Below are 133,614 nucleotides of genomic sequence, written 5' to 3' on the forward strand. Positions count from 1 at the left end.
TGTAACAGAATTACGTAATTTAATTACAAAATAAATGTAATCTGTTGATTAAGAAAAATGTGTAATTAAACTACAGTTACATATGAAAATGTTAATGATTACAAAAGGGGTTACATCTAAATATTTTCACACACATACAGATTTGATTGATTCTTTTCCAAATTGCATTGACTGCTCTAAAATATAAAACCAGTATTCAGTTTAGTACACAGAACAGGACACGCTTATTTGATAACTGTTTTATTTCCTATTTGGATTTATGTACATGCTTTTTTTTAAGATTAACTTTTCCCCCCCCAAAGCATTCTTAGATGCCAGTGTTTCCTGTCATAGCTATAAAAAGATTTGATTTCAAAAAAGCATCATAGCTATTAAAATATTTGTATGATTATATGATAAAATATGATTAACAGTTGAAAACATTTGTTAGAAATTTAGAAAACTTATCAAAAAGTATAAGTTACATTACTTTACTTAGTAACTGAAATAGTTACACTATTTAATACATTTTAAATAGGGTAACTTGTAATCTGTAACCTATTACATTTCCAAAGTAATTGATTTTGATTCTGAATTATAATAATTCTCAATAAACAAAGTTGAAATAGGGTGAGTATCCAGGTCCCAAATAATGCTAAATAAAAGGGAAGCCTTTTTGAACATTTCTGACACGGATGGGAGGTTACCAAATACAAAGACAAAAAAAAGGTTGGAAACACTGTTATAAGGAATGGGAGGTATACTATGGAGCTGATGTGTTCTCTCAGACTCTATAAGCCATTTGCCAAATGCATCGCTGTAGTCCCGGAGATTAAATCAAGCTGTGCTTCAACATCTATTTCCATTCAGCAATGTCCCCTTCTTTATTAATCATTATTGCCACTCTGAATCTAAAGCTGTGTTTTTGAAAAAGTTGGCCGAAATGCTGCCCTCAGCATGTGCTCCAAAATTCCCCTTAATGGCTTCTCCTTTGCTTTAGGTTACAGGCTCATTTCATCCTTGAAGAACATGTGGTTGGCTTTTTTTTTTTTTTTTTGGCAGACCCCTCATCCCTCTCCCTTCTTTCTCTCTGTATTTCTGGAGTATCTAAGTGTCATAATCATAGAGGCCATGCTGTGTGTGCTATTCTGTGGGACACTGAGAATCTCTAATCCCTCAATACCTATCCAATAAAGGTACCCCATACCGAAGCTTCTCATGGCATTCTGTGTGTGTGCTTGAGAGAGACAAATACACAGAAAGACAGAAAAAGAGAGAGGGGTTCATTTTTGATTCCGCGGCAACCCCCTCGCAGTCTTGGATCCCGTAAAATGAAAAGGAAAGCCGTGATGTTAACTGGGCCTCCTCTATTCTTCACTGACGGCACACTAGACTGCCATTCCAGCCTCACTAAAGTCTTGTGAGAATTTGATCCCGGGAAACACAGCATGATAGATGAAGAGCATTTCTTTGGCAGATTTTCACGAGTGAATAATTGTAAGCAAAACCCCTTTGAGTTAAATAGGTTTGGATTTTCCAATAGCCAGCCTCTTTCATTATAACTTCATTATGGATTCAATGTCACATGTTGGCCTAGAGTAGGCTGCTATTGCAGGAACATGTATGATCCATAACAAAAGATAAAAACCCACATGCTTAAATTCAGCTTATTTAGCTCTCACAGTAAGTTAATAAGCGTCAAGTGTTATAACCTTCACAGATGCAGGAATTATGTATGGGTATAAAAATAGACTGTTTGGTTTTGGCCTTTTACAATGTTTGTTTTTTGTTTTGTTCTGTTCTGTTCTGTTCTGTTCTGTTTTGTTTTGTTTTGTTTTGTTTTGTTCTGTTTTGTGTTTTGTTTTGTTTTGTTTTGTTTTTTGTTCTGTTCTGTTCTGTTTTGTTTTGTTGTTTTTTTTGTTTTGTTTTGTTGTTTTTTTTGTTTTTGTTTTTTTTGTTTATTGATGGAATATAGTAATTTTATATTTTATGTGTGATTATTTCATGTGATTATTTTGTGTATTTTATGTGATTATTTTAGGTTTTTGTTATGTGGTTTTGTACTAATAATATGTAAATACAAATGTGTTATATATGAGATAAGGATTAATTAAATAAAATTTCACAATATAATTATTAAAACATTTCATACACACACACACATACTGTGGTTTAATGTGCATAATTAATAATTCATATTCCAATGAAAGTGTAGATAGTTTAGAGATATAATGTTGTTTTATTATGTAGAACTTCTAGTCTTTCTATGTAGAACTGCTACTGACATTTTTTTGGTTTCTTTATTTAGATCTCAAAATTTACTCTTTATGTTTATGTATTTAATTCAATAAATATGCAATAGTGTTATGTGAAATTCACACAGAATTCAAGAGATTTCATGATTTAAGTTTGAAGGCACTTTCCAGGATGCATTTTTTTTCTTTTTTTTTTTTCTTTTTTTTTTATCAGAAGATTAGTCAAAGCAAGAAAAAGAGCTCAGTACTAATCATGAGAGAGATCAGCGTGAGAGAGACCAACAAAGAGGAGAACCTCTTTTCTGAAGATTCCACTCAACTATGGAGAACGGTGCTGAGAAGGCCCAACACAGTCATCCTTCCCCTTCACGTTCCTCCTCCCCAACCGCACCTGGTTCTGAGCCTGCCAACTCCATGCACCCTATGGGCCCCCTGTCCCAAATAATGCAGAAGAGTTTCACAGGAAAAGACAGTGTGAATCAATCAGAGATAGCCTCCATCTCCATTAGAATTCCAAAGACAGAATTCATCTAGATCTCTTGCATAAAGCCTCAGATGCCAGATAGACCAGATGTGGAGACAGGCAAAACAGAGGATGCAGGAGAAAAAGGAGAAGAGAAGGGAGGGCTGCCCTAAGTTCTTTCTTTCCCTGCACCACTTCCTTTGAGAGGGTTTTCCGAGAGCTGTCTCATGGCAACCTCTGAGGTGGCCCGGCAGACTTTTTTTCAGTCTTACGTAAAACCCCCCTCATAGCTCAACCTCCCTGCTCTGGCTGGCTAAAGTTTCTGCTCCAGTGGCCTTGGACAAGGCTACCATTAACTGCGGCCCTGTGTGGAGAGCACGTGGGACAAAAGGCCCAACACGGTGTCCCAGCCCTCAGACAAGGCTGGAAACAAATGTTACAGGGCCGGCGCAGAATAGAATCATCCGGCCGATGTCACTGAATACATTTACCTACCTCAGAGCGCTTTCAGCTGCCTGCTTTTGTTTTATGCGGGGAAGAAGGGAAAGCATGAATGGTGGGCGGGAGGGGGCGGGGAGAGAGGCATGTGATGAGAAATAGCAGGGATCTCCACAGTGACCATCCAAGACACGTTAGACAGACACACAAAAAAACAACTTAAAGTTTCGCTCCGGGGACGTTAGAAGGAGTGTTCTTCACAAAAGCCTTTTTTCCTGTTGTTTTAAAAATTGTTTGGTCTCTAGTATCCTGTGCTTAAAACTAATTGAATGTTTGGACAAACAGCTTAGAAATGATCAGCCGATGTTTGTCAGCCACAGTCGTCACATAAAAAGCTGGAAATGCTAAAACTTGTTTTGTTTACCCACAGATCTTCAAATGTGTGATGACCCACTGTAAACAACACATATAACTTGTATAACCGTCATTATATTAAACTTTTCATTAAGTTCATTTTTAATAAACATTAAATTTGACTAGATGTGAGCCCATGAATGTGAATGGTGAGGTATGCAAAAATGATAAAAACAAAAAAACATATTTCCCACTGGGAAAGCCTCAAATTAGAGTTGTATAGATTAAAGTCCACTCTCAGGCTCTTCGAATCACCACATGGTTTCCGTTTTGATCTCCTTTGCCTTGATAATCTCCACAATTCACTGGGTTTGATTCAGTCATCTTTTTAATGGTATTCTAATCCATTTGCTCTTTGAGTTTTTGTAGAAGTCATGGTTCGTGGTTGCTAACACAATAGAAATCCGCCAGTGTATGACATTAAAGGTTTTGTGAACTTCTCCATACTTGAATGCACCCTTACATGGTGCTTATGCTCTGGGAAGTGCATGTTTTCTTTGTTGTCATGGTGATCCTGATTCCTGCTTTTGCTTTCTTTCCAACACATTTTAGATGACATAAATTCATTCTTCTGGCCTTTGTATCGGACATGACTGAATATCTACTAAAGTTGCTTCTTTCACCACCTGCGCTTTGAAATATGAACTTGGAACAGTATGTTTCTTTAATGGGGAGAGGTTGGACTGGGGTGAAATGCTTTATGTTTCATGACCTGAAGAGGGGAAGGTCTAAAGTATAACTCAGTAGTCACAACATAAAGCATAAGAATTGTTCATCAAGTGTCTCCGTAGGAGTTACACAGGCACAGATGGGGAATGGGACATGATGCCATTGTATATGATATAATATAAAAGCTTTCTCTGAAACAAGGTTAGATGTACAGTTAAACAGAATGGAGGGACTCCTCAAAAGCAATAACAATGTCAAATAATACTATACTATAATATGCGCTTGCAGTCACATGATACAGATTTGTCACAGTGCTTTTGATCATTAATAATGATGCTGTCACATAATATCGTTAGATTTTTTTTAATCCTCTTTACTCCATTCGTCCAATCGTTAAACTACGCAATTGCAATGCCATGGACATGGGTTTTATTTCTCAGGGAATGCATGAACTGAAATATAATATTCAAAGCCTTCAAAATCCATATAATAGCTTTGTGGGAGAAACAAACTGGCATTTCTTTATTTACTGCTTTTTGCTGCAGTTCTAGAGCACCTCAAATCAAATATTGCCTCTGTGTTATTTTATAAGGATGTCGTTAATATCTGATTTGGTTCTTGTGTGTCTCATGATCAACACTTAAAGCGTCATTGAAGCATAGGTACCATATTTGATTTGATTTGATTTGATTTGATTTTGTGTCCTGGTGTGCTAAAGAGACAAATATCAATAAAAAATGAGTTATTACAGTTTGTTTATCAGACAAAGGTACCACATTTTTTTTTCTTTTATTTTATTTTATTTTATTTGGACAGAAAAAAAAAAGCAAACATGTTTAGATAATGATTTGCTCTCATTGCTCTTGTTTTAATTTTTTGATATTTACTTTAACTATTTATAAAATAAAATAAAATAAAAATCATTTCCTGGACTTCAACTGATTTGTTAAGCCTGAGAAAGCAAGCTTGGTATGACATGTGACAAACTGAAGACAGGATATGTCTAGATGTCTAGATTAAGGAATTAATCAGGGGTAATTTACATGTTAAAATAGACGCCTTTTGTTCCCATTGGCATGTGCTTTATTGCTGGATGCTCGCTAACTAGATTTGGTTGTAAATGTTTTCTGGCTTTCCTGGACACACATAAAATTGCTTTCGACATATCTAAAGCTCCCCCTCCTATAACCATCACTGTGTCAACAAAAGGCAGACGGGACCTCGTCTCTGGTGACAGCAGAGACAGAAAGGGACGGAGCCTCCAGCAGACAACATCCTGTCTTTACTCAATGAGTCTGTGTCATTTATAACAAATTGAGCCCTTTAGTCGGGCTACCTGCGTGGGCTCTGAATGCAGTCCCTGACTGACTTCGCCATCTTGCCCGCTGCTGCTTCCCCCCTGTCCCTTTTTGTTCCCTTTTTGGGCAAATTCTCTCCTCTCACTCTCTCTCTCCATCTCAAGTGGGCTGGAAGTATCCTGGGAACCTAGCTAACAGTGCAGCCGAGCTCTTAGGACAGCTTGTGAATTAGCCCTTATTAGTCTCCCCCTGACATCATGACCAGCAGCGACTTGTCAGAGGAGCTATGGCTAACAATGGCAGCACTTTTAACAAGTAAAGGAAAAAGGGCTGTCAGACAGGGGAAGGCAGCAATTTGCTCAAGTAAGAAGAGTTAAATGACCCCCTCACATACATATGCTCTCTCTTTGTCTCTCTCTCTTGCTCGATCTGTGTTATCCTCTAGATGCGCTAGCATAAAATTGTTGTTTTTTTTATGAGGCGCATGTGATTACAATACAAAATTGATATTTTATCTTTGAATGGTGTGTCTACAGTCATAACCAGGTGTGTGACATGCTAAGGTAAATCATTTTTCTGTCCGCATTGAATGTGAAAATGCTCTACAACATGACACAATCAAAGCCTGTTAGAAAATATTTGATGGTTATATAGTTATGAGGAGGAGATGGACCAATAAAGTGAGCGATGTCTTGACAACCCTGCTTGTCATTGTCATGTATAGTTTAAAAGAAGAGGAAGACATTTCATAATGTTGTATCTGGTTAGAACATGGTGCTAATGGGGTTCAGCCAAAAATGAAAATCATTTACTCACCCTCATGTTGTTCCAAACTTTTTTTTATTTCTGTATATTTTATTTTCTGAATATTTTGGAAAATGCATTAATTTTTTTCACACAAAAATGAAAATTCTGTCATTAATTACTCACCCTCAAGATCTTCGTTCACCTTTGGAACACAAATTAAGATATATTTGATGAAACAGTGGAACTGTTGTGAACGCACGTTGAAGATTGACACAGAAGCAATTTTCATATAAAGTTATTTTTGTTTTCCTTGCGCACAAAAAGTATTCTTGTAGCTTCATAAAGCTAAGGTTGAACATGGATGTCACATGGACTATTTTAATGTCTTTACTACCTTTCTGGACCTTGAACGTGCCAGTTCCGTTGCTGTCTATAAAGGGTCAGAAAGATCTCGGATTTCATGAAAAATAACTTAATTTGTGTTCCGAAGACGAACGAAGGTCTTACGGGTTTGGATCTACATGAGGTTGAGTAATTAGAATTTTCATTTTTGGGCGAACTATCCCTTTAATTATATTATATTGATTTCAGTATCACAGACATACTATTATAGTTTTAGTAGTATTTAGTATATTTAGTAGTCGTATAAAATCTAAAATGTTCAATTTTGGAAGAACTATTTCTTTCTAACCTTTAATATATGCACAATGTTGGAATCTCAGCAGCATTTCACTCTTTGAGTTCATGTTCCAATGGGTCAGTAGCCCAGCAGTATACTTGACTGTACAGCTGCTGCAAATTATAATGGAGGAGTATGCTGGACACAACCATGCATAATTTCTCTCTTACACACACTACTTTCCCATACATCACAGTTCCACGCTCCTACAATTTCTCGAGGTGCCCGACGCACGGCATGCTGAGTTTTGGCCGCCTGCTACAATCCCACATCTTGTCTGCAGGAGCCAGGGGCCGGAGCCAGGCATGCAGGCAGCTTGTTTGCCTCACTTTCATTCCTCCTCCCAACCATTCATTAAATGTGGGGCTCCAGAAGCAGCAGCCAGGCTGCACCCAGCATCCACCCTCACTCCCATGACACACTGCTATAAAGCAAAGTTTATTCTAATATGAGTCACTATCTAATAAAGCACACTGCCAGCCTCTTTCAGGGAACAGATGATGTCATGTCATATTACAAAAGACCTGTCTATAGTCATTCTGTCAATGCACACAATTGATTGGCTAAGATAAGTTAGAAGTTGGAGCAAAACACATATATTGTGCTATAGTGCAAAAATTACTTAAAAATGAAGTGTGTCATTTCTGCATTGTCTACTATGGAAGCCTGTTTCTGCCTAATAAGTAAATGAATGAATCAATCAATGAAATTGTTACTTTATTTCTCATAATTGCAAACTATGGAAGCCTGTTTCTGCCTAATGAATGAATGAATGATACTGAATAAATAATTGCAAACTATGGAAGCATGTTTCTCCTTAATAAATAAACAAATGAAAGAATGAATGAATATAATTGTGACTTTATTTCTCATAATGGCAAACTATAGAAGCCTGTTTCCACCCAACGAATGAATGAATGAATGAATGATATAGAATAAATCATTGCAAACTGTGAAAGCATGTTTTTGCCTAATAAATAAACAAACAAACTAATGAATGAATGAATGGATGAATGAATTAATTAATCTGTGACTTTATTTCTCATAATCACCAAGTTTTGAAGCCTGTTTCTGCCTAATAAATGAATGATTTAAAAAAAAAAAACTAATTGTGGCTTTATATCTCACAACTGTGTCTTTATTTAGAATAAATGCAACTTTATAACTTATCTCACAATAGTGAATTTATATGAACCAATGTTGGTGTGTTGGGCTGCTTGGGATGCTCAAAAAAACATCACAAAGCCATTTTTTTTTCAACTTATGAATACTGTGCCTTTTGCCCAAATATAAAAAAAATGTAAAATAAAAATTGTTTTAAGACTGAAAAAAAATACAACTTTAAACTCCAGTAAAGATATCTATTGATCAGATCAGACGATAATACAACTGTGCTTTCATTATAAGCCCACTTTTGAAGGGCAGAGAAACGTCATTATATTATAAATGTGCTGTCCTGGATGAAAGGCCTGTGCATGTGGGGAGCTTATAAGACAGCATGGCTCTATGAACATGAATGACGGCGTGGAATCTCAGATTTTCCCAGTTGTCTCAGCAGGGCCAACAGGTTGTACCGATCACACTCAGCGGTGAGATCCCTCACAGCCCTGGCTCTCCTTCTTCTCCATCTGTATCATGTTAGGGGATTCTTGTCTTTACTCTCTCGCTCTTGCCCTCTGGACACAGGCCTGGGGTAAATCTGAAAGCCTGCACATTGCTCATCTCTATTGTCCTCTTTTCAGTTCAGACAGACATGTCTGAATTTCAGGAGTTTAAAAATCATATAATTTCTGTCTCACAAAGAGAGTAGCACTGCGTAACTCTTAGTATAACTTAAACAGTAGCATATAGTGCTAACAGCACCTATGTCACGGGTTTAATTCTCAGAGAACACATGATGTTGTATACTATAGATGCATAATTTCAATCCAACATTAGTTGCTTTGGATAAAAGTGTCTTCCAAATTTGCATTTATATAAATATAGAGATCCAAATACATCTACATGTAACTAAACTACATCTAAATCATATTGCCACAAGGCTAGAGTGTTGAAAGCAGCTGGTAACATATTCTGAATTGTTGTTTGTACATTGCTATTGTGTTACTGGACCAAGTGGTTATTTATTGACCAATAAGTCCCTCAAGTTTCTATGCATTTCTGGACCCTAGAAATGGCTTAAGTTCTTGGTGCAAGTTTATGTTATTTTTTTTATTTATTTTTTTTTGCCATTTTATCATAAGCAAGTTAAAAAACACACTTCTGATTTGAGATATCCTGTCTACATTTTATGTTAAATGCCAAAGTTATTAATTATGTATTTACTTGAAAGAAACTAATACTTCTATTCAGCAAGGATGCATTAAAATGATCAAAAGGGACAGTGAAGACATTTATAACAAAAGTTTTGTAATAAATGGTGTTCTTTTGAACTTTCTGTTAATCAAAGAATTCGTGGCAAGAAAAAAAAATGTTAAGCAGGCGCAGCACAAGTGCTTAAGATAATAACTAATAACTAATAATAAGAAATGTTTATTGAAAACCAAATTAGCATATTAGAATGATTTCTGAAGGATCATGTAACAATGAAGACTGAAGTTATCAGGAATAAACTGTGTTTTAAAACATATTAAAATAGATACTTTTTTTTATGTATTTTTGATCAGGTAAATGCAGCCATGGTGAGCATAGTTGACTTCTTTCATAAACATAAAAAACCTTACTAACTCCAAATTCTGAACAGTAGTATATTATACATGATACAGAGAGAGGATATATATGTGTATTCACAACGTATTGTTCAGATACACAGATAGTAGGACCAAAGAGTGTTTTGATAAGCATTGAAGGAAAATGTCTCTAGAATGTAAGTGCTTATCTTGGGCAGATGGTGGTTGGAGAGACTTGAATTGACTGTAGAAAAGCTTTACACAAACAGCATTGTGCAGAGTTGCTTTTCCATGCCCGCACTTGCTCTAGAGGGCAGTCGGTCAGCATCCTGCCAAATTAGACCAGAACAGCAGGGAGTACGTTCTCTCTCCTTTCACCTCACCAGCTTCTCATCTTGGCCACTAGCCTCCAAAGAACTTTTTGTCAGTGGTCAACAACGTGCACAATACCCACCTGGGGACCAAGATCCCCCATCCCACAGGGGGCAAATCCTAGCAATGGACCCATGGACTGAAAGCTCTCAGTAGGTTGTTGACACCGGGTCAACCCTGGCCTGGAGCTCAGTGGGTCAGCACTGGTCTGGCCAGAGAAGACAGAAAGGAGAGATCAACACACAGACGTCTGAGCTCTGACCACCCAAGGAAGCACAGGTCATCTGGTGCAGAGACCTGTGCAATTCCTGCTCCTTTCAATGAGAATTCATTCAGGATGTGAGCGTTGACATAAGTTGTGAGAAAAAGACATTTGCAGTCATATAGACTAGACTGGGCCTTTCACACCTGAAATTGTTAACTCAAGGTAACTGTAATCTGTACTGTCAAACTGTTTCTTACACACCTATGATTTCAGTAAGTTTTTTTCTTTTTTATAAGAAATAATGTTTTTAATTTAGCATTAAACATCAAAGCTCAAAACTTTTCATTGTTTCAAACAAAATCTGTTAAAAAAAATGTTATTCTCTGGAACTTTCTAAAGACACTGAATAAAAATCATCTGTTTTTTTTTTTTTTAAATTGATAGTAATACATAATGTTTTGACACCAAATCAGCATTTAAGAATGATTTCTGAAGCATTGTGTGACACTGAAGACTGAAGTAATGGCTGCTAAAAAATTAAATACATTTAGAAGTGTATGCCAAAATGCAAACACTGTCATCTGTTGTCCCTCATATGGTGGGGAAAAAACATATATGAATGAACATCTAGTGTTCAGAGCAGTTATGACCCACTATCAAAAATACAAAAGTGAAATATTGCTTAACCCTGGTTCAAAACTCAGGGTTCAAATAGACATTAACCCAAAGTAAAGTGTAAATAAAAAGTGTAGCATGCTTTAAAGAGGAGCTTTCGTTCTTATCTGGGATTTGCCCCTAAAAAGTCTCTAGAATCAGTCCACTCAGCAACTATCTTGGTTGCACACGTGAGCAGCTATTTCCAGTCACTAAAGTACAGCTATAAGCCCAAAATTTCTCAAAATCCTTATCAATATTATAAGTAAATTTGCATAATACAAATCTGCAATTAAATCTGTTAGAAATTGTTCTTCTGTAGCTGAAATTATGCAAAACTACTGTATTTTTTGTCTGGCTAATGTGCATGCAAAAAAGCAATGACTCAAATGTGAAAAGCATTAAAAATGAAATCATCTATTTTACTGTGGCCTTCATATTGAGAGCTATTATTTCCCATTTATTTTCATACAAGGCGACTAATTTCCCTGGTGTAATGCCATGAAAAAAAAGGATTCTATTAGCTACCTCCATTAGCACCATCAGTCAGACACGTGTCTTTCCGAAATGTGTGACATCCTTCCTGTTTATCTAAGCTGGCTTTTTTCATCTCCTTTGCACAGGGCTGATAAGTTGAGTGACATGAGAAAACTGTTCCTCTCCACAGCATGGACTGCTACTCCAGCCAAAAAGGCCACATGATAAGAGTGAGGAAAGCGGCTGATTGCCTGTAGCCCCTCATCAATCCAGTCCCAATCCTTCTGGCCTGACATTGTTTGACTGTTTCCAAACGTTTGAGGAAGCCCTGCTGGAGATAGGCCTTATCAGGACCAAGCCAAACTGCCATTCTGCATCCATCCATCTATCAGCTGCTCGGCAGCCTGGAATCACACCTCACCGCTCACTGATCTGACATACTTGTGCGACTACAAAGAACGGTAAGATGACACAGAGATTGAACACAAATAAAATGCAAAAGTTATTTAGTGAAAGAAATAATGCTATTAAAGAAGCTACATTAAATTTTATCTTTGGCTCTATATTTTATGGATTTATGTAAAGATGTTTCCTAAGAAGCATTCCTAAGAGCTACAAAAACACTTTATCTCTTGAGGGTCAGTGGCTTTTTACTTACTGTGAGACTCATAGATCTATGTGACTTCCACTAGCTAGTTCGCTCCCATCCTCGCAACTTGCAATAAAACAACTGGCCAATTAACACCAAATAGAGACATACTTGGATCCTGATCTGTTCCAGATTAATGACTGGCCACTGGTTTCACTCCCAGTGGCCATTCATCAGGCTGCACAAATAGGTCACTTCAGCATCAAGCATTTGGTCAAGTCCACAGGGGCCCAGCACTCACCAAAGACTCCAATTTGATTTAATTGCTCGTTTTGGTTTGTGACCTGAAAAGGCCCTATTGGCAAGATTTCACAGTAATTCTATTCACAACTTTTACTAAAGACCAGAGTTATGAATGGTTTCAGGATGCTTTTATGTACAGTTACAGCATTTATTGTTATGCTCAGCTTTGGGGAAGTTACTTACTAAAAGACATTTTTCAGCAGTGTGGCAGCTGCACAGGAGTTTTTAATACAATTTGTGACCCTGTCTGTGAATTCCAGGCTAAAGTCACAAAGTCTAATTATAAGATAACAAGCATCAGAGTTTGATTTCATCCATTAATTTCACTATGATTTCAATGTTTGACATGGCCTTACTCAGTCAATATTAAATATATAAAGGTTATATTTTCACAGAATGTTCGACATCTTTATGAAGGATGATTTTATGTAGAAAACAGTAAATCACAAAAAAAAATGGCTTTAGGCTTTCACAGGCAGGGTCACATTTAGCTTTTTACAGAAGGAGCAAGCAAACTTGAAGTGGTGTAGTATGACAAAACAATTTTTTTCTGTTGCACTTTATTGCGTACAGAGCTTTACGCAGAGCAATATGAAGAAATTATCAAACACACTTACCTAAACTGTCCTCTCTCAAGTTGTAAGTTGGGGAGCCCATTTTATTTTAATGATTCAATTTGTTCCGACAGTCCACTCAAAAAAAAATGTCATCAGTCATTCACCCTTATGTTGTACCAAACCCACAAAACTTTTGTTCACATTTAAACATCCCTTTCCTTTTTTCCCCCTAATAAAATTGTTTCATCATAAAATGAGGCTGTTGCTCTTCAGGAAACTTTGATTAAAGCTCTTGATCCATATGGGTCTTTTATGATTGATTGATAAACTTTTTGCATCAAAGTTGTGGTGTAATGAACTTTCAAAGAAGGGACATTATCCCTAAATAACTTACTAAGCTACTTTCTTTAAAGGTATGCTTAACTGTATTTCAAATAATTCATAATTTTGAACTTGGCAAACTACTGTTTCATTCTGTAGCATTATTTATTATGTAGCAACTGACAAGGGCTGCCTGAATTTGAAGAACTATCCTTATGTATATTAGTATACACTATTACACAAGTAAAAAAAATAATAATAATAACCAACAGTATATCCGTAGATTATTCTCTACCCTCTTGAATAGCATATAGCTTTCCCAAAATATGATTATCGTGTTTAAGTTTAACACACTGAACACTTGATGAAATTACAAATGGTACAAAGCAGACAGCTCAAATAGATTTAGCGGTTTGCGCTTCCTATGAGGGACTAACAGCATTAGCAGCACTGGTTAACACACTCGACCCAGACATTTATTGGCCTTAATTGAGCGCTGTGTCAACAGCTAAAGTCCCAATGGATATGGCTCTCCTTCACCTGACCGGCATGCCAGCCAACTGAATGCTTCCCCTTAACACATGAACATAGTATTATGCATACACAACAAGAACTTTAATATTAAAACTTGAAATAATATTAGAAAGAGTTGAAATAAGAAAAGTATTATTTAAAGTCGACACATACTTAATCCTGTGTTGCTGGATTAAACTAGCAAAAGAAAACAGAGAACAGTCCCTATCAGGATCTAATCTGCACATCTGTGTATAAACAAAGTAAAGCTATACAGTTAACACAGACTGCCTTTTTTACATCTCTGTGAAAAGAAAGCAGAGGATGAAGGCTGGAAGCGCATTGTGGATTGCATTTCAAAGCTGACATCCTCTGCGACCAGTCTGACCTTTGAGTCTTGGTTCATTCAGCTAGCGGCTTTTGTCGGACCACTGGACAAAGCGCAGGAGGTCTCAGTCTAGCTGTTGAGCTGATTAGAGGAGTGGATGCTGCAACGCTCTGCTCCAGTGCCCTCTCGGGACCCTCCACTGGCCAGCGAGGCTTCTGGGGCCAAGGTCAGCGTCCACTGTGACCCTTTCGGACCCCTGTCATGTTTGGACACATGCGAGTACAATGCTGCACAGGGCCTAATCCAGCAGATTAGCATACGGGGGGGATAAAAGAGGGCGTAAGGCTATGGACCTGTGCACCCACCACAGTGAATGCAGGGTCAGCAAAGAGAGTGTTGGCATGGAGATGGACAAATTGTAAGACGATAAACACAGTCTCAACTTCTGCTCTTTTTAAAGATGGATTTGTAGGGATGTATTATATAAGGAATCATCCCGAGTCTGTATTCAGCGTGATCTTTCAAATGTGTCCCAGGTTTAAGATGAATTCAGTGATTGTGCATAGTCATGCTGTGGCTTGAGCAGTTTGTTCTCTATAAAATGTGAGATTAGGTAAAGATCACAGTGAAATATTGCAATGACTGCAGAACATGTTCATTTGCACCGTTTATGTGTGTGCATATTTAATTGATAATCTTTACTGCCAAAGACTGGTATTAAATTAAATTAAATTAAATGGTACAAACTTTTCTTTTTGAAGGTAATTTGATATAAATATGACACATGATGTGACAGTGATATTGCACTAATATTTAATCTTAATGAAAAACAATCCTGCAGTATTGAGAATGGACAAAATGCACAAGATCTTTGCTTTGCACCATCCTTAATGGATCCCCTCCACCCACAGACAGAAGCTGACTAAGTTTGCCTAGTTTTATTTTAAAATCTTAAATAAAAATTATAATATATATATATGTGTGTGTGTGTGTGTGTGTGTGTGTGTGTGTGTGTGTGTGTGTGTGTGTGTGTGTGTGTGTGTGTGTGTGTGTGTGTGTGTAATGTAATAAAGACTAAAAGAGTTATAGGGAGCTTAGTGCTTAGTGCAGCTGTGTAGTTCTGCAAATTCATAAAAGTTGCATTCATCTGTGAGGGTTATCATAATGAACAAAGTGTTCATAAACTGAATCATAGACCTTTGTTGGTTGCAGAGAGTTTATTTATTTATTTTTTTTTTAAATCCCATTGGGTTTCTTGCAAGGGAAATATGATGCTAATTTTGGGTTGTGCTTTAAAAATACGTCTTCACTGCAGCGCTCTATATAGGACCAAACTAGTTTGGGACTGAATGTTGGTTTATAGCTACTGACACAACAAATATCAATATAACAAAATATAATATTAACATGATAAAATCAATGTTGTAGAAATTGTCTAAATTATGTAATATAATATAAATTAATATAAATTAACCGGACACTGAGTGTACCAGAATTGTGCAAAGTACCAATACTGACCTGGTGCCGGCGTCCAGTCTCTTAAGCTGGTGGTCTGCTTGGGCATTTCCTGTCAGAAATGCTAAGCCAGGGGCTGTGGAGTGGGGAGGGGGTCTCGCTCTGATGCTCCTGTGTGCTCTCATTCAGCACAGGGGTCGTGTGTCAGGGGTGAAAGGTCAGGTCTGGAGGTGTGGAGGGAGTGCTGAGGCCTCAGGCAGGTATGGTCTTAATTGGTCCTTGGGGAGAAGAGAAGATTTTCTGTGCCTGTCGTGAAGTCAGTCTGTGATGAACATGGAGCATTTATGATAATGACTGGAGGAAAGAGAACTGTCATGGGGTGAAGATTTCAGGGGAAATGCCTGTGTGAGTATCTATATACTGCCCGTGGAACGATACAGCCAGATGAATCCTTCAGGAAATGAATTGGAATTTTGGAATTTTTATAAAGCATTCTCAAAGTAAGAACCATGGTATCATTACCTCTCCATTGCCGGTGACCTCTTCCGGTCTTTAGCCAAACTAAACATAATTACACTTAACATCAATAAGATACTCTATTCTCCATAACCTCTGACCCTCTCTTCAAAGTTCACTCCGGCATCCCCGTGCAAAGTTTTCGCATTTGTCCACGCCAATTTGTTGACATAACTGTGCCATTACCTCAACTTAGAAGCATCACGGAGTGCTGGGTAATTTCATTAACAAGAGAGGGCCTGCAGCTGCAAAAGGATACGGAGAGATGTAGTGAGTGTGAGGAAGAGGTGGGGGTCACATCTCTTGTTTGTCTCTCTCTAAATGACAGGAATGTGTCCAGCTGAAGAGAAAGAGTGCAGACGCAGCTGTGTAGAGGCAACGATATGAGAGGGCAATAAATACTGTCATATAGCTGTGCTTTTCTATAATGTGCTGAGTGCAAAATAAGAGCAGGCCTTTCTCAGCTCGTTAACCATCATGCCCCAGGGCTTTGGAAGCAGTGCACGAGGGCTGGTCACTATGAATTTATATTTTTAGGCAAAGGAGTGTGTGCATGTGTCAGCTTGACTTGTGACAAAGGAAACCTTGCTCTCGTCTTCCTGAAAGGTCTTTACAGCACTGAATGGTATTTACAACATTGTTAAAAATGCAGAAGTATGGTCATATGACCTCAAGAATAGCTTGACTCTTGTCTAAGATATTCTCTATAGATAGACAGAGAGATATATACAGTGTGTATATATAGGATATAAAGTGTCCATATGCTATATGCTTTTGACAGACAGAAAGACAGACAGACAGGCAGGCAGGCAGGCAGGCAGTCTGCCTGACTGTTAAAGATAACCAGGATTTGCTCTTACAGGTTGCAGATGGCATGTCCTGGTAGTGTCTATAAAAGCGTGTGATGTACTGGGACGTGCTTTGCAAGAGAGCCGATAGATCGCCCTGTTTACTCATGGTGAGTCCCTGCACCCTAGGAGCACATTATCCACCTATTAAAGCCTTGTAACTATTTACCTTCCCCATCCTAAAGAAGGGCAACGTCTCTCAGATAAAGAAAAGCCTCTTGCTTTGCAAGTGCTGTTTGAGTTGAGGCTGGAGAGGGCTTGGACTAGACAGACTACAGTTGCTGTCTATTGTCAGAGCAAACATTCCTGAGCACAGGATCACAGCGATGGGTACACAAACTCGCAATCGCCACCCCCCGTACACACACAAACCAACAGTCTTGGCACACACCCAGCCACACACATATTTACACACAGGCATTCTTGTCCCCTGGCTGCAAAGGGCAGGTCCTGGTCTGGTGAGGGGCACAGCAGTCAGCCTGGACAATGAACACAATGGCCATTAGGCAGCAACTGTCAAAGGCTGTAGGGTGTGTATCAACCATCCTCAAGGTCCTAACCCAATATTTGAGCAGGCCTGTGGGCGTGTTGACCACAGAACGAGCATCCTCATGCTTGGAGATGTATACTTTCAGATCAGACTGGGAGATGTCCCTCCCTAACAAGCAGGTGAATAAACATGGTGTCTACAGTATCCATGGTAACACCAGTGATGTTTATCAGCTGCATACTCTGGGGACTCTAGGGCTTGTACCTGGTACTAGGCTCCATGCCTGTGTGCACAAGACATTTTGTGTGTCTCGCAAGGACAAACGAGTAATCTTGTGTAGGCTCACCTGACACATACATCCTGGACTAAGAATCTGTGTCATGTGACACTTCATTTGTAATTTCCTAATTACAGTATGTGTATACACATCTCTAAAAATAAATAAATAAATAAATAAAAATTGGTTTAGTCTGGGGTAAGTTTTTTTTTTTTTTACATTATTTAAATTCATACTTTTATCCAGCAAGGCCACATAAAATTGATCAAAATTGTCAGTAAATTAATAATATTAATAATAATATTGTAAAAGATTTTAATTTTTAATAAATGCTGTTTATTAGAATTTTCTCTTTATTGAAGAATCATGAAAAAAAAATGCATCACTGTTTTCAGAAAGGGAGATGGGGGGCAGCAATACAGTATTGGTGTTTTTATTTTTGTTCAAATAAATACAGGCTTGGTTAACATAAAATACTTATATAATAGTTAATATAGGAGTTGCTATATATGGGTTAATATTACAGTTTATTTGAAGTGTATTAATTAAACTGTATGTAACATGGTCATGTTACATATAACCATGTAATGGTGGATAAATGAACATTTGGTTACACTTTATATTATGGTGTCCTTGTTACAGTGTAATTATACATTTAACTACGGAGTAATGTACTTACTATGTGGTTAGGGTTAAGATGGGGGTTTGATTTAGAGTTAGTTGCATGTAATTATGTATAATTTATTGTTACATTGGTACTTTAGTACATGTAACCTGTAACAAAGACCAAATTGTGCTACCAAAATTTTAACTAGATCCAATTTGGTCTTATCTAGTGCTGCTAAGCTACAGAGGAAATGCAACCAGCATTCGATCTTGTAAAGAATCTCTGCTTCAATGCAAAGGCTCTACACTTGTTTGCCAAAGGCTTTAGCATCTGCTAAGATACCATTCTTGCCAATGAAGTAATGTCACCAGACTCCGTTTGGTGCAGACACACTATACCACTTACACAGTGAATGCAGCCCTTAGAGTACCCTACGCTGTAGTGGCAAGCCCCTACAAGAGCCACTCCGCTAGGAGGGATCAGCCAGCCTGTGGATACACTTTCATCCTGGCAACAGATCCCCTCTTCGTCCCTTCTCCGTACCAAACAGCAGTGTTTACCTAAAGGATGAAGGAGCTGAGCAAGGACCTCACCTGCTGGCCCCGAGGTTGCCATGAATACCCCAATAATCCCTCTAAGTCCATGCAAATTCACCCAGACTGAGTCGCTCGGCCCAGCAGAGGCATCGCTCGATTGTTGATCAGTTTGCCATGGCAGCAGCCCTTATCTCCACATGAAAGTGGGAGCCTGTCATGATGCGGACCTCGTTCGCTGCCTTCGCTGCCCTCCCGCCGTCACAGAGCCTTTCATGGGATGCGGCATGTTTACTCCCAGCTCTCGGCGTGTTAAATTAAACCTCTAACAGTAAGCATTCGTGTCCCTTTATGAGCAAGAGAAAGAGCCTGGCTTGTTTTGTCTTGTGAGTGTAAAAGAGCCACCGAGGGATTAGGGAGCCGAAATATAGATTTGCCATCGGGAATCCATTAAATGGCCTCGTTCGCCCAACAAAGGAGCTAATTCATTTATGACATTCCAGACCATGAGACAGTGAGGTCATCTTATTGATTTTTCCCACTTTTACTATTCAGATGAATAGTGAAGGAAAGAAAGAAAAAAGAAAAAGACACATCCAACGCTTGAGAATCTGAATTGAGGATCTATTCAACTTCTCCCATAAGCATTAGGGATATGTGCGTCACAACCAGTGGCTAATATCTATGCTAAATAGTTATAGTAATTTATGGCATGTCCTAAGTCGTAGGCCAGGGGGATGGGGTAGAAAGTAAGTGACCTTTGTGCCTTGGTCAAAATCCCCATGGGCCTAATTCAGCTGGGGGAATGGACCCCACAGCAGCAATGGGAAGATGCCTCAAACATAATGCACACAATAGACAATTGTGCAGTGGCTTCTCTCCTCAACATAAAGCGAACAGCCCAGGGGACAGTAAAGGGTGAATGAAGCCTGTTGCTTTTCTCAGGCATGATGACACTCTGTGATGAAGGGGTGTCGACTCAGCAATCAAGAGGGGCAATAGGATCTCATTGTGAGATATACAAATGCCGTGAATTTAAGATACACGCTAAAGCTGTTTAGCACGTTTACAGTAATAAAAGTAGTGTTCTAAAAAGGTTGAGAAGGCAATAATCATTATTTTTCTCTTTGGAAGGGACAGAAAGAATCCATTTGCAGTGCATCAGACTCAAAAATAAAAATACTAATTTGCAGCATTAATTAAAATCAGTCTGTGTCCATGTGAGTACATACTTCTTACTTCAGTATTGTTTAAAAACATATATTTGTAAAACGCTATACTGTATATTATATCAATTTAAATTGGAAGCGCTATATAAAACAATTGCTAAACAATAACCAATAATATTTTTTACCATTAGTGTACCATTAATAATCAATTAAAATAACAAAACTATCAATTAAAAAACAACTGTTGTGACTATTATTGTTTAATTACACATTTTCACATGAACCTGGAGTCAGTAAACAGACTGATGAAGTCTCACAAACCTAAAACATACATCACAGTTCAAATAAATGACTTGTGAATCAGTGAGAGAATCCTTTTTGATTCATTTAGAATAAATTCAGCGGCTGTAAGTCTGATTCAAATCGCTAATGCCTTGTTCACACTATTACTTGAGCATTTAAAATTTCTATGGAAAACACTACAACATTAGTAATAGGAATGTCACATACTGCGGCATCGTTTTGAAAAACATAATGTAACATAATACATCCAAAATGTAAAGTTTACTGCAACACTGCAATCCTGCAGATTAGTGTTCAATTCAGCTGAGAGGTCACGCCGTGATGTATCGATATTTTATCATAACTTTGCAGGGCAGAGTTCATCAAACTAAAACTTTGGAAGGCAGTGAAATTTGCATGAGCTAAATTGTTTTGACTGAGTTTTAAAAACAACCAGTGCAAAAGAGCAATTTGTTTGAAAATCAAATACTTGGACTGTATTCATTGTTGCTGTAAAAGCATGCACTAGCGCTCCTGAACAACCATCTTTATGAAGCAATTCTGTTATTTGTCAACTAAAAAAAAGACTCAGAAAAGGCTGAGTACTGCTTAGCTGCTTTATTCTACAGAACAGATAATACAGTAAAGTAGTTACAACCAACACAAGAAAAACAATAAAGTTTGTTTAAAATGTGTATTTTTAGACAAAATAGTAAAAATCTTGTAAAAAAAATAAATAAAATTAAAATAAAAAATAAAATCACAACCAAATAATTAAAAGTCAAAGAACTCAAAGTATCAAGAGTACAACTATACACATAACAAATGGCTTCACTGCAATTGTCATTGGCTTTTGGCCATATTAGAGCAGTAAAAAATTAAAAACCCACCCTGTCTTACAGCCCTTTATCAACTGTGATCTGTATAGGCTTGGGGACAGCACAAATCCCAGAGGGGCTGGCCCGTCCCAAAAGACAAGCCTGTGAACAAATGGTTACATGGCCAAAACAGCCCAAGAGCTGAACTGCTGAATTTATTTCCTTTTCCCAAGCTTTATACACAAAGTGACTCTGCGTGGCCACCCTCCCCAAAATAGGCAGGCGGTGAGGTAGACTGGGGGCCGATGACAGAAGGGGCATAGACAGAACAAGTCAGTGTCTTTTGAGGGAAAAATAAAGCTTTGTGAGCAACGGCAGTGGTGGCACATTTGACAGGTCTTTACCAGTCTTCAGCTCCTTTGTGTCACTCACATAATGGAGAAAAACACAAACTGAGCCACTGTGGCGTTGTGGCCTGGGCTATTAGTCAACGTGACGGCCTTTGGAGATGCTAATGGCCATATAGTGTGTCCTCCCCCGTCTTCAGAAGCCAGTTATCTGATAGCACAAAGGCATTTCGCTGGAGGTTGACTTCTTCTTCGCCCCTATTGAAACGCTACAGAGTCATTAGGTTAAAGTCTTTCTCTTTTTTTCCCCCTCCAAACACTCCTTCTCAGACTATCCTTTTTAACAAACGGGGAATATAATCATTCTCTGAGACGTGAGAGAGGCTGGAGCATATGTATGCGTGTGGCCCCTCAGGTGCTGGAAAAGAAATAGAGCGCTCTCTAAAAAACAGACACCCCGCAATTCCCTCCGCACCCCTCCGGCGAGGTAACGATGCCAGTAACAATCAAGGCCTTGTGAAATGGGAGAGGATGCCCAGGAGTTAAAGACCTCTTACCCACTGTGTTATTCATCAGTGCGGGCTGGAGCTGAGAGCTCAAGGGCCCCACGCTTCCACACGTAGCCCAGAGGTCCGGTTCCACAACCCTGCACTGATGATGAGCACAGGCCATGGAGCATAGAGTCATACCTCAGAGCAAGGGCCACTCACACCTAACATACATCATTCCAGCTTCATTAGCTGCAGGAAATGCACATTGACGTGCATAGACTCGCATGCATACAGCATCTAGAAATCGCCTATTATACAGTTATTCAAAATAACAGTGTTACATGCAATTTCTTTCTTTCTTTCTTTCTTTTTGTAAACTGATCTAGAGCAGTGGTTCTCATTCTCATTCTGGATGTTAAGTGACAACAAACACACTAGCAAAATGTACTGTTCGAAGTTAAAAAATGCCTTTAAAGGAATAGTAAAAAAAAAATTAAAAAAAAAAAAAAAAATTGTGTAATTCCAAACCTGCACAATTTTAATTTTCTGTGGAATTTTTTTTTTTTTTTTTTTTTAATGAAATGTTGCTTTTTGGTTAGCAACATTATTCAAAATATGTTCTTTTGTATTACAAACAAAGAAGAAATTAACATAATTTTCCCTTTTAAGATCAAATTGCACAACAATTTGCACTATCGCTTCCACAAGTTTCTGTGGCCACCACAACTTCTGTCGCAGTTCAGTTATGGAAATTGTGAGAAAATTATACCTTGTGTTATGTATTGTTTTCTAAATGTTATATGTGCTATAGTAGTGTGTGTGCACATATATATATACATATATATATATATATATATATATATATATACATATATATATATATATATATATATATATATATATATATATATATATATATATATATATATATATATATATACATATATATATATATTATATATATACATATATATATATATATATATATATATATATACATATATATATATATATATATATATATATATATATATATATATATAAATATATAGTTTATTTGCAAAAAAGAGATAACTCACATTTTTAATTTTCAAAAATCATGTTTTTTATTATATTTGTTTTATTGTTAGTAAGTTTTACTTATTCAAAATAACCCACCTGCAGTTTCATTGAGAATAACTGGCATGCACAATGAAAAAACATGATTTTTTGAAAATTGTTGAAAAATGAGTTATCAGTTTGCATACATACATATATGTATATATATATATATATATATATATAATCTCTCAATTTGCTATGGGAGAATATCAGAGAATACCGGAATATATCGGAAGCTTGTGAACACTGAAATTTTAGCATTTTACATAGGCAGCTAGTGTGCATAGATCCCATTATTAAGACTATTAACATTATGTCATAGGTAGAATTGAATATTTTTTTTTTAAATACATTCAATATATACATTTGATAAGTTCATGCATTCCCTGGGAATCAAATTAACAACATTAGCATAACAAGCACCATACTTTTTGAACTATAGGAATGCTGAAATTCCTGGTTGGGCAACACACCTGTTGAGAACTAAGGTCTTTGGAGCTGGAGATTTTAATAGTCTTTTTTCTTAATAACAACATTGGGATGAGTGAGAAATGTGGTGTTTATTCTGGTTAGCCTGTGTATTCATGCATAAAAACGGCATATTGATGAGGCCAGGTTCAAACCGACTCTTTCAATACATGTTTTCCAATCATCAAGTGCAACAAATACTTTATAATTAAACCAGTGTAAAACCAACTAAAAAAACATCAACTGTACCTGTCAAAAAGTTTCACAGCAGTCATTAAATTAACAGCAAGCACAATTCTCAACATTAGAAATTCACACACATGTTGGATATTGTCCACACCCACCAACTCTGTTTAATATACATTTATAGTCACTTTTATTACTCCTTTTTTAACACCAATTTAATAAATAAACCACATCTGATGGGGTACAACATGCAAACATTACAATCTACAACAAAAAGGAGGAAACATTCCTAAAGCAACCGACAGATATTCTGTTACAAGCATCACACTCAGATATTTTCCCGTTGTGACAACACATCCATGATTTCAATTAACTTACTCTACAGATACTTTACAAGTACATGTATATTTACCCATTTACATTTATGAGCAACCAGGAACAAAAGTGTGATGTCCCTTACACTCAAAATTATCAGGACATTTATGTGGATTTTATATAAAACCCAGTGAGAACAAAAATTTTAGGGCACGAAATAGAACATGTGCAGGCAAAGAATTAAAAGTGCAATAAAGCTGAAGATGACTGATAAAAAATTATAACCATTTGAATCTCTCAAAGTAAACGGTCATAAAGTAAAGCAAAACAAAGTGAGAGGAAATGGATTGTAGGGCCAAAGGAAGAAACAGGATATGCCAATGCATTTTCATCCACCTGTGTGAGCAGATGGTGTGATCTGGTCTCCTTATAAAGAAATGTTCTGCATCTTCAGAACCAAGCCTCATAGCCATTTCTTGAATATATAAAACTGAGTTAAGGATGACTACAAGCAAATAAGGAGCAGATGAGATCTACTGTACAAACAACTGCATATATCGACAGCAGATTCTACAAAATAATTACGAAGGATTTATATGGTGGTCTACTGGTATAACTGTAACTGTGACTTCACTAACTGTGAATATGTCATAAGAGAGATGTTGTATAAATGTTGTGAAATCACAGCTCCAAAACATGAATGAAGGCGGCAATTCGTGATAAGACATTTTTGAATATTTTCTTGATGCATTCTACCATTTGGCTTCACCATAAACATTATCTTAACTAATCAAGAAAAAAAGGGGAAAGACAGAGCCAGACAAAGTATTTTATTGGGAAAGAGGGATTGGGAGAAGATGTACGTGCATGTCTGTCTGACTGGTTTTTCGTAGAACTTGTCTGGTGAACACATTGGTGGCTTTTAAGCACTGGAGGAAGAAAGAATATAGCATGGCACTGATATGTACCATTCTTTAACTGAGTAAGTGCTTGTTCTCCAACAGTGATTAAATATGCAGCAAACGTAAAGGGACTCCAGCTCACTTTGCTTACTTTCACTGTTTTTTAGGGGGATAGAGTGTGAGTGTGCATGTGTGTGAGAAGACTGAAAGCTAAAGCAGGATACATTAAAAACAGAGTAGACGAGAAGTTGGGAAGAAAGTTCATTTACAAAGGGCAAAGAGCAAAAATTTTGTATTTAATCAGTGCATTTTCTTCTGTAAGGACATGACTGTCCAGAAACAAGATGATCCTGAAAGAAGACAAAAGATTGAGAATTATGTCTCGAATCATTAAAACCATCAAAAAGCATGAGAGAGAGAGAGAGAGAGAGAGATATATATATATATATATATATATATATATATATATATATATATAAAATATGACAGAGAGAGAGAGAGACAGAGAGACAGAGAGACAGAGAGTCAAAACTAAATTTATTCAGACACCTTCAATATTTGTCACATTATCACTGTTTATTCACTATAGTTTAGAAAATGGTAATAAAATATGACAAGAACTCTGAGTATAAACTGCGTCAGAACAAATTCATCTTGATAATGTCATCCTTCTGTTAGACTGTCTCACAACTGAATTAGGTTGAACAGCTGTCAGCTATTAAATTTAAGTACACGATTAGATAATACCAATTAAAGTCAACCAATTACCAAGCAATGCTTAATTTTGTTCAGTCTGTGGTGTAAAAAGGTGGCATTAGCAATTAAAGAAAAAAACACTTAAGCAAAACATGGTCAGGTCAAAGTGTCTGATTAATTTTTGGTCCCAAATTGTTTATTAGTTTTACTGGTAGTCTACTATATGAATACTTTTTGGGTATAATATGTCACAGCTTACTTTATTTTGCCATCCTCACTTAAATAAATGAACAACAGTGTCCTGCATCCACTAGTTTAAAAAAAAAAAAAATTATATCTGGTGTCTGAATAATTTTTAGTTTGACTGTATATATAGGGCTGTCCATTGATTAATTTCTTTTTAGCATTTAATTTTTCTAGTTAATGTGTTACTTTGGCAGCCCTAATTTCATAATATTTTCAAATAGAGTTATAAAAAATGTAAAATTAAATATGAAAAATTACATATTTATATAAATTATTAAATAATATCATCAAGTAGTATTAATAATAATTATTTATATATTAATAATTAATGATACATTGAATCATTAACTACTATCAAAAAATTCTCTCTTTAATCATGCAGTAGAAATAAAAACCACCTACAGCTCTATTTCTCTTTGTGAAGAGCTTCAATGAAAGCTTCAAGTTTCTCCTGGATTTCACGAACTTTTTCTGTAAAGAGAAATGTAAATATGAGTAAATCATATACCAATAATGCTGCCATTTCAATGGCATAGAATTACCATTTCATCTCCCATGCATGGAACTTGACGGAATTCACTAGTCTTCTCAAGTTCAAGCTTCTCCTGGAAAACCCCTAACCTGGCCACATCATTGCAGAGACGCACTTTCAAGTGGACTCAAATGCATACAGATATTTCTAGGTTTTCCTGCAGATAAAGTATCAAGTCGTGTCAAGTGCCACTGTGGGTACATTCTCTGACACTCTAACAGCAGATGGTGGCCACTGACAGTTCAGCACTCAAAGGTGCATGCGGTTGAGGAGCAGATGATGAAGAGGTGGTGTTCTATTGCACCTCCTCACCTCCACATGCTACTTCAAAGCCTGTCCCCTTCAGGGAGTCATGGAGGAGGAGTGGGAATGGGTGACAACTTTTGTGAAAGACTGCGGCAAAGGTAATGAAAAGGTGTAAAATCTGAAATTCAGTTTTTATTCTCTATTTACAGTTTTTGTTCCTAAATGGGTGAATCCAACATTGAGGTCCAGGTTTATTATTCCAAAAGTGAACAAAAATGAATAAATCAATAAATAAATTATAATAATAATTTACTGGTTGTTTTGCCTTTTATTTTTATTCAAAATATTTTACAATTTTTAAATTAAAATATTCAATTAAATTAAAAAAAAATCCAAATTGGTCACTTGTGAGTTTCACTGACCAGTTGGCAGTAAGGCAGCTCAGTAGGTTTTGGAACAGAGCTATTATGTATGTTATGTACGCACGCAAGACCATTTGTGGCCTAATAGTGTGAGAACAAACAATCTAAAGTCTCATATGACAACAGTTTAACTGGGCCTTTCAAGTGGACACTGGGCTACAAGTTTGTGGCTGTAACTAAATACTGTCTTCTGAGGCCTCGTGCAGCCGTTTTAGGTGTATTTGTGGTGTGGGGATTCCCCATTCTCCTAAGAGGTGTAGGATGAAAGAAATAAGACAGGCTTTGTGGACATCTGACATCTGTAAGGTCTGAAATACAATACTATGACCCACACACAACCGCACACGTGCCCACACATACAAACTTTCACAAATATCCTGAAGCCTGGAAACATGACCCTTCAGCAACTTCTGCACACACACACACACACATTCACAATCTTGTGGCTTAGACTTTTATGACTATCTTTTTTTGTGCCTAGGGACATAAAGAGTAATGGTGAAGGTTAGTGAATATAACAGGCATTAGGTTTTGGAGAGGGCCTTATGACACGGCAGGTGTGGAGATGAAACTCAAGCCACCGATGGACTTTTTTGAAAAATGCAGGATAGCAGCAGGAAAAGATTCATAAGATTCATTCCATCTGAACAATTTGGGGATACTTGATCTTAGTTTATGTCACTGAATAACAGTGACGAATGCATTTATTAAATATTCACTGATATTTACCAATTAACTGATAAGTGATAACATGGTATGGCTGAATATAATATAATATTAATTAATTATTTAAATTTTATAAAGGAATTATAAATTATAGATCACTATTATTAACATTATAAATTATTATAAATAAAAATTATACATTTATATGTAATTCTTAAATATTTTATACTTAAAGAAAAAGTTAAATTATATCGGAATATCAGAACATAAATATCAAATATCTGCAAACAGCAATTAATTAATTATAAAAAATTATACATCACTATTATAAACATTATAAATTATATTATAAATAAAAAATTATACATTTATATGTAAAACTTAAATATTTTATACTTAAAGAAAAAGTTAAAATAAATAAATTATATCAGAATATCAGAACATAAATATCAAATATCTGCTAAAAGCAATTGATTAAAAAATAGGCCCCATATACAGCGGGTAAAATAAGTATTCAACTATTTTTCCCAGTAAATGTATTTCTAAAGGTGCTGTTGACATGAAATTTTCACCAAATGTCGGTAACAACCTGAAGATGACCAAGTAATCCATACATACAAAGAAAACAAAACAAATAAGTTCATAAATTAAGTTATGTGTAATAGAATGGAATGGCACAGGGAAGAAGTATTGAACTTTATGCTGGATGAAATTTATTTAATACTTAGTACAAAAGCCTTTTTTGGTAATGACAGCTTCAAGACGGCTCCTGTATGGAGAAACTAGTCGCATGCATTGCTCAGCTGTGATTTTGATCCCATTCTTCTACAGAGTCTTCAAATTTTGAAGGTTCTGTGGGCCTCTTCTATGAACTCTGATCTTTAGTTCTTATTTTCTCTTGGATTCAAGTCAGTTGATTGGCTTGGCCCTTCTAGCAGCTTTATATTCTTTTTCTGAAACCAACTGAGAGTTTTTTTGGCTGTGTTTGGGATCATTGTCTTGCTGAAATGTCCACCCGTTTCATCTTCATCATCCTGGTACTGTAGGTGTTGGGACTGAACCAGCTAATATTAATTCCCACTGACTTGGAGCAGGATTGCTTTCTAGTCACTGATAGATTTCAGCTGGTGTCTTGGCTTTCCATGCCTTTTTGCACCTCCCTTTCTTCATGTGTTCAATACTTATTCCCTGTGTCATTCCATTCTATTACACATAACTTAATTTCTTGTTTTATTTTCTTGTGCATCCCTAGTATTTATATACTGTTGGATATATTTTTGTTCATTTATTGATGAAATTTCAGGCTTGCTTTGTTTTGAAACCAGCATAGTAATGGTTGCACCATTTTTATTAATCAAAAGAGTACACAAATACTAGACATGGTATGAATGAAGGAGGACGTGATGGAAGCTTCTATGCTGCATGGGCCAACCACAAGTCCGTGAAAACATGTATGTTTACAGCCAATGAAGTTTTAAAGAAGAATGGACAGCTAAGGATGATGTGAATTTGTGTATATGGGCTTAAAGTGTGTGAAAAGTCTGTGAGAAACAGATATTTATTTCTGGTCGCCATCTGTTTGTTCCACATGGAGGAATGCAGAATGACGGCTAAAAAAAGGCCAAAACAAGACGGTCTTTTCAGCGCCTCGGAAATGTGACACAGGAGAGAGAACTGCTCCTTCCCCTGCTTCTGTGAGTCCGAGAACAGTGTCCAAACTCCATTTAGACCCCTGTTTACCTAAGAGATGAGCTTTTGGACACATCCATTCATAGGTCTTCTCTCTTTATCTGGTCATGAATATTCCCATAATCCTTTGGCCCCTGTCCCAGTAGTCTCCTTTTTTGGGAGGTGTGGGGTGGCTTTCTCTCTTTCAGGATTCCTCCTCAATCCCTTCTTTGAAAGGGGCTCTCGCCTGATCTCCACATGAAATGATATCTCTTTCACTCCCACTCTTGCGGGCCTCTAAGCCTCCTGGGCCGGAGCGGCAGAAGGCTGGAGAAAGCCCTTAATTGACCTGTAATTAGACTGTGCAACAGTGTGGCCATGGAGAACAGAAGGATGGGGAAAAAAGCGAGAGTCAGGGCACGGGATACCGCCAAAGAGATGGAGCTGCAAGGAGCTGAAGAGAAACTCAATCCCTTTTGATATAAATGGTGGCCTTCAGTATTTGCCATCAAGTAGCATGACCGTTAATAGGGAAAATAGTAAAGAAATTAAAATGTGGCAACAGCCTTTTCAGTAGCTCACGTTTCCCACCACACCTTCCCGGAAACAAGACGACTGAAGACATTCCACGGAAAAGCTTCACTTCAGGTGTGAACCTTGGTGATAAAGATTCTTAAGCAGCAAAAAGACCAAAAAAAAAAAAAAAAAAAAAACGTAGTTCAAAACAATTGATTTCTTTTGTGGAACACAAAAAGAAGATATTTTGAAAACATTTCAATTGTTTTTATTCATGTAGTGAAAGTCAATGGGGTCAAAGACAATTTTGGGGATGTAAAGGTGAGTAAACAATGACAAAAAATTCATTTATGGGTGAACTTTCCCATTAATGGAACTTCATGCATCTGAACATTCACACAGGAACACCTATCAGTGAAGGGGACAAAAGTGATGTATAACCCACGGAAAACAGTGTTTCCACAAATCAGCTCTCCAAGTCATCTCTAAAACATATGGCCACAAGGAGAAGAGGAACCACTGCCGGAGTTCTGGTGTGGAGAACCTCAGAGTTCAACGTAAGGGTAGCTTCCAGCTTACAACAGGCTTATTTGAGTGTGTGAAATCTTACACACAAGCAGTTAAAGATGAAGTGTGTCATTTTTCTGATGTTAAAACACTTACCCCATCACAGCCTAAAATCCAGCAATAACGAGTAAGCCACTAGATGGCTGACTTCTCAGAAATAACTTTCATTGGCATGACTGGCTGAAAATGACATTTTTGACGAACAAATGTCACATATATTCCTTTTATCCAAATATGACAAAGACTTTTTACTAGTGGTCGACCAATATATCACCAAGGCTGATATATCAGCCGATATTTGGCAATTTTCAAATATCAAGTTTTTCTGCTTGGCCGATGTGTTCGAGGCGGGACTTTTATTTTGACGGTGCTGAGAGCAGCAGCGCCTGAACGCACACAGCTCACATTCTCCCTCTTGTTCATCTTCATCGTTAAATGTTCTGTCTAATATGGATAGAAGTCTATCCAATAATCAGATAGAACTGTTAAACAAAGGAATTAAAATGTATACAAATAGTATTATAACAATTGCTTTAATATTACTAGTAATAGAAAGGCAAACATTATAATACTTTCTCGTTTGCCATCAGCATTAAGCAAATACGTATTTTTGTAATTTAAACAAATCTTTGAATGACTAATGAACATTTAATTTCATAAACCTTGCAAACTAAGTTTAATCCAGCTGTGAGATTTTGTGAAATGTGCATTTTTATCCGGCATGATCGGGTGTTCTCTGTGTGACGGTTGGTCCGTGTGAAATGAATGCTTTAAACTTTAAACTCGTAATTTCAAATTATGCTTAGCTTTATTCATCTGCCCATTGTCATATTCATGTCATTTTCTCTGTGTGCTGTGTGTGAAATGAGTGTTACCCTGGCTTTATTTGAAAAATATGATTCCCAATGCACAAAAACTTCCCAGAATACTGAGTGCCCTGTTGGTTAGTGTTTACTTCCTTTTTAATTATATTTATGTTAAATATTTATTTATTTGTGAAAAATACTTTGTCATCTAAAGTATATTTATTTTACACATTTATTTATTAATCCAGTGTCCAATGATTTCAAATGTCTTAAGTATAAAAAATAATAATAATAATTATATCGGCTTTACTGTATATCGGCTATCGGCCCCCCTGCCTTCCAAGATATCAGCATCGGCAGTCAAAAAACCAATATCGGTCGACCACTACTTTTTACCTTTAGATCCACTTATCTTAGACAACATACCATGATAGAGCTATGCTAATTGTCACAATTTGATAATGCAAACACAATGGAAAACATCACATTACGGATAGGGATGCATGATAAATTTGCAAAAAAATAAAAAATAAATTAATTAAAATGGATAAATTCAAAGGCTAGTCCATCCCAAAATGTGAATTCTGTCATTATTTACTCAACCTCATGTAATTCCAAACCTGTATGCAATTTTCTGCAGAACATCAGCAACCAAACGACACTGGATCCCTGCTGACTACCACTGAACAGGAAAAAAAAAAAACCCTGACACATTTCTCAAAATATCTTATTTTGTGTTACACATAAAAAATAAATAAATAAAATATGTATTTATTAGTTATTGGTCATAACATTAAAATAATTATCATCTGATTGCTAATGGTTATGGTTTCATGACGATTTTACAGATAATGAGCCACTACAGACTTTTGTAACATTCATCTCAACATACCCAGCAGTCAGAAGCTTTGAACAACATCTGATGGTGCAACTAATGGGAATTTTCTTTTCACTTTCCCCTTGGGCTGAGTAAGAGACTCCTCCTTATGAGGGCTGTGCAGACAGCATTGTGTCAACCCAGGTGTACGCTGAACTCCTCACCTCCCCTTCACAGCCTCCCTCCAGCCTGGCCTCCAATAAGCATTTAATTACAGGGCTTTGGCACAGGTAAGACAGGGGCAAGTCAAGACATGGAACAGCCTGAAAACAGTCAACCGGACAATAGACGGCCATCCCTCTATTAGCATTTGAGACCAAAAGTTACCCATGCTGAAAAAGAACGATCTCATAACTGCATGTCAGTCAGCATAAAGATCCAACTTTGACCCTGCACTCGAAATTGCAGGTGGCCGCAGTTGGACTCTATCCCATCTATAATTGGCAACACTTATGGTCATCTTAAAGTGATATTTCACCCCAAAAAATGAAAATTCTGTCATCATTTACTCACCCTCATGTTGTGAGTGCCAACCTTTCTTCCTAGTGTTGTTTGTCCTTGCAATGAAAGTCAATACATTTATATAACTTTCATTAGGACAAAAATAATCAAACTATCCTTCTAAACCTCATATTTTGTGTTCTAAAGAAGAAAGCAGTTACATTTTATTTTAAGGCATCCTTGTTACAGTGCAATTATACATTTAAGAACTGAGTAATATTATTTAACTACATGTAGTTACTATATGGTTAGGGTAAGGATTAGTGTTTGCATTAGGGTTACTTACATGTAATTATGCATAATTTATTGTTATTATAATAGTAAGTACATGCAACGTTTGACAAGGACACCTTAAAATAAAGTGTTAGCAAGAAAGCAAGTTATACAGGTTTAGAACTGCATTGAGGGTGATTAATTGACAAAATTTTCATTTTTTGGTTGAACTATCCCTTTAACCCCACTTGTATGGAACCTGATCAGTCTGAATATTACATTCTAACCGGCTAATGTGTGTGCAGAAATCCATTTGAGGCTTTTCATCAGATCCTGATTTAATTGATCATTAGGTGGGACAACATATTTACTGATAAATGTTGTGCACTTGTTAAGGGTTCAACTTTAGGTCTCTGGATTTAAGAGAGAAAATACTTTGTTGCCGCGGTTTACAGAATGCATTAAAGTCATGCCGGGACTGAAATTATAGCTTCAGTAAATCCCTTCTTTTAACTATGAATTGAACAAAGACATGATAAAGGAGCAGTACAATGTCACGCAGTGTCATCGCGACTGGGCCAGAAGGTGAAGCATTGCAACAAGTGTTCTATTTTTACTCAGTGAGGAAGGATGTATGGTTTTCCTATTACCTCATAAGAGACTATCTGACAGATAGATGTATGGTGCGGAGTGCGGAGGCTTTGAGAACAGCCTTGCAGGAGACCAAATGACAACGGGACTCGATCCTGCCAACCCCAGAGGCACTTTTTGTGACGGGACGAATGGTGAAATGGAAATGCAAGTTCTCTGGTTCATTTCCCACTCATTTGCCTTTCGCTTCCCCAGGTTTGAAGGCAGGGTAACGGTAAAAGGGAGAAGAGGGAATATACTTCCTTCACTGGGACGAAAAGTGTTGAGAGATTTATATGTGGGGAGCAGGACCTTTGAGAGCACTTGGATGGGGGGTGACGGGGATGCGTTGGTGGGAGTGGGCGGCCCATTATCAGCTTGCATGGGAAGACTGGGGCTACAAGCCAGTTTCGGGGGGTGAAAATGGGGCTCGCTCCAGCTGTTTTAGAGATGGGAGCAGTTTCCTTTTGGCCTGAAAGAAAGGCATAATCGTCTTTCTGTCACTGTAGGGGCAGGCCAAAAACATGCTTTTCACATCAGAGCGATGGGGTGCAGGGAATATGGTGGGAGCGTGTGAGAAAGAAGAGGCGAGGCTGAGAAAAGGAAAAACACAGAAGCTGGCTACAGATGAAAGGCAATTGCATATAGCTCTCTATAAATTGATGCATGACATCCTAAAGCGTGCCGTTTTTCTTGAATATAAGTTTATTGGTTCGGTTTTTGTATACGACTTTGCTGAACTGAACATTCATTTGCATAAATCAATAAAAATAAGTTTTCATGTCAGTACAGGGCTCAACAGTACGAATGACTCAATGGTTGCCAGCTGAAGGGATCACAACAAGTTTTCTTTATAGAGTTAAATTATAGCTGTATGACTTTGTACTGCTGTGAGTTAAGAATAATAAAGTTTATTTTAAAAAACGGGGTCAAAAAATATTAAGTAAAAATATCAGTAAATAAACAAATAATTACAGGTTAATCGGGACCAAACAATTGCCTATCTTCACATTCTTAACAGGATTATTGTTATTTAAACCTAAAACCAAAACCATAAAAAATTACTTGAAATAAAATAAACATCAACTAAAATAAAGTAAAATATAAAAACTGTAAACTAATTTCAACTAGTTACAGAAGCAGAATTATAATTTTTGCTTAGTTTTAAGTTGTAGTAAAATAACTAAAACTAAACAAACTAAAACCTAAACCTTTATAAAAAAAAAAAAAATTAAAACAAATAAAAAAACAAAAAAAAAAAAAAAAAAATAAAAAAAAAAATATAAAAATAGAAAATAGAAAAATAAAACCTAATTCAAAACCCAATGATAATAAAATAACACTTGTTCTTAACATATAGATGATTATTTCTATAGCTCTTTGATGAAACATTCTACAGTCCAGCTAGCTGTGCAACATCACGAGCTGGGCAACACTTACGGGATCAACAGTACATACCTGAGCTGCCATATGCACCATAACTTTCATACTCCAAGCTCTAGATAAACCTATAAAATGCCAAAACATACAGTCAAGGGAATGATTAGATAGAGGACAAAGCGAGCGAGAGAGAGAGACGCTGTAAGGAGGTGGTACACCAACTTCTGTGGTGACCTAACACCTCATGCAAACACAGTCAAACCCTGTGTATACAGAGCTCAGGGCAGCAACAGTACATCACTACGTGAGGAGGAAACGGAGGAGCGGTTTTCATTGAGTGCTAAAACTGGTTTCCACGTCATCCTTTCACAAGGGAGACAAAATGATGCAAAGGTGACGAGGGGGAGTGTGAGACTGAACATAAGAGCGCATCTTAAAGGGGTGGTTGACGGTTTTTTTTCTAGGCTTGATTGTGTTTATGGGGTGCAGTCTAACATTATTTTCCACATAATTTACCTTTATTCCACACCGCTCTGTCCCTACTCCTATAAACGCGCTGATCATTTCCTGTTTTTATGAAGCCCCTGCCTCAGAAATACGCGAGAATTCTAACTCTTGTCAAATTCATGGCCTAATGTATGCATAGGCCTGTCGTTGTTAGACCAATTTACAATCCACTGTCTCAGTTATTCCCAAACAAAACAAAAAACTGATTCCAAATATGAAAGCAAAAATAAATAAAAATCAAAATCAAAACAAAAACAAAGCAAAAAAAAAAAAAAAAAAAAAGAAAAAGTCACGGATTCCAAAAATGACAAATAAAATAATACAATAATACAAAAATCAAGTAATGGATTCCAAAAAAAAAAAAAAGGGAATAAAATAAATAGCTCACAAACTTTTCTAAAACTAAATTACTTCAACTGCACGTGCACATGCTGTAGACATGTACTGCTGCTGCAGGGATGCAAGTTTGAAGCCAGGCTATTTTTGCCCCGATTCCCCCTTCCTTCTCTCCACAATAATGTCCTATCACCCCATAAAAAGTTAGAGTACAGCTCAAAATGTGGAAAAACAACCCACATTTCGGTTGCCACGTCTCAAAGGCTAATTTTTGAGTGCTTGAGGGCCTTTAAAAAGCCCAAAAAAGAAGTACCTAAAAATAATTACACATCAATTTTCCAACATTAAAAAAATAAATAAATGAAATAGAAACCAAAAGCCAAGTCTATGACTGTCTTAAGCCCCTTTCACACTGCGATTCCGGAAAATACACGTGTAATGTGTCCCGCCAATTGTTCCCGGGTCGCAAGATTTTGCACTTTCACACTTTTTAAGTGATTACCCGGAATATGAGCGTGCGTTCACACACAACCCGTCAAGGTCCCGTAAAGACACGTGATATCAGGGTGTGACGTGTAATGCACGAGTCGAAAACGCTAGGCATGTTAACTTTCACTTAAGCTGGCGAACGATCTCCGCTTCAGCGCGGAAAGTGAGGAACTAACTGATCTCTGCTTCGTTACAGTTTGCACATATTTGTTTCGTCGCGAACGTAGATCTGCCTTCAAAACACGCTAAAAGAGTCGTGCAATAACGTGCGTCATCACTACGACATGGCATTAGTTCTGGCTTTTGTTCACACAGCGCTCGTTCCGGGACTAAACTCTGCAATGTTACTAGGTCCCCAACCCGGGATCAATCACAGAATCAATCCCGGGACGTGTTTGCGTTCACACAGAAGGCGACCGGGCAATGTTTCGACAATTTTTCGGGTCCAACACACACCACAAAATGCTCTATACAGATTGACAAGAGAGGGAGCCACATAAACTCTGAAGTGTTGTAATTGAATTGACTCTATTAGGTAAATCAAAGGTTCATAAAGCCGTCCTGACATACCTGCAGCTGCATATTAGCAATTTAGGCAGAGTTCCAGCTGAGGCACAGTGCCATACAGCTGCCCTGGCACAGCGTACACACACACGACACATCACCCACAGGCAGCAGCCACAGTAACAAGCCTGAATGCAGCCATCTTGCACATCTAATCCCACGCATTCCCCCTCTCTCTTTCTCTCACACACACACACGCACAATCCCCAAGTGTGAAACCAGAGCAGCTCACTGCCTGTCTGCCTGCAAGTAAGGGCAAATCGCTCTTAACACCAGACTTTGCCCCAAGGGGTAATTTTTTTTTCTCTTTGTTAAGGGAAGTGCCCCTGTTCCCCCCCTAGCTCCTCATCTTCAAACAGGCAGACAGGTGAGGCCAGGGTCAGTGGCTCAGCTCCCTGCACCTGTGGGAGTAACAGCCCCTCACGGCCTCGTGTGAGCCGGACTCAACCCCTGGCTCAGCCCCAGGTTCCATGAGCCCGTCAATACATCTCTTGCTTTATGAAGGGGGCTGTCAGTTTTTCCAATCCGAAAAAAAAAAAAAAAAAAAAAAGCAAACAGGGAGCGAGATGGGAAGCGTGTAACAACAGCTCATAGGTGATTTAAAGATCATGGAGCTTGAAATCCCCCTGTTCCTAACCCCTCCCGTCCGCTACTGGATTCTGGAATCTTTTCCTGTTGGGTCTTGTAAGGTGGGCGACATGGAATAGATATCCCTTCTAAAATCACCATCCAGTGGAATAAAACAAATCAAAAAGATCCAATTTTGTACACTCAGTACAGTTCAAGATTGGATCTACCAAAGCGTCATCAAAGTGAACTAAAGCACAACGCTCAGAGTGCTTCGTAAAGAGTAATGAGCTTCACTGATTTGTAAAAACCTCCAGAAACTCTCCAGAAGTCAGACGTCTGTGAGGCACTTGTCATAACTGCTGCTCAGAAAGTGATGGATGGAACTTTAGGAAGAGCCAACTGAGAAAGTATGCTAGGGTCATTAAAGCTCTGGAAATGTTAGATTTTTTTATATGACAATGTGATTTCTGGGAAGGTGAGAAATGAAAGCTTATGCTTATTTTAGGTTTTAGATCATCTAAAACAGGTTTCAAGTGATGCCATAAAAGAACCATTTTTTTGGGACTCCCAACGAACCTTTCAGTGAACAGTTCTTCGAAGAACCATTTTTAAGTGTGAAGAACATTCAAATAATTGAAATAGCCTTTTTCCACTATAAAGAACTTTATGAGTAATGGAAAAGTACCATAGAGGTTTAAGGTTCTTCATAGAAACATAGATGCCAGTAAAAAGAGAGTTTGAATCAGCTTGCAAGGTGATAACGGAAAAAAAAAAAACCTTTTAAGAGTAGCATGCTGGTGCTTGAAACCAGACCAGATTGAAAACCTCACTGTTTAAATGGTTTAAGAATTTAAGAGGTGAGCACGGTTGAAATAAGATCATTTGTTCTCTCCAAGAGGAAGCCGGGACAGTGCATCAAAGTACATCAAAAGCTCCAGGAACCCTGGCAATATGATGCCACCTCACGCAGGAAAGGCGGCAAGGCCAGACAGGCCCACAAATTCCTCCCTGCTATTTGAAAAGAAATACTCATGTTCTTTGCATATCCCTTCAGGATGTGGCAAAAACTGTGCCCCCTAAAAAGCTGGCAAAACCGTTGCACTTACAAAAACATCACCTCTAATACAACACCACACTGCATAAATTGTGTATACACACAGACAATGTAGTATGCTTACACTAAACACATTTGCAAATCTCTTGCCTGACAACTTCAATTATGCTTTTTATTTATCCCATGTCCACAAAAATTTACAGTATACGGTTTAAGAAAATGGAAAAACTATGTGAGACACTGCAAATGACCAAGTCATTATGACTCCTGTAACCTAATGGCAACTAGAAAAGCTAAAATAGCCAAATAGTCATTTTCTACTTCAAACTGAAAACAAAATGGACAACAATATGGTGAAAACAGCTGGGTCTGATATGGTTTAATTCATAAGAAAGTTTCTGCTTCAATTAAAAAAATTATGTACTGCAGTCAGAACTTTGCTTAATTCATTAACAAAATTCAATAAACTGTTAGGTCTGTCAAGGCCTGTCAATAAAATAAAACAATAAATCATGATTTATGTTTGTTAAATCCCTGTTAATGATGTCTTTCAAAAAAATATTGACTACTGAACAGTGATGCATGGTTTTTCCACTAATGCAAATAATGAAATATTAAGTGGCATTACATTTATTTTTATTTAATTTTTAACTTTAAAAATACTTTAAGTATTAATTTAACTTTTTTTTTCTTTTTAATCTCAAATTTTTTAAGGCGAAAAGTTTGGGAAATCTGTTAATGGCATTCATGCCATTTAACATTTCATTAATCTCAAAAGTGGTGACTTTGCAGGCCCTAATTGTTAGGTTAAAAAAAACGGCAATTGTTTTTCATATCTTGGCAACCATTATTAACAATCCAAGACCTGTCACTACAGCCCACTCCAACTCATAAAGACTGACTGCACCTTAATAGAGTGACCAGTGTGTTTTGTGCAGTGGCAACCGCTAGGGCACTGATGCATGCATGCATGCCCAGACTTGCTTTTATTAGCATTACAGCCACTTCTTGGGAGGTCATGCTTGTGTTTTCCCTAAGTGCTGGTTGTCCACCAGGCAACGTCATGCTTTACAGCACAGGAATCCACTCTAAGGGTTACCCAACGCCAAGCACCAGGCTTACAAAGTGGAGAGTCGGACATCTAAGACTAGTGGACATGCTCACGGGACCCAACATCCTGGTCTTTATACAGTATTCAGGCAGATACAAAAGCAGTCAAAACAGATGAAGCACTTCTTATTGGTTAAAACCTGGTCCAACTCAGTCCTAAAAGATTGTGTCCTTAAGACTTAAGACCTGTTCATACCAACCAAGAACTATAATTATAAAGATAACTAAAACAATAATTATATTAGCATCCACTCCAACGCATAATAATATTGTTTATTATAAGCACAAGCTACTGTTATGTGAATTCTGATTTGCTGTTAATGTATTTATCATTCATTAGCTTGATTACAACAATATCATTTCTCTGTGCCATGAACATTGTAGTGGTGTGGACTTTCCTATTCTCATAGCATTAGAATGATTATCAAAACTTTATAGTTAAAGTTTGTTACAGTCCTTGATGCGAACATGTCTTCAGTCATGCTTTTTCCAGTCCATTGCAAAAACACTTAAGCAAGTCAACCTGTTCAAAAGAGACAGTAAGCATTTAGAGAGGTCTCTTATATACGCAAAGAAATTCTTCTTGCAAAAGGCAGAGAGGCTTTTTATGACACAAGACACTGTGTAGGCAGACTTACTATTGTGTCTAAGCACACACTAACCTGGGCGGCAGTGCCATTACCTCACTCTCTGTTATCACAGTAATGACAGAACGTGTGTGCGAGTCGTGTGTCTGCACCAGATCAAGTCTGAGCATGTCAGTCGTGCCTCCACAAATTGCTGCTTTAATCAACAGAGTGTTTAACAGTAACCAGGGCTGAAGACATGACAGACAGCAGGCAGTGTGCAGCCAGGAGCTCTCTCACACTGTGAAGGCCAATTAAGGGTTCAAGCCTCAACAGAGGAAGGAACAGGAAAAAGAAAAAAAAAAAGAGGGAGTGCGAGAGTGAAGAGAGTGTGGAAAGCTCTCCGTATATTCAGAAGTATTATCAGTTAAATTGAATAAGAAGGTACAATGGAAAAATCACTGGAAGCAGTGGAATTCCGACCGCAGTCACCTGACACTTAAGTACAAATGGGTTAGCCCCTTTTAAAAAAAACTTTTAGAAAACAAATGTGAGGAAATGCTCAGAAAAAGCTGATTTGATTAACCATTCTCACTCAATGTAGGACAATAAAAAAATAACTTAAAAAAACAATTAATTTAATTGTTGCACTAAAAAATAATGAAAAATACACATCCAAAGTAAAAAACTAAATAAAAATCTTATATTATGTTTATAAAAATATTATATAATTTTATAAACATAACACAAAAAAAGGAAATGTAATGCTGGAGTGAAATCTGTTAATTGAATAAACTATCTATTGTAGATAACATGAAAGTACTCAAGTGCAAAACAACACTGCCCTCTGATGGTGGCCCTGTCGTGCTGCAGTTTCACAGGAAAAAGCATGAGGATGGACTTACTGAGGTCTTCTGCCAACTGAACCCTCCTGCCTGTGATCAGCTGGACTTTCTTCTCAGTATCCTCTCCAAAGTCCTCTAATACTTCTTTAACATTCTTCTCTAAGCGCCGCACTGTTTAAAAAAAAAAAAAAAAAAAAACACTCATACTTTTGTTGTTTGACCGTGGAACATAATGATACCAGTAGTCTCAGTCTCAATTTGTAATAACAGATTATTTAGTAAGTAACCAGAACTGAAGACTTGTTTGCAGGAAAGCTTGCTTGGTAATGAGAACCCACAGACATACCCTCTGTATTAGTGAGCTGTTGTCTAAGAGTATTGGCTGTGATGGCCAACATCCTCTGGATCCTCCAGAACAGAACCACATCATTGCACTCAAGCTGGAACACAGAGAAATAAGTCAAAACATTAGCTAAAAAGAACTTTTTAACACAAAATAAACAGCTATTACAGTCTTCAGTCAAAAGATTATATTATACAAAGAATGCAAATTACTTTTCTTTAGTTACGGAATGTTATGTTTTGGTTATGTTTATTATCTGGTTTGCCTTTATTAATAAATTCCCTGTTAATAAAGTATTTCAAATGGACACCAATGGCCATGGTCATTCCACAGCTGAGAATATTTAAATGTTACATAGCATTACATTTATTTTACTTATTAATTGTAGCTTTTTTTTTCTTTAAAATTCTAAATTGTACCTTTTTTTTATCTTCAAACAAAATAATATTTATATTATTTTTATTTATAATAATTTTTATAATAATATTTAAATAAATAAAATAAATACATGTATTACTATAAAGCATATAATTATTCCAGAAAGTGAAAACTTTGAAAGCTCCAATTATTATTTTTTAGTAAATTTGAATAAAAAGGCTTCTTCTTTACCTCAGAGTCTACAAAGTGCCTCTGGTAGTAGTAGAAACCTCGCCTGCAGAGGTTACAATGTAATAATGCTTTCTGCAGGAAATGACGTCGATAGAGTTGGTGCCAAGTGTCCTTGATCTGCGGAAAGATATCAGTTAAATTAGTGAAAAAAAAAACATTCAATCTGATGTACAGATAGTTATGTTAGATATTCTCTCCAGGTGTCTCACTTACCAGTATGGGGTCCACTTCCACTCCTCTGCCCTCCAGGTTTTTGCGCACTGTAGTGACCTCATCATTAGCCAGGTAGGCTGTGTGATCCTCATGCAGCTTCAACAGACGCTCCAGCTCGTTTTTGGTTTCATTACGGATATGCTAGAGATACGAAACACAATTATGTAGACTTTCTTATCACTAGCACCTGCATGTAGTAATACCACAGACTCTAGTAATACTAAAAATAAATAAAATTTATAGTGCTGTCTGTCCAACCTGCTCTGGTGTTCGATTTTTCCAGCTAAACCACCTCTGCTTCCAGTCTGGCCCCACCATATCTGCTATTACTGAGTCAGCTGCAACACAGGAAGATGAGTCACACACTCCATAGACTGACAGACAAGAAAGGGCTTTATGAGGGGTAGACATACTGTCTTTAAGGCGAGCCTGCAGTGTTTCCTCCATGAACTGAATAGCGGCATCCCACTGGGGCTTGTCTGTGATAGAACGATCCTCCAGAGCGTTGTGTTGAATCACTCTCTAAACCCCACATACATAAGTTACATTTACCAACAACACTGAAGAAACACCTGTGTCCCGCATTATTAAAATAATCTACATTTTCAGGTAATTCTGTATGTTATATTTACCAAGCTGTCCATGGCTCTTTCATTCCACTTGTGTCGTTTGACGCTTTCATCCTTGACAGCTTCCTTCAGCTTATCAAAGATGTCATCCTGGTCTTTCCCTTTGTATTCTGCCATAAAGCGGGCAAACTCCTCCTGCAAAGTTTCCCAAGCAACCTGAGTAGCAAAGAAAAGACGACAGATTTAAAAACTGGATGAGACAAATATTTTAGAAGATTTCGGTAACACTTTATTTTAAGGTGTCCTTGTTACACGTTACATGTACTTACTATTATAATAATTAATTATGCATGATTACATGCAAGTAACCCTAAGCCTATTTTTTTTATATAATATAATTAATATAATATAATTTTTTACCTGACGATTTGAGAAGTTTAACTACCAACTATGAGCACAAATAAAAAGCAGCGGTTCATCAGTGTTCATTACCTCCAGCGCTTTATGAGGAAGTTGTTTGTCAGTCCATTGCTTAAGTTTGATGTCTACAGTGGTGTTGAAAGTGCCCGAGTTCATGGTCTGAGCAGCAGGCAGGTAGATGTTCTCAATAACGTGTGTCGAGACCCTTTCCCAAAGCTTCTTCTGTAAGATGGACTCCCTAAAATGATATAAAATTATGTTTGTTAATTCTTAAATTGACCAAGCTGTTATTTAATGTAAGCCAAGTGCACAATAAACAATGTTAATTACATTGTTTTCAGTTCTTTCAACCATCAAATGAGAGAACACCAAAAATGTACTTCATAACTCTAAACAGTCGAGTGGAAAGTATAGGACTTGACATTAAGACAAAGATGAGAATATTCTGAGGGTTATGGTGAAGCTCATTTATCATAAAAGGAAACCATATTTCATAGCTTCCTGTTTGCTTTGTTCTAGTGTGGTACATCAATACACACACATCTCCAATACCACCAAACTAGCGCTGCCCAGAGAAGCCACCCTCCAGCTATTCATCATGCTATTGATTTGAGAGGCTGATGGAGCACACTGGGCCCCCTACAAACATCTGATCTATTTCATTTAGCTTGCTCCTCTGGGTTTTAGGTTCATAACTCCGGGTACAGCTTGCAGCTTTGCATTCTGAAGGTAGAGTCAGCCCTGAAGCCATGAGATGGAGATGTTGAGTTTAACATCCAAAAAACATTCAACATCCAGTTTACATATAGTCCACAAGACCAAAAAAAAAATAGCTGAGATTATTAAAATAACACATTTTATACTTCTACACATACTATAAACCTACACACAGGTTCTTAATACTGTGTGGCTACCTGGATGATCTGTGACTGTTTTTTTGTTTTGTGATGGTTGTTCATGAGTCCCTTGTTTGTTCTGAACAGTTAAACTGAGCACTGTTCTTCAGAAAAAACTTCCAGGTCCTGCAGATTCTTCAGGTTTCCAGCATCTTTTGCATATTTGAATCCTTTTCAGCAGTGACTGTATGATTTTGAGATCCATCTTTTTACACTGAGGACAACTGACGGACTCAAACGCAACTATAAAAAAGGTTTAAACATTCACTGATGCTCCAGAAGGAAACATGATGCATTAAGAGCCAGGGGGTGAAAACTTTAGGGTTTTTTTCATCTCCATGTGGTCCTGTTCGGTATTGCAACTTGACTTCTCTAAAATGTAAAAAAGCTCTTTGCTGTTGCACTGTACACATACTCAAAAATTCATATTTTTTTCTTTCATATGTGCTTATATGGGCTCCTTTGGTGTCCTTTTGGAGTTTCTAAGAGTCTTTTTTCGGAAAGACATCTAAATTTATCTTGAAAAAAAGCTTGCAGAAAATACAGATTTTTGAGAAACTTTAATCTTTTGGTTTACTTTGCTGGATATAGCAAATGATGACAAAATAAACATTTGAAACAAGATAAATGGTCTATGCTTAATTTCATGAAGTGTGCATTGGAAGTTGGAAGTACCATCTTCATGTTTTGTAAATTAGTATTCAATTATGAAGTAGGCAAAACAAAATTAGTACAAATTAAACCAAACAATATAAAAAATATGCACACAAAAATTAATTATATACAAAAAAAAATAAAAAAAACTCAAATAAATTGACAACCCAACAATTAATTTTGTCGTTAATGAAAAGAGAAGTGCTCACCAATGTTGTGGTGTAACTTGACTCAAGCTGATCACCTCATCCAATATCTCATTTTTGGCCTTCTCATACAGCTCGTTCTAGGAATGAGGAGCATGACATAGACAGTATTAAACATATAAAAAATGTAATAAGAACTTATACAGTAGATTAAAGTTTTTTTTAAGTAATAAATAACTAATATTATAAATAAATTATTAACTAATGTTTTTTTGATCATTTACCATACATAAATCAGAATACCAGAAGTCCTGGCCCCTCCAAGCCTTACAATGGGGGTAAGCTGGTGATTTTTGTCAACCGTTCAGAAGACGTGAAATAAAGCACACACATCCGTAATAAAAAAGTCCCTCACGTGGCTCTGTGGGGTGAATAAAGGCCTCCTGTAGCGAATCAGTGCGTGTTTGTACGAAAAATATCCATATTTCCAATGTAATAAACACTTTTTTCTCACTTCCGCTGACTGTGGTATGCGGGAGGCGTTCCAGCGGATGATGTAGGACGTCAGCGTTGCGTGGTTAGTGACAAACGTGGAGAGAGAACAAAGCAAAACGCTGGTTATGAATTAGAAGTACAAACCGAGGATTTGTAAAGAAAAATGTAGGAGGATTTAGATATAAGCCAAGAGGAGACTGGCTTTCCTGTGCTTAAGGAAACTTTGCTTCCTTTGCTCGTGTAAACAAACTCACTAAACTAGCATATCTCGGGCGCGCTCGACGCATATGTCCTACGTCATCTGCCAGAACGGCTTGCACATATGACAGTCAGTGAGAAGTGAGAAAAAGTGTTTATTACGTTTGAAATATGGATATTTATTTTACAAAAACGCATGTATTCACTACATAAGGCCTTTTTTCATCCCCCGGAGCCGTGTGAGGCACGTTTTATTACAGAAGCGAGCACTTTAATTTTTACGTCTTCTGGACTGTTAACAAAAAGCACCTGCTTACCCCCATTGTAAGGCTTGGAGGGGCCATACAATTTTTAGTATAACTCCAATTGGATATTGTCTGAAAGAAGAAAGTCATATACACCTAGGATGCCTCGAGAGTACATCACAGGCTAATTTTAATTTTTGGGTGAACTAACCCTTTAACAAGGAGTCCTAGATTTAAAGATCTAGAATAGTTTAATCAGGAGCCAGTTTTTACCCTGTCCAGCTCTCGTAAGCGAGGATAGTTGTTTTTCCACTCAGTCTCCAGGTTAAATCGGGATGCTGGTCAACAGGGAACATGAAGAAAAGTTCAATTTAGATTATTTTCATTAATATCCATAGCTTTTTTTAAGGAACATTTTAATCTGGACGGTTACAAAGGAACTAAGGATAGTCCACCCAAAAAATGAAAATTCTGTCACTTACTCACCCTCATGTCAAACCTGTATAGAAACAAAATATATTTTGGAATCCAAACAGTTTGGGTTCCCATTGACATCCATAGTATTTTCTGACCAAACAACAGAAATCAAAGGGAATGAAAACTCCTCTGTTACATTCTTCAAAAGATTTTCTGTTACACAGGATAAAGAAAGTCATACAATTTTGGATGGACTTGAGGGTGAGTAAATGATGACAGAATTTTAATTTTGGGTTGTACTATCCATTTAATATACTAATTTTACAAACAGCATAACTTAAATAAGGTCACAACTGTGATATTTCAATAAAAGTGTTACAAAATTCATTAAAAAAACTGCAGTAAGTAGGTCAGATGTAGTTTAAATGCAATCATTAGTAACTTGGGTATTAATCTCATACTTACATTTTTTTTTATAAATAAATAGATTTTCTATAAAACAATGTGCTATTAATATCTATAATACCACCTATAATAATAGTGAACTAAAACTTTTCAGTGACAGCATCCCTATTCCTCAGACACTTTCCATCTCCCTCTGTCTAATTCCCCATATAGGGACACCAGATAGACTGCGCTGTGGCCATGATCAATGCACCTGGAGCCAGACGTGCACTGTATCAGCAACCCCATGCTCCCCAGGGGCCCTGCGTCCCCAGCATACACACGGGCCGGGTGCCTCGCTCACACAATGGAGATGACGCTAATTGCTCTGGTTATCGGGCCGGCCCCAGTGCAGCCGTAGAGATCGATAGCCCACACAAAGGTTTGAGAAGCATCCCAGGTCAGGCAATAAATCTAGAGGCAGAGCGTTAGCAGGGGTGGCCTGTTAATTGGCAGCGTGGAGGTCTACAGCGTGCCCTGTGCAGAACGTCTGAGCTGAGGTGAGATGTGACGGGAATCAGCACGCACAGAACAGGGAAACGGCTCTGCTCAGGTGGGTTTCAGAGTTAAGTGGCTGTCGAGCTGCTGGTTTAGGTTCTATTAAAGTTTATTTACTATGTCTCCTGAGAGATGATGTGCACTCCGCTTCTCAGAATGCCCTTGAAAATCAGCATCTTATTAGGGGATAAAAATAGCAGTGATCAAGTTAAAGGGCTAAAAGCACAGTCCATGTGTCTTTTTTATTTTAGAGTTTTCAGATACAGTATGTTGTAATAGTTAGCAGTAGTTATCAACCTTTTTGACTCCAAGGCTTCTCATTGTCCACAACAACAATTAAAGGCCCCATGAATTTTTTTCCAGTTATTTGTGAATTACTGAATAAGGATGGACCCATTCACAGACTATAACAATGTACATTTATTAGCATCATAAATCCAGCAAAGTTTTTCACATTTTTATTGTTTAAAAATTTGATGTACATTTTATAACACTATACTTTGTATACATTTAGTCATGTAGCATACACTTTTATCAAAAGCAACTTACAAATGAGGACAATAGAAGCATGTAATTGTTACATTACCTTAGCAAATTTGACATATTTCTTTCTTCTGACCACCATAAATAATCTCTCAATATTTCCTCTTTTGGTAAGACACAGAAAAGCTATCTTAGATTTTTATTTTGCTTCTAGAGCAAAAAAATAAAATTAAATTTGTACAATACGTTTTGTGAGTTTTCTAGGGTCCCCCTATTGGGCCCTCGGTTCCTTAGTTGCGAACCACTGTCCTAAAGATTTGACATAAGGTGGATGGCAAATGTTTCTTGAAAACAAGAAAAACATACATTCAGTCTGTTATCAATATGGCTTTAGATTATTTTAGGGGAAGAAGAATTATGATGCTTTAAATCTATCTTTTTGCAGTTTTTTATTTTATTTTATTTACAATACCACTCATTTATTATTATTCTTTTATGGAAAAACATAGACTGGACATTCTGTTTCATTTTTTCTTTTGTGGTCCAAGGGGTGTGGGGTGTAAATAAATAAGGTTTGGATCAACAGGTGGGTGAGTAGACAGAATGTAAATTTTTTGAGTGAACGATCCCTCTTAGATTTGTTAGGTGGAGTCATCTTACCTTTGAAGGCATCTGCTTGTTGTTCTACTGACTCCCTGACCATCTTCCAGAAGCAGTCTGACACAGCAAGACTCAAGTTCTTTGTGGTCACCTGATGAGCTTTCAACATGCCATCCTAAGCAGGTTGGAAAAATATTTTTTGCTATCAAAATATGCAACAGATTATAGAACAGGTGAGTTAGAAATATGCATTTGACTCCTACCTCAGCAGTCTTGAGCTCTGAAAGAAGTCCTCCTCATAGTCCTTGATGGAGTCTATGCTTTCATTAGAACTGCCTACAAAAGAAACATGGGATTGAATTATTTCTAGTGCACCAAATTTCAAATGTAAATAGTTTCTAAAAAGATCTCATGCTTACCTTTGCCGGTTACTACAGCAAAGTAGCCCAAAGCCTTCATTGGGAATAACTTGCCTTCAACTATTTGCTGGATCTACAAATGGGGGAAAAAGTAATAATTTGAAGCAAACAATGAACTAAAAAATTCCATTGAATGTCATCATCTGTACATAACTGCAGTGTCAGACGACACAAAATGCCTCCCTCTAGTGGCTAAAACAGGAAGTAACACATTATCAAGAGTTTATGTGAAATATCTAAAGGTCTTACTCTGCTTGGACTAGCTAGGTTCTTTTCTGCCAGGTCAACCTTGGTAAGAACAAAGATGGTCCTTTTGCCCTGAGGGTCCATCTGACTGACCAGATCAGTGACTATACTACGTTCTGCATCTACTGAGCCATCTGAAAGAGAGAAACAAACCAAGAGTGAAATATTAACAGAGCTGGCTAAAGAAAATGCTAGTATTTTACGACAAATATTTTAATGGAAGAAAACTCACCCTGAATGCAGAGGATGATGGCATTTGGATTCTGCATGTAGGCTTTACTAATGCTAAAAATGGTTTCTTTTGTGTCAGCAGACATGCCGGTTGTCACAGTCTGTATACAAATGAAACAGTCAGTGACATCTAACATGTTCTGCATAGATGTATATGGTTATATCATGTGTAAAATTGTATGAAATGTGCACAAAACTTACACTGATGACACCCGGCAAGTCAACGAGCACCATTCTCTGAATTCCTGGACCCTTTACGCTTAAAGAGATGGTCTAACACAGAATAAAAACACATGAAGGATGAATATAAAAGTATTTGGGCAGATTCAAGTGTAAATGTTTTCACAAAAGCAGTGAAGGAAGAAGGGTCTCACCTCAGGACTGACTGTCTGACCTTCCTTCACACTCTTCCTCATCCTGAGTTCGATCTCGTGCCTCAATGCTGCAAGCTAGAAATAAAAAATAAAAAAACATATCATCTCAGTGACCTGACAGTCAAATATAGAGACTGACAAATTTGTACTACATAATTTGAGTTAACATCCCAAAGCGATTATTGGCCGATAGTGATCGGTAGTCGATCAATCCGAGCACCCCTAGTAAAAAAAACTTACATCCTCCTCTTTCCCAAGGTCAAACTCACGAGTGCTGTCTTTGAACATTGCTACATGGTGAGGGCCTTCACTCAATGTCACCTACAGGTAAACACATCACAATTATTATAATATTTACTGTATAATTATTGTTCATGTGTTGTCTAACTACTATCTGAGTGTGGTTTGTTTAATTCACCTTGACAGGAGATCTGGTCATCATTTCTCCAGAGCCTCTGGGGAAGATCCTAGCTTGAGCTATCATCTCCAACACACTGGTCTTTCCTGCACTCTGATCTCCAACTACCACCACCTAGTGAAGAGAAGACAGAAGCTGGTTATGTCTGAACCATTAAGAGGTGTTCCATATAACCACATAGCAAAGAAACCATTAGTTTCGTTTATTTAGTTTAGTTTATTTCAAAGATATGTATAATAAAATGCAAGAAAAAATATATTACAGTGAAGGAAGAGGCAAAAAACACATTGGCTTATTTAAAGTAAAATAACAGAAAAGGGAAAGAAAAAGAATACTGACTCTTGGTAGATGATCTTGAGTATTGTAGTTGGAATCATAATCTGAGAGAATGTCCAGGACCTCAGAGTACAGATCAATCAAAGATTTCTGCACAGGATCAAAAACAGGAGAAATAAATAAATGAAGCCCTGTGATCTGTTCTTTATGTACTGCAATGAAAAAGCCAACCATTCTTAAAAAAAAAGAAAAGGAAAGAAAAAAGTAGTTTATTGCATGTATCACTTATATGCATAATTGAAGAATGTTAAAATCTGACCTTGACTTTTCTCTGGTGAATACCCTTGTCATCTTTCTGCAACACCACTTTCTTCAGTTCCTTATTCTCCTTTTCCAGACGCTCCAGCAGCCGTTGGTACTTTAACTGCATAAGCGTGAGGGAAATAGAGGATAAAATGTATAAAAATCGATCGTGATGAAAAGGCTATAAGGTTTAGTACGAAAAAACCAAGGCTTAAAATCAGTGACACATTACTGTTAATACCTGTGTTCGAAGAAGTTCTTCCTGAAGCTGGTCAACTTTTTCTTTATCAGATGACTGAAAGCACAAGAAACAATGTAGCAGACTATGACCATGTTATTTCTTTTCAGGGCAGCTGATCTTCCTAATATCCCCCTGTAAGAGCCATTACACAAACAATCCACATCTCATGCAGTTCCAGCATGCATCCCAGCAGAGGAAAGGCAAGATAATGCAAAGAGAAGAAATTTCCCTTCCAGGTTTTTCAAACATTTAATTAATCATTTATTCTTCACACAATTCACCACACTTCAAAAAATGATTTGTAAAGGATGCTTCAAGAGCACTAAATCATTTCTTGGCCCACACCTGCAATGCAATTGTTGAGTACCAAATCACAGAAAAGCAGTGAATGATTTGAAGAGAGAAGGACACAAAGGAAAACATCAAACACACAAACACACATCTACATAAAAAGCAAGGGTGTGTGATTTGAAATGCTCTTTGTTTATTGCTAAATAAAATGTCTTTTGCCTGTGTGCAGAAGAATTAGTTCTGGTGTTAGGCAGGTTATTTTTGCTGGCTGACAGCTGGAGCAAAGTGCATAGCACTCCATGTTTCAGGACAGCACACCACTCCATGCAGTGAATATTAATATGTATACGTGGAACTGTGTAAATGAATGGGTTTGCGTGAGCGAGACAGAATGGATCGAGTTTGGGCTTAGCGCAAAAAATGATGAAATCATACAAGTTTCACTTATTCTGCTAGCAATAGGTGGATAGCAAAAATGTTTTTACTTTCACAATAATAAACGTTTAGAGCAGGGGTCTTTTGAAAGCTGCTTGAATAAAACGAAACATCTTACTGTATTGTTTAAACTGCTAATACATGGTTTCAAAGTCACTCAGAGTTTGATTGTTAAAAATTTAAAGAATTTAAAGTCTATGCTAGATACCATGAGGTTCAAAATCTGAGACCACCCTAAAAATCTGTGATTTGGTCATTATAAGTTATAGAAATTTGCAGAAATATAAACCAATAAATATTTCATACATAAAGATTTTGCAGTATTTCTAGGTCACCAATAAAATGAGCAAATTTATGATACTGATCATGCGAACCCATTTGTGTAAAAGATAATATTTACTTCCACTGTAGCTCACAAAATGCTCTTTGGAACATTAACAAATGAAGGACATTTTGCCACACTAAAGCCACATACACATTACAGCTAAAACCAGTTTTCAATTCTCCTTTTAGTGTATAATCCAATTTCGTACGCAAAAAATTCAGTAATTTACGGGAGCGACAACCACATTCCGCATCCGAAATGACTCCCGAAAACCAAAAACTAATTTTTAAACATTTCAGTGTGTACACAAACAAAACAAACAACTATTAATTAATTATTTAAACACGGATCAGAGTTGTATATCTTCTCTATGAACATGTCGTGCCAGAAATCACAAGATACACTTTGACTCATTAGCTAGAAAAAACAACAAATGAGAGTAAGCCCATAATAAACTCAAATCCAAATGTTTTATCTTGAAACAAGGCACATACCAAAATATAGGAACCTATACCTGCCTACTTAACTCCACCAACTACGTGGCCTGGGGAGGGGAGGTTTCCAAAGCACATCAGCTGTTCACTGGAGTGCCTCAGGGATCCATTCTTGGATCCCTCCTCTTCTCCATATACACTACATCACTGGGTCCCAAAAAACAGCCACATGGTTTCTCCTACCATTTCTATGCGGATGACACACAGCTCTATCTCTCATTTCAACCAGATGATCCAACTGTAGCTGCACAGATTTCAAACTGCCTGGCAGACATCTCGGCATGGATGAAAGAACATCACCTACAGCTAAACCTAACAAAGACTGAAATTCTTGTCTTCTCTGCCACTCCAACTCTACAGCATGATTTCACCATCCAGTTAGGTTTATCAACAATCACCCCATCAAGTTCAAGGAAATATTGGTGTAATCTTCGATTACCATCTGACATTCAAAGACCAGACTGCAAAAACTGCTCGATCTTGCATGTTTGCATTGCACAACATCAGAAAGATCAGATCCTTCCTAACGGAGCATGCTACGCAACTTCTTGTCCAGGCCCTTGTCATTTCTAGACTGGACAACTGCAAAGCCCTTCTTGCTGGACTTCCATCATGCACAATCAAACCTTTACAAATGATTCAGAATGGCTACCGGTTGCGGCTCGCATCAAGTTCAAGACATTGATGCTTGCATATAGAACAGCCAAAGGCTCAGAACCCTCCTACTTCCACTCCCTTTTGAGAATCTACATCCCCTCCAGAAGTCTGAGATCTATGAGTGAGCGACGCCTCATGGTACAATCACAGAGAGGCACAAAATCTGTTTCCAGAACATTTTCGCTCATCGTTCCTGGCTGGTTGAGTGAACTTCCCACCCCTATCCGGAATGCTGAATTCCTGACAATTTTCAAGTGACACCTGAAAACTCATCTCTTTCGTCACTATTTGACTTCATTTATATATTAAAAAAAACTTTGCTTTCTCTTTCCTTAATCTCTCCCTGTCTAGCTTGTACTACTCTGAACAATGCCTGAAACTTTTTATTGCAAGCACTTCCTGCTCTCAATTGACTCCCAAAGAATAATTTCTTACATAATACCTAAATCATAAGTCACCATTTACAAAATGATCACCCAAATTAATAAAAAAAATCAACTGGATCACTTTATGAGCAGAGCCCAAAACATCAAGTCCAAAGATGCCAAATAAGCTTCATTTTTTGTAAGTGTACATTGCAAATCTTAATGAGCGAGCTTTATGATGCAGTCTTTAATACATAAAACACGACGGCTCTGCCAACATTGGTTAAGTTAAAATAGGCAAACCAAACTTAATGAGTCTTTGGTCACTGTAATACTTTTGTTAAAAATACCAGACACCAAACGCCCAAGATGAAACTTATGTACGTGGTCTAAGTTGTCACAACAGAAAAAAAATCCATTAAAAAAACCTATTACAGGCTTTTCAGCAACATCTAAACAGTAAAATAATACTGAAATACCCTTGACCTGAGAAGAGTTGAATCTTTTTATAAAAATCTACCTATTACAAAAGTATGATATAGTAATTTTAGTTTGGATGACAGAATTCAAAGTTATTCTAATTAAAGGCAGTTTTTATTTATATGTTCAGAGAGAAAAACAGCATTTGTGATGATTTCCCCCCATCCTGCCACAGTATCCCCGATCAAATGAAAAAAATGTCTCAGACTTTGGACCCCAAGCTATGGGATGGAATAAGATCACAGTGAAATGTGGAAAAATCATGTAGCCATGTAGATGCTCAGATCAAATTAATATACAAGTGCAGATTAAGCTCTTGCTTAGGATATGATCATTCCGAAAGGCCACTACATTGGAGCTGCAAATTACAAATATCTTGGATGGGTGGAGCTACTTATCTGGTTTGTAACTAGAGTATATTAAGTCTGTATTTCTGTCACATCAGTCATTAATACCTCCACCATTCATATTTTTTATATTCATCTAATAAAATGTATGCGTGTCATAAATTCAATATTTGCTTTGAAAGGCATAAAACAGCTACAAAAGAATGGTGTGGAGCTGTCAAAGACTGGCATGAGTACCACAGCATCAGAGGGGTGGTGGGGGAGTGGACCTTCACCTTGCGTTTGGACTGTGAGGGGCTGGGGTTCGGGGCCGGGCTGGGACTGGGGTCACGCGGCGGAGGGGGAGCATTATTGGCTGCCGCCCGCCGCATCTCCTCCTCATGCTGCTGGATCTGCTGTTGAATGAGAATGAGCTCGCTGAGCAGCCCCTGCTGAGGGACGGCACAGTGACAGAGACGGGCAGTCAATAAACCTGCTTACCAACTAATAGGAGGATATGGCAGAGCTTTTGGGAAATGGTTTGCCTCACTTTAATATACTGCTCTTGGTAATACAGTAGTTTTGAATCTAACTCAGTTATGATGAACCTAAAATCTTGAAGAGCGTAAGAGACAACCATAAGGGCCTCTAAGCAAAAGGCAGGGGAAAGATTTAAACTATGAAGATCACAGGGAATTAAAAAATATATTTATTCACACTAATAATGTTGAATCACATTCAAGACCTACACTTACAGTCAGTATTGTCAAGCTGCTATAACTGCTGTAATGGCAACCCTAATAGTTTTTAACAGATGAACTAAGATCACATAAAACTACTACTATAAATGAAAGCAGGCATTTGAGGTACAATAAGTGATTTAGTTGCAGAGCAGTGCAAAGCCTGAAGCTGGAGAGAGCAAATATTACTAGACATATCTTTCAAAAACATGCTGCTTCCATACATTGGAATTAATTTGATTTCATAATTTTGTCTGACGTTATATACACAAATAAGTATTTTATGCTTTAAGCTTCATTTATTTGATTAAAATATTGTACAACTATTATTACTAGGGAAGTAACTGTATTATCAATATTGTATCTTGATATCGTGGTCACATGACGATATGAAACGATAGGTCTTCCAGGCAAAATGTGTAGTTTTTAAAATATATTTAAACTTCTTATTCTAACATAAAAGTTCTTTAAAGTTGTGTTTTGGGCAATTATGCTTTGGAACAGTATCTGTCAAACGGAATAAAACCGAAAGCACAATATGGCTTATTACCTTCATCAAAACTGTTTTCCCTGCGTGTTTTAAAGCAAAGCGCGCACTTCGTTCAGACAATCAGGGAATGCAGTGAACTCTTTTTTTGTGGGGTTCCCAAATTACCATTTTAGGGGCTAAATATCACGTTTTGGGGTCGCTTAAACCTGCTGACATGAAAAACAACCCGCAGCAACAGTGTTAAAGCAGCCCAATTCCGTGGGAAAACCATGGACTTGGCAACACTGCTCCACTGTCATTTCCATCAAAATAAAAGCTTTTATTTTGAATTGCTGACAGCTAGCAGTTTAAATGGGTAACATTACTGCAGTGCAAATTCAAAATATCTCTTTCGAGTGTAGAAATTAGGAAAGAAGTATTGTAATTTCCCTACTGTAGTGTACAGCAAAAATATTATACCTATGAAATATTCATTTTCATTTATTTTACAGTGCAACTGTTTTACAATTTATGGCTAATACTGTCATAGAAATAATAATATAAAATAATAATAATAATAATAATAATAATTTAGACTGAGACAGTATATCACAACTAAAAATATGGTTGAGTCACCTTTAAAGTTCAGGTACAAGTCAGTTCACTGACTTTTTTCTTAGTCAAGTTATCTTAGTTAAGAACATGGTTTGGAGCTCCTTACTTTTGAACTCTCAAAGTGCATTAGATTTATTTAGAACAGTATTTATTTGAAATATAAGTCTTTTGTAACATTATAAACATCATTACTGTCATGCACAGGTATAATCGATTTAATGCATCCTTGCTGAACAGAAGTTTAAATATGCTAATAAAACATGCTAATATGAAAAACTTAAACTAGTGCTACTCTAAACTGAAGTGTTTAGTTTCACTGCAGACAATAAAGGATTTATGAGTGAATAAACAGAAAATGAGAAAAAGAAAAAAACTGACATTAAACATTAAAAAAATCAAGGAGTGAATTGCAATAATGATCATGATGGACAAACACATAGCTGAAAAAGACAGAAATGAATCTACTGCAACAAGAGTTTCAATGCAGCTGCAGGACAAAATATGTGAACCTACTGCTGGGATACATCTCTAATAGTCTTGATGCTCATCTGTCATTGATTCATCATGTAAATGGAGAAAAAGAGACATCTGCCCTTAAGTGTACACTGAGAGAGACATTTCTTTCAAAGAATGCAAATATATCCAAAAGAGGTAAATTATCAAGAGCAACATGCAGAGTACAGCACTGCTCACAAATAATAATAAAAAAGGCACAGGTGCACTATATGGACAAAATTTTCTGTTCCAGTATGACAGTACACATATTTTTTGGCCAAGCGTATTTTCATTTGTTATGGTGGGGGACAGCTTAATAAAAAGCAGCTTCACTTCAGCATTAGCCAGTTGCAACAAGCTACTAAAACCATGTCCATATTTAGCAGGACTACAAAAGTGCACGATAGCCACTGACCAAAGGTGTCTGTCTTTTGCAGTACATTTTCAAAACAAATGCACAGCAGCGGTTAGCAACTTAGTTAATGCTGAAAAAAGCCCAAGCAACACAGCTAAGCAGAAAAATGCAGGTAAAGAAACTTAAGCTGCCTTAATTATTATAATGACTGGAAATACAAAAGAATCAAAAGGATCATCATATATCATGGGCAAGCTTAAGCATTCAGAAAACAGAGTCATTTACCTTCTTAAACTGTTTATCACTGCTGTCAGACATGGCTGCAGATGTTGGTGGGATATCTGTTGCTCTCAGGGTTGATTCGCCTGTGGTTTCTAGGAGGGGGGGTGATTGAAACACACATTTAGCATTTATTGTGTGAAACACACATTTTACATTACCTTTAGAAAAAAGAGCTGCGTGTCAAGTGACAAACAAAATTAGCATGCAAAAGCATATTATTAGCTTGCATTTTAAAGTAATTACATTATGTCACCATATCCCAAAGAGACTCAAAGGTTTGAAAAGTAAATAGTTTGTAAATAATATAGGCACACTTTTAGAAGACCATATAATAGAACGTAACATCATAGTTTTGTAGTGTGGTGATGAGAAAATATATGTAATCTGCTGTAGAAAACATGGACATTATATAAAATGCAGGCCTAAACAATCACTCCTTGTCTAAGATGCTAAGAAGAAAATCATATTAGATATTCAGTAAATGTACTTTTCAAAACTCTTGAGCTGTATGAATTTCAAACATATAGGATAAATTAGTCATGACGATGGAAAGAGAGAAAGAGACAAACACAGGGAATGGCCCACAAAATCTTAAGAGAAGAGAAGGTGAAGTCAAGGGACCAAGTGGCAAGACAATTCAAATCAGAGTAATCACACATTTACAGATGCTGTTAGTGTCTGGAACTGCATCTGTAACTGACCCATGTTAACCTTTTAATCTTGGCTAAATTATAATAAGTCAAACTAATTAGCACTTGAGTCTTTGTAATCTAAATACAGTTTTTGTAGTCTAAACTAAATATACACTAGCATTAAAAAGTTTGTGGTCAGTAAGATTTTTTTTTTTTTTAATGCATTTAATTAACAAAGATGTATTAAATTGATCATCAGTGACAGTACTGCACATTTACATTGTTACAAAAAAAGTATCATAGTTTCCACAAAAATATTAAGCAGCACAATCGTTTTCAATTGTGATAAGAAATGTTTCTTGGGCACCAAATTAGCATATCATAATGACTTATGAAAGATCACATGACAAGGAAAACTTACTGACCCCAAACTTTTGAAAGCTAATGAAAACAGCACTGTAAAGCTATGTTTTCAAATTGAGTTTCTATGATAAAGTAGCAGCTGACTAAATAACATTATTATGATATTTTAGAGATTATTTCCTTTGATAAGGGGTTTTGCTGGTCCATCCTTAGAGGGGCACACCCCATCAACTTAAATCCATTTTACGTCAGTGCAGCAGCGCAGGAGGAATCGAGGCACGCCAAGTGAGGCGTTTACACACCTAATAACAGACGCAGACCAGAAGCTCCATTGACTTCACTACCCAAACCTGTGAAGAACGTGAAGGGGGGGAGAGGAGGAGGGAGGAACAAGAGGAACAAATGAAATGGAAATAAAATAAAGACTGTAGACTGTAGTGTGAAGAGCTCATTCCATTGCACACTGGATTGGGTTTCTAACAGGAGAGCACTGTCAGCACTGTATACTGAAAAATATGTTAATGCAAACAAATAACTCTGCCTGATGTTAACAATCTTAAATAAGATTATAATGAGGAAGATGCTGATTATGCATATATGAAAGTGATTATAAGCAGTGCACAGATGTTTTAAAGCAGAATGTACAGAATATTCTAATTCATTCAGTTGATAGAAATCACAAGACCCCAAGGTTAGATTTAGTGCCTTTCAGCTTTAGAAATATTAACATTCACACACACATTAACATAAACTGACATTTACGAAAAATAACATTGCAGTGCATTTAGTTTTTTTTGTTTTTGGAACTCAAAATAGACAATACACATCAAATGAAGAAGAAAAACAGACACACATTCACTTTAAACGTAATAAAGAGGGAGTTTGGTTATATGGCCCAATTTTCTTTTTTTTTTTTTTTTTTAAATATTGAAAAATGTACACAACCATTCAAAAGTTTAAGGTCAGTACAAAATGTTCATGTTTTTGAAAGAACTCCCTTACCGTGCGTTCACATTGCCGCTGTCGAGAGCATCAAAGTGGCCGGAAGTCAATGTGAGCCGGGGTCGAGAAGTGGTGAGAAGCGGCACGGCGCGATTTGGACATTGAGAGCATCGAGGAGAGTTGAAATCAGGTTAACTTGATGATAATCAGCTATGACACGGTTCGGCGGCAATGAATCGGAATGTAGAAGTCCACCGCTTGAGAGGATTCCAGAGAACGCAGACCTGTGAACTTTTTTTCGACTACATTAGTTCCCAAGCAAAATGGAGGAGAGGTTGATTATTGCTGTAGCGGGTTTCCCATTAATCTACGACGTGTCCCTGTTTGCGTACAGGGACATAAATAAATAAAAATAATGCGTGGACCAAGGTGTCTGAGATTGTTGGTGTTCCTGGTGAGCTGCTGATGTGCATTGACGTTACAGGAATAATAATCTAATGTTATCATCAATAATAGTATTATAGTCTTTAAATCAATTTTCCTGATTATACTTACATTAAGTAATGTGTATACCTGATTATACTTACTTAAGTAACATTTTCAATGCAGGGATTTTACTTGTATCAGAGTATTTATACAGTGTGGTATTAGTGCTTTATACATTATTAGGTAAAGGATCTTATAGGGATACTCCATCCCAAAATGAAAATTTTGTCATTAATCACTTACCCCAATGTTGTTCCAAACCCGTAAAAGCTCCGTTCCTCTTCGGAACACAATTTAAGATATTTTGGATGAAGACCTGGAGGCTTGAGACTGTCCCATAGACTGCCAAATAATAACAATGTTCATATCACCGTATGCTGCTGCCACAAGGAGGTGCGGTTTTATTTCAAATCAAAGCTAAATACACATAGAAACAGCGCATCCTTGTGGCGCGGATGACATAGAAGCACATACAAAGCATACAGTGATATGAAGAGACACAGAGGAGACCGCTGACAAAGGAATTATTGAATAAAGTCGTTATTTTTGTTGTCTTCGCTTACAAAAAGTGTTTCTGTCGCTTCATATAACCCAGATTGCACATCTGATGGCAGATGGCGTATTCTGACGACAACTTTCATACCTTTTAATGGACCTTGACACTGTTATTTACTTGGCAGTCTATGGGACAGACTTAAGCCTCCAGGTTTTCATCCAAAATGTCTCAAATTGTGTTCCGAAGACAAAGAGAGCTTTTACGGGTTTGGAACGACATGGTGATAAGTGATTAATGACAAAATTTTCATTTTGGCATGAGTACCCCTTTAATACTTCATCCACAACAATATTTAATGAGGTTAACTTTACCATCCATATGGTCAGTCTGCACAAGATTAACAAGCTTGTTTGCTTTGCGGCCACTTTAAATACAAGATAACATTCGATCTACGTCAGAGCGTCAGAGTGTCCACGAATCTTTCTACAGCGTTGTTGGCAGAGCAGCCAGAGCAATTTTGACGCTCTCAACGGCGGCGGTGTGAACGCACAGTTATTCTCACCAAGGCTACATTTATTTGATCATCAAACACACAGAAAAAAAAAAAAAAAAAACATTGTGACATTATTAAAATGTAAAAAAACAATCCTCAAAATAAAAAAATACATTAAATTCTAATTTATTCCTGAGAATACAAAGGTACATTTTATTTAACCCTCTGGAGTCTAAGGGTATTTTTGGGGCCTGGAGAAGTTTTGTCATGCCCTGACATTTGTGCTTTTTTCAGTTTCTTATAAATATCTAAATGGCTAAAGTCTAATCTCACTGTAATCAGCACAAACTGAGCTATAATAATATGTGAGCAGCATGTATGTACATGACTGTGTTTTTGAGAAAAAAAAATGTTATGCGTGGTTAGTGAAAAACTAAAAATGTTAAATCACTTGAATAAGGCAATAAAACACATAAAGAACATTGGTTCCCGGGACTTTTGAGAACTGGAGCTTGTAGCCTAGATTTTTTTTTTTCTAAATGATGTGAAAATCATCTTGTTTACTCACTTACAGAAAACAATATATTGATTAAAATTTTCTAAGACACTTTTTGTTGGTAAAAGTCATATGCGAGTAGGCGTCAACTATCATGAATTCACACCTGAGAAGACAAAGACCTGCATAATGAGCTGCATAATGAGCCATTCAGTCACCTGTGTCACTGAGAGGGATGAGTTACAAGAAAGAATGTGAGGACAAAATAAATCTATAATAATTTTATGTTTGTAGTTTATTTAGAATATATTTAATTATCCCACAACATAATTTAATATCCACTTGTGAGTGCAGTTAAACAGTTTATTAGGATCAATCAAAGCTGACTTTCAAACTGAATTTTTTGCATCATTACTCCAGTCACACAATCCTTCAGAAATCCTTTAACAATCTTATTTTCTACAAAAAAAACATTTATTGTTATTATTAGCATTATTATTATTATTAATGTTGAAAAGAGCTGGGAATATTTTTTTCTGGTTTTTTAGGGGGGATAAATTGAAAGAACAGCATTGTTTATTACATTTGTTACAGTTACATTTATTGGTACATTTATATTATTTACATCAAGCTTTTGAATGGTATAGTAGTGTATATTGTTATTGAAACTTCATAATATTTCACTATATTATACATTTAGTCAGGAATTATAGTTTGGAAAAAGTCTTTGGAAAAAGTCTAACCAGTAAAATGTTTACACATTATGTGAAAACTAATACAAGTATATAAATAAATAAAAAGAGACTTACTCATGTTTCTGATCTCTGCTGAATAAAGTGCTTCATTCTTTTTTTCTGAGGAAATCCAAATCTCAAATCCTCAACCACATCACATCTTTTTGGGGTGAATTATGTCTTATTCCTCTCATCGCGAAGCAATTACCATGGGCGTGGTCGCATTAGAAGATAATGAAGGGAGACGTGAAAAACGGACATCGCGTTCTTTTTTCATATGGATTACTTTATCACAGAATATTTGTTTTCGGCAGCACTTGTTTAGTTTAAAAGTAGACATGTCAGGCTTTCTATAGATATCTCTCTCATGTCTCTGTGTTGACTATTCACTGAGTTACAGTTCATTTTAATGACGCGTTTGTAACTGAAGATCAGCGCAGACAAAGGCTGCAGACAGCACTCCTTGTTTGTTATCTTTATTTTATAAGTGCACAAAGTTTTGTGGTTATTATGTCTGTATACAAAAAAAGTAGACCCTTTACAGATTCGATTGATGTACTGCTCTTATCTGTACGATCAAAACTGAAAGTGTAATTTAAGTTCTTTTCGGGGTTATCAGGAGAAAATACCCCAAAACGCGTATACGTGTTAATCGACTTCAGAGGGTTTTAAGCAACTATTACTCGAGTATTGAAAAAGTGCTGCTTTATTTTTGTGGAAACCATGATACATTTTTTTCAGGATTCTTTGGAAAAAGAAAAAAGCTTAAATAAATTGTAACATTATAAATGCCTTTAATGACACTTGATAAATTTTATGCAACCTCACTGAGCAGAAGCATTAATTTCTTTTTTCTTTTTCTTTTTTAATACTGACCACAAACATTTGAACAGCAATATTTATTTTTAATGAATCATTACATTTGTATTTAACAGAATTGTTCCTCTGTATTCCATTTGTGTCCATCATGAGGTGCGTTTAAAGGACATTGCTTACCACTGGAGAGGAGGCTCTTTAGGAAGGTGAAGTTCTCTCCGATCTTTTCCATATCAGGTAAAAGTTTGGCTATCTCTTCTAGCTCAGGTAAAGCACTGGCTAGCTTGTCTTTATTCGGGGACACAGAAATAACATTCACAGCATATAATCAGAAAGTCAACACCACAAAATAATTTGCAACTGCAGCATATGCATATGTTAAACAGGTTTAATCAGAACATGATTCTACAAATTACTTACCTAAATCAAAATTTTCACTCAGCTCCCAAACAAAGTCTGGCACAATCCATGTGTATTGGCTCATATCAGGAAACATATCTTTCCATTCATCATAAGTCTGGAAACAAACAAAACAGACAGGCTACATTGACTAGTGATGCACTAATAAATATTTTACCTGATACCAACAGTAAATAGTATTTTTCTGTTGACAACTGATTTGATGGCTGATACTATATAAAAAAAAATCAGACAAATAGCAAACTCAGAATGTTAAAATTCAGATTGAACCTCATTGTAGACTCTGAATTTGCAAGTACAATGACCTTGAGCCAGTTATTTTATATGCACAACACAACCAACTACTCAGACATACCTTTTTAGCTGTATATCCACCTCCAACTGCTGAGCCCAGCAAGATGTACCTCAGTTTCAGCAGTCTGGCAGCAAGACGGGCCACCCAGAAGGACCGGTGCTGTTGATAGCCGTGGCCTCCTGATCGGGATTTGGGAGGACGCATGGGGAGCCTGGAGAGAGACGTGTAATGGCGGGCAGCTGAGCAGTGAGGTGGTCTTTGTGGATTGTTGTTAGCAGAGTAGCGGTGATGGATGGCACGGGAGAGCGGGTGCAGTTTCTGCAGCGGAACTCTAAACTTCACCCCCATCCTGGAGGGAAGCAGAGTCTTGCAGGCAATGCTGGAGAGAGAAGAACAATTTGATCACTCTGTCACATCAACACACACATCAGTCATAAAAAACAACCAAAAAAATAAAAGAAGAATTTAGCCTTTATCGTTGAAATGCATGGCTCAAGAGTACGGATGGCTCAGTGGTCAAAAGTCTCAATTTATAGATGTTATAAAATAACATTATGGCCTCCTCACATTATTTTTTTGTAAATAAAACTTAGATATAAATATGCAGTGAAAACTATGTATCTATTTGTGACTCAAAAATATCAAACATACTGTTAAAAAACTATTTAAAATAGCAAAAACTATTGTCAGGTCTCCTGCTTTCTGTCAGACACACGATGCATGCAAAACCATAGCATTTATGACCCAATTTTGACAACTGTAACATTTTAAGCCTTTGCAAAGTTAAAAATGATTTTTAAACTGTGAAAATGACTTGTGATAGCTAGAATTAGAACAAAATAGAGGTTCACGCGGTATGACGTTGTTTGCAATTACAAGAGCCAATTTATAGCTGTTATGGAGTAACATCAGAGTTTTCTGTAAATAAAACATGGATATAAACATTTAATGCAAAAACATCAATCTATTTCTGCCATAAAGATATAAGATATACAAGTAAAAGCTGCTTAAAAATCAGAAAATGTAAAATGCAAAACCACAAAACAGCATATGACACAAGGTCACAGTTTTGACAGCTGTGTTAACAGACCACCAAATACCTGAAAATGTCATCTTAAGTTATTATAAATACATTTCTGAGCAAGAACGCAAATAAAAGATCTCAGGACAGCTCGTGGTTCCTAAAGCAGTTTTCAAATGGCTAGAGCGTTAAAATGGGGGAAAGAAGGTGTCAAATTAGACAGCTATTAATACTATATTGATAAGACCATTCATATGATATCAATGTAGAATTTTCGTAAAAAATATAGTTAATGCAAAAGTGATTAGAGTTGTGAAAAGTGGGGCCGGTGTTTTGGGTGGTGTCTCCTTCAGTGTCTACGAAACGATACCAGCTAATAGTAGTTATTAAGAGCTAATCCTCACAGTTCACACGTATAAATATAGATTAGTATATGTATATCAGAGACGTGATAAGCCATTTTATATTGATACATCAAATCACCTAACATTAGTTTCCAGTCTACTGTATCTGCGTTCAATTCAGTAACTGTTAACGTTAACTGCTGCAAACGTGCTGCTTTACTTACCAGGTAACTACACTTCCGGCTCGTAACATCCTGTTATTAGCAACTACTGGCAAATATAGATGTCTATCAGATCGCTTTCCGATATAAAATTCAATTCATCTTTCCAAATGGGGCACTTGGGTTAGCTGCGTGGCTAACAAGGGCATACAAGCAGACGATCACCAGTCAAGCGCCGCTCGAGTGGAAAGTAGTTCCTGGTCCACAGCGTGACGTCATGTTGTCAAAATAAAAGTAAAAAAAGGACTTTTAACTGCGTCAATAAACTGCTGTATCAATGTTTTTTGTAAAATGAAATTAAACCATTATTTTTATGACAGTAGTCGTGTATTATTAGTTTCTTTGTTTGTTTGTTTGTTTGTTTTTTTCACAAATTTCTTAACACTTTTCCTATAACTAAAGTGTTTCTCGCTGAGACTTCCCTTACTATAAAATCTCTTAAACAAGAATTAAAATAACAAATAGCTTAAGGGCTATGATTATCTTATATTTCTTACTAATTTAGGTGTACTTTTTTTTATTTTTTTTTTACGTTTGTATTTTCCCTTTTCCTTTTTGCTTTATGATGCAATTCACTGCAGTGTAGTTTATTTGCAATTGAAAAGTGAAAGAGAAACTAAAAAAGCTAGGCTTAGACTTAATGTTCATGTTCTCTGTTTACAGAATTGTAACACATCATCCATTATTAAATAATTTTAACAATTCATACATAAATAATCAATTTAACAAATTAATAATAAAAATAATCAAATAATAAATTAATAATAATAATAATTAAAAAAAGATAAAAGATAAAACACCACCAAAACTCAGTGATTTATAAATTACATTATATTCTCACAAATAAAGTAGCTTTAAGTAGCAGTCAGATACAGTATTTGACTAATATGATTGCATTACAGTATATAGACATGGCATTTCCTAAAAGCGTGCTCCTTAGTTTTAAATTAAGCATTCTTTATTTATTAAAATCTTTGTGTATTAAGAAGGTAATGAAACCAACAAAGGTAAAAAAAAAAAAAAAAGTAGGATATTACAAGACTTAATCAAGTCCAATTAGTAGGCAATCCTTCTGAGATTACTTGAATAAGAATAAGGTAAGGCCCTACTTATGATCGCAGTACAAATATATTCCACTAGAGGGACAAATGTGACAGTGTGTGAAATCATGTGTAAAAATGGATAGATGCTATGGACTGACTGGCTTTAACCTTTATATCTGAAACTTAAGATTTACCAAAATGACTTTAGAATTAAAACTTCAGTCATTCTCACAGGTAAAGGTAAGCTAAAGAGGGAATATATTATTTTCTGTAATGAATGTCCCCGTCAGGTGAACAAAGACTGTACTGAGTGTGTTATCTTCTTATTTGAGTGTCTTCAGTTGGCAAGGTCAAATTTTATTAAACTGGTGGTGCTCTTTGTTCTGGTTCTGGACTATGAATAGTGTATAGACAAGTTTTTCATGCCCACTGCATGTGCTTATCATGTAACCTCTTTGGACGATGCCACAATATTGAAATATTATAGTGTGTCTACTGGGATTGAAAGAAATAAAAAGTGTAAAAACAAGTTTTCACTCAGAAATTGCTGGTATGTGAAGCACACACATATACACAGATTTTAGTTTATATATTATAGGCTCCTCATAGATATGTTGATTAAAAAACAAGTTTGAATATAAATTTCCAAAAAATCAGATTTCAAAACAGTGTGCATGTTCAGTAGTCAAAAAAGTCTGCTACACTGTATCTAGGCGCTCTGGTTGACACATGATGTAAAATGTCAATTGAATGAACAATGCCATAGCAAGTTTAGATCAATCGTAGCTCTTAGCTAGAACACGAGACATGATCAATTTGTGTCTGCACTAGTAACGCAGTTATGAGATAGGACCGAGGCTGCTGTCTCCCTGTATACGTACAGCCTAGAAAAGTGCCAGGGTCTCTTCACTCATCTTTCAGTGAAACTAGGTTAAGGCCCTTCAAAACTTAAAATCTGATGCACACACTGAAAATATATTCATATTACATACTCAATTGCTCCTTGAGGACAGTAGTTATCCTCATGAGGCACTCTTACTTTCTCCTCAGCGCGGTAAACTGTGTCACAAGGTCTTCTAAGGCCTAATAAACACTCTCAGGCCATACACACAACAGCTAATCTAGTTCTGTACAGACTGAGTATTACTATTAGTGTAAACTAGTATTGTTACTTGCAATTTCAGGATTACTCCTGTATTCAGTACAGAGAAAGGTGTTCATTCCCACATATAAATGCTGTTGTCATCAAAACCTCAGAGTGTATATGTGACCTCCTCTAGAGACAATTACTTACACTGCACATATGATTGAACATAACCAGTATTGGCTCCCATTTTAGAAGCACTCTGTCCTTTTTGGACCGTAAGTTCATTATTCAGAGCTCTGTTTAGAAACCAAGAACAAATATTGTCCTCTCTGCTTTTTTTAGATGGGTGAATATGGGACTAGGACTATTTTAGTGTAAGAAAACACCTGAAATAGTACCACAAACAGAGGGACCTTTATATGGTCTAATAAATCAGCTTCATGCAGGTTTGCATTGAAACTGGGAACAAGACTGTTTTAATAATATACAGTATTCATGCATGTTTAATTGCTCTATTGGTCAAGATGTAGATGTATCCAGTCACACTCAACTCAACACTAAAAAAGGCCTCTTTTACTTATACACACTTATACACATAAAACATGATTCATGAATCAGCTTTAAACCCTTGAGAGTGTTATCATTTAAATTATGTGAATACCTACATAGGATAACGGGATTATAAGATTAAGATCCTTGAATAGCTTAAGAGATGGTCATTCAGATTTCTTTGATTAGAAGCAACTTGTGTTGGTGTATGTAAGGACACAGTCCTCAAGGGTTGGGTTAGTCTAAAACCACTTACCCAAAGGTGAGAACACCTTTCTGACACAACCAAAACTTGCAACACCTGAGAGATCACATATTGTATATTTAATTACGTTTAATTGGATAAGTAGCTTCAATGTTATCTTTTTCACATTCTAGTACTTCTGTTAGAAACAGTCTATCGAAGAACATAATATTTACAGTAATTACTAAGTTTTGGGCTGATGTTAAATCATGAAATTATCGTCAGTTCTTTTTTATACTGTACTTTTATTCATATTATTCACACACACACACACACACACACACACACACACACACACACACACACACACACACACAGAACCACGTGTATACACTTATAATATGCACTTCTGTTCAAAAATTCTATCACTGCTTTTCTTTTTCTTTCTTTCTTTCTTTTTTCTTTCTTTCTTTCTTTATAGGAAATTAATTATTTTATTTAGCAATAATGCACTAAATTGTTGCAATAAATACTTTTACATTGTTACAAAATATATATATTAAGCAGCACAACTGTTTTCAACATTGATAATGGTAATAATATAAGAATGATTTCGGAAGAATTATATGACACTGAAGTAATGGCTGCTGAAAATTCAGCTTTTTAATAAAATTAATAAATTACAATTTAAAATATCTTAAAATAAAAAACTTTTATTTTAAATTGTAAAAATATTTCACAATGTTATTCTCTCTCTCTCTCTCTCTCTCTCTCTATCTATGTATCTATCTATATTTCTAAAAAAAATCCTCCTTGTGAGGAAAACAGCTTATAAATCAAAGTCTTTTTTTGTAAATCTAAAATGGAAGAAAGTTTTGTGTGAGAGGTAAATACAGTTTGTACAGTATAAAAACCATTAAGCCTATGGAAAATATTAATTTGAGTAAAAATAGAGTGAAAGAGCACACACACACACACACACACACACATAGGTATTCCTATAATTATGGGGACATAATTATAGGAATACCTGTGTGTGTGGGGGGGGGGTGCTCTTTCACTCTATTTTTACTCAAATTAATATTTTTTTTTACCTTGTCCCAGAATTTTCCATCTTATCCATCATAAAAATGTTAAACACTTTTGAATATGTGTGTATTTATACATAAAATACTAGTTATGAAAATTGCCTTAGATGAAGGAATTTCCACAAAATAAAAAAAGAAAGAATTTTCATGTGTACAATGTTAGCATCCAAAGGTGCACCCATATGTGCATTCAGCAGATCTGGTTCAGTCTTGACTAATGTAGGTAATATTTCTTTGCTGAACACAAGGAATAAAATAAATAAATAGGTATATTGTGACCCAGAATTCACATATTTCACACAACAACACTACCTTTCTGATTAAGGGCAAGGATCAAACAGACATGGCCACAGGTGTTGTGCATCAGTGTCTCTGGCCTCTCATACTGTACGCTCTGCTGCCCCAGAGTCCAGCGGTGGGAACAACTGGAGCAGGACAGTAGACGAGGCTTGGGGGTGGTTGCTATGCACCCCAGATTGCTTCTTTCTGAAGGGGAGGGGGTTTATCATATTCTAAAATGGGGTCAGCTGAAAAAACATGGGCTACTGAACGTGCAGCTGCAACATTTAGAATGTGAGACTAATTTGTAAATGGCTAAATGTTGTGCATTTTGCAAATATATGGTGGAGCGTACATAATCGGATATGATTAATGATTCATGAATCATTATGTATTAAAAGGATAGTTCACCCAAAAATAAAATGTTGTCTACTCACCCTCGTTTTGTTCTAAATCTCTATGCATTTCTTCTGTGCAACACACAAACACACACACACACACAAAATATATATATATACAGTATATATATATGTGTGTGTGTATATATATATATATATATATATATATATATATATATATATATATATATATATATATATATATATATATATATATATATATTAAATCAATGAAGGTCAATGGGTTCGCATGCAATGCACCTTATAATGCACTATATGATATTGCTAATCATTACAACCGCCGTTATAATAAAAATACTAACAGTACCTATAAGCTTTAGAAATGATAATGCAAAGAAATAATTTCAGAAATAACTAGGAATCTGCAAATATTACAATGAATTTCAACTTTGGTTACAGTTATTAATGAAAATATATAATACTTTACAATATACATTATATACCCAAATTATATAACTGCCCTAGTGGTTATACTACAAAGCATTTGTCATGATTAGAACAAAGTCTAGCCATTGCATTGGATGGATGCCATCTGCTTTGATTAACAGACTTACTTCACTCATTATCAGACAGTACTGAAGCATAAATACATGATCAGACTGACTCTCTATCACATACTGGTTCTCGTCTGCAGCAGTCCATAATTATTACAGGTCTGATGTGCTCAATTGGAATTGGAGTTGCAAAGAGTGTGTGACTAACTCCCACCCTTCCAGCCCCAGGCCCATTGCTCTGTAATGGAAAGCGGAGCACCAACCCAAAAACACCGTCCTCTCTCTCTCTCTCTCTCTCTCTCTCTCTCTCTCTCTCTCTCTCTCTCTCTCTCTCTCTCTCTCTCTCTCTCTCTCTCTCTCTCTCTGTCGATGTCTATCTAGCTCGCCCTCTCCCTCCTATACCTCCCTCCCACCTCTATACTATATTCTCCTCCCTCTCTCATGTTAAATAGATTACAGGGGATTCACTTATTTAAAGGCTTTGACAAAAGCTGTGTGTGCATTTTTTTAGGTTGGCTTAGAGCAATTAAACCCACACATTGTGAACACCTAACTGGAGGAATCTAATTACAACCTACCAAGCCAAACCCAGCCCATCCTACACAGTCTGGAGTCTGGACCTCACATTGCCTTCCACGAAAGAGTTCCTCAGAAGCTCCAGGACAACATCAGCAGCAGCCTCGTCTTACCGTAGGAGACAGGAGCCTCACAGAGAGCTCCGCACACAGTTCCCAAGCTGTCTCTTCGGTTGCTTCCCGCGATTATTATGGACAATGACGAGGACGATGATGGGAACTTCACAAAGTGGATGAGCAGTTACTGGGGGCATGGGGTAGGGGAGGAGCATGCCAAAGATAGGAAGAGGAGTTTTAGGAGGCCCTCGCGCAACAAAGCTGATCGCCGTTCCTCTTTGCCCTGCATGGTAAGGTAGAGATCATCTGCAAAGGTTTTTTTTTTTTTTGTTTTGACTGTGTGTTGTTGTCTCTGTGTACTGGAAGCTTATGTCACTAAAACAAATTCCTTGTATGCGCAAGCACACACATCAATAAAGCTCTTTACTAACCTTATAAAGATACAAAAACATGTGGAATCAAGAGAATGGGAATGATCAGAACTGCAATATGTAACTGTACAATACTAAACAGAACCCAGATTGGATTAAACAGTAATAGTTTCCTGTGATAAAATTGATAGTGCCTACTGATTAGACGAACTATATTCAAAGTTATTGTAAAATGAGCCAACAGTTCAGATAATATAATATAATATAATATAATATAATATAATATAATATATAATATAATATAATATAATATAATATATATAATATAATAATATAATATAATATAATATAATATAATATTCAAAAATGATCATAAGCTATAAATATGATTAGAAATGTATAATATGATATAACAATAACAAATGTTAGGCCTATATATGTCATTTAATTTTTTTTTACTTTTAATATTTTTTGATTTATAATAATTAAATATTATTTTATATTGATTAAAATTATTCAAATTAAAATTCTGATTTGACAATCCATGTTCAAAGTCTTTATGAAACAAGCCAGCAACTACATCGCCTGGAAGAAATGAACTATGTCATTTAGTAGAAATATTGTTTTGTTTTATTTTATTTTATAAATATATAATAAAGCTGTAAAATATATAAGAAATGTCATATCATATTAATAAATGATCATAAACGTAGTATATTAATATAATCAAATTAGTATAAATATAAAATAGTAATTTCATATTATTTATAATAATTAAAATAATTTTTATATAGGTTATAAATTAGAATTAACTTATAAATTACAAATAATGTTCATAATAATTAACAATAGATTCAACTGTTTATTAAGCATTTGTGTCTTTTATTATAGTAATGTTGCTGCCATTTTATAAAAGGAATAAGATATTTTACCATAAGAAAGAGGAATTTATCAATAAGAACATACTTTACTGTGGTAAAAGCACAGCCTTACACCATATTTCTTTAATGCATCTGGGAGCCAGCCATAATCCATGGACAATGTCCAGTCTGGTAGTCCAGCAGGGGTCTATTACTGTGTGTTTATGGCTTAAGGCATGATTTTTGCTGTGTCTGATATGCTGCCTGAACTGATCTTGCAAAGCTGGGTAATGCATTGTATAATGGGTTTTGGAAGAGAATCTCTATAAAAACAGGAAAGTGTGCTCTGATTAGCAGTAGTGGCCCAGCAGCAATTTGTTCTCTTCCCCACACATCAGTGCTTCACATGCTCTTTCTCACGCCTCACACAACCCCCTTATATGTGTACACACTGTACAAAATAAATTTGAGGCTGACTGTTATTTTCCTGCACTTTGTGCTAAGCTTGATTTGTCATGTCATACTTCTTACTGATTCTACCTTTGGTGATCAACTACTGTGTTTGTGTGTGTGTGTGTGTGTGTGTGTGTGTGTGTCTGGTATTATTCCTACATTGTGGTCCCCACAAAAATAGTAATGCCAGTCATTTTTGACCCTATATGGACAACAAACAAGATTATAAATCATACATATATATATATATATATAGTATATATATATATATATATATATATATATATATATATATATATATATATATATATTATATATATATATATATAAAAACAAAGTTTTGTACGAGAGGTTTAGAGGTAGGGTAATGGGATAGAAAAATTTTGCACAGTATAAAAATCATTACGAAACATGGAAACCCAACGTGCGTGTGTGTGTGTGTGTGTGTGAGTGTGTGTGTGTGTGTGTGTGTGTGTGTGTGTGAGTGAGTGAGTGAGTGAGAGTGTGTGTAAAGCGGGATTATTAAAGCGAACTGCCTGTGTTAAAAAACACTTAATTAAATATAATAATTTATTATAATTAATTATAATTAATTTACTATATATACATCTACAGTTATATGCAAAGAAGATTAAATGAATTATAGTGATAATACAGTATGTTGACTAGAAAGCAGCTGTCTCTTGAATACAAAATTCAAATTCAAATCATCAAAATTCTTATGCGCATTTACCACTTGCTTTATGTCACAGTATCTATATGTTTTGTTGCTTCAATCTTATTATTCATTATGCTCAGATCTGACTGTAATGTGATTAATGTAAAGAGTGCTATTCAAAAAGCTACTGTGGCTTTGCATGATTTTACATGCACATAATCTGACTAAAGAAAATGGAAATTTATGTGGGAATTTAATCATTCATTCATTTATTTACTCACTTGCGAACCTATTTATGTGGATAATTGATTTTCAGCATTCCATAGTGGCATGTTAAATAAGTTTTTCTCTGGCAGTTCTCTGCTCAAGATTTTTGTTTGTTTGTTTGTTTGTTTGTTTGTTTGTTTGTTTGTTTGTTTGTTTTTTCCAAATGTGTATTTTCTGCAAGCAGCAGATAAGTGCATATTTGAACTATGTTGCATTGCATCAGTAAACTAGTTTTGGCAATGCATACATGCTCAGTATGTCTTGGGGAAAGTAATGTAGCTATTTGTAAACAGTGTAATCAAGCCGAAGAGACACAACCTCAAGGTTAATAGGTGAAGCTCCTATGATTAGCTTGACTTCAAGTGAAACACTTGAACACAAGTCATTATGGGGTGCTCAAGATTAATTAACCTATTTTGACCCTTGCCATGGCAGAGCTTATAGACTATTATGTCTATTTAATCCAATCACTTACAAAATGATTATACAAGTTTCTTATAGGGGTGTTTATATTAAGCCTCACAATACTAATTTTATCGTAGGAAATCTTTACTGCTAACCCCATTTATGACATTCTGCTCAATATAAAATATGTACTATACTTCAAAATGTACAAACAATCAATAATCATTATTGAAATTAATTAATTTATAGCATGCAATGTTTCTGATTATTTAAATACGATTAACATTATTATCAGTATAGCTTGTATGTAGCTTATCACATGTTTCTATGTCATGGTCTTTCTTCCTCTCTTTATGTCTTGGTTTCTGTATTGAAAAGTCTCAGCTGGAAGCCATGCAGGCGAATCATCTCCATGCTAACAGCATGGCCCATGTCCCTGTCCACCTAAAGGGCCATGAGGAGAAGGAAGTGCACTCTCATCCTCGTGCCCGCCGTGTGTCTTCGGACGAAAACAGCCTAACCAAAGTGGGGGGACCTGAATGTCACATCAGTACAATTCCAGAGCTCACTAAGTGCTTAGAGAAAAGGCTGCGTTTCAATAACCAGAAGGTGATATCAATAGTAAGTAAGGGACCAGATGATGTCATGCCACATACAGTAGGCCAAAAAAAGTCGTACTTAAAAATGTCCCAAATTTGAATCCCATAGGTGCATTCATTTCAAATATCAAACCAACGGGTCTAAACTAAATTATTTTTGGGGGCTTTAGGGTACACGACAACAATGTAGCCTACTTAAAACAAAAGTTTTTCATTTTAGTTTTGGAAAAGTTTTGTGTGTTTGTGGTTTGCATGGAGATGATAACAGTATTGTTTTCAAAATGTACATGTTCAGGCCCCCTAAACACCGCTGTCGTGCAAATGAATGGCTAAAATGCATTATTTTTTTTTTCCACTTTTAGTAGAAAAAGGTGTTGTGTAAATACCCCCTTAGTTCATATCCCATTAAATGAAATTGATTTATTAAATAAAATACTCAGTGCACTACTTTATGCCTAAAAATTTTTCAGTTTCAACAATTATGAGCTGTCGGGTCGGATTTCGTTGGCCTTTACGTTAAATGGGTCATATGATGTTGCTAAAAAGAACATTATTTAGTGTATTTGGTGTAATAAAATCTGTTTATGTGGTTTAAGGTTCAAAAACACATTATTTTCCACATAATGTACATTATTGTTTCTCCTCTATGCCTGCCTTTCTGAAAAGCGTAATTTTTTACAAAGCTCACTGTTCTGAAAAGTGAGGCGTGCTCTGATTGGCCAGCTATCCAATGCGTTGTGATTGGCTGAATGCCTCAAGCGTGTGATGGAAATGTTACACCCCTTACCATACTGTGATGCCCTGTGTCCCGGCACGACTTTACAAAACCAATAAAACCAATTACAAACTAGGCATTTTTTGCATCCAGTGGGGACATAATTACTTATTATAATGATTTATATGTCTTTTTATGCATTGCGTTACATCGCGCCGCGTCAACATAAAACCATGTCTGCATTTGTGATCAGAGACCCGACAAACAACAAGCACTACACTACACTGCTCAAAGCTCGTGTTTGAATCATCAGTGGCAAATTCTTTAAATATGTAAACGTACTTACAGACTGTGTGTCAGAACAGCCAGCATTGTAGTCTTCTCTCCCAGGATCAGAAAACTGTCCTCCATAAAATGTTCTGTACACATCTGAATATTTGGGTTGAACTGTTCTGGAACAGTGTTGTAAATACAACTTAACCACTGATTTCTAGTCATGTCCTCTTTTAAACAAAGTATTTTCGCTTTTGCAACGACACAACATGTTGCGGTGGTGGCAGCAACAATAAAGTTACACCTTCTTTCTTTGCATGAACATTTGGGCAGTGTGGTGCAAATCTTCCCACACAGTGATGTAGACATGTGGGGGCGTGTTTAAATGAGGCATTTTAGGAGGGCGTGGACGAGTCTTGACTTTTATAAAGAATATCTCTTTGGGTTTGAGACTTTAGTCTTTGCAACTTTAGGGATCTTATCTAGTCATAAACAGCTTGTAACACTCCAAAGAAAAAGGGAAACTTGAAATCACATCATAAAACCCATAAAAACAACAATTTAAAAAAATACATAAAAATCAATTTACAAAACTACAGGTGGCGATATAGTGGCCAAAGTTCCATAGTGAAGAATGTTATAACACCCAGAATTTAAATGAATTCTGAAGCATCATGTGACACTGAAGACTGGAGTATGGCTTTTAATTAAAATTAAAATAGAAAACTTACACTTACTTTTTTTTGAGTTTTTGCAGCCTTGGTGAGCAAAATAAACTTCTTTTAAAAACATGAAATAAAAATGTGTATACTGTATAATTTTAGAATTAGATAAACTGCATCAATGCAATAATATTAACACTTTTGGATGATTTTTTTCTGGTTTCTTTGTAGGGTGATGCAGATAGCATATGTATTATTTGCCAAGAAGAACTACTGAATGGAAGGGGTGGCATCCAAGAACTTCACTGTGGCCATCATTTTCATAAAGAGGTAAACACTTCCTGCATCATTTGTCACTCTGTTGCCGTCTAACAGTATCAAATTGTTAACTGAAGCACTGGCTTAATGGATATAGCAGTTTAGGCATGACACCAAGTGAACAACGTTTTCAAAATCGGTGCTTTTCCCTGCCTGGCATGCATGAAGTTTATCTGGTTGCTTGCTGCTTTTGTGCCAACTATGACACTGAATCTGCTGTTGTCTCTGATTATGGATTGGGAAGGCAAAATGGCCAGAGCACGGCACACGTGATCGAGGAAAAGAGATACCGGTCTGCCCTGGACAGGAAGAATATTGCTTACCCCGTCGCCAACTCTCTTTACGTAGACAACGTTGATTGTTTTCAGTTTAACATACACTCTAAAAAAATAAAGATTATTCATCAATGGTTCCATGCAGAACTTGTACCATGTGGAACCTTTCCATTGCACAAAAGGTTCTTTATAGTGAAATAAGGTTCTTAAGATTATTAAAATATTATTTAAAAAAAGTAACCTTTATTTTTAAGTGTTTTTAAGTGAGTACTGTATGTATGAATAGCTGAACTAAACAATAATCACTCAGTATATTATCAAAATACTTAATTGTCAGTTTTACTCTGTGTTTAGCTCCACACACAAAATGAACCTGCTGATCTCTTGTTTGTAGGAAAGTTTTGTGTTTCCCCCCTTTTGAAATCAGAAAAGCAAAGAACAATAATAAATACCAGTGTTTTTATTTGTTTTCCCATTCCAAGACATTTACATTTTATAAATATTGCTGTTTCAAATGTCATGTTTTAGTACTTTTTGTGCTTTTCCTATGAATTATAGGAACCATAATATGGTTATTATAGTGTACAATTAAACTGTCAGTCAAAATTTGTTTTTTAGAGTTAATGTGCATTGATCTGATAAACTGTTATTATTCATGATCCTCTTGTTCATTTTATACAGCTATTTTGGATTAGAAAACCAAACTGTGAATATAAGATTTTTTGGCTTATTTTGGATTCAGCATTATGGATGCTGAAACTGTAAATATGATAAAATCCTGAATTTGCATGTCATATGTCAGGAGTTGCAGTTATGAAGCTACTGTTGTTAAATGCACATGCTGGAAATTAGCTGGTGGCTAATCACGCCACTGTAATTAAAATCAATGGTGAGTCACAGTTCTGCCCCTCAAAGGTCAACAGATCTGTTTTTCATGCATGCAGTTGTCATGCATTTGCCATCATGCCTCTGCTATAGATTTTAGTAATATAATTTTATAATGCAAAATAATATTTAACATGTGCAGATGTACGTTTCAATAGTTTTCAGTGTTTTATAGCCACATTCTGGCTTTGTATGACCCTCAATAATTTAGCTTTTCTTTCTTTCAGTGCATTGAGAAATGGCTTTGGCAGAAAGAGTCATGTCCCACCTGTCGAGTTCATGTGACCATGCCTGAAAAGCCCCTCTACTGGTCCTCTACTTGTGTCCAGTTTCCCTGACAATGTCCATTTTCAATCACTGCATGATCATTTCCATGTCTTTTAGCCTGTGACCACTGATTTAATGTGTTTATATGTAAATAAAAACAACAACAAAACAGCATGATTATATGGTATTTTGCTTGCACACACTTCCTAGGTAAAGACCGTTATGGATATGCATATTTATATGAATCTGAAAAGCTTCGGCTTAATTTGTTCCTGACCCTCCTTTTCCATCTTTCTTGCTTATTTTCCTCTGTGGAGTGATGAGGACAGGATGTCTGGTTAGGCTGAAAACCATGCATGCTAAGTGTCTGACTACAGAGCCTTTTTGTTTTCTCTTTGTCCATCTCTCTGCTTTTATGTATTGCACAATGCACATCTGAATTACCTATTAACATACACATGCCAAATTCAAAGGCGGAGAATTTTAGACTCTGTCCAAGGTGTGATGTTTCAGAAATGTAAATATACGTTTCAAAGATGTACAATAAGTTGTTTGTACTAAAACCATACTTTTAATTTAATATCAGCAGATTAAGAAATACCTACATTGCTGTAAAGTTTTTATGTAGTTTATGTAGTTGTTTTTACAAAATGCATTGAATTCATAGGTTTGGTACCAGGATGTTGTTTAGTTTAATGCATTCAGTTTCTGTGAAACTACTACGTAATATGAGAGTGCCACGTTATAAAGTGTAAAATAAATAATACAGTGAGATGATGTTCTTCTCTTCGTTTCCAGGCCCTCTCGAGACCGTGCCTTTGTGCACGTACAGAAACCCTGCCCTCATGTCCCGCCCTGGATTTATAAAACATACAACTCTGTAAAAGCTGTTATAATAAAACAGTATGCCATCAAAATATTATACAACAACTTGACCAGAGCATTATGAAAACTTTAGCCTTTGTATAGGCGTAGCCTATCTTCTTTTGCAAAGTAGCCTAAAACTTTAAAAAGAACATGAAAATGAATTGTAATCTATCTATATAGTTGATTTACCGAGGTTTTAAAATACATCAAAACAAAATATAAACAAATACGTTTTCAAAATATATTTTATACGTTTATTCCACTTGATTGAAATTTCAGTTTACTGGTAAAATAGCGGACGATCTTCTACTGCTTCTTTTGGAGAAAAAAAAATGCACACGTGGAAAAGAGCCCCAACTGTTGAGTGACAGGTAAGCTAACCAATCAAATTCGAAACCAATGACGTCTGGTCCCCTCATGAACCAATCGTTTCATGAAATGGGAGGTTCCAGTGAGAAGACGCGCTGAAAAAGATAAAACCCCAAATCTGGTTTAGAAACAGCTGGAAAAGTGGAAGAAGTTGCTAATTCGCAAGTTCTTTATGGAACAAAAAAGTCATGATGCAGAAAAGGGACGAATAAGAGTCGTGTGAGGATGTTTGAACGGATTTAGTATATTGTTACAGTGTCAGTCTCTCTCTCTCGAAAAAAAACATCGACTCTGAGATTTCTTCTCAAAATTTTCAAGAATTATACCCATTATTTGGTCAATCTATAAGGTAAGATATCAACTATATATTTTTAACTCATAATACAGATCACTTACTGTGCCCGAATTAAGTTATTATTTTTTTCCAATTTTATTTCTTCTTAAATGGTGTTAACGTTACTAAACAACGGACCGGACCTAGGTGGCGAGCTACTGCAACTGACGTAACGTACTTACGTGTAATTACCTAGAATATATATATATTTATATTCCCTAGAATACTGAATTAAAAAGAAAACATAATGATATCGTGGTATCTAAGATGGGTTTGTAGATTTCCGAAAGTCTCGAGAAAGCCCAATAAAACGTGAACACAGCAGACATTTATCCCCAGTAAACATTTTATGTGAAGTAGAATTATAAAATCGAGACGTTTAACATTACATAGTCTTCCGCAGACAACGGTGCGTGTATCGTTTTTAAGGTAAGGTTTGTAAACGATTTAAAAAATGTAACGTTAGGTCACTTCCGTCATTTTATCATAAAACATGCAGCAGGATCGTAGTTATAGCATATTTTACATAGTTTTTAACGTTTTATTCCTTGTAAACTGCGCTGTGGTTCCTCTTATTTGGTTTAGTATTATAAAATGACTGATTGTTTTTATGTACAATTCCAAATAATGTCGTTCTTGTGTTGTCACAAATACATGAAAGGATTGGATCGGGCCTCTTCACTGAAGAGACTCTCAAAGCTTCAGTGTGTCTCTATGGCAACAGCAGAGCATCCCGAAGAACAGTGTTTAGACCACTGAAAGACTGATTTGATCAAGGCTACAGAGATGCTACTCATTGCCATGATTTTCAAAGTCATATAGTGAATAATATAATACAGAAATAGTGACACAGTAATGAACATTGTGTCAACATTTGCTCACCTTTGTGTCTACATGACTTTCTTTCTTTGCTTTCAAATAGGGGGAATTGCTTTGGAATGACACAAGGGTAAATGATGCCATAAATTTCAAAATGTCTATGCAGTAGGTTTCTCAGTGTTGTCTCAAACTCTCATAATTTTTCTCCAGTTGATCATGTGTTTGCTGTCTCTGCTTTATTGCAGCCCTTCAATACACTGTAAAAAATAAAGCTACTTGATGCAGTAAGACTTTTGAGTTTTCTCCACAATTTGTTTACAAATGATAAACATGAAAGGCTAAGTTAGTCTAATAAACAAACAATATTGTCTTTGTTTGTAAGACAACTTACAAGACTAAGATGTCGAGGAAATGGACATAAGTGATTGAACATACTCTAGGCCTCAAAACCAGACACACAAACCTCAAGAACAGTGACAACCAACAAATGTTAAAAAGATGAGCTCTTTACATCACAGTACAACACATAACTAACAATAATGATGAAACAATAACAAAAAAAGTTTAAATGAAGTCAGCAAACAGCAAAACAATAATGCTATAACAGTAACTGCATAATTTATTCATGCTGCAAATGCAATTCATGCTGGGAACTCACAAAGCCTTAACATTTCAACAGTATGAAATTCTTTATTTAGACAACTGTGTTTACTAGTTGGGGCAACATTTGGGGTAATTTTGTTGGTCTGACAAGGATTTTTATGTAATTTCAAGAAAATAGCTTTTTTTTAGTATTTGAGACTCAAAAGGTTTCGTAAACTGGAAAATGTAGTGTCTTTTTCACAAGTTTGAATTTAGCGTACTTTCTAAAAGCGGGTGTAAACAGAAGGAGATGTTTATTTGATAAACGGTCATGGTCTCAAGGACACACTCTGATTGCACACTGATTATGGCAGTAATGACCACCTTCCTTTGGAATGTCATAGGACCTGGTTGACTTCACGGCCAAGAACTGATCAGTCTGTTGATTAAATATAACAGAAAACATCCTCTACAAGAAGAAAGGAGGAACAGAAAACGCCATTCTTATAATTTCCCTTGTATTGTTTGGGTTACTTTATATTTCACTGATTAAAAGCAAAAAAAACATACATGTTAAATGTTAAACTAATTTTCAAACATCTGTCAAGAGCAAATAACTTTACTCTTCCTGTGTCTGGTGAATGTTTAAGACAGGAGACTTCTTTCAGTAAGTAGGTTTAGCAGGTTTATATTTCCAAGATTAATAGAATAGTCTTTCTGATTTAACATGGTTTTGGATTTTTTATTTTATTTTTTTCCAGCTATCCTCACATTGCTGTTTAAAAATAGAACTGAGAGGTGCACGCCTGGACCCCTCATTAGGCTGCATGGGCCTCACAGCACCTTCCTCTGCATTTTGATTTGTATCTCTGACATTTCCTTAACCCTTGCAGTCTATGGTGTGTGGAATTATTTGTTCAGGATGGCTATAAATCTGCTGGATTTGATTGTCTAGCACTGTTAGTCTCCACACTGGAGTAACAATCCATTGCCAGAAAATGCAAAAATGGGAATCTTATTGATATGCCACTCCTAAGGGGAAAAGTGTTGCTTATAAATACAGAGTCTCCAATATCTTCTTTAAGTGTGTCTAGTAAACACTGTCTTTTCATCTGCCACATTTTGAGATATAATGATGCATGAGATATTTTTGTTTTGTAGTTTATTATATTAATATTAAATACAATTGTTATTCTGATTTCCAGGACATTTAGAAAAACATGGGAAGTTTTAAAGGCCACGCATTGCCTGGAAGTTTCTTCCTGATCACCGGCCTGTGGTGGGCCGCAAAGCAGACATTTTTGTATGCCACCCGCAGGAATAAAAGTGCTGGTGCGGGCAGACTTGCATCTCGAGCTACACAACGGCGCATAGAAATCATAGAAGGAGCTGTCATTTTATCATTTTCTATTATTGGTGAGTTGCCGCTATGCCTTTATTAATAGAATAAGAAGCATCATCATACATATTGACAAATAAAGCTTTCTGATGTGTCTTTGAAACACCCAAGGTTCAGCAAAGAAACAACTATGATTTCGAGAGGCAGTTTTGCTGATTTATTAGGTTTAGATTAGATTTATTAAGTTGATTGTATGGGTAAAAATTTTATAAAATTATAGGTTGTTTAATTTTCTGTGTATTGTTTGTCCTTTGGTAATAGTGGTCTAGATGAGTGGTTCTCAAATTTGAGAAGGTCCAACATGAGAAGGCTCCATGAGTTTTTCAGTTGTTTGCAGTTTACTAGATAGGGATTAAGGAAATAAGACTTTAAAAATAGAAAATAGAAAAATGCTTTATTCACAGTTTCTACCCAGTAAAATATTTTAGAGCTTGGCATACCTAGAAAATGTATATTCATAAAAAGTGTAAATCTGCCCATGGAGTTATATATACATTATATACATCAATAAACTTTTCCAGGTTTAGATATCACACTTTTGGAATTGAGCTTATTCACATATCCAGGTTTTTCAAGCAGTGGGAACCCTGGTTATTCAAAGAAAAAATACATTTGTTGAGCAGATGAATTAAAACAGAAATGTCTTTCGATTTTTAGCTTATTCTTAAAGCTTGTTTTGTTTTCTTCTACTTTAATATTTTGATGCTTATTTTAAATCATTCTAAGTTGAGTTTTTAGCCCTCCTATAATGGGCCATTTATTAGAGTAATGAAAGCAAGTTTATTTATTATATTTTTAACTCAACTAGTTCTTCTGCCCTTTATACAGGTATGTTAGCAGAGCAGCTTTTAGCAGGTGGGCCCAAGTTTCAGCTGTATGATTCTTCCACTCAGCACTGGGAGCAGCTGATGAACTGGCAGCACACCACCATGTACCTGTTCTTTGCCATCGCAGGGGCCATATCTCTCACTGTCCACAGCACAGACATCGCCCCGCTGGCCTTAGACCGGATGCTGCTGGGTCTTGCTTTCTTTAATGAGGGTAGGTTCTTGTTTTTTCCCCAGACTGCTTCTAAAATGGTCCAAAAATGCTATGTTTGTGTACTATGTATTTACTGTACATGCCTGATGAAGGTGATGGACCGAAATGTTGTTAGTTAATAAATATTTTGATTCATTTGCAAGTGTGGACAGTGTGCGAGATTTATATTTTTTGTTTTGAAGTTGGACCTTTTTTGGTCGTTTTCCCCATACACCTATTGAATACTTACTGGTGTGCAAGGGTGATTGTTGACCAAAAATACTATGTGAAAGAGTATTTTATAAATGTGGTTTTTGATGTTGGAGAATGTGTTACCCAAACTGAGCACTCTTTGTTACTCTTTAAATTACTTTTTTCTATTTTGTGATAATTCAACAAAAAAAATTAAATTCAGCATATGTCTGCCTCTTGCAGGATTTCTGTTTCTTTACCATCTCCATGGTAGAGATATGCTTGATGTCCATGTGCACACCCTTCTCCTCTATGCAATCTTTGGACAAGCTTTCATCTGCCTTCTGGAGGTTTTCCACAGAGGGAATATTCTACTCGAACTGCTCCGAGCCACTCTCACCATACTACAAGGCAGCTGGTTCTGGCAGGTCAGTGTGTGTGTGTGTGTGTGTGTGTGTCACAAGTGCATACATAAATGTGCATGTCATTTAGACCCAAATATGTTTAACTCTCATTCTTGAATTTTTCTAGATTGGCTTTGTGCTGTACCCACCCAGTCAAGTGAAATGGGATCAGACAGACCATGAAAACTCGGTCTTTGTCACATTGTGCTACTGCTGGCACCTAGCGTTTGCATTGCTCACTGTAGCTGTAGTTTACTGGTCTGTTCTCTGGTGAGCATGACATATTCTATTCATTCTAACATGAAATAGAAAAAAATTACAGTTTAAGCATAAAGGAGCATAAACCACAGTACCATTCAAAAGTTTGGGTAATTCAGTAAGGACACATAAAATTAAATGTAGCAGTTGAAAATTCAGATTTGTAATCAAAAGGAGAAATACAATTTTTATATATATTTAAATAAAAAACAGTTATGTTCAATTGTAATAATATTTCACAATATAACTGCTTTTATTGTGCTTAAATAAATGCAGCCTTGGTGAGCATAAGAGGTTTAAACGTTTAAAAATCTTACTGACCCAAACATTTGAACAATAGTGTGCATAGCATATGAAATAATACTTTTACTGAAGTTTCCTTTCTGATTCATTGAATTCTTTGTATTTTCTATTTTTCTTCATTGTTCTCCCTCCAGTGCTGTGCGTTCCAGAATAAGGAGGATGCCACCCATGGAAATGGGGCTTTTGAAACCAAGGGAGAAAGAAGTAGAGTCTGAAGATGAGATTTTATGAGTATTTATCATCCTTACACGTTCATGCCAGCATCCAAATACACTTGGATCTGATTCCAAAGAAAAGTACAGAGACAGAGAGTGAGAGATAGATATGAACCGAGAGGCATTGTCACTAAATATTAGCTCTGTCTTAATTTCCTGAAGAGCAGATGGGAGATGACAAACAGTGACAGTCTTGCTTCCCAAGATCTGTTTCATCATATTATAACAAGGGACTGTAAGTAAATCACAAGAGCCATTGTTATATCTCTCACTCATTTTCCCAGTCTGATAGTTACAACTCTGTGTCCACGCGGTCTGCTATCTTGTGTGGTCATTCCTTTTTTATTTCACTAATCCCTATTTCTCTGATGCACCTCAGGACCAACCTACTCTAATAAATGAATTAAAACTTGATTATTTTCTTTACAAGTTTGCATCAAGTCAATCAAATATGATGTATTGGTTATTTTTGATTCCTTATGTACACTTTTTGTTGCCATTGCATTGTTTGGCTTTGACGCAATACTGTGTAAATTTGAGAATTTATTTGTGTGCCTTGTCAGTACTTTATATGTTGTCAACTAAGGACAAAGAATATAATATTTTTTATCATGCTTTAGTGGTACTATATGATCTATGTGCTAAAATTGTTATATTTGAATGCCTTTGAGATTTGGCAGGTTTGTAAGACACTTTTTAGTCATCAAATGAAATATGCTTTTGTATTTTCTTGACAGCCATAACAATTCCTCAGCTAGTCTGCTGTGTTCATTTGTGCCATAGTATTCTTTGACTGAAAAAAAGGCCATTGTATGTGGAATTTTGAAATTATAGTATCTTATTTCATGCATTTATTAATAGATTTAATTTAATTTGACTCGATAATAAGTACTTTTTTTTAAAAGAACTTCTGAAAACTTTTTTTTCCAATAAAAATATTTTATTAGTGCATATCAGTGTGCAATAACCATGTATTAATATTAAATGATTTTTATTTGCCACGTGTTGGTATTTTTATTTTTTTATTTTTTTTCCCATATGTGACCCTGGAACACAAAACCAGTCATAAGTAGCACAGGTATATCTGAAGCAAAATCCAAAAATACATTGTATGGGTCAAAATGAAATCAATTTTTCTTTTATGCCAAAAATCATTACGATATTAAGTAAAGATCATGTTCTATTAAGATATTTGGTAAATTTCCTAATATGGATATATCAAAACTTTATTTTTGATTAGTATGCATTGCTAAGAACTTCATTTGGTCAACTTTAAAGGCGATTTTCTCAATATTTTTAATTATTTTTTTATTTTTTTGCACCCTTCGATTCCAGATTTGCAAATAGTTGTATCTCAGCCAAATATTGTCCTATCCTAACAAACTATACATCAATGGAAAACTTGTTAATTCAACTTTCAGGCGATGTATAAATCGCAATAAAAAAAATAAAAAAAAACCCTTATGACTGGTTTTGTGGTCACACATATATTTCTCTCAATGAACAATAATAAATAAAAGCATTTAAAAAAATTAATAATGCTTTTTTAATATATAAATATAAATATATGACCCAACTAAAAGAGAAAAGAAAAGAAATAGGGTCTCTCAAAAACACTCACACCATGATTCATTCGCTGTACCAAGCTACTTTTAGTGCACCTCACAAGTACCAGTAGGTGGCGTGCGTGGACACCAGGTGATAATCATGTTCAATGAAGGGAGCTAAAAGGTAATGGTAACACGAGTGATGACAAGCGAGTGCCAGCTGTACGATGAAACAACACATTGAAGGGATAGGTGATGAGTTGAAGGAATATGTTTAGAAGCAGAGCTGTGTCACCGGTTTGACGTGCTCTCAGGAATGAGATTGATGCACACTGCAAAAGGCATTTCAAGTATTTGGTTTAGAAGTGTATTACTCTTTGTTACTGTTAACCAAGTTCTATTATATTAAAAGCCTTTTTTTTTCTCAGGGACTATGTTGCCTGTTTATTCCTAAAATAGGGGTGATTCTTTTCATTGTGTTTTACACATTAGGCAACATATGCTCATTAGTAAGTCATAAAACCTGCAACTAAATTGCTCTTACTATTTATTATTCTGTTTTGATGACTTCACTGTTTAATTTGAACCTACCCCCAGCACCATGTTTCTGATGGGGCCAGTGAAACAGCAGAAACGGATGTGTGACAAGACCAGAGCCTTTGCTACAGTTGTTATGCTAGTAAGTTATTCATTTCCATGCCACACATTAATTTTCTCACCAACAATGAGGATCTGCCTGAAATTGTTCATAATAATTTAACCCAATAATGTTAATAATTTTCATGATCCAATCAATTTATTGATAAAATGAAGTACCGCCATCATGCATTCTGTATCTTCATTAATTGTTTCATTTGGATATATTTCACATTTTGGAAGTAATATTCATGTTGTATTTAAATAAATAACTTATATATTTCTCCTAGAATTAGTACCATTCCAAAAATAAATTGGATGCATTATTTTAGTTCATGTGCATTCTTTGAAAATCTGCCAGTTACAGCGAATGCAGATTCTGATTATAGATGCAGTATTTTGACCAATGGATACTGAGTTTGACTTTTTGTTTTGTGGTCTACAGACATGTCTGGTTCTCACACTCTGTGCAGCATTTTGGGTGAGTTCTAGTCTATCCTTAATGTATATTTCAAACTAAGTCTGAATCAGATGGTACAGTATTTTTGGATGTTTTTTTAACACTGCTCTCTGTACCACAGTGGAAAATTTTTGCACTTACTTTGCTGTTTGTCATTCTGCAAGTCCTTGCATTTGCGTGGTAAGTTTCCATGGATGCTGTGTAGTAAATATATTTGAAGCATATTATTTAAATGAGTATCTCAGCACTGAAACATATTTTATCAATTGTTTTTTTCTCTCTCTCTGTAGGTATAGCTTGTCATACATTCCTTTCGCAAGGTTAGTTATGTTTTGTGATATCAAAATACTGAATTGCTCAGTATTAGATATTAACATACTGTATTGATGAATGTGTGGTTTTTGTTGTATTTAATTATAAATGAAACATTTTGCAATAGTTTCTGGTAAATGACACCAGTAATCAAGCACAGGCTTGTTCGGACTTGTCTGCTTTAAAATATAGATTATTTAACAAGGCCTTCATACTCTCTTCTTTGCCTTAACCAGAGATGCCGTCCTGAAGTTTTTCTCCATGCTGTGCACCACATGTGTGAAATGAAAAGCTGAGGTTTTGCCTTTCATCACCCCAGGAAATTTCTGCTCAAGTATTTGGTGATTTCGGGATCCACAAATGATCATTGACAAAATGGCACAATGGGACATTGCTGTAATGGCTAGTTGAAAAAAGTGAAAGTCGTGACATTTTGCAAAGTATGGTAACCCATACTTGGAATTGGTGCTCTGCATTTAACCCATCCAAGTGCACACACACAGCAGTGAGAAGTGAACACACACCCAGAGCAGTGGGCAGCTATATATCCAGTGACCGGGGAGCAACTGGGGGTTCAGTGCCTTGCTCAAGGGCACTTCAGCCATGAGTATTGAGGGTGGAAGAGAGCGCTGTTCAATCACTCCCCCCCACCTACAACTCCTGCCAGCACCGAGACTCAAACCTGCGACTTTCAGGTTACAAATCCAAATCTCTAACCATTAGGCTACAGCTGCCCCACAGTTGAACATTTAGTTAATTCTGAACATAAATAATAAGGCTGCCTTCTACTGAATGTGTTTTATTTTAAACATGTTGTAAAACAGAAAAGGTTATTACAAAGACCTAGTTTAAAATTGATATTTTTAAAATCAAATATTTTGGGGGTGGTTTTGAAAGTTGTACTTTCAATTTTTCCTACCTTTGTCTCAATGTTGTATGATAAAAACCCTGTAAATAAAGACAAGTTTTATCAGCTCACTCTTATGTGTAAATATCTAAAAAATTGTTGTGTAATTGACACTTTAAGAGATGATTTGTCTGGATTTTGTGAATTGGCCTTGATTGGTTTTACCTGTGTGTGTGTGTGTGTGTGTGTGTGTGTGTGTGTGTGTGTGTGTGTGTGTGTGTGTGCATCTCCTTGCGTGTCAGTGTGCCTACTTATACTACGCCCTTAAAGTATGTACTCTTTTGGTGAAGAAAAAGTACACACTTTTGAGTGTGTAGTAGAAGAGTAGGCAAGCTTTGGGACAGACCCTGCGTCTCAATGTTCATATGGTGTGTTCAAGTCCTCCTGGGAATTTCGTACGTACGAGGAGGGAAGTCGTGCTGACGACGTGAGGTGCGTTCAAGTCAGTTTCGTCGGAGCAAGATGGCGCTGTACCTTCTTTTAATGAATAGCAAGAAATTACAGCAAGGTTTAATAACTCTGCTTATAGAAAAATGCTAAACGGAGAGATAAAAAAATGTTAAAGCCATGGGCAATGTGTTGCGAAATCAAACCATTTCTCGTCTAAAGGTGCACAAATGTTAGGATTTTTAGTTGTAATTCATTAACTTGCTGCTTATAACAAGATTAATGATGATCATGATAAATGACAGTTTATAGACTAGTAAACATTGAAATTCAATTAAAATTTACCGTCAACTACAGACGTTGCATCCATTGATTCCGCCGTGTTAATCACTGACACGCCCCCAACTCGTACAGATCGGGGCTTAAAGAAAATCCCGAGCTCCCCACTGGTATTTACGATATTGTGGTGGCGTTCATGTGCATTCAACTCGTAAATACGATCGATACGAGATGACTTGAACGCACCAATACTATCCATCCTAAATACTGTAGTATGTGAGGTTAGAATAAGTGTGTCCCAAAGCAAAGCATCTTGAAAAGAGTATGGCAAAAGTAAAGGTTAACAGTTACATCCTAAACATTTCATTTCATTAAACTTCCTACTGTACTGGAGAGAAAAGAAGTAGCTCGTTGATCTGCCAGTCGCAGGTCTTTCATGCGGAGAACTCTGCTCATATTTTCTGTATAATGATGTATTTAAAAGTTAACGACCAAATGGATGTTCATAAAAGTTCACATTGCTGTTCCAGATGAAATATAACACGGATAACAATAAATAAATATGTTTAACAAGGTTAAATGTTGGCTATCAGTAACTCAACCACCAAAAAACCAGACCGCAAGTAAAACTACCGTAAGTTGAAGTCGCCAGCCGGCCGCCATCTTGTAGCATAACTTCACTTGCGTTAGCATCCCATTGACTCCCATTCATTTTTGCGTCACTTTGACAGCGAATAACTTTACATCTGAGGCATTTAAAGACTCCATTTGTCCGTTATTTATTTCTAAAGATACACGACAATGTATAAAGGGCTCCATTACCTTCTATGTTACATTATGGCCTCGTAGAAACAGTTTTTGTAAAAATAGGCTAACGATTGCGTCATAACCACTCGACTCTCTGTCGCACAGTAGAGAAATTACCGTACAGACAGGAGGAGAAGCTCGCAGTCAATCGGGGGAGACGTCAAGAGATATGGCGTACTGGCGTTACATTTTAAAATACTATACAAAATAATTAATCAGAATACTTACTCCTGCTCACTCAGGCCAAAGAACTCCCCGCTCAAGCTCGCCGTCTCTGCAAGAATAACGATGGCAGTTTGCACGCACAGCTACTAGAAGATTTACATCTGTCAGACAGGTTGCTGACGTCATCAAGCTTAGTTTGAGTCTGCGCGTCAGAAACGGAAGTGCTAAAAATCGCTAAAAATGGGCTTCACTTGTCTCAATTGAGTTCCAATGGGGTCGCTGTTGTAGTTCTGGAACGAATTGACCTGAAATAATAGACCACCTAACTGTCGATCGCGCGCATCCGCCACATTTGTAGTTTTTCTAACGCGTTTTCTTCGTGTTTGTAGTTCTGGAACGAATTGACCTGAAATAGTAGACCATCCGGGGACTTTTGGCACACTCTTTTCATCATACTATGCTTTGGGACACACTTATTCTAATCTCACACATTCTTTAGGATGGATAGTATGAACATTGAGACGCAGGGTTTATCTTTTTAAGAATGGCGCCTTTAAAGTATGTGTCTGCATCACCGACTAGTCATTGGACGACCTCTGTCCTGGGACCCGCCCACTCACTGTTGTAGGAAGTAGTCATGCCTGAGTTCACGTCAGACTCTGGCGCGGGCAAGCTATTATAACTTTAATACTCGAATGAATAAAGTGTCTGAAGGTAGAGGTAAACATAATTAAACCACAAAAATGTCACAGTTTCTTCGAGCAGTCAAAAACAACATACCAGAAAAGGAGAAATCGGAATTAACGGAGAGCGACCTGAAAAAATGGGGATTAGAAGGTGTGTGAATTGAGAGCTTCTTGTGACATGTTAAAAGCAAATACAACAAAGTATTTCTATGTCATTTAAGATTTTTAGCATGCAAATTTTTCACAAATGATGTGTAATATAATTAAATTATTATTTTAATGGACTGCGTTCATAGATTATAGTAGTTTTGTCGCAACCTAATGAGCACTATTAACACTGAATAAGTTACTTGTATAAATCTGAAATGGTGCTGTTCATTACGTAAGTTTTGAGATTAGTCTTTTAAGTTAACTTTTAGAGCGAAATGGCATCTATTTCATGATACAACATTTTTGGACAAGGTTGGCTTTTCACGTGAAACATTAATTTATGAAACCAGTGGGGGGGAAATGTTTTTAAAGGCCCACTTTATGGTTTGAAATACTCTAAAAGTTTTCTTAGGAACAACACTGCAATCCTTTATCTCCTTTCTAACAGCAATTCATCTGAGGTTTTATCAGGTGGATGGAGTGAGGTGGCTGTCACAGTGTATGAAGAACCAGCAGGGCTGCATCCTTGGTGATGAGATGGGTCTGGGCAAGACCTGTCAGGTTAGTAATGCTCGCTTTTAAGACAGAGATTTATTCCATGATGTCAGATATCAGATAAGTGAGATGTCGTCCTCTGCTATAGACCATTTCTTTGCTGGCATATGCTCGGGGATGCCTTAAGATGAACGGACCGTTCCTTGTGCTTTGTCCCTTATCTGTTTTGGAGAACTGGAGACAGGAGTTAGAGCGGTAAGGGTAATGCCGGTTTATGATTAGACTTGTGTGGTCAGTTTAGATTAGATTTAAAGATATGTTGATTTATTATTGATACAGGACTGCAAAACTGTTTGTCACTTTATGAATGTATGAATATTGCAGCATGAACTGATTTTAAATGAAAGATAATGTGTTGTCACTGTCACTAGATGGAGACAATAGCATATAAACGCTGGCTTAGTATCTACCTTGAATTCAACTTAACATGAAAAATTAGTTAAGGTTCTCATATTTAATTGTTTTAATTCAGCTTCTGTCCCAGTCTGTCTGTGATCTGTTACACTGGGGATAAAGAAAGAAGGGCAGAGCTCCAGAAAGAGCTCAGGAATGACCAACACTTCCATGTTCTTCTCACCACCTATGAGGTAAGTACACCAGAGATCTGTGATACTGATAACTGCATTCAAAGGGGTTGCATTCCAAGTCTTTGCACTGTTTATTAACAGAAAATCTTCTTAAATCATATTTAATAGATGTGCCTCAAGGATGCCAGATACCTGAAAAGGTAATCAACTTGATTTTTCTTTTTGCTGTTTTTGGTAAACAGAGTTTGAAACTTTATCTAAATTACTATATTTCCACAATTCTGCTACTCGGGCATTTTGCACATAATTAAACAACAATATTGATGCCATATTGGTTATTGAGTGATATAAAAGTTTTTACTATCACTTTTGTTTGTATTGGTGATATACACTGGAGATCAAAATTAGGGAACAACCTAGAATTTCCTCAATTTATAGGCCATTGCTTAGTCCTATTTGAAGTTATCCTAACAGGAGTAGAAAGGCAGTTCCCTCTCGAAAACGTCCTCTCGACATGGCGTCAGAAGTTGATGCTTTTGGGGACTCCCCTCCTTCCTAAACCTACCTGAAATCTTATTGCACAACGTTAGTGAAGTTGCAATTCTCACTGGCCAATGCCAGCCAAGGGGAATTCTGCATCCTGTGCCTGGGTCTCGCCCATGCGGAGGCAGCATTCGTGGGGTCGGGCTGCCTGCCCTGCAACGAATTCTCAGTGTGGGTGCTTAGAGCCGGGGGGAACAGCGCCCTCAATGATTTCTCTCGGCAACGTCCCACTGCCACCAGCGAGTCGCGACCACGCTGAAAGGTGCGTTTCACCCCCCGCTTTCCAGTGTTTTTAGCAGAAGAGAGCCTTTGACCCAACACTGGTGCTTCGGAGGTCATTTCTTTCGGCACGTGTGGGGGACGATGATCTCGACGAGGCTATGTCTCTGACGGCATCTGAGAAGGACTGGGCCCACACTCTGGAGGAGCGCTCTGAAGTTGAGGGACAGGCCGTGTTACAGGACGAGCTCGTCCGGATTCTCACCAAGGGTGTGAGCGATCTAGGTCTGGAGTGGGAATCCCCCGACGAATCAGCTAAGAGCAAGCTGGATTCGTGGTTCCTTCACTCGAGCCACCGAGCTGCACGACAAGGTCGCTAAAGTCAATGGGGCGGAAACCCATGGATATACGCGCATTCCACCCGTTGAGGAATCTGTCGCAGTGCACCTATGTCCCTCGTCTGCCTCTCTGAAGGCTGGTGCTTCACTGGCGTCGAGGCCCTGCAGTCTAACCACTCACATCGGGGACAAGGTGTACGCCACTTCAGGGGAAGCAATCTCAGCGCTTCACACAATGGCAGTACTCCAAGTTTTTCAGGCACAGTTCCTGAAATTCCTGGACGAGGGTGGAGTGGATCCCAAGTCCTTTAAGGATCTTCACGCAGCTCACTCTCGACACTTCGCACATACAATAGGCAATGCATGACCTACGCTGCCATACAGCGCTTCAATTTGTCCCGTGAGTTTTCTGAATGAACTCCCGGCATACAGCGGCGTTGCTCAGAATACAGAGGGCGAGGCGCTCTGTCCATTGTGCCATTTTGCAAACACATGGCGGTCCATCCGGGGAACGTTATAGAGAATGGCTACATGCTTTAGTTTTGGCGCAGACCACCCCAGTTCAATGGCGTTGTCATGTCGACAGTACCGGCACGTGCAGAAAGTCTGTGCTGAGGCAAGAGGTTCTCAACCTCCTTGCAAAATGCGCGATAGAAGTCGTCCCGTCGAGCGAGAGAGAGAGAGAGTGGGTTCTACAGCTGCTACTTTGTCTTTCCAAAGAAAGGTGGCATTCTTCGTCCGATCCTAGACCTGAGACCCATCAACCGTGCATTATACAAATGCACATTCAAAATGACAACGCTGAAAAAGATCCTCGTGCAGATTCAGAAATCGGGGACGGGGCCATCACTGTACCCAGAACGCGTTGCTCCCGTTCGTACCAGTGGAGCGAGCCTTGTGATATTCAGTGTTATCGTGTCTGCGCTGTCACACTGTTACAGCATAGGATGGGAGGGACACAAGCCGGTGTCTATACATGTATATACATGCATTTTGAGGTGACTGACAACTTCCTAGACTTCTTTAATGCAATGGCGCAGCGTCTCTCTCAACAAGTAGACCTGGTTTTAGACATGGATTCTGAATAACCTGATTGGATCCTCATTTACACTGCCAGTTAAATGCATAGACTGTATAAAAACATGGACGTAGTGTCCTTGACGTCACCCATAGACTCCTCAAGAACGGTTTTGAAGCTCAAAGTGTGCAGAGCGGGCCGTCGCCATCTTGGCAGCGCATCACCGCGCGACTCTCCCGGATAATCGAAAATGGGCAAAAAGGCGGGACCTCGTTGCTGAAGCCACGCCCACCTAGCAAGACAGCATTGTCAGCCGCGGCAATCCACCTGTCACTCACGTGGCCACGTCCTTAATTATGCAGAACTTTAAGGCTTAATATAATTTAAACGGATGAGTTATAAAAAAATTCACCCCCCTCACAGTTGTCATGAAGGGCAAAAATAACTATATAGACCAAAATCATTTTTTGCACCAGGCTGTAAACATGTTTTTTTCTGCTGTAAAGTTGGGCATTTTAACATGGGGACTCTATGGGACTGACTCCCTTTTGCAGCCAGCCTCAAGCGGCCAGTCGATGAATTACAGTTTTAGTCACTTCCTTATAGGCTTCACGAGAGAGAGCGGGAGGTTTGCCGCTCGGTTAAATGTGACCCTAAAATCTGAAATCAGATTTGTGACAATCCGTCATGTAAACAGGCAGATCGGATTTTCTGAGGCATTGTCTTCTGTACGTCATTAAAACTGCGAAAATTTGGTACTTCTTTGCGGTTTAATGACGTCATATGTGACCCGTGCTGGCAAAATGAGTGTAAATTCACACAGGCTATTTTGAGCTACAGGCAAAAAAAAAAAAAAAAACATTAAATACCCAGAAAAAAATGCTCCAAGTAGTAATTAAACATCTTAATCCACTCACTTCTCGTGATTTTATCAAAAGATCACCTCTTCTACACAAACTTCTCACGCTGACTGTCATCCGAAGTGCCTGCTTATAACGGTGCGCGATCCCGATAAATACACACATATACAGAATTATGGTATTTCAGTATTCACGCAAATATAATCTGTTTTGTCTTAAGTGAATGCTTGGGGAACTGTTGGGGGAAAAAATCTGATGTGTAACATTATATTAGATCCGTGCATTACAGTGAGACGTCTAGTATCATGTATCATAATGTTAATCTAACAACAAAAGAAAAGAGGGAATCACTCGCTGCACTTCGTTGAACTGCTTTTGTAGTTTTAATAATCAATTTATTTGTAATGAACACGCTTAAGTTATGTTTTAATTTGATTATTTGTTTTTCGTACATGAATGCTTTAGATATAAAATGATAACGGTAATGCATTATTTGTTTCTTTCTAGGCTATTTGTTCTGTTTTTTTTTTAATCTGTTCTCATTTATAATAGCAGAGATAAAATAAAAATAGCTGTATTGTGATTATTAATATAGTAATTAATAATAAGAAAAGATTGAAGACTTCACTCTATCGACTTCAAATGGGTGTGGCTCAGTCATTTTTTGACCGATTCCAACAAATCATAAATCATTTTGAAGGTCTTTTAATGGAGAATGACATTTTTGTTTTTAATTTGCTCATTGTGACTCATTTTGTCAGCACAGATCACAGTGTTCTCAGGAGGAAGCACATGTGGGGGTGGTAAATGACAACAATGCATGCGCGATGTTTCAGATGGTATGGCAAGTGTAAACACATGAATCGAATATGGGTCACAGTTGAATGAACGTGTAAACGGTCAGCCAAAAAAAAAAGGATGTAGGCAACAAATCAGAATTGGGCATCAAGACCTGCAGTGTAAACGAGGCCTATGATTGGTTGGGGATTATTATTTGTGCTTTGCAAGAACTGTTCATGTTTGCTCTGCTGAGGCTGAGCTTTTTTCTTCGCCAGTGAGCAATGTTGAGAGACCGTTCTCAAGAGGGAACGTCTCCAGTTACTATCGTAACCTCGGTTCCCTGAGAGACGGGAACAAACATGGCGTAGGCTGCCGTGTTCATGACTCTCAGGGAACCGAGTTTACGACAGTAACCAGAGACGTTTCTTAAGCATATTTTATAAATTAATTATATTCTGAAGCACAGTGTAAAAAACTTAAATGACATATTTGAAAAAGAACTCTGATCAAAATTAGAGAACACTTACAGATATTGATATACAAGTTATTGGTGTTAATCTGGCACCTTGTGCTAATTTCCTTCATTATATGACAAACTTACTGGCACCATTCCAGTTCAGTGCTAAACAGGGTAAGAATCTGTCTCAGCATGTTTAAGAGAAGTCAGACAGAAAATGCACTCTGAAGTGACAAAGCCTCTCATCAGCAAAAAGAATTAAAAGTCTACTAATCTCTGCTGAGGAGCATGTTGTGTGGACAGAAGAGAACTGGTCCAAAGTTCACTTTAGTGATGAGAGCAAGTTTAATTGATTTGGGTCTGATGGGAAACATTATGTTCGGGTTTAAACTCGGGGAAAGACTGAACCCTGAGTGTATAAAGGAGTCAGTGAAAGGTGGAGGAGCAAGTATCATGCTTTGGAGGATGTTTTCTGCAGCAGAAGGTGGGTCTCTTATACAGCTACATGGCAGGGTGAACCTCCTTCAGCAACATGCAGTATGTTCCCTGCAAGAATCTCCTAATCAGGATGCAATTTTCAGGCAAGACAATGCACCGTCACACTGCAAAACAGATAAAACAGTTCCTTGAAGCTAAGAACACTGAATTGATGAATGGTCAGCCCAGAGATTTAAACCCAACTAAAAATCTCTGGAAAATCAACAAAGTTATGCCTCATAAACCCACTGCAGTTACCAAACTGTGGAAGAAAAGTGTACCAAGATCTCACCAGCGCTGTCTGAGAAAATAGTGATGTCCAGTGGCCGCAGATGTGCTGAAGGCATTCAAAACGGGAGCCTCTACAATTCCTAATAATTTCTGACAACTTTAACCCTCCAAGATTTTAGTTGTAATCATCTTTCGTGCTACAGTGGTTACTGTTCTCTAATTTTTATCACTGTGTTTTCAGCCAAATAAAGTTTTTTCTCATTTTGTCAAACATGTTAGTATAACAGTGGTATACCCACAGTTAATATGCCTTCAAATTTTGAACAATGAAGATTATAATATATGAATAATATAATATAATGAAGATATAACAATACAATAACAATAACAGAGTGTTTCTAGTTTATTGTCAAATTATGATCTCCACTGTGTGTGTGTGTGTGTGTGTGTGTGTGTGTGTGTGTGTGTGTGTGTGTGTGTGTGTGTTTGTCATTTTGGATATTTAATATTTAATTGTGCTAGCTCATTTCCCCTATTTTTATTTTTAAAATTACCTTTTTCAGTCATCTAATGTTCAATTAAATTTAATCTTTAAAAGCTAATTAGTAATAATTTAGTATCACTGTTAAATGTAACATTTAGCAAATTGCAAAATGAATATCCATATTTTTCATATTGTGCATTATAGAAATCGTTTTTATACCTAAATTCACTTGTAGTTTTGAGTTTAACTTTTAGTTTTACGCTTTTCTATTTCTTTTGTATATAAACATAACTGTAAATAAAGAGTAGTTTAATCAGCTAACTTGTTCTTTTGTAATGTGTTATTTAAAACAATTATGTTTTGTAATATACACTATAGATCAGTGCTTCTCCCGGACCCGCCTCCATTTTGTATTTCAAGAGCACTAATTATATTTCCTACTTTGATAACGCACGTGAAACTTGTAAATAGTTTGTTTAATTTTTGTTATTTTTTTTTTAATGTCTTTTTGGAGATGGTCCGAAATGAAAGTGCAGGCGAGATATTCAAAATTTCCTTCATGGCATTTGTTGTCATGACTTCCAGTGAGCATATGACGTTTGACATAATCGGCGACATTTCACCGGTAATATGAGTTTATATAAATATATATTTGTTATCACTTAGATTATGGCCATTTGACTTATAGCAGTGTCCAGTGTTTCCCATACATTAAGTTATTTGTGGCAGCCCGTCACAATATCAAAACTGACCACCACAAATAGATTTTCCAAAAGGCTTATACTTCGTTGAATAAACCGAGTACTGCACGTTTCAAAAATAAAACAGCATGGGTGTTTTATATGACTGTATCTTTGAAAGAACTGACCGTCTTCAGAAAAGCTTCGATGTAATTTTCATTTCATCTTGTAATGCCTGATATAGTAGCGTTTGTGAGCGCAACACTGATTTGATTACAGCCGTTACTGGGGAAACCGCTATATATCTCCCGCTCCAACAGCGCCTCCTGCTGGCAGAGAATGAATTTGCTTTTGCAAGTCTGGTGGAAAACACTGGTGTCTGTCAGCAAACAAACAAAAGCATGCTTCAGAACTGCTTTGAGAAGGTGTTTAAGTTTTAAGCCATGTATTATTACTATGAATTAGGCTACTACTACTACTATAACCATCTTGTGCCCTGCAATAATCATTTACTCAAACTATCTTTTATGAGATAAAGGAAAAAAAAAGAAGTAAATCGGCCTAACATATCAGCCAAAAAAAAAACAAAAAAAAAACATCATCATCGGCCATTGGATGCCTTGATTTCTAAATATCGGCATCGGTCGACCTCTATTGCTGACACTTAAATTAATTGTTTTGCCACTTTTGCACTTGTTATTGATGTGTTTTGAATGCAAAGGGCACTCACAATTATTTTTTTACAAATGAGTGTTTATTTGTTATGAATGTATGTTTATTAAAAACAAGTTTTGTAATAACCGATTGTTCCGGTCTGGACCTTTGACACTGATGAAAATTCAGATTTGGACCTTTCAATGTAGACCAATGTGAGAACCCCTGCCATAGATGATCTTTTGAAATTTTAAATCTGCAATTAAAAAACTTGGCCCTCCTTGGTTTTGCAGGCAACTTTGCTCTCATCTAATCTTTAAAAGCTAATTACTAATAATTTAGTAACTTGAAGCCTTTAAAAGTTTGGTTTTAACGTTTTGTGTGTTCCGTGTGTTGTGTTTTTAATTTATTCAGACAAAATATTGTAGAATTTAAATTTTATCAGCCATATAACAAAAATAATGATCAGTTTATTGGTGTTGGTGACTGCATATTTCAATTCATATTTAACTTTATCCCTCCACTCTCTTCCCACAGTTGGAAATGGAAGATTTTAGTTGTCGATGAGGCTCACCGGCTGAAGAACCAGGAATCATTGCTGCACCAAACCCTCAAAGAGGTTACACGATTGCATTTTCATTGTTTTTACAGTCACTGTCAGTCTGTAAAACCCCTGATAATAAACCTAGCCTTGCTTGTCAATTTTTCAGCCTTCCCCTGTTATTAACTGACATCTGACATCTATCTTCTTAGTTTACAGTAGGTTTCCGAGTGCTGTTGACAGGCACCCCCATTCAGAATAACTTGCAAGAAGTCTATTCCCTCCTCACATTCATCCAGCCCAGTCTGTTTCTGCCTGAAGCCGTTGAGGACTTTGTTAGTGCCTATGCAGACGTACAGACTGAACCTGCTCTTGGTATGGTTGCACAAACCTTTGCACTTTCAGTGTAAAAATCAAACTGTTAAGGCCCGTTCACACAAAGGACGATAACTATAAAGATAACGATAAAGATATAGTTCTAAAAATCGTTTTCAGTATTAAAGAACAGCACCGTCCACACCACAACTATAACGATAAAGACAAAGAAAAACGATATCGTTGGAATCACTTTCAAAACGATTTTTTTTTCCAGCTGATGAACGATAAAAAATTGACAGCCAATCAGAATCCATCCTGTTGTAACGCGCTCGAGAATTTAAAGCGCCAGACGAGCGTGCGCTTAGAATAAACATAAGATATCGTTCGCTGGTGTGGACGCTAATATCGTTATCTTTATAGTTATCTTTATAGTTATCTTTATAGTTATCGTTCTTGGTGTGAACGGGCCTTTAGCATTGAAAAGATCATTTATATCTGCTACCACCCTTATTAACATTTGGTTTCAGCAAATGTTAAAAATCCATACTAGCTGCCATCATTGACCTTAAAGGGTTAGTTCACGCAAGAATGAAAATAAGGGCCATAAATTACTCACCCTCGAGGCATCCTAGGTGTATATGACTTTCTCCTTTCAGACGAATCCAGTCGGAGTTATATTTAAAAATGTCTTTGATCTTTCAAGCTGTTTAATGACACCATGGCAGATCACAAAAAAAGATGTCAGTTTCGCAATGCCAGTTTGTCATGTTCTCTCTCCTTGACTCACCTGTCAGATTTGCTTGAGGCTATCAGAGGATAGAGATCATAAATTGAGATAATATTTGGACTCGGATGACCTTGTGTGGGAGTATATAACATTGTTGTTCTTGTCTGCAGCTGATGAGCTTCATCGAGTGCTCCAGCCTTTTTTGTTGCGCAGGGTTAAAGCAGAGGTGGCTGCCGAACTACCTAAGAAGACAGATCTCGTGGTTTTTCATGGGCTGTCTGCCCTTCAGAAGAGATACTATAAAGCCATTCTGATGAGAGACCTTGGTAAGTCTGCCCCGACATGAATCAACTGTCACAACGATCAAAATTGAATACTTAAGCAAAAGCATAAGTGTTCATTTTAGTGTTTTGATCATTTCAGATGCCTTTAGGACTGATCAAAACACTAAGACCCGACTTCTGAACATTTTAATGCAGCTCAGGAAATGTGTGGACCATCCGTATTTGTTTGATGGTAAAAACTCTATCACTTTTTGTGGTTTTTCTGTATTCAAACAAAATAAAAACAACTAATTTTCTTTATTCTGAACCTTTTCCATGTAGGTGTGGAACCAGAACCGTTTGAGATGGGGGAGCATTTAGTGAAGGCCAGTGGAAAGCTCTCTCTTCTGGATACCATGCTGGCTTATCTTCAGGAGGGGTGTGTCTTGCTCACCTTAAGTTTCCTTCCTGTCGCTATAATTCTGTCGCTAACTGGTATAATATGCTGATTTGGTGAATCATTAATTATTATTGTGACTCCATTATTATTAATGGTTCTAATCAATAATTTCATTATTCATCATCAATTTAATCAAATAAGTACTGCCTTTTTAACCACAAAAGACTTCTTTCAAAGTCTTAATTATTCCAAACATTTGACCAGTAGAGTATAATAAACCTAAAATAAACCTATGGCCATAACAATGATTTATATTGCTGTATGAAAAGATTTTTCAGAAAATTGCATACGTTGTTGCACATATATGTCATATATCCTTGATAAAAGTCCAGTTGTAAGGAGTTTCACACCAGTGCCTCAAACCACATTTATCCATACACATAAACAGTGCCAAAGCACAACCGAAGCAATGTTCTTCCCCGAGACACATGCAGTTTTAGATGTTAATAACTAGAGGGCCAAATGTTTACGTAGTGTAGCCTTAAATTTTATTTTTTTTGATTTGGAGATATAAAATTTTTGTCTCTGTTTGCAGGGGCCATCGTCTTCTTCTGTTTTCTCAAATGACCAGGATGCTGGATATTCTGCAAGATTACTTGGAGTATAGAGGTACTAAGACACACTTTTACAGAGCCTTCGCCTTTTCTTATTAAACTGTGGTTTGGTGATGTGCATGACAGATCACCAAAGTGCTTACTTTTCTTATCTTAATGGAATCAAGCCAGAAAAATGTCAACACAGACTTTAAATGATGCAATTAAGGTGAAAGCATGAATCACTTAGTGTTGCCACTAAGTCTTGAAAGTCTTGCTCACTCAAGACTTTCATTTGAAAAAGAAATTGTTTTAGCTTTGTATTCTTAAACATATGTTTGTTTGTTCTCAATTTGGAACATTTGTGTAACTGTACCTTACATGTTCTCCTAGTAATCTAGTCCTCTGATCTAGAGCAGTTGATGTGGGTTCAGTATCACATCCTGTGTTTGTTGCAGTATGTGCTACCGGCTGTGTAACCGCCAGCTCTGATTGAGCCCTCCTACTTCTCTGCAGGTTACAGTTATGAGCGTCTGGATGGTTCAGTCCGGGGAGAGGAACGTAACCTAGCTATCAAAAACTTCAGCTCCAAAGATGTTTTTATATTCCTCCTCAGCACCAAAGCTGGTGAGTTCACAGTCTGGGAAAGCCAATCTGAGATTCACACCATCACACTCTATAATCAACTGCAGTCCAAATCCATTTTATTAGTTAGTATATTTTTAGAGTATTATATTTGAATACCCTTCCAGGTTGCAAAATTGCCCTCATGTGTCTGATGCAAATCTTATCTGCATCTTTTAAACAGACACATGCAATTGAAAACTGAAAGTCGTGACAAGAGATAATGCATAAATATTGAGGCCATCTTTATCAGTTTATCTTATGCCATTTTTTTTCTTAGCTGTTCAGATTATAATTGGAGCTTCACTTTCAATGCAACATTTTATTTTTACACTGACATTTACTACTTCTTTTATTTTTGACCTTTCTCTTCATCAAAGAATCTTATATATATATATATATATATATATATATATATATATATATATATATATATATATATATATATATATATATGAAAAGTTTATTTGCAAAAACAGATTACAGCTATATTTTTGTTGTTGTTGTTATTTTTTACCTAATCAAAATAACCCAACTGCAGTTTGATTGAGATGAATTGCAATGCACAATGAAAAAAACATTATTTTTTATTGATTCATTTCCAACTTTTTTTATTGATTCATTTCCAACATCACAGGAATAAATAAAATATATAAAAATAGAAAACAGTTATTTTAAGTTGTAATTATATTTTGCAATATTATGTTTTGCTGTATTTTAGATCAAATAAATGCAGACTTGTTGAGCATAAGAGACTTCTTTCAGAATCTTTCTATGCCCAAACATTTTTGTTGTTTTAGGAGGGGTTGGCATGAACCTAACAGCAGCAGATACGGTGATATTTGTGGACAGTGATTTCAACCCACAGAATGACCTACAAGCAGCAGCCAGAGCCCACAGGATTGGCCAAACAAGGTATTCCACTGGCAAAATTTTTATGTTGTTCTGTCTAGTTTTGAAGTGTCAAGCATATAAAAAAATAAGTATAACAAAAGTGATCCATGTGACTTCTAATCCCAGTCTTTAGAACCATTCGACCATTTTTTGATAGTTCTTGGTCGCCATATGCTTTCATTGTATGACACAGAGCAACATTAACATGCATTTAATGTCTCTGCTCTGCTTGTATATGTAGATAAATTCTCTTTTTGATTGCAGGCCTGTTAAAGTGATCCGGCTTCTCGGTAGAGATACTGTAGAAGAGATCATCTATTCCCGTGCTGTGTCTAAACTACGTCTCACAGACACAGTGATTGAGGAGGGACGTTTTTCTCTTCTAGACCAGGCTCAATCTGCAGCTTCTGGCCTTCAGGTGGAGAGAGAGACATGTCCTTATCTCTTAAGCTCATCACATTGTGACTTTGCCCTGTTTCCTGGTTCATTTCTTTGTCTGTGTACTTGTGGTTTCCCTTCTTGTGAAACTGCAAATGTTAACAGTTTCTCAGTATGCTATCACTTACATCCCCACCAATCTAGCTGAGTGAGATCCTGAAGTTTGGTGTGGATAAGCTGCTGTCGTCAGAGGAGAGCTCCATTCAAGACGTAGACCTCAGGCTGATCCTGGGGCAGTCTCGAGACGGCCGATGGCTAACGGATGAAGAGCATGTCAAGCTTAATGAGAGCGATGAAGAGGAAGATGAGGACATGGAGGGTCAAAGTACAACACTTAGCTTTTGTTCAGTAATCTTGTTGTAACTGGCACTTGAAAATTAGATGATCTGTTAATGTCTTTTCTGACTTTCTAGACCACATGTACTACTTCGAGGGTAAGGACTACTCTAAAGACCCCAGTGCCGAGGATGAGAAGACCTTTGAACTGTTACTTGAGAAGCAGTTAGCTGATCTAGAGGATGCTGGGAAGGAGGGCCGTGCACTTCGTAATAAAGCTGGGGTAACTTATTTGAAAGGTTACACTACTTTTTAAAAAAATTGTGTCATATATGTATTTATGTATATATCACTTTTACTATTATTTATTACTACTATCATTTTATTTTTTATTAAGTAATACTACTTTTATTCAGCATGGACATATTACATCGATCAAAAGTGACAGTAAATGATGAAATTATTTAGTGTAAATGATTGTTACAAACAATTATACTTTAAAAGAAATGCTCTTTCTTTCTTTTCATTAAAGAATCCTGAAAAAAGTATCAGGGTTTCCACAAAAATATATTTTTTTGTTTTTAACTGATAATAATAATAATAAATCTTACTTGAGCATCAAATCAACATATTAGTATGATTTCTGAAGGATTGCGTGACACTGAAGCCTTTGAAAATTTAGCTTTGCCATCACAGGAATAAATTACATTTTAAAATATATTAAAATATAAAAAGGTTATTTTATGTTGTAATAATATTTTACCACATAACCATTATATTGATCCGAAAATGCAGCCTTGGTAAACATAAGAGACCTGTTTTAAAAACATTAAAAAATCTTACCAACCCCAGACTTTTGAATGGTGGTGTATAATGTGTATTAAATTGTTAGATTGTTAGTTGGTAAATATTTTGATTGCAGTCATTTTTTTTCTTTCATGATAAAAAGATAATAATTCATATTTTAGTATTTATTTTTATTTATTGTATTTAGTCATGTATTTATATTTAATTAAATCAAACAAAAAAACAAAAGTCTGTTGCTGCTCATCAGGTGTCCCTGTCTGGGCCCTTGATCGACCCAGGGAGGAGGAAAAGACCTCTTACAGAATCAGAGTTAGAACAGAGACGTCAGAAGAGACAAGAAGCTGCTGCAAAGAGGGCGAAGCTACAGGACGAAAGGAAAAGGCAACAGGAAGAACTAAATTACAAGAAGAAGTAAAAAAAAATTCTGGCATTCTGTTGCATATTTTTGGCCAGTATATAGTATATTTATTTGTATGTTCCCGTGGATGTCTATTTTATAGCCTTGTTTGTATTTGTATCCTTCAATGGCAGGATGGCATGGTGGGAATCATGTGGCTACAAATCGCTGTGCTTGCCGCAAGTCGACAGTGAGGGTGAGGATATAGAGCCTGATGAAGATGATGATGATGTCGTCAGCTGGAGCTCCACTGATTCGGATCACACAGCCATTCACTATGTGCTGGGTGATGTAACTCACCCTCAGGCTGATCGAGAGGATGCCATTATTGTGCACTGTGTTGGTATGTCTCTATTAAAATGTCTCGCTGTCAGAAGACAACTGTTGACATATTGATTATCCTTCATGAATTGTTAACAAATATGGGGCCTTTTTATGACAAACTCAGCTTTCTGCTAAATTAGGCATGTTGTTTATCCGTTTTTATTGTGTAGATGACTCTGGACACTGGGGCCGAGGAGGATTGTTTACTGCACTGGAGCTCAGATCAGATGAGCCGAAGAAGCAGTACCAGTTGGCTGGGGACATGGAAGGTGACGAACCTTTCCTGTTTGCTGAGACGTGTCTAACTCATGTTGTGTCAAAACAAACATTCCACACTGAAATCAGTATCCAGTTCACAGCTCATTATGCTGCCTGCCAGATAATTGTACATAAAACTGTCAGCATTAATTTAATACATATTAATGTGAAGTTAAATGTTGGGGATTTCGCAAGGTTTGTGGTATCAGAGCTATATAGATAGTAGTAACATTTTAGTTAGAATGGCTTTCTGTTAACCAAAACATTTTCAGTGAGTGTTTGTTGACTTCAAAGGCAAATTAAATATAAGAAATAAGCTGAAACGAGCATGCATAATTCAATATCCAGTGAACAAAATGCATAAATGACAAAGTGATAATTGTGTGTTGCAGACTTAGAACTGGGGAATGTTCTGCTTTTTCCTATTGATGACAAACAGTCGAGGCTCAGTGGAAGAGACTATGTAAGTCAGCAAGCTGTTTATGTCTTTAATCTACTGCTGTCAATTATTTTTAATCAATTTATTGAATCATTTTATGCCTCCTGTTTCCCTAGCTGGCACTTATAGTTGCTCAGCAGAGGGATAAAGCCAACAATTTGTCAGGCATTCGGCTCACTGCCTTGGATGAGGGCCTCAAGAAGATCTACAGAGATGCCAAACAAAAGAATGGTACTCAGCGCTCTTTTGTGAAACTAGTTGGTTGCAATGACGTGGCTTTCTCTATTCGCCTTATAAACAAATAAAAAAAAAAATGAAATCTAAAATGAAAATCTATTAATGCAGTCAAAACAGATGGTACAGCTTCCAATGAAATACACACTTGCTGCAAACCTGCTGTACTAAAACCTAAGTTCACTGCACACCCCTTTTTAAGTATCATAAAGATTAGATGGGATTGTTTCAAAGAGGTGGATTCATTTCAAAACGCTTGGAAAAGCCTACTCCCTAGGCCTAGGCATAACAGAAACGTATCTAGTCTAGACTGTACTGCTGTTTTTTGTTTTTGCTCATGTCTGCAGATTTAAGATGTTACTAAATAAGAATGTGTGTAATGTAACAGCTTTCTTTTTAAATGGATCATTATGCTTTTAAGGTCTTTCACAAGGACTGTGTTTATATTTGACAGCTTTTTGTGTAAACATGCACTGGGAGGATGTGCTTGTCTGTTGTGTGTATGTCTCTGGCAAGACTTCAGCTTTGAAAAATGTGTTCTGTGTAAATGGCTCTTTAGCGTAAATGGCTCTTTAGTTAACATTTTCTGTGTTTTCTTCAATAGCAAGTGTCCATCTGCCTCGGATTGGTCACTCCACTAAAGGCTTCAACTGGTATGGAACAGAGAGACTCATTCGCAAGCACCTGGCCACCAAAGGCATCTCCACATTTATGTATCCTACCCGAGAAGAACTGAAAAGTTTGCACTAATTTTTCTCTAAAACTACATGCTAGTAAAACAATGAACTACAGTTGCGCTTTCCTTTAATAAAAAAATAAATAAACAAAGAAAAGAAAGCAGCAGTTAAGAAAGCATCTAATAATAGTGACTTCAATCTTGTCACATTTATTTATATAGCACTAAATATAGTAGTTTGCTTTAGAGCAAGCAGGTTTACAGTATTTAACCTGAAAAACATTGTCATTGTCACTTTCAATTAGAATTACATCTTCAGTTTTACTATAAAGCAGCTCTCCAGTTAGATCATGATTTTATTGGCGTCTGACGTCAACGGATTCAAGAAATTACCCAGAGAAAATTTCCACACCAAGGAAGGCGAAGCACCAGAGCACACCTACCTGTTACATAATCTCCACAGACGAATGGTAATTTGAAGGTGGCAATTAGCCGGAGCAAACTTTTCTGGAAAGTTTGCTTTGGCAAAATTTCTTGAACTACTGAAGCAAACTCCAACCTAACTTTGTTTAGCCTAATTTTGCTTGCAATATCATTTGAAATATATTGGGGCTTTTAGAAACAACAATGAGCATATTTTGTTATCCTTGACTTGGCTTTCAGCTACTATTACAAACGAGCTACTTCACGCTCATTTACAGTGTCTTCTACCACATGCACATCTACTCCATCAACCTCACACTCGTCCTCAGACCCAGCAGCATCCTCACCATCTAGGTCCCCACACTCCTCCAGTGCCCTTGATAACAGTGAAGACCTTTCGAAGTCACCAAAACCCTCCACTATATCACATGAAGGTCAGGGCGCACCAGGGTTGGCTGACTTTATGAGAGGTGTTCATGTCTACTTCTACAACATGGCTGCTACAGAGAAGAAGAAGCTCGCCCGATACCTTATCACATATCCTTTCACGTTCCATCTTTACCCACACGTTCAACAAAGCCAGCAAACCACTACACTACAACAACATGTCTATCATAATCACATTTATAAGAAAACTTGTTGATGTTGGTGTGAGCTAATAGTTTACACCTTAACGTTTCTACACATATGACGGCGATGAAGAGGATCTCATGAGCTCAAACGTCACTCATATTGTAGCAGAGGTGGAAAGTCCTATCCATGCACAGGTAGTACAATCAAAACTAACTTTTAAAGAGATTTTAATTTACCTAATACTTATATTTATTAATTTAGTAACAGCAATATGCTCTCTTTTTTACTTCTCTTTCAGGAACTGCGAGATCTATTGCATCAGTACCCTCAGACCCTGCTTGTAAAGAAAAATTGGTTGGAGTCTTGCTTTGCTAACCAAAGGAAAGTCAGTGTGTCTAAATATGTAATTAGGTTAACTTGACAAAGCTCCTCCTGCGTTCTTTTCAAGTCAGTTTGCCTTAGGTTTATTCACAAACACATTTAGTATCTATTTAGAGTTTGAAATGAACTGGTCCCTCCATGTATATCCAGTTACAGCTAAATGACGGTAAGAGGTTTTTGTCATACTATGGATCAAATAATGAAGCATTGCTTTCTGTTTAAAGTGAAACAACAACAGCGGTGGTTTCACACTCTGGAAAGATTTTACAGTAAACACAGATGCATTTACTTTATGCACTTATCTGTATGGTTAGAATGAGTTCATGAAAAACTTTTACATTATTTGGCATTTTCTACATGATTTCACATGTGCTGTGGTTTAAAAACAGCAGAAAAAGATGTAATATGTAACTGAGTACATAAAAAAAAGATGCAACATCTAGTTTATATACTTTTTTTTTTAGATCCCAGATATAGATGTAAATGCTGTTCAGTGTCGGATCACGGATGTTAGTTTTACTTAGAAATGCAATGCACTAAAAACCAAACCACTGATGTCTAAGATAATATGAAAGCTATCAGATGTCTATGATATAACTTGTGTTATTGTTGACCACTTTTTAATAATAATAATAAAAAAGTAACCTCCAGTGAACTACAGTAAGTGATGCATTGTGTTGTTTATCCTTGTTTTTAACCACAGTGATATTATTCTAGAGTAAATATTGTTTTTGGTTTTTTTTTCCCTCATGGTTTGTCATTTTAGCAGAGCTCCTGTTCATTTGGTCCTTCCTGTTCAAAGACCCAATATGACCTAAAAATAAGTTCTTAGTGCTGCAATTTACCTTTCATTTTTAGTAAAATAGTTGCTTATCTGTATAGGTGTCAAATTTAGTTTTTATTGTTCAGACAATATTGTAACAACATAGTTGTCAGTAATAGTAACTGATATATTGATTAATGGCTAATTGATTAATAAGTTTATGAATTATGAAAGTTATGATCATTATTTATAGTCAGTATTCTTGCCAATGTTGTTCTCATCTCAAAGTTCTACCATCGAAGTAATTATTTTGCTGTCAAGTGATTTACAAACACTTCGCGAATCTGTTCTTCAGAATAATTAAAAAGAACCAGCTTAAAAGAACAATTCGTTCATCACTAGTTGTATTGTTGAAGGCTGATAAACAAGCGCTCTGAGTAGAGGACGTGCTTTCTGGGAAGTGGGCGGAATTTGTGGTGTGAATACGCAGGTGTTGAGAAACTTCCAAACAGTATGTACTTCGACTGCTACAACTCGTGTGCTCTATATAATGTCCCGCGATTTTGGACAAATTTATTAGAGGAATCGAAATAAAATAATTCACGCGACTATATCTGCTGATCAGGTATGTACGTGTTTTATTTGACGTCAGCGAACAGTTTGTCACGGACAGCGTTGGCGTCTAATTTGTCGAATAAGTCAAATGAGAGCTGAGTGGGAGTTTTATTTTGTCCATGTGTTGTCTTTATTATGTTGTATTTAAGCTTTTAATTTTTTTTTATAAGATTTTAGTTTTGAGAGGTGTTTACCTGTAGCAATATGTTGCGAAGGTAGAGCGAAATGTGAGACACTGAATGGTATGTAGCCCCGCGGCAGTGACACGTTGTTATTTCGGGCGAAATATTTACAAAATACTACTTAAAAACTTTGGTAACACTTTATTTTAAAGTGTCCATGTTACATGTACTTACTATTATAATAACAATAAATTATGCATAATTACATACAAGGAACCCTAAGCCTAACCCTAACCATATAGTACATGCATTTAATTAATATTACTCGGTACTTAAATGTATAATTACACTGTAACAAGGATAGCTTAAAGTGTAACCAAAACTTTTTATTATCATCATTATTATTATAAGAAATGTTACTAAAGTGTCCTATTTAATGTATTATGATAACAACAGTTTTTGGCGCTTACTTTTTTATAAGCGTGTGATTTTACAGTAGTCTTTAATGCTTTAATTTATGCGTTTTAATTAAACGTCCATCAATCATCGACTGAACTTTTCTGAAAGGAGAATGACGATTTAACTTTGTAACTCAGCGCTGTCAGTAGATTATATGTTCTAGTCACTGAAGAAATTATGTATAATATAGTGTCAGTGTTATGCTAATGTAAGACATTAGGTGTATTAGAACCTTCTCTGCCTCTTTTGTGCATTTGATATTGACGGCCGTAATTACCTGTGATTTCCCATGTCTCATTTTGGTTTCCACTGCATATTGACGTGTTTTCCGCTGATGTGTAAAGTGCACTGAATTTCATACTGTAAGTTGAGAGAAAAAAACTAAAGAGAGAGAGAAAAAAAAATCCCCTTAGCATAATTGTGGGTTCCTGTATTCAGTAGCCAAAGGTTGCTCGTTTTTCTTAAATGCAGTTCTATTTAACAGGGTGATCATCATTCAAGGTTACCTGTGTTCATATTTTATTAATTTATTACAGATTGCTGACTGGGGATATGGAATGGCTGCAGCTCTTTTGTATTAGGCACAAGAATGATGCCTTCTTCGCAGTGCTTGCAATATAGGTAAAATATACATCTTATAATGACAGAAATGGTCATTAAGGTACTCTATGAACAATATTGGGACACAATTATTGTATTCATATGTTTCAGTCAGACCCATTGCCCCAGTGTATTAAAATCAAGCAACCATTCTACATTTACAAACATTTTTGGAAAATAGGGATGTAACGATTCACTCAACTCACGATTTGATTCAGGTTTTTTTTTTTTTTTTACAAAATGAAATTTAAGACAAATTATAAATTAAATGTGTCCTTTTATTATTGCTTGGACAAAATCCTGCACGTTTCTTTGTGAAATTGAAATTTAACACAATAATAATATACTTATTTAGCGCTTGCATATTATTGCTCTTTTGTTGGTTTTGATTGCTTCTATTGTACTCATTTGTAAGTTGCTTTGGATAAAAGCATCTGCTAAATGACAAAATTTAAATATAATGTAAATGTAAATAAAAAAAAACTAAATTGAAATTTTAAAACAAGCCCCAAATCAAATAAATAACACAAATAAAAGAAATCTCTTCATGTAAGCAAAATAAGGCTTTGTCTATGCTCTTTCCATTTAAAATAAGAGGCAACTGGCAACACTGTATTTAATCATGATCCAAACAAAGATGCTGCATACATACAACATGAGCAGTTTTAAATCTAAAATAAATTGTATAATTTCGAAATTTGAAGCAACAACAGAATGCTTTGGCTTTTTTGAGTTTTGTGAAACTATACATAAAAATATCTGCATGAAACAAACATCAGATTTGAACGATTCACTCTCTGCCAGCAGGTGGCGCTTAAAGCATTTCCTTGGTTTCCGCTGTAAACAAAGCAGCGCTGGCTGCACTTATGAACTTTAATATGCATTATACAGAGGCAAGATGAAAATAAAAAATACCATCTAAACTTTTCTAAAGACAGTAAGTTCCTATCAGACATACATTCACATACATATAAACTCTTACCCCTAATTGAATCGTGATTTGTTTAGCATCTCAACTGATTTGAATCGTCACATATTTGAATTGATTTTCAACCAGCTCGCGGTTAATCATTACATCCCTAGTGGAAAATAAAAATTGGTCATTCTGAAGAGAACAGTGAATTTAAGTTACGATAAATCAGTTTGTGAAATTTCATCCCTACTAGATATTTGATGGTCAGCTGTAAGTGGTATTATTTTAAATTTAGAATAGCATTTAGAAACAGCAGCCATCAAGCAGGAGACTGTAAAGCCACTGAGCGAGGTCACCGAGTGCTGAGGCACATGGTGCGCGAAAGTCACCAACACTATGCTGATTTCATAGTTGAAGAGTTCAGTGGTTGTATGAGTTTGGTGTGAAAGTATTTGACTGGCCAAACGCCTTTGGGATGAGTTTGCGAGCCAGGCCTTCTCGTCCCACATCAGTGCCTGACCTCACAAATACTCTGTGAATGGGATGAATTGGCAAAAACTGATGGAAACATTCCAAAATCTTGTGGAAAGCCTTCCCAGAAGAATATAGTTATGTAGATAGTCCCCCCAATAGCAGATTAATTAATGTCTATGTATTTAGAAGTCCCAGTTGGTGTAATGGTATGGTGTCCCTATACTTCTGTCCATATAGTTTAATAAAGTTTAATAGTTTTTAAAGCCAGTTTGCGGAAAGCCGAATTTCGTTTGCTTGGCAAAACCAATTTTTACTTACATTTGGTGACTTCCCAGTGTTAGTTTTGGACCCTGTAATTTTTTAAACATATGATAATTGTTTCCTATTCTTGTATTGTGGCATTTTACCCCTTAGATAAAGAAAATGTTTTTTAAAGGTAATTTTGAGAAGAAAAAAAAAACTTGCACATTCTGGATAGCAGGTCGGTGCATGCGACACAATATTGTAGAAATAATAAAATCCCACGCACTTCTGGAGCTTGCAGGTTTCTTAATACAAAAAAGTTTTTTTTAACTGCAATTTTAACACATTTATAGATATTGATAATATTGTTTTATTCTGTTTTTTTTTTCTCTCTCTATAATTTGTTTTATGTTTGAAATCATATTTAGTGTGACAACTGAATTTAAAATGTTTCTAATCTAACAGTAATCAGAAAAACAAGATACACTGTCAACTTACAGATACTTCAGTGCAATGAAAATATAAAAATACAAGATATGTTTCAAAGGTATTAAACCATATGTAAATGTTCCAGGAATATAAATAGAGCAACAACACAGTACTTTCCCAAAACTCACGCTGGCACTGGGCTCTCATTATTTATTGCCCTGTTTACAGCTTTAATCTGGCACCAGTAGTTTAAAGAAGTTTTTTTTTCTTCTTCTTTTTTTTTTTTTTTTGGCTGAAACTGCTGTTTCATTATATATATGGAAATCTGCTAGCTACAGTATTAAATTATTTCTTTATTTTTTGGTCATTGTGTTAATTTTAAAATGTACATTTTTCCACATACTGTAAGAGTGCTCAAGAACTCTTGTGTTTTATATTTTTTCCTCATTTTCTAGGTATATTTCTCCATTTGGCCACAACAGTTTGCAATCCCTCAACTTTCCAGAAGAGAACGACGAGACTATGGAGAAAATCTTTACTGAGGACTCCATCTGTGGCTCAAACTCCACCGATTCCCAACTCTCTCACACCGACTGTTGCATGTCTGGAATTGAGTCATCTTTGAGTGAACAGGCTGACTTCAAGGATATCTGCAGAGACAGAAAGACCAACTACAGATCCACACAGACCAGCTACAGCCCTTACCAGCCCCCGCTAGGTCTACCTTCCGGCTACAATCCCCAGACGCCCTTTCCCAGTCAGACGGAAGTATTCCTGAGCACCCCACACAACAGGGACCTGCTCCACTCGAGTTCCATAGGCAGCAGTTCGGTGGAATATCCCAGTGGCAACCTCCCCTCTTGCTTAGTGTCTGAAAATTACTGCAGTTATCCTGGGGATTCCAGCTACTCTTGCTCTCCAGACAGGCACAGTCTGGGAGAGGGAAGTCTGGAACAGCCGCGTTCACTGCGCTCTATTCCAACTGCGTTCACGCCTCACAGCTACTGCATGCCTCCGCACCCCTGCGTGTCCCGTGGGCCGCCCTGCTGTAGTCAATACCCTGTGGATGTGTATCAAATGGATCAGGGCTCTCATTACAGGCCACATTACCACATGCCCTGTTGGCCTTCTCGTAAGTCTCAGTTCTTTGTTCAAATTCCATGTCTATTATAAATGACTCATAAGTGAGTCAGCTTCTTTCTTTTACATGGAACTTGTTGATTTGTAAGTTACATTATGAATAATTCCAACTTCCGTAAGCCTATTGTCATTAAAATTGCCTCATACTGTATGTGCTGAGTTCTTTATCAGGGGTCTTTATCAACCCTACGGGAAATTTATCCAGCTTGTGCCAACAAGATTAAATTGCATTTTTTGCCAGTATACTGTCAGATTAAAGCAACCAGTTTCCATTTTAAAAGCGGCACCCATCTTAGAAGATGAAACATCTAAATATGTGGATTAGATAATGCTCAAAACTGCACTTTGGAGCAAATTCACTAAGCATTGTATTAGTTTATGCGTGGTGCTGAAACCCACATTTTATTCACTGACCACCCACAATTTAGTTAAGACCAATGTTAAATGTATGGAAATGTTTTTAATTAAAATGCATTTCTGTGTAAAGTTAGGGCTGGGCGATATGGCCAAAAAAATAATCACAATATTTTTTTTCATATCAGTCGATATCGATAATTATCACAATAAATGTCAAATCTTTATTTCTTTCAAGTTTAAAGCCAGATTTTTGCTCCAAAGTGAAAGTTATAGAAACCAGACCATTAATTTTCCTTAACAAAATAAGTATCTAAATAGAAAAATTAATTTTCTTAGTTTCTGTATGTTTTAAAGAGTGATATCGTTTCAAATCAAGAAACAGGTTTGGGTTGCCTGATAATATTAATAATAATAATATCACTTGTTGTCTCTTAGAAATGCACATTTGGTAGTAGCTTGAGTTGGTTAAATTTATTCTGACCAAGTTTTTAAGTTTTGAATAGTAAAGTGCAGTAAAAACATAAGTAGCTGCGTTTTCAATGTCTTTCCTTGCAATGCTCTCTCAATTGTATAATAAAAAAAAAATGACATTTGATATAAATTCCTGCTCTGACTGTCCACTGACAGTCCATCTTACATGTACTTTGGGTGGCCTTTTTGGTTTTGGCAAGCTAATTGGTTGCCCCTACTCAGTAGTGGCGCTAGGGCGGGGCTTGACGGGCTGTAGCCCAGGGTTGCCAGGTTTTCACAACAAAACCCACCCAATTGCTACCCAAAACTAGCCCAATCACATTTTGAAGGGGATCCTTGAAATTGATTGATATTATGGGGAGGGGTCAAGCAATACAAGCAAGAAACGTGCAAACTGTTATGCCGGTGAACGTCAGTCAATTCACTATAGAGAAAGTGAAAGTAAAAAAACTGATGGAGCTTTCTAACGCTGAGACAATGAGAGATGAGAAACTACTTAAACATGCTAATAAAAGTATATAAATGTCTTAAATTATTCCCTTAATATTTCTCTGTTGGCCCATATAGTGAAAACCATAAAAAGAAATGTATTTCACATTAAACAGGTTGTTTCTGAAAATCGGTGCGCGTAATAAAGCTGCTTTTAATTTTCATAGATGACTGCAGTGTTAATAATTTAAATTAGAGGCCTATAATTAATTGTATAAATTAATAGACCTGTTTAAAAAAAAAATAATCTTTTAAAAAACATTTTCAATGAGGAGTAAGCTAATAGCCTAAACTTTGATTTTCCTGCAGTGCGGGGCAATAATTTCATTTAATTTAATAATAAAAGTAAATAATAATAATAATAATAATAATAATAATAATAGGCCTAATAATAAGAAGACAGTAACAGGCCTACATTAATTGGAAATGCTAAATCCTCTTAACATTCCCAATTTTTTATGCTTTTGACAATATCTCTGGCTATCGTAGACACATGATACAATGCAACTCAGCATGGGGAGGTTATCGCAGGGGCCCCACCACAGTGCGTGCCCGTCCACTATAACACTGTGTGGAAATAGTTGTATGAATTGTCGGCACTTTATTTATTGTAAAAATAGTTAGAATTTACCATGTTTTCCTGCCAGGCATTGAGAGTGACTGACACTTGATGGTCATTAAAAAAATATATATATATATATATATATATATAAAAATTGATGAAAAAAGAAAAAAATCCATACTTTCTCTCTTTTTTATGTGCGTTCATAAATTGTATTAATTTGTAAGTGTCATATTTGGCAGTTGGCATTATAAGTTATATTGCTAATAACAGTGGCATATGAGAAGTTTAATACCACAGAATTTTTTTTTAAATTGACCTTTTTCAAAGCTGATGTATATAAAAAACACAAGGTGGCTGCATTTGCCTGGTATTTAGATAGCTGAAGTTTATAGATGTGCATTACTTTAACTCAATTTAATTAGTTTGTTTAGCACCCCCTCAGAACTGTTAAGCCCCTCCTTAGCACCCCCAACAACAAAAAATCCTGGAGCCGCCACTGCCCCCACTAAATGACCAATGGCATTTTTTCTAACTTGATTAACAAATTGATAAAGAAATGCCTTTGATAAAACAACAAAGAAAAGCAGTTTGCAAAATCCAGTTTACAATGTGCATATAAATAATTACTTTTAACCTGCTAATTTTTGGTGTTATTTAACTACATTTTAAAACATGGATTAAATAGTTTTCATGTCAATTTATGTTCCCACATAAACTTCTTTATGAATGTATTGTTATATTAACTTCCTTTTAAAACATTAATTAAATAAGCACTTTTAAATATGCCTATTTATTTGTCCATTTAAAAAGTAGTTACAGTTATAAAACTGATAACTTATTTCTTCATTTTATGTGTAAATGTCACTCCTAATCCTCCTTAGATTTTTGTTTGGAACAGTTAATGGTAAGCTGTTGCCACACACAAAAGGCAGATGGTAAATGTAATTTTACTAAAAAGAAATGTTAGTGCACATTTATAGTGAACATGGTAACAGTAATTAACCAGATGATGGAAAAGCACATTATAAATGGTCATGTATCCACAATAAAAATTTGTAAAGTGTAACTCAAATTATCAGGTTGGAACCAATTATATATAATCAAATCAGTTTATTGAGATGTTACTGTATTGTAAAAATTACATGACAAAACAGTGTATGCAGCAGGGCTCAACATTAAAGCTTGTCTGGGACAAGTGGATTTTTTGAAAGGACAAGTAAAAGAGGCTTTTATGCCCAAGTAACCTGAATAAAAGGGCAATAACAAGAATAGCTTGGGAAGCACCGACAATTTGAAATTTATTGACAATAACAAGGTTGTGCCAGTTGAAGCTCGCACAGCCTGGCAGTGTTTGGGAGAGACAAAGGACAAGCACGTCAATGCTTAATGTTGAGCCCTGTGCAGATTCACATCTCACTCACTTCATCATTTCATCTCCAACAGGCCCTGAAAACAGCAGACAATCAGCCTCAGAGTTCACATATAGGTAATGTGTGATTGTGATGGGTTTTTCTGTACAATTAATATGGGACAGCCAGTCTTGTATTGTATTGTAAATGATTTCATAGGTTTCTGATTTTCACTAATACAAAAAAAACGTAGCTGTCTGAGGTCTTTATATAGTGCTTTCATATCTTCCAGTGGCCACACCTCTTCTCACCCGCGAGCTAAACTAACCCCAAGCACAGCCCCCCTATCCCTGGAGCAGAGTAAGTGCAAATAGTTAAGTAACACTGAAAGAATGTCAAATTTGAATAAGATCTATGTGCCAGTAACATCAGACTATAATAAGCAAATGGCAGTTCTTGTTAACTTTCTGTTATCACCTAAACTTCAAATAAAAAAAAAACCGGCTATATATACAGTAGATTAATTTTAGTTCATGGCACTTATAAAAAAAAAATATATATATATATTTTTTTTTCAAAAACAGTTCACTCTAAATATATATTATTTATATTTATATATATATATATATATATATATATATATATATATATATATATATATATATATATACATATATATATATATATATATATATATATATTATATATATATATATATATATATATATATATATATTGAATATCTTGATCTACATTACTGCAAGGAAATTCATCTAAAAACAGTTCACTCTAAATACTTTACCTGTACTATAATATAATATAATATCTTGAGTTATATTTCTGGGAGGAATTTTATGTTCCTTTTCACTCTTCATTATTGCAGGGAAAGTCTTCGTTACATATGAAGCAGACAGTGAAAAACATGTCAAAGAGATCATCAACTTTGTCGCCTTACTGAGACACAACGGCTTCTACACTCATGTAAGACAAGCATCAGACATTGCCTTGCAGCCATGCTTGTCTCCTGATATGGGGTCTACCTGAAATCATGTTCAGTCTCTTTGTTCTTTTTGCGCAGATTGACATGTTTGAACAACAGTTCAAGAGCATAAGCAAGATTGACTTCATGGAGAGATACATCAGCGAAGTAAGTAGAAACCAGGCCTGCTAGTATTTCAGAGAGCATGTTTTCCTAGTTTGACTTACACAACAGAAGATCTAGTCCACATTGCAGATTATTCTGGGCAAGGACCACCTAAAGATTGTATCTAGGGCAGTTTAAACAGTTTTGGTTTTACATGCATTTAGGAGCAGGTTTTTTGGAAAGAGATGATATGACAACAATAGACCAGAGTGAAAAATAAATATGTTATTAATGGTACAACAGTCTCTGCAAACACAAAAAACACTAGAAAAATAGAGGAAAAATGTATTTAGAAGGAGTGAATGTGTGATTTTGTATTTTAAAATGTAATTTATTCCTGTGATGGCAAAGCTGAAATCTTTCAGCCAATACTTCAGTCTTCAGTTTCATATATTCAAAAATCATTCTAATATACTGATTTGGTGCTCAGTTTTAATAATGGTTCTTATTACTATCATTGTTGAAAACAATGTGGCTAAATATTTTTGTAAAAACGATGCATTTATAGAATTCTTTTCTGAAGAGAAGGTTCAGCTGCAGAAATAGAAATCTTTTGTAACATTATAAATATCTTTACTGTCACTTTTGATTAATTTAATGCATCCTTGCTGAATAAAAATGTTAATTTCTTTCTTTCTTTCTTTCTTTCTTTCTTTCTTTTTTAAAATCATATTAACCGCAGACTTTTGAATAGTAGTTTATCACGGTTTCCACAAAATATTAAGCAGCAAAACTGTTTTCAACATTGATAAAAATAAGAAATGTTTATTGAGCAATAAATTAGCAAATTATAATGAATACAGTAGCATATTCAAAAATATTCAGCATATTCAGGAGATAAAAAAAACATTAAAATATTAACAAAACATTAAAAAAATCTATTATTCCATTCTGCTGACTGGTGTAGCATTCATTTAGGCAACCAGTGCATTAAAACTAGTGAATTTTTTATTATTATTATTATTATTATTAGTGAGCTTTAAATGTAATATGTGTGAATGACTGTGGTGTTTTTTTTTTTTTTTTTTTTTTTTTGTTTGTTTTTTTTGCTGCTTCTTGGTGTAAATAAACTTTTCATCTGCAATCATTTATTTATTTTTGTTTTCCTGAATAGACTTTCACTACTGTGTCATTGATAAAGGTTACACATGTATCTTTGGCTTCTAAAAAAATTAAATGTTAATCCTAATATCATCAAGGACATGCAAACTCTGTCACCTCTTAAATAGAACAAGGCGCAGCTGGGAAAACTTGTTCAATGGTTGCATTTATACAGCAGTGTTTACTATTGAATTGCAAACAGTGGAAGAACTAACATCACTATTTATCGTCAACACATACAACCTTTTCTGAGGTGCTGTCCATTGTTGAGGATGTCTTCAGCTCTCACAAATCTCACATTTTTTGGTTCATTGACATTATATGTCTGATAAAATGTCACCATTTAACCTTAAAAACTTTTTTAAATGGCAAGGATTGATCCCTGACATACAGTTGAACATACTATCACATATTCCCTTTCAAATTCATGACCATGAAAGTGGTTGCTTTTGGGTGAATTTATTTGTGCTGAGAAACTGAATAGGTTCAACGTGGCAATGTCACAAAGGCAGTGTGTTTCCTATTTGTTCTCAACGATATTTGCTTCTAAATGCATACAGCCAGTTTGAGCTTGGACATCATTTATTTATGTGACTGATATTTGATGAAAGTATGATGGCAGGAAACAATCCAACAAAACTTTTAATTTTATGCTTTTGGAACGGGAAAGAAAAGAACATTTAATAAAAATAAAATAATTTAAAAACATGTAACCCTGAAACATATAATTTTAATTAAGAGTTGAAATGGGGGAGGACATATTTCTGAAAACTTTGTACTGCACTGAGAATGATAAACCTTGCATGTATAATTTCAGTAGATTTAGTTTTTTCCTGAGTATCTGGATGTTCCCTCATGTCCATTCAGTTGTCTAATTTTGTGTGTTTGTGTTCTGTTATGCACAGAAAGACTATCTGATCATCATAGTCATTAGTCCAAAGTACCACGAGATTGTGACTAATGCCTCGTTTTTCATGGAAAATGATGAAACACTCAACACTGTCTACATACACAAGCAGGTACAACTTAAGTGGAACAGAATGTAGGTTTTTCTTTATTTTTCTTTGTCAGTTGACTCATAAGAGTGCTTTGTCTTTTAGTTACAAAATGAGTTCATTCAGAACGGTGCCAGGAATTACAGATTCATCCCCATCTTGTTTCCCGGTGCTAAGAAGGTAAAACTGCAACTTATAAACCCAATTGCTTAACAGACAGGATGTTTGTGTTTGCACAAGTACTCGCTCAAGGAGCCAAGATACTAATTCGCGATTAACTATTACGATAACAGCAAAAGACATTTGTGATTGTTTGTACAGTACTATAGGAACACCCAAAGGATTGCTTCATTGGATTCCACTTAAATCCAGTTCAGATGTAATGACGCCTCGTTGTTAGTTTACAACATTTCTGTGTCTGCTTCTTTCTGTCAGTGCCACGTACCTTCATGGCTTCAAAGCACACAAATCTTCACCTGGCCCAGAGACCGTGATGACATTCTTCGTCGACTCATGCGTGTTGAGAAGTACAACCCTCCACCCATAGGAGAGCTGCCCACCATTGTCTCCATCCCAATTTAGTTGGCTAGGTTTGTTTCTGTATGTAGACCAATGATATGCCAGTTGTAAACAGGCCTGGTATCCATTTTAAATTGGTTTACCCCTCTGAGCAACTAGATTAGTGTTTAGTATGCTATCCCTAAAGCTACAGTTGTTAGATGTAATCTTTATAGAAACCTCATGTCATAATTAATTAATATTTCACAACTCATCAATGATGAATACATCAGAATGTGTCCCGACATGTAGAAGAACTGCACATGTGTATTACATATGTATTTAGTTCATGAGTTACATTATTTGGATAGCAGTGATTTTTGGAAGTTAGCTCAGTTTTTTCTTTACTTTGTATTAAGTTGTATCAAATTACAATAATTTTGGGGGCAGAAAAGGTCCACTGTTAGTTGTGTAGTGATGTGCTTCCACAGAAGTTACACTAAAAACAAGCAGCTTTCTGTTGGTCATTGACACAAATCCATGCGACCAACTTGAACTCATTGTGAAATCTGCATGGGGAAATCTTCTGCTCCATGCCAAGTTCTTGATCTTGTGGATTTCTATTGAAATCAATTTTTTCAGCAAACATTCGACGAACAATGATAAATGTCACCACACCTTTGGACTTAATGAAACTTTCTGTAACATACCCGATAGCTATTAAAAAAATTTTTTTTAATATAGAATAGCTATAGTCGAGTAGAAATCTTCAAAGACATAAACCTTTTCATCATGCTTCTTTGCTGTTGTGTGAACCTGAAAGAAGCCAGTACTACAATATCTTCACACACTGTACTGTTTATTATAAAAAACCGCTTGTGCATTGTGCCTTAGAATTTCTCTTTGAATCAGAATTGTTCCCGAAGAAAAAAAAACTTTTATGCTGTGAGCTTCACATGGAGATTTCATGGTCATTCATGTTCTTAGATGATCATAGTTTGTTTTTAAAAAATATAAACCCATTTAATAAATGAAATAATCTGGATGGTTTGTTATATAACTTGTATAAGAACAGACATCAAGGCTTTGAGGGACAAAAGCACAACTCATCTCAATTCAACCTTTTTTATAGAGTATATTTAAAAATAATAGGAGTTCAACCAATTGCTTTACAGTACAAATTCAGTCAAAATAACTACATGTGAAAAATTATAATATCATGGAAAAGGTCTTTATTTTTGTAATTTAATTCAAAAAAGAAAACTTTCTTATATTTAAGATTCATTGCACACAAACTGAAATATTTCAAGAGTTTTTTGTTTAAATTCTGATGGTTGCGAATTACAGTGTAGGAAAATAAAAAATTCAGTATCTCAAAAAATGTGAATATTCCATTTTGAGCTTGATTAATTTTGAGTATAAATACTGGGTACCTCTTGGGCTAGTTTAGAATATGAAACCACAATTATGGGAAAGACTACTGACTTGACAGTTGTCCAGAAGATCATCTACACACTCCACAAGGAGGGTAAGTCACAGAAGGTCATTGCTGAAAGGGCTAACTGTTCACAGAGTGCTGTATTGAAATATATTCATAGAAAGTTGGAAGGAAAAAGTGTGGTAGGAAAAGGTTCACAAGCAACAGGGATGACCACAGCCTTGGGAAGATTGTCAGGAAAAGCCAATTCAAGAACTTGGGAGAGCTTCACAATGAGTGGACTGAAGCCAGAGTCAGCACATCAAGAGTCACCATGCTCAGACGTCTTCAGGAAATTGGCTACAGCTGTCACATTCCTAGAACCAAGCCACTCCTGAACCAGAAAAAAACGTAAGAAGCGTCTCACCTGGGGTAAGGAGAAAAAGAACTGGACTGTTGCTCAGTGGTCCACAGTCCTCTTTTCAGATGAAAGAAAAAGACTTCTGAGTCTGGAGGAAGACTGCATGAAATATGGTGGAGAGGCACAGAATCCAAGCTGCTTGAAGTCCAGTGTGAAGTTTCTGAAGTCAGTGATGATTTGGAGTGCAGTGACGTCTGCTGGTGTTGGTTCATTGTGTTTTATCAAGTCCAAAGTCAATGCAGCCGTCTACCAGGAGATTTTGAAGCACTTTATGCTTCCATCTGCTGACAAGCTTTATGGAGATGCTGATTTCATTTTGCAGCAGGACTTAGCACATACCCACAGTGCTAAAACAACTTCCAAGTGGTTTGCTGACCATGATATTACTGTGCTTGATTAGCCTGCCAACTCACCTGACCTGAACCTCACAGAGAATCTATGGGGTTTTGTGAAGAGGAAGATAAGTAACATATGACAAACAATACAGAGGAACTGAAGGTCGCTATCAAAGCAACCTGGGCTTTAATAACACATCAGCAGTGCCACAGGCTGATCACTTCCATGCCACGCCGCATTGAAAAAGTAATTCGTGCAAAAGGAGCCCAACAAAGAATTGAGTGCTAATTATACCTACTTTGGAGATCTTACACATTTCTATTTTGCAATTTTTTTTTTGATTGATCTTTGAGAAAATATTCACATTTTTGGAGATGCTGAATTTTTAATTTTCTTAAGCGGTAAGTCATTACCATCAGAATTAAAACAAAAAACTCTTGAAATATTTCAGTTAATAATAATGGTAATCTTACATGGAATGGAAGCTTGTTCCAAAAATGCATGTACAGGTCCTTCTCAAAAAATTAGCATATTGTGAAAAAGTTCATTATTTTCCATAATGTAATGATAAAAATTAAAATTTCATATATTTTAGATTCATTGCACACCAACTGAAATATTTCAGGTCTTTTATTGTTTTAATACTGATGATTTTGGCATACAGCTCATGAAAACCCAAAATTCCTATCTCAAAAAATTAGCATATTTCATCCGACCAATAAAAGAAAAAGGTTTTTAATACAAAAAAAAGTCAACCTTCAAATAATTATGTTCAGTTATGCACTCAATACTTGGTCGGGAATCCTTTTGCAGAAATGACTGCTTCAATGCGGCGTGGCATGGAGGCAATCAGCCTGTGGCACTGCTGAGGTGTTATGGAGGCCCAGGATGCTTCGATAGCGGCCTTAAGCTCATCCAGAGTGTTGGGTCTTGCGTCTCTCAACTTTCTCTTCACAATATCCCACAGATTCTCTATGGGGTTCAGGTCAGGAGAGTTGGCAGGCCAATTGAGCACAGTAATACCATAATCAGTAAACCATTTACCAGTGGTTTTGGCACTGTGAGCAGGTGCCAGGTCGTGCTGAAAAACGAGAATCTTCATCTCCATAAAGCTTTTCAGCAGATGGAAGCATGAAGTGCTCCAAAATCTCCTGATAGCTAGCTGCATTGACCCTGCCCTTGATAAAACACAGTGGACCAACACCAGCAGCTGACATGGCACCCCAGACCATCACTGACTGTGGGTACTTGACACTGGACTTCAGGCATTTTGGCATTTCCTTCTCCCCAGTCTTCCTCCAGACTCTGGCACCTTTGATTTCTGAATGACATGCAAAATTTGCTTTCATCCGAAAAAAGTACTTTGGACCACTGAGCAACAGTCCAGTGCTGCTTCTCTGTAGCCCAGGTCAGGCGCTTCTGCCGCTGTTTCTGGTTCAAAAGCACACGCCTGTGCGCGGTGGCTCTGGATGTTTCTACTCCAGACTCAGTCCACTGCTTCCGCAGGTCCCCCAAGGTCTGGAATCGGTCCTTCTCCACAATCTTCCTCAGGGTCCGGTCACCTCTTCTCGTTTTTTGCCACACTTTTTCCTTCCCACAGACTTCCCACTGAGGTGCCTTGATACAGCACTCTGGGAACAGCCTATTCATTCAGAAATTTCTTTCTGTGTCTTACCCTCTCGCTTGAGGGTGTCAGGTAGGCAGTCTTACCCATGATTGCGGTTTTGAGTAATAAACCAGGCTGGCAGTTTTTAAAAGCCTCAGGAATCTTTTGCAGGTGTTTAGAGTTAATTAGTTGATTCAGATGATTAGGTTAATAGCTCGTTTAGAGAACCTTTTCATGATATGCTAATTTTTTTAGATTTTCATGAGCTGTATGCCAAAATCATCAGTTTTAAAACAATAAAAGTCCTGAAATATTTCAGTTGGTGTGCAATGAATCTAAAATATATGAAAGTTTAATTTTTATCATTACATTATGGAAAATAATGAACTTTTTCACAATATGCTAATTTTTATTACAACGATCAGTATAGTTTAATGTAGAATGTTATTGAATGCACTGGTGGTGTTGGTTCAGTCAAAGAAACTGAATTGAGTTGAAGATGCTTGGGATTTCATCGATTAAATAATGGGTGTGTGTGTATGAATGCATGTTTATGTAATTGCAGTTGCCTATAAAAAAAGATTGAATGCTTTGTGCTTTGCCAGAAAATATGGCATGGCGTGCAAAACAATACCTGCCTGAGGCTATTGCCACACGCTGTAGAGACTCAAAGTTTCTCACTCCCATAGTCTTTCATTTCTAAAAATTAAAACCTGTATTCCCATCTAACTGCCCAGTAGAGTTATGACAGGTGGATGCACACACCCTTTAACAAACAGGGTTTATGAAATGATAAAATATGTCTTGAAATTCAATATACTGTAGGTTGCTTTTGGATGAAAGCATCTGTAAATGTAAAAAGGATAATGCCAGTCTTGTATATATTTGTGTTCATTTAAAACAATAGAACTATAGGCATGTATGGATGTTTTATATATTTACAGGGCTGTCAAGCAGTAGTTTCAGTGGAAATAATAATAATAATAATAATAATCTTTTCCCCCACAAAGCGACTTTTAGGGTCACCTTTTTGAAGTTTGACATCCCCAGTCAACCATCCACTTTAGTTTTAATGTAAGAGAGTAAAACGTCTTCTTTTGTGTTTAATGGAATAACGACACACGGGTGAGTAAATGATGTCCGAATTTTTCAACTTCAGGTGATAATTTCTTAAAGCTTCTGAACTAAACATATATCACCACACCTGTCAAAACAAACTTGTCAAAATCTCTCAAACAACTGTCAAGCAGGATGGACTAGAGAGCTCAATCCATTTAGTTTGAGTCTTCAAGGAGTTACTGAAGGTTAATTAAGCCCCATTAAACAAAGTGTAACCCTTCCTATTGAGGCTTATCAGGAATGAATTATTCTAAATCAGCCGTAACAATATAATCAAGAGGATTTGGTCATAGAGAGACTGACATAATCCTCATATGAACAATATTAGCAGTATCCAAAAATGATTTGCTGAGAAGAAATGGTTATCAGTTTGTAATTAAAATGAGATGAGAAACAGAATGATTGATTACTCAACACAGTGACAGAAAAGGTTATGGGAACAGGATCTCCAACGTAGTCTTTTTATAGCTGGTTAATTTCTAGATGAAACAAGTTAATTTCAGGAATATGTCATCCATCACCTACAACACAGCTCTGTGAAATATTTTGAAGGCTTGTCAGGGACAATATGAAGTGACAGTGTTTTTACACCTTCACGTTCATTTGGAAAATCTACAGAGTCCAATTATCACTGGCAGGACAAAACTGCTTTTCTTTACTTTGTTGTGCCTTAAGATGGCACTCTTTACATGTGCTATCAGATGTTCTATAAGAAATCATATAGCTTAATACTGTATTAATAAGACATTATTGTGGTGGATTCTGTGGCTAGCTGTCACACTTTTTACTCGAGTGAATGTTTTCCAAGTAGGTTTATTTTTGCAAGTCAATTTATGTATAATCACTTACCTTTTAGTATTATCAGAACACGACAGCAGGGCAGGTGGTCACTTTTTATATTTAACTGACATGTAGTCCATCTTACCTATGATGCTTGTACATTAACATATATCAATATATATATATGAAAGTCTTCACTATATTGTTTTCATTTTTAGCCAGTGCAGTTGAGATTATAGCTACATTTGTTTCCCAATAAGGTAGTAAAATATATTCTGTTTTTTTTTTTTGTCCTCCGGTTACACTGTTGTCCACTGTGATCTTTAAAAACATATAAAGGTAATATTTAACTTCCATTTCTAATACCAAATCAATACTGCAAAAAAAAAATAATAATGTTACTGTACATTAGCATTGTGACCTAATTAGAAAATCATACTAATAGTAGAAGAAGCTGCATTGCCGTGGCTGTCCTTTAGGGGGCAGTATCTCATCAGGGCTTTGTTTCGGATAGTTTGCAGTTCCACCCAGAACTGAAGGTTTCACACAATCTATTTTTACACTGCTGAATAATTCAATACAGAGCCATATATGATCAGTGACATTTCCTCTTTTCTAGCAGTCTGACAATGGGGTTGCATCACTTGATCCTCGATGTGGAGTCTAGAAAGTGATATACAGCTGTGAAACTATGAATAGCTTTGTTCTAGGACACAAAATGACATAAATGAATATATACAAAATGACCTCAAAAACCAGCCTCGATTTTCAACTTCAATTGACTCTCTGTTTACGGAGATGATATAATGATGCGAAATGATGCTGTCATAATAGATTTCTTTGAGCATATCCCGTAATGGTCCATTGCAATGCTACTGAACCCCCACTAGATCAGTGACACAGTATTTCATCATTAAATTCCAATTTAATATGTGCTTTATGGCAAATAAGGACAGTAATATCAAAGGAGGAAACAAACTCTCCTAGGAAGAAAAAAAGAGTGTTCAAATTACATTTTTGACGCTTCCAAAGGCCCTGTATTTCTTTCATTTTGATTGCATTTGGTGGGAGTGTTTTATAGGAGTTACTTCAGTAAGTATCTGGGGAGTAATTCTGCGCATGGAATCACGGCTGCTGTTTTGTTCCTGCAAGGGGAAACCGGGTGATCCTTAAACTTGCCAAGTGTTGTTACCATGGTAACATCACAGTTCATCAAGGTTCAGTGCAATAAAAGGAGACAAAGTTTAAATGACAATTATCGACGGACACATACTACTAAGTAATGATAAAATAACATGCTGCCACAATTTATAAGTGATAAACAGTGCAAGTTGCTTGATCCATTCAGATGTGACACCGAATTGTTATACAGTCGTGTGATGTGAGAACATTAAATGGTCTGTAGAGATGTTGGCTGAAAAAGCCAATATTGTCAATTCATCACCATAGTAATTTAACTTGAAGTTATTAACACTGTACAGACAGCCTATGTATTGGCAGAAATGTATTTATCATAAATGTTACTATTATAACATATTGGGAATATTTTAATTTCATATAAATTGTTTTGTAGTTGGTGGTTTAGTGGGTGCTTATTATTTACAAATAATAAAGTTCTTAAAGGAAGATTCACCCAAAAATGAAAATTGCCATCATTTACTCAACATCATGTCATTCCAAAGCTGTATGAATTTCTTTCTTCTGTGGAACATAATTTGAGAAATTCAATAAATGTTTGTCTATACAGTAGAAAACAAGGGAAAACTAAAAAGTTTGGGAACATTCTACAAAATCGTTTTTTGTGTTCAACAGAAGAGAGTCGTTTGGAATGACATGAGGGTGAGGAAATGATGACAGAATTAATTAGCAGTAACTTTCCAGCAGTCTATCTCAAAATCAGTGCTTTACTGTCAAGTGCTTTTGTATGTGACAAAAAATGCATTATTAAGTGTGGACCTCATTTTGGTCAGTGGAATTCAAATGTGTGTTGTTCACAGCAGGTGAGATATGTCTGAGAAAACTAAATATACGGCCGGCACATCCAAGGAACCCCCTCCGGCTCATTTGCCTGGGTGTTTTTTCTGTGACTCACAAAGGAAAAGGCATTACAACTCTCTATAACAACTGACAAAGAAGCTTTACCCCATTACATCAATGCAGTCAAGCTCAAAACTTAATGCTTAGGTCAGTCCTGTGTTCAAGGGCCTCCTCCAGAAAAATAACTGCGTCTACAGCAGCAGTCTTTTGGGAAAAGCCTTCATCTCTTGCCCTGTGGGAAACAATGAAAGCTGAAATGAGACAAAAATCAAAGTAGTCATCTTCCCAGACCTGCTCTTCACTCAAGAGTGGAATGAGTCCTGACAAAAACGATTGAACTGGGTAAAATGTGTCTTTCTGTATTACTGTCGGATATTCCTGACCTGTAATGAATTCAATTCTAGGATTATTTTGCATTAAGAGACTGTGTGCCAACAGTAATTAAACCTGGAGTATGGGAAAGAAACCGAAGCAAGGAAATAAACGAAATCCCAGATTTAACAAACATAACACAAATCCACAAATAATAACACACATAATCACACAATAACCCTCAGAATCAATCTATCACATTTAATTTTATAATTTGTTTTCAAGAGCCATAAATTTTCTTCAAGAGTTAGAAAGGGGGAGGAAGAGCCAGATATTTTCTGAGAATGGAAATAAGTCACTGTCAGTTACAAGGACTACTTTCAGGTAACAGGTGACGTGACATACAGCCAAGTATGGTGACCCATACTCAGAATTCGTGCTCTGCATTTAACCCATCCAAAGTGCACACACACAGCAGTAAACAAACACACACACCATGAACACACACCCGGAGCAGTGGGAAGCCATTTATGCTGCAGCGCCCGGGGAGCAGTTGGGGGCTCGCTGCCTTGCTCAAGGGCACCTCAGTCGTGGTATTGCCGGCCCGAGACTCGAAACAAACAAACTTATAGTAATCAAACAAACTAACCAACCACCAACCAACTACTACACAAAAAGTCGTTATAGGTTATTTCAGTTATACGCTATTGCATATTAATGTCTAGCAGTCATTCTATGTACTTGCTAAATATCATTAATAAAATTAATCACTAGCCTATTAATCACTATTGCACAGTATAAGAAAAAAATGGCAGTAGGTTGCCAGAGCTGAACAATAAAAAATCTGGTAGTGACATTTTAAGTTTTAGAAATGGAAATCAAATTTACAGTAAAAACATAGAATTACCTCAAATAATGTCAATATACCAAATAGCATTGTAATACCAATAGCGCATTGTAGTGCCATCCCAAAGAGGCACAAAATCACATTCACAGACTTTTACATTAACTGTTCCCTCCTGTTGGAATGCTCTGCCCAACTCAATACGAGCAGCTGAGTCCTTAACCATCTTCAAGAAATGCCTAAAACACATCTCTTCCATCTACACGTGACCCTTTAACACTAGGACTTATTTTATTTCTATTTTATTTACTTGTTCTCCTTTATTTATTAAAAAAACTTGACCCTCTAACACTATTGTTCTCTAATTTTTCTCTAGTCTATGCTTGTTTTCTTTTGTTTATTTAAAAAACCCTCTAACACTAGCATTCTTTATTCTTTTTCTGTTCTACTTGTTTTCTTTTTATTATTAAAAAAACAAGACTTTGTTATGTGTGCTGTGTTAGATTAACCAATACTCACTTGTCACAAAACATACATTTTATTGCTCTTTTGTTGGTTTTGATTCAGTCTATTGTCCTCATTTGTAAGTCACTTCGGATAAAAGCGTCTGCTAAATGAGTAAACATAAATTACTAAAAACTTTTTAAAATCTTTATAGTATACTGAAAACCACCTAAAAAAAATCAAAAATAAAGCCATATGATCAAAGTTTGTCACAAGTAGCTTTGACACTTCATAGTGTCAGAGAATGTCAATTTACTGAATGTCAATTTTTTGTTCTTCTTTACAGTGAAGAAACATTTAATAGTATTTTGCTGTTAAATTACATAAAATGTATTTTAAGATCCATTACAGTTTTTCATTGTATATATTAAAATAACATACCATTGACCAATTAGCAAGTTTTTACCATAGGTCTAACTGTTAAAATTATGAGATATATCAATGAACACGATGCTAAATACCTATAATTTTACCCCAAAAATTATAACCACAAAAATTAATATATATATATATATATATTATAGTTCAATGAACACGATGCTACATAGCTTGCATTTTACTTCTTATATTTTTACCCCAAAACTGAGAACCACATTCAGTAACTGTTCTAAAATGAAAGATATACAGTCTTAAATTGACACTTTATTACATTTCAAATGCAATCTTAAAAAGGAGATAGGCCGTATATCCCATGGTTCCAAGCGGTCAACATCAAAATACATCTCTTGGATTTCTGATTTATTAAAATATAATTCACTATAAACTCTCTATTTTAAAACATATCACAAACTGTCCTTATTTCTGTCTTACTTTGCCCTAAGGCCAGGAATGGCCATGAATGGCTGTCCATTATAAATGAGCATAGTATAGAAAACTGGGTCAGTGAAAGAAGGATAAAGGATAACATACATATTGTGCTCACCATCTGTCTGTCTGTCTTTACAGTCTTTATAGTCTTTATATTCTTAAACTGGAGGCCGCAGTGAATCGTGTATTTTTATAACATAAACGATAAGCATCACACCAGCATCCAATTAAACCAACCTCTGCCACTTCTTTCCGGCTGAAAAAGGTAGATTTAAAATAGCAGAAAAACATTGCTGCCCTACCGTGACCCTGTCCTGTTATAGGGGATGAAAGAGAGAGAGAGAACGAGGAAGATGGATTAATTACCACAGTCACTTTCCACTGTCTGTCCAGGGGAATCTCTATAGGAATGTGGGTCCACCCAGACCCCTGCTGCTCTCTCCATCTGTTCAGCACAGCTCACTCCCTCAACAGTAGGCATATCAAAAGGTGCCTCGTTTCTGATGTGCCTTAATTTCAGGGAGAGTTGAGTGTCAAGGATGTGGGGAGGTTGTCTTCTGGCTGTAAGATCAATCATTTCTGTACTGCACGCTTCACTGTTGCATCAACTGTTTTTATTTAATTATTTATGTAATATTTTCATTTAATGTTTATTATTAATAATTTTAGCATTTCTGAAAATGCTAGTTAATATTATGACAATGGACTAAAATATACTGGCTTTGCTCAAAGTGTAACAACTTTCCAAAAAAAAAAAAAAATGGATACAATTTTGTGTTTTCTTTTATTTATTTATTAATTTGGCTCACATTGTGGTGCTCCCTGTCAAAAATGACTGGCCTACAATATTGTTTCTACATTTCTAGTTATGCTATATTATTACCAAATATTGGATTCAAGGTTTTTTTTTTTTTTTTTTTTTTATCAGAATTGGTTTAGTATTTATTTTTAGAAATTACCAAACATACATCCATATAGGCATCTGATTATGCACCTCAGTTTTTGAATAAACGTTGCTAAAATTATCCACTAATAATGTGTGTGTGTGTGTGTGTGTGTGTGTGTGTGTGTGTGTGTGTGTGTGTGTGTGTGTGTGTGTGTGTGTGTGTGTGTTTTCACTCAAAAGCCGAGGAGTTCCAAAAAGTAATACAATAACTGTGCAAATTGAAAGAAAACAAGTTGGAAAAAAGATTCAATCTTAGATTTGACCATAGTATAACATAGCAATTTTTTTAATTCTGGTCATTTTTGACCAGAAACACAAAATAGGTGATGATTTTCAGCATAGCACAAGGGTTATTTTTTCACAATAGAGAGCATTATCAAGTCTCAAACATTTTTAAAGGTTGGATTCCATCTGTCATCAATTTAATTTCACTTTCCACACGCTTTTCACAGAAGGGGTGAGATCAGGAGATGGCAGTCTGACAAATGATAAATGGGCACACATTTATTTTCTGCTAACTTCCCTGAACTGTACCAGAGAGCCCTGTAAAGATGTGGTGTGAATTTGCTTTACAAAACCGAATATGAAACGTCACAAGTAATTTTCAAGTATTTGCCGAATGTCATTTAGAAGGAAACTTGTGGGGACACTGTGTTACAAATCTGCAGAATCTGAAAATGAGACATTCGAACTGCAGGTGGCCTCCAAAGATGACTGAACGTGGTGACACTACAAGGTGACATATTTCCAGGTCATTGCTTTGATGAAGTAGAAGGAGGAAATGAGGATGTTGATCATAACCTCAGCCAAAAATATCTATTTTATGACTGGAAAGTTGTTCTCTAAGAGGATATATATTGAATACAGTCTGATTTGCAAAATGGAAGTCATAACGGAAAAAGATGTAGAGCTCATATTCCAGTATCCAATGATGTGCTACAAGCAGCCTTTCCTAAAAAAGATTTTACGACAGTATCTCTATTTATCTCAAGTTAAAATGTAATGCTCATTTGGAATTCTCCATGAAAATTAATAAAGAGTTAAATAATTCAATGTGAATAAAACTATTTGCCGTTTGCCCTTGTGAATCCTCTGTGCTATTTTTTTTTTTTTTTTTTTTAGTATGTACATGATTGATGGACCTCTGTGTGCTAGTTGAATGAGAACTTTTGATCATTTGGAACAGAAATAGGAACATTTGCACACATGAATGATCAAACCGAAAGGAGACCCCTTTCCTTTTCACGTACATACACCAGGAGCGAAATGTTTTTCCACATCATTTTAACTTAAATCAGTAGAATAATGAATTTCACAATCCACTGCCTTCTTCTCTTCCTTTTAACGGTTCCTAGACGTGTGCTATCATTGACTGGCAAGCCGAAATCTCTTGGGATTACAGTTCTTTGTTTAATAAATGTCCCATATAATCGAATCACAACCTATATATTGAGATGCACAATATGAAGTATACAACATCTAGCAGTTTAATATTCATGATCCTCAAGATGATGGTTTTAAATATTTATAATATTTGGAATATCATGGAATATCATCAGTATTCAGTGAAGTAAGTCAGCTGAGCCCCAGCAGTAATCACCTGGCTGAGAGGTTTAGGTTATAACTTTATGATAACAGAATAGGTAATTTAGCAGTTCTTTGTAATTCCCTGCGGTCATTATATGTGATATATTAAAAAGAGTTCTAACCGAAGGTGATGTGGGCTTTGGCATAAATGTATTTTTTTTTAAATGTGGTATTATTGGAGAAGACAGTGAGCGGCTTGAAAAGATTAACGATTTGATCCTGATTCTGTCATAATAGGACACTGGTAAATTTGTTGTCTTGAATGCATAACGGCCCAGGTTAACACAGCACCTTTGTTGTCACGTTATCCGTG

The 133,614-nt window shown here is 36.3% G+C and overlaps 6 protein-coding genes across 15 annotated transcripts; 5 read left to right on the forward strand and 1 right to left on the reverse strand.

Annotated features, from left to right (window-relative positions):
* Nucleotides 1–23,405: 23,405 nt before the first annotated feature.
* Nucleotides 23,406–64,781, reverse strand: LOC109092127 (dynamin-like 120 kDa protein, mitochondrial). 8 transcript variants are annotated; one of them, XM_042726095.1, is made up of 31 exons: nt 64,572–64,781; nt 63,043–63,361; nt 62,688–62,784; nt 62,448–62,555; nt 58,107–58,154; nt 56,813–56,901; nt 54,150–54,269; nt 50,481–50,534; nt 50,256–50,360; nt 50,000–50,086; nt 49,661–49,774; nt 49,483–49,563; nt 49,243–49,317; nt 49,070–49,141; nt 48,870–48,969; nt 48,641–48,771; nt 48,392–48,464; nt 48,236–48,308; nt 48,033–48,148; nt 45,804–45,868; nt 44,656–44,732; nt 42,969–43,134; nt 42,540–42,692; nt 42,321–42,429; nt 42,166–42,245; nt 41,908–42,048; nt 41,695–41,811; nt 41,089–41,182; nt 40,803–40,913; nt 26,080–26,148; nt 23,406–25,085 (listed from the first exon to the last, which is right to left on the reverse strand). In XM_042726095.1, exons 1-30 carry the CDS (start codon nt 64,598–64,600, stop codon nt 26,084–26,086), a joined length of 3,069 nt encoding a protein of 1,022 aa, XP_042582029.1. In that variant the 5' UTR covers nt 64,601–64,781; the 3' UTR covers nt 23,406–25,085; nt 26,080–26,083. The 8 variants fall into 8 exon arrangements, with proteins under 8 accessions (XP_042582029.1, XP_042582028.1, XP_042582027.1 ...); XM_042726094.1 differs by having other exon boundaries at nt 54,150–54,302; XM_042726093.1 differs by having other exon boundaries at nt 54,150–54,305.
* A 5,398-nt stretch (nt 64,782–70,179) lies between these two features.
* On the forward strand, nt 70,180–78,107 carry LOC109091928 (leukemia NUP98 fusion partner 1-like). The gene is made up of 4 exons (XM_042726101.1): nt 70,180–70,633; nt 73,736–73,978; nt 75,838–75,936; nt 77,312–78,107. Exons 1-4 carry the CDS (start codon nt 70,478–70,480, stop codon nt 77,420–77,422), a joined length of 609 nt encoding a protein of 202 aa, XP_042582035.1. The 5' UTR covers nt 70,180–70,477; the 3' UTR covers nt 77,423–78,107.
* A 552-nt stretch (nt 78,108–78,659) lies between these two features.
* LOC109092128 (transmembrane protein 45B-like) lies at nt 78,660–85,117 on the forward strand. The gene is made up of 6 exons (XM_019105839.2): nt 78,660–78,936; nt 81,528–81,738; nt 82,550–82,762; nt 83,177–83,361; nt 83,465–83,607; nt 84,033–85,117. Exons 2-6 carry the CDS (start codon nt 81,543–81,545, stop codon nt 84,127–84,129), a joined length of 834 nt encoding a protein of 277 aa, XP_018961384.1. The 5' UTR covers nt 78,660–78,936; nt 81,528–81,542; the 3' UTR covers nt 84,130–85,117.
* Nucleotides 85,118–85,887: 770 nt separating this feature from the next.
* Nucleotides 85,888–87,562, forward strand: LOC109091929 (vesicle transport protein SFT2A-like). The gene is made up of 7 exons (XM_042725164.1): nt 85,888–85,932; nt 86,002–86,171; nt 86,255–86,339; nt 86,742–86,777; nt 86,878–86,936; nt 87,047–87,076; nt 87,305–87,562. Exons 1-7 carry the CDS (start codon nt 85,888–85,890, stop codon nt 87,354–87,356), a joined length of 477 nt encoding a protein of 158 aa, XP_042581098.1. The 3' UTR covers nt 87,357–87,562.
* Nucleotides 87,563–90,204: 2,642 nt separating this feature from the next.
* chd1l (chromodomain helicase DNA binding protein 1-like) lies at nt 90,205–108,518 on the forward strand. The gene is made up of 25 exons (XM_042726102.1): nt 90,205–90,450; nt 90,898–91,010; nt 91,093–91,199; nt 91,477–91,591; nt 91,700–91,731; nt 98,810–98,891; nt 99,026–99,188; nt 100,029–100,184; nt 100,282–100,374; nt 100,464–100,560; nt 101,117–101,190; nt 101,631–101,741; nt 102,539–102,653; nt 102,897–103,050; nt 103,215–103,395; nt 103,484–103,629; nt 104,401–104,564; nt 104,685–104,893; nt 105,045–105,143; nt 105,525–105,595; nt 105,688–105,802; nt 106,410–106,518; nt 107,145–107,441; nt 107,590–107,671; nt 107,776–108,518. Exons 1-25 carry the CDS (start codon nt 90,357–90,359, stop codon nt 107,896–107,898), a joined length of 3,102 nt encoding a protein of 1,033 aa, XP_042582036.1. The 5' UTR covers nt 90,205–90,356; the 3' UTR covers nt 107,899–108,518.
* A 572-nt stretch (nt 108,519–109,090) lies between these two features.
* traf3ip2l (TRAF3 interacting protein 2-like) lies at nt 109,091–121,630 on the forward strand. Of its 3 annotated transcripts, none has more exons than XM_042726103.1 (10): nt 109,091–109,246; nt 110,354–110,438; nt 112,932–113,608; nt 116,942–116,984; nt 117,140–117,207; nt 117,731–117,828; nt 117,926–117,994; nt 119,998–120,111; nt 120,193–120,267; nt 120,523–121,630. In XM_042726103.1, exons 2-10 carry the CDS (start codon nt 110,407–110,409, stop codon nt 120,667–120,669), a joined length of 1,323 nt encoding a protein of 440 aa, XP_042582037.1. In that variant the 5' UTR covers nt 109,091–109,246; nt 110,354–110,406; the 3' UTR covers nt 120,670–121,630. The 3 variants fall into 3 exon arrangements, with proteins under 3 accessions (XP_042582037.1, XP_042582040.1, XP_042582038.1); XM_042726104.1 differs by having other exon boundaries at nt 109,111–109,132; XM_042726106.1 differs by lacking the exon at nt 110,354–110,438 and having other exon boundaries at nt 109,105–109,246.
* The last annotated feature ends 11,984 nt before the right edge of the window (nt 121,631–133,614 follow it).

Source organism: Cyprinus carpio, chromosome B6 (genome assembly GCF_018340385.1).
Source record: "Cyprinus carpio isolate SPL01 chromosome B6, ASM1834038v1, whole genome shotgun sequence".
NCBI classification, from domain to species: Eukaryota; Metazoa; Chordata; class Actinopteri; order Cypriniformes; family Cyprinidae; genus Cyprinus; species Cyprinus carpio.

What these genes read in the sequence shown, in the direction of transcription:
- LOC109091928 (XM_042726101.1), top strand. Translation starts at nt 70,478, where the DNA reads ATGGACAATGACGAGGACGATGATGGGAACTTCACAAAGTGGATGAGC. An exon ending in ACCAGAAGGTGATATCAATA is followed by an intron (nt 73,979 to 75,837) that starts GTAAGTAAGGGA and finishes GTTTCTTTGTAG; the next exon opens with GGTGATGCAGATAGCATATG. An exon ending in GCCATCATTTTCATAAAGAG is followed by an intron (nt 75,937 to 77,311) that starts GTAAACACTTCC and finishes TCTTTCTTTCAG; the next exon opens with TGCATTGAGAAATGGCTTTG.
- chd1l (XM_042726102.1), top strand. Translation starts at nt 90,357, where the DNA reads ATGTCACAGTTTCTTCGAGCAGTCAAAAACAACATACCAGAAAAGGAG. An exon ending in AGATTACTTGGAGTATAGAG is followed by an intron (nt 101,191 to 101,630) that starts GTACTAAGACAC and finishes ACTTCTCTGCAG; the next exon opens with GTTACAGTTATGAGCGTCTG. An exon ending in AAAGTCCTATCCATGCACAG is followed by an intron (nt 107,672 to 107,775) that starts GTAGTACAATCA and finishes CTTCTCTTTCAG; the next exon opens with GAACTGCGAGATCTATTGCA.
- traf3ip2l (XM_042726103.1), top strand. Translation starts at nt 110,407, where the DNA reads ATGATGCCTTCTTCGCAGTGCTTGCAATATAG. An exon ending in TCGCAGTGCTTGCAATATAG is followed by an intron (nt 110,439 to 112,931) that starts GTAAAATATACA and finishes CTCATTTTCTAG; the next exon opens with GTATATTTCTCCATTTGGCC. An exon ending in TGTTTCCCGGTGCTAAGAAG is followed by an intron (nt 120,268 to 120,522) that starts GTAAAACTGCAA and finishes TCTTTCTGTCAG; the next exon opens with TGCCACGTACCTTCATGGCT.
- LOC109092127 (XM_042726093.1), bottom strand. Translation starts at nt 64,600, where the DNA reads ATGTTACGAGCCGGAAGTGTAGTTACCTG. An exon ending in GTGGATATACAGCTAAAAAG is followed by an intron (nt 62,785 to 63,042) that starts GTATGTCTGAGT and finishes GTTTGTTTCCAG; the next exon opens with ACTTATGATGAATGGAAAGA. An exon ending in ACAGCTCACTAATACAGAGG is followed by an intron (nt 40,914 to 41,088) that starts GTATGTCTGTGG and finishes TTTTTTAAACAG; the next exon opens with TGCGGCGCTTAGAGAAGAAT.
- LOC109092128 (XM_019105839.2), top strand. Translation starts at nt 81,543, where the DNA reads ATGGGAAGTTTTAAAGGCCACGCATTGCCTGGAAGTTTCTTCCTGATC. An exon ending in TTTATCATTTTCTATTATTG is followed by an intron (nt 81,739 to 82,549) that starts GTGAGTTGCCGC and finishes CCCTTTATACAG; the next exon opens with GTATGTTAGCAGAGCAGCTT. An exon ending in AAGGCAGCTGGTTCTGGCAG is followed by an intron (nt 83,362 to 83,464) that starts GTCAGTGTGTGT and finishes GAATTTTTCTAG; the next exon opens with ATTGGCTTTGTGCTGTACCC.
- LOC109091929 (XM_042725164.1), top strand. Translation starts at nt 85,888, where the DNA reads ATGAAACAACACATTGAAGGGATAGGTGATGAGTTGAAGGAATAT. An exon ending in CACTCTGTGCAGCATTTTGG is followed by an intron (nt 86,778 to 86,877) that starts GTGAGTTCTAGT and finishes TCTGTACCACAG; the next exon opens with TGGAAAATTTTTGCACTTAC. An exon ending in TCATACATTCCTTTCGCAAG is followed by an intron (nt 87,077 to 87,304) that starts GTTAGTTATGTT and finishes TGCCTTAACCAG; the next exon opens with AGATGCCGTCCTGAAGTTTT.